The following is a 135,320-nucleotide window of genomic DNA, read 5'->3' on the forward strand; positions in this document are numbered from 1 at the left end:
GATATAGGAAAGTTTTATGCAAGAAGTGATGAAGGAATTTTCTTTGGATATTCAACAAAGAGAAAATCCTACCGGTGGTACAATAAGAGACTGAGAAAGACAGTGGAAAGTGTAAATGTGAAGGTTGATGAGAACTGTGAAAAAGATATCAGAGCATGTGGATATGATGATGGTTAGCATGTTGTTCTAACACCTATTTAGACTAAAGAATTGAAGTAGAATGATCTGATAGAGACAACTAATCTGGATGTTGTTGTTGCTAGTGGAGAGGTCCAGGAACATGAAAATCAGAATAATTAGAAGACTCTGAGGTATGTAAGATTAAATCAATATGAAAATCATATTATTGGTGATAAAAATAAAGGTGTGATGACTAGAAGAAGGCTATTTGTTGAAGAGGTATGTTTGATTTCTAAAATTGAACCTAAATATGTTGTTGAATCTTGCAAAGATGAAAATTGGATAAGGGATATGGAAGAAGAATTGGATCAGATTGAAAAGAATAACACATGGGAACTTATGCCTAGACCTAAAGATAAGAATGTGATTGGTACTAAATGGGTATTCAAGAACAAATTGAATGAAGCAAGTGAAATTGTCAGAAATAAAGCAAGATTGGTATGTAAAGGATATTCACAAAAAGAAGGGGTTGATTATGAGGAGACTTTTGCTCTGGTAACTATACTTGAAGTTGTTAGATTGTTGCTTATAAGGATTTCAAGGTATATCAAATGGATGTCAAGTTAGCCTTTTTGAATGGTGATCTTGAGGAAGAAGTCTACAATGAGCAAGTTGATGGATTCTCATTATCAGATGATTGAGACATGGTATGCAGATTGAAGAAGGCTCTTAATGGATTGAAACAAGCCCCTAGAGCCTGGTATGCTAGATTGGATAAGTACTTACTAAAATTGGGGTTTAATAAAGGTACTGCTGATAGTAATCTATATTTTAAGATTGAGAATGATAACTGTTAGGCCCAATATAGAAAGCGAATGTACTGAGAGGGGAGGGGTGAATCAGTACTTCAAAACTTTTCTTCAACAATAACTTTACTGTTAAGCATAAACTGAATAGTGCAGTAACATAATATAATGCTAAAACAAATAAATAACAATCATACATGATTCACTCCATAACACATATATTTTGGTTATGCAGAAACTCTTGGTTAGAGAGAAAAAATACGGTGGGGATGACACCCACAACTTCACTACTGCAATAATAAAGGTTGCTCAGTTAGAGCTACATGTTTAGCTATTTCTAATAGCTTACCCTGTTAGGAGTATCGAGATCTATTAGATCTACCTTGTTGAAGGATTTTACAACACTTATTCTAAATGTTGCACCTGGTTAAAGGCTTTACAATTTATAGACTTAGTTAGAGTCTTTTACCCTGTTAAAGGTTTCTCTTACAACTTCAAAATATTACAATAAATCATTACAAATATCTGCAACTTTACATTTGGAATGTTATAACAGATTCTATGTTCTCAAAATGATATTACCTTGCTTATAGCATACCTCTGTAATCCATATATTAACTCGGTAAACCCTTATGTTTACTCTGTTCCTTGACTGTTCTCTGAAATCCTTCTCAGTGGCCTCTGTGTTTCTCTGTCAACTGTAATAGTCATAACACTCTGTGATATCTCATGATTTTCCTTTTTTTTATATGTCTTGATTCACACACACTTGCACATATATCTAATCTTGAATTCATGTTGTATAAATAGATCTCTTATGTCGGTGATCTGGTCCATGCTTCAATCTTACACACATGATTTCTCGAATGAATAACCATGCAAAATATTTCATTGGTTAGATGACCTCAAAATCATACACAATCTTTAAGTGCAATTTCCAATGTGATAACAGTTACTTGTTCCTCGATCTTTGTAACACGTTTCCCATATATGTCCAGGTTCAGTGAATCTGGTAACACGTTTCACTCCGTGTGTGCTCACTCAATATATCATTCTTGTTGCTCAGTAGACATAGAGTGTTACTCGGTAGAGTGTTCGGTGTATACTACGCTCTAAGACTACTTTCTTCTATAACCGACTGCACTGTGCTTACCGACTGAAAGATTCGGTAGAAGTAACCGACTAGAATATATAGAATAACTTTGAACATAAGACTAATGGCAATCTTAATAATTAGTAACAATCTCCCCTTTTGACATTAGTTGAGATGTTTGACAAAAACTACTTTCAAAGTTATAACTCAAAAATCTATATAATTGCAAAATTTGACTAAACTGACAATATATACATTTGTCAATGAAATAGTATATTCAGATATACTCCCCTTATCAATATACTGTATATAACTTTGATTTTGCATGCTCGGTGATCAATGTTCTGTGTGTTGCTCTTGTTCTTTGCTTATTGCTCTGTTCACTGCTTGGTATACTCCCCCTGTATACTTTGATACTATACTCCCCCTTTTTTGACAAACATCAAAATTTAGTTACCATTTGGTGGAGGCAACTGGTCAAAAATGGATTTATACTTTGTCCTTGCTTCGGTGAGGGTGACAGAGAGTGTATCCTTGACACTTTCCATTAAAGAATTATGTACTTGAATGTCAGCCAATAGAGAAATTAAGTCATCTAATGTACTTCCCTCTTGTGTAGTAGATAGGTAAGTGGCTCGGTTAATCTATTCTTGAACGAAGGACAAGTGTGGAATGAATAAGGTTTGAAGAGTCATAATGTCCATCCTTATTTTTTGCTCTTCATTCCTGAGTTCCAATTGTTGAGCCATGAGTTGTTGTAACTTTGTATAAAAATTCTGAACAGAATTGGGCTCGGTGGTCAGCCTATTTGAGAGATCGGTGATCTCTTTCTCAATTGCTTCTGTTTTATTTTTGATATCTTTAATGAATAAAGAGAATGTACAGAGTTTCTGAAATAAATAAAGAATGTGCTTGAGTTGAGGGGACAACTCAGCAATAAATTTGACAAGTTTAACTTTGACAAGAGCAATAGCTTTCTGTACCTCTTCAATCATTTTTGCAGTGAGCTCTTTGTCCTTTAACTTTCTCAAATATTCAGATGCATCTACTCCAGATGTCTCTATCTGATTGAGGAGTTCATCCAATTGAATATGGATGGTTGCATCTGTTGACACTGTAGCTGCGGGTAGCATATCTGATAATAGTGTCTTTACCTTCTGAAGTACTTTATTTTTCTTTTGTATGGCCATTTGTTTTTTCTGTTCAGCCTTTGCTTTGCATAGTTCATCGAATTCAATGAGTGCCTGCCCTTTTAATTTTGATATGTCTACATTGGGCAACACTATTGGTTTCAATATATCAACCTTGAAACTATGCTTTTTCATTTTCTTTTCTTTAGATTTGGTCGGTTGAACCAATACAATAGCTTGGGAGGCTTGTGGATCCTCGGTAGGTTGCTCGGTGGAGGCAACACTTTTGTCGGTTTCTTTAGCCTTTGTTGAGTCCTTCGGTGGTTCGGTGCTCGGGGTCTCAATTGCAACATTTTCAGTGTTAGGAGGATCCTAAGAGGTCTGTTCCTCGGTGGCCTGAGGAGTAGCTTCTCCTTTTGTAGACTTGTGAACCTCTGCACCTTGTTTAGTATCTTGAGGGGCCTCGGTTGCAGCAGAATGAGTGATCGGAGGATAAGGTTGAACTTGTTCCAAAACTGACTCACTGGATACCAGTTTTGCATAGGCATTGCCTTCTATCATTTCCTGTTCAGGTGCCTCGGTGTCCATGATGTCTTCATCAATTTGGATGGTGTCAGCAGGGTCTTGCTCGGTGACATCAACAATTTCAACTGTAGCTTTCTCACCAGCATCCTTGATTCTAAATATTTCCTGCCACTTTTCTTTTGTCTCATTTTCCACTTCAATATACAGACCATTCATCAGTTTTAAGGCTCTTTGTTTGACAAGGAACTTTGTGTGGTATGTTGTCAGATGTTCTTTTATTTCAACTACCGACATGTCTGGAAAGAGATGTACCAGACTTCTTTCTCTAATCTGTTTCTCCGAGTCCATTACATACTTCCACCTATTGTCAATATGTAAATATAATTCTTTTGGAAGAGATTTACATACTTCCATTGGGACCAAGCAGAATTTCCATAGTGTGCAGATGACCACTTCTTCTATTTGTCTCTTCTCATCATCAGATCTAGTTTCATAATTAACATATCTGAATCCTCCAAATCCACCATATTCTTTCAAGTTAGTACAGAAATTAGCAACACTATGTACATTTTCCTTTGTACTCTTAACAATCTGAAATTTGTTAGCATCTTCAGACTCTGTGTCACTGGACTCTTTAGTCAAAATGAGTCTCTGAGTAGATTTCTTATAGGTCTTTTTTACCTTAGGAACAGCAACAGTCTTTGGTTTCTTACTCGGTGACACTGCAGATGATCTTGTGTTTGGGCGCTTTACTGAGGGAGTCGGTGATGCCTTTGATGCGTCCTGTTTCTTCCTCTTCAGAACTTTCCCTTTAGGCAACTCGATGCTTAGTGTAATAGCAGCCTCTTGGGCTTCTGATTCCTCCTCGGTGATTACTAGTGTGCTCTTGACAGGTGTGGAGGAAGAACCTTCTCCAAATTTCTCTGATAGTGCCTTGATCATCTTTGTTGCTTTTCTTGTAGCTTTTGGTAGTACAATGCTCATCTTTACTGTCTCTTTCACTTCTTCATATGTTCCATACCTCAGCTCGGTAGCATGCCTTGGTAGTGTAAGAAAGGCATCTATCTATTATTGTGTGATGTCAAAGTCAATCTCATAACCCATAGGTGGCAAAGATTGAGTTCTTGGTTCCACAGCATTCACATAGAAGTAGTCGGTGTCTACTTCAAAACATATGTCATCTTTGTATTTTTCCACTAGCTGGGGTGGAATTCTATACCTGTTATGCATCTTCTCTTGAAACTTGTTGAAATAATCATCCATAATATCATTGAAGTTGTCACCTAGACGTTTGATAAAGTCATTGATTTGATGGGTGACTGGTCGGTGCAGCTCCCAAACAACTTTACCAACTGTTGGAAAGAATTTTTCAAAATAGGAAAACATGCATACTAACAGTGATCCAAACTTTAGTGTATTGGCCGAATTGTTCTTCTTCGGCTTCCTGATGGTGTTCAAATTCTCAAATAGGTTTTTCAGCAATACTTCACAAAGATCAATTTTCATTCCCTTTTTCATAATTTTGTATGATAAGTCGACTGCTGCATAGGGTACACTATTTTCCCTTGCTGATTGGAAGAAACAATAACCTATCACTCTAATAGCAAACTTTAGCTCTACATCAATTACATTATTCAATTTGAATCCTCTACAATCAGATTCCACTCTGGTTAAGGTGACCAATTCCTTTTGTGATATCATCTTTTGAGCTTGGGCATGATCTTAAATAGGGTAACCGGTAATCAGATGAATGATTTCCTTGGTGATTTTGAATGGTTGCTCCTCTAACCACATGAAATCATCGTGAACTCTGCTTAGAACAAACTTGACCCATTGGGGTTTGAAGACACGGGGATAGGTTAGGGCTTCAGTCAATCCCTTGATCTTAATGTGCTCATACTTGCTATCCAATTTCCCATCGGTGCACAATTCATCATAGGTGTCTTTGATTTCAACATGACCTAGCTCTTCAACTCGACATTTGGTGAAGAATCTGACATCCTCAACTAGTAAAACTCTATCCAGGATGAGTGAAAATACAGTTTCGTCATCTGGTTCTGGTGCTACTTTGGGAGTTAGAGAGTATTTTAGTGAGGGCTTTTCAACATTCTTAACAACAACGGGTTCTTGGATCTTCGGTGCCATTGTAAATTTCAGATAGAAATTATCAAAATATCCTTAGGGTTTGAGAACTTTCAAACGACAGACGCTTTTCCTCTTAACAAATATGAAACAAAAATCTTCAACAGATATGATCGGTAAACCAGCTTAACAATGTGTTGAGATTGATGTAAATACCTTGAATTTCACTTCGGAGGAGGTTTGATTGCCTTGGAATCACTTTGCTCTGCTCTCTTGAAAACTTGGTAAGTGAAAAATGACCGCGTAAATGCTTTAAGTACACAATATACCTTATCGGGCTCTGTGCAAGTTAGGTTAAAACATTAAATGCACTCGGTTCCACTAAACTGATTTACTCTCCTTTTTCCACTTTAATCGAGTAGCCAGATTTCCTTCATTTACCGACTAGACAGGCTTCCTGTAGTTACCGACTTGACAGGTTTCCTTTACAGTGCTTTCAAAACACTTTGATAGACTTTCAAACTTACTAATACATCTTTAACTATGTAGATTTTGACTTAAGTACATAATAAAATAGGAACTGTTAAGATTTGACCTTTGATAGAGTGCAGTCCCTTCATACCTTTACCGATTAATTTGGAATAGGTGCACCTAACTCAGTAGGTAAGGTGCTTTCTTCATTTGACACAATTTCCTTCTTTTTCCAAATCATCTGTAATTTGTCTTTTATTTCTTTAGTGTCTCCTATAGGTTGATCTTTGCAATCTCTAGCCAAGTGTCCAACTTTGTGACAATGAAAACATGTCATACTAGGATTTCTCCATGATCTTCGGTTGTTCATTCCAAACCTTATAAAGCAGTTGGCACTTATATGTCCATATCTTCCACAACTTTCACACCATATCCTTGTATTGTAATCCCATAGTACTGCAACATATGGTCGGTTAAGTTCTCTGTGAGTTCAGTAGCTTCCAGTATTTGCTCGGTGTGCAGACACATATAGTTCTTTTTCTTAAACCAACACTTCTCGATACTGTGTCTATATCTATTACAGTTTTTACAAAACCCTTTGAATTTTGCCTTCTTATAATTGCTAGCAGACTTTGTCCTACAATGGTTAAATGTGTGACCATATATATTGCAATTGTAACAATAATCGTTGGACTTAGTGACATTCGGTTGCTTACCTTTTCTGATTTGGCACATGTTGGCAGTATGACCTTGATTTCCACAGTAGTTGCAAATAGGCTTCTTTCTTTTGATGTTATTCTTGTTTCCAACTTTCTTTGACGATTCTCCTCTCTCGGTAGTATGAATTCCCTTCTCGGTAGAGTCTTTTCCTTTGTAACCGAGTCCTGCATCTTTGTTGGGTCTTCTTGTATTCAGTTGCTCATCCAACATCTTTGATGCTTCATAACTCTTCTTCAGTGTTTCTTTGGATTTCTTCTCTATTTCAATTTCATCGGTCAACCTTGATACTTCAAGTTTCAATGCTTGATTCTCATCATCTTTCATATTTGCTTCATGATGTGCATAACCTAGTTGATTTGACAGATTTTGTTGAATCCCAGTCAATCTTATGATTTCATCATTCTTTTCAGATACTAATGCTTCAAGTTGTTGTTTCTCTCTTTCTAGTTCTCTTACTTTATCCTCGGTTGTCCTTAATGCATCAAGATTTTCAGTCATCTGTGTGATGAAATGCTCATGTTCTCTTTTCATTGCTTTTAGCTAATCAGTCAGTGCTTTCTTCTTTTCTTTCAACACTTCAATCATTTCTTCAGTCTCTTCAAACATACTGTTATCAAATGATATCTCAATTTGTTCCACTAACTCTTGAGAGTCCTGCAAATCATCAGATAATCTTCTTCTCACTTTCAATGATTTTTGCATTTGTCTTTGCATGTCTGCAATCACTTGATTAGCATGATCCAACTCTTCTTGCAGATATACAATTCTCTGAGATTGTTTATAGCCTTCCATTGATAAGATCTTTCTCTTTAGGTTATTAAACCTTTTTCCAAGATTCAAGCTCTGATACCAATTGTTAGGCCCAATACAAAAAGCGAATGTACTGAGAGGGGAGGGGTGAATCAGTACTTCAAAACTTTTCTTCAACAATAACTTTACTGTTAAGCATAAAGTAAATAGTGCAGTAACATAATATAATGCTAAAACAAATAAATAACAATCATACATGATTCACTCCATAACACATATATTTTGGTTATGTAGAAACTCTTTGTTAGAGAGAAAAACTGCAGTGGAGATGACACCCACAACTTCACTACTGCAATAATAAAGGTTGCTCGGTTAGAGCTACATGTTTAGCTATTTCTGATAGCTTACCCTATTAGGAGTATCAAGGTCTGTTAGATCTACCTTGCTGAAGGATTTTACAACACTTATTCTAGATGTTGAACCTGGTTAAAGGCTTTACAATTTATAGACTTAGTTAGAGTCTTTTACCCTGTTAAAGGTTTCTCTTACAACTTCAAAATATTACAATAAATCATTACAAATATTTGCAACTTTACATCTAGAATGTTATAGCAGATTCTATGTGCTCAAAATGATATTACCTTGCTTATAGCATACCTCGGTAATCCATATATTAACTCGATAAACCCTTCTATTTACTCTATTCCTTGACTGTTCTCTGAAATCCTTCTCGGTGACCTCTGTGTTTCTCTGTCAACTATAACAGTCATAACACTCTGTGATATCTCATGATTTTCCTTTTTTTTTTATGTCTTGTTTCACACACACATGCACATATATACTTGCACATATATCTAATCCTGAATTCATGTTGTATAAATAGATCTCTTATGTCAGTGATCTGGTCCATGCTTCGATCTTACACACATGATTTCTTGAATGAATAACCATGCAAAATATTTCATTGGTTAAATGACCTCAAAATCATACACAATCTTTAAGTGCAATTTCCAATGTGATAACGGTTACTTGTTCCTTGATCTTTGTAACACGTTTCCCATATATGTCCAGGTTCAGTGAATCTGGTAACACGTTTCACTTTGTGTGTGTTCACTCAGTATATCATTCTTGTTGCTTGGTAGACATAGAGTGTTACTCGGTAGAGTGTTCGGTGTATACTACGCTCTGAGACTACTTTCTTCTATAATCGACTGCATTGTGCTTACTGACTGAAAGATTCAGTAGAAGTAACCAACTAGAATATATAGAATAACTTTGAACATAAGACTAATGGCAATCTTAGTAAGTAGTAATGAAGCTTTTGTTGATGATATTATCTTTGGAGGAGATGATGACTTAAGCATGAAGTTTGTCAGTCATATGTAGAAAGAATTTGAGATGTCTATGATAGGAGATGAATTTTTTCTTAGGATTGCAGATTTCACAGACTGGAAAAGGTATTTATATATCTCAAACTAAGTAGGTGAAGGAATTGTTGAAGAATTTTGGATTAGAAGATTCTAGACCGGTTGAAACTCCTATGGTGACTAATTGCAAATTGTCTAAAAATGATGAATATTTGAAAGCTAATCAAACCTTGTACATATCTATGGTTGGTGGATTGCTATACGTTACTCAAACTAGGTTGTACATTATGCATGGTGTGTGCATGGCTGCTAGATATCAAGTTGATCTGAAAGAGAGTCATGTCACTGCTGTAAAAGGAATATTCAGATACTTGAAAGAAACAATTGATTATGGTTTGTGGTATCCGATGAATGATGATTTTATATTACATTCTTACACTGATGTTGATTGGGTTGGTGATGTTGATGACCGGAAGAGTACCACCGGTGGTGCATTCTTTTTGGGTAAGATATTTTTTTCATGGGCTAGTAAGAAACAATATTCAGTTTCCCTATCTATTGTTGAAGTTGAGTATATTGTTGTTGCTAGTAACTGCACTAAGGTAGTTTGGATGAAGCAAATGTTGAAGGATCTCAGAGTTATCTATGATGAGCCTACTATCATATATTGTGGCAATTCCAGTGCTATTAATATGTCAAATAACCCGGTGCAACATTCAAAGACTAAACATGTATCAATCAAGTATTATTTCTTGAGAGAAAAAGTCAATGAAGAGGAAGTGAAGCTACAGTATGCATCTACAAAGGAACAAATTGTTGATATTTTTACTAAGCCTTTGCCTGTCAATACATTTGTCTATTTGAGTGACAAGTTAGGGGTATCCACCCCTCCTGATGAGAACTAGATGCATTGAGTTGCATCAATCTGGTGAACTTCACAGACTTATTTTCTTTTTGTCTAGATTGATGAGTTTATGATCCTCCTCTAGTGGAGTAGTCTATTGGATTGGTTATATGTTTAAAAGGGAGAGAATCATGATTTGTTTGCAAAGGGGGGAGTTTGGTATTTTTTTTTGAAGATCTTTGGCATTGTTGTCAAAGGGGGAGAGAAGCATATGAAAAACTGTTTGATCCGCTTGATCTTAAGGGGAGTCTATTGGAGATGTTATCTTTCTTTGCATTGATTTTTTTTCACATCTATATGTTGTCATCAATGCCAAAGGAGGACATTTTTGGACATTGTTGCTACTAGGATATGTTGTTGTCATTGATGTCAATATATTCCTATGATTTATTGCTCCGGTGATTGCAGATTGGTTTATTGGGATCATGGTTTGGTGTATTGAGTATCTCTAGTATCATTATATCTTTCTGTATTGGTTTCAGTGATTTGGGAAGCTTAATTGATCATATCATATGATTTGATTTGTAGTTTCGTTTTTCTCATCAGTGCTTTGTAGAGTTTGGTATTTCCTCTGGTATATTCCGGTGTGATCAGATCTTGAGCTTAGATTTTTGGAGATTGTTTGGGATGTTCTTCTGTATCTTTGTTTACAATGGTTCATGATTTGGTGCTCCACAAGTTATCTTTCTTCGTGACAGTTGTTGTTGTTTGAGTATTCTTGAGTTTCAGATGTTGATCGATGAAGATTTGATAAGTGGTGTTGGTGTAGTTGTTATTGATGATTCTAACGTGCTTGTTGGTGTTTCCTAACTATGTCCTATTCTTTTTAATGAACCGCATTGATCATTGTGCAATTTTTTGGTGGTCTTGTTGAACCGGTGATGTTCTTCATGTTATATGGTATTCTTGGTGGTGTAGCATGTTGTGGTTGATATTGGCATGATTTCTAGTGGTGATGTGTGTCTAAGCATTTGATTTAGGTCCATGTTATATCATGTATATCATTATATTGGTCCGGTGGTTGATCTTTGTATCATGTGATGTAATTTTATAATTGTGAATTGAGGGTTTAGTCAACCTTCTTGTCAAGGTTGATGAATTGTATAAATAGGCAATTTTGTCATGAGATTTGGGTATCAAGGTTGTGTCTACATTATCAAAGAGTGGTGTATGTAGGAACAAAAGGATTCATCTTTCAGTATGGTGTATTGAGAAGAGATTGGTGTAGAGCAGACAAATGTGCTTAACCGGAACTGTTATCAGGCATTAGGAGATGCTATGTGAGGCCTCACCTCGACTCAGTCTGACATTCAGTGGATTTTATATTTAGACTATTATGGATACTTTATTTTGATGCATTTTGAAACTTAGAACTTATATGATTTCAAGATTTGGATAACATTGCTATGTTTTGATGATTTACTTATATGCTTTATGAGATAGAACACTACATGATTGTTAGATAAGATGATATTGCAATGATAGATGTCGTTATTGAATTTGCAAAACTTTACTATGATAATAGAACTATGATGTATGGTTAAGTTTATGTGAACTGGGATGAAATTTGCTTATATAAAATTGCTTGATAAAAGATGTATTTAATCTGTGCAGATGAAAATTGTATGCAAGTGATGATGTGTATTGATATTCCTTTGAATTATATTATATGTGAATATTTGAAAGTACTAATGTGCAAATTGAGATGTGCAGGAAATTTACCATGTGACCATGGAAAGTTACGGAGAACCAAACCTAGACTTATGTATGTTCGTAAGCCAGGGGTTGTCTATTTGGAGAGACAACACCCCGTTTGTGTTGTATTTTTATTCGTAATAGTATATGTTGCATGAGTGTTAAGTGTTATTTAAATTTAATGTGTAAAAACCACAAGAGACGATTTCATGTTTTAATTTGTAAAAGTGTTTTATTTGTGTCACTTGACACGTGCGGATTTAAGTTTAAATGTTTTATTTTTGTCTCTTGGTGGGAAAATGTTCAACTATAGTTTTTTTCAAATAATGTAACGTGATGTCATAAATACTTTGGGAAAAGAATCTTTGGAGAGGTCAACATATGTTTGACCCGAAAATAAACTTCGGAGGGGTTTAAAATGGGTTAGATGAACACCTAGGGGTAGTTTAATAGGGTTTCCTAAAGCCCATAAGGTATACCTAGGGGTTAGGGGTAATTTTAGGCAAGTTTCTACTTTTAAGTGACCTTTTTGACACTTTAAAAATTGGCTTTTCTGAGTTGTGCGAAAATTGAAATTAGAAGTTTGATCTTAGTTGTAAACTTTCTTTTTCGAATGAGAGTCTTTTTCCCTTTTTGTCTTACTTTCCTTTTTGAGTTTTAGAAACCTGTGAGAACTGAGAGAATGAGCTTCTTAAGCAAGAATTGGAAAAAATTGAGGGTAATCACCCACTCTCCATTTTTGGAGATAAAGAAAATTTTGGAATAGAATAGAAAAGATTTGAATAGAAAAAAATTGGCTAAGGGTAGAAGAAGAAGATCTGTGGATTGGGCAGCTCTTCCTCAAATACCTTCATACCTTTGGGCAGATTAAGGTTGGTCCATTATTCTTTAAAATGTCTTCTTTCTTACATGCGTCTGGAAGTATGTTGGTGTAAGAAATCTGTCTTCTTGAATGTTTTGTTTTAGAAATTCATTTGGTATTTTTGCATTATGGTTTGTCTGTGTTTTGGGAGTTTGCTCAAGACCTCTTACTCTTGGGAGAGAGGAGGATCTTGTGGGTGGTAGCAGTGACAACCCTCAAGTGAGAGACTCTCGTTTGAGAGCGATCACAAGGGATCTTTGTGTGACCCTTGTTGCATGGCCTGTTTGTGCAATGGGGGTCATAAGGAGGGGTATAAGGCTAGAATGCCTTTGGGGGGCATAAGGAATAAGGGGTTGAGATTTTTGATGTATTTATTGTGCCATGAGGTGGCTACTTGTTTTTCCATAATTGTAGTTCTCCTCAGGGTATTGGTCCACTACCACCCTTGAAAAAAGGTCATCACCAAAGTGTGGTGCAGTGTAACCAAGTTTGGGAGTGTGTTTGTACTTTGTGTGTCTCTTGCCTTCTATGTGTTTGCATGTTTGTTTCCCATCTAGGGCTTGGTTCTCCAAGCTCGGGGGTGGCTACCAGTTAGCCTAGGCTGGGAGGTGAGCACTCCATGGTCATATTTGTGTTCTATTATGCAGGAATGCCAGGAGAAAAGAATAGGAAAAGTGAGAGGTTGCAAAAGATTATTGTTGAAGAGATTTAAATTCATTTGCAGCTATTAGTTTTATTTTGATAGGAGAAATATACCCTCATTCGTTGAAATGAGAGGCAAGTTGTAATTTTGAAAATAGACATGAGATTTGTTATTGTAGTTAAACAAAGAAACATCCTGTATTTTCGCAGAATATCGTTAAAGTTGTAAAAAGCTAGATATGCTTCTATTTTCTTTTTTCTTTTTTTTAAAAGAGAGGATTACTTTTGATTGCATGCAATAGTTTTTTTTGTAATATAAAAAGAAAAAAAATCAGTTTTATTTAGATCTGGATTCTCCTTTTTAGCTGAAGAATTTTATTCCCATTTTAATAGCAGAAAATTATGAGTTGTATTTGATGTTAGCTTTTAAATAAATAAAAAGGAAAAAAAAAATGTTTAGTTAGTCGCTATATTAGTTGTGGAAATAGTGAATGAATTTATTGCAGAAAAGTATAATGTAATCCTAAAAATAGTATTTCCTAAGTTCAGAAAAAAAGAAAGATATATATATTCTCGATGTGCTATGATAAATATTTTAGCAGTAGATTTATTCCATTTTCTGTTAGTATTTAAAAAAAAAAATAAGCCTAAGTTTATTTACCATTATATATATATATTATATTATTTACTTAAAGATTTACCCTTATTATTTTGTTTTAAAAAAAACATTTGCATGAAAATATATATATATATATATATATATATATATATATATAATTATTTTTTTTTAAATATAAAAAAAAAAATTTAAAAAAAAAAAAACAGAGAGTCGAGCACTGTGCATCGCACAGTGAACGGTGGGCAAGCCGCGCACTGTGCAATGCACAGTGGACGGCGGAGCCACGCACTGTGCAATGCACAGTGGATGGCAGGGCCGCACGCTTTGCGGTGCGCAATGGGCGGCAAAGCCGAACACTGTGCGCTGCACAGTGGGCGGCAAAGCCGAACACTGTGCAATGCATAGTGGGCGGCAAGGCCGAACACTATGCAATGCACAATGGGCGGCCATGGCCGGGTCACTTTAAAAAAAACCCCCGCCTCTCTTGATCCGCCTCTGCGCCAATGACTCTCCTTTTACTCGGCCCTGCAACATGGAACATAACAAAAAGAAAAAAATAAATATATTAAACCCTAGTCGGGTAGGGCTAGGGTTATTAAATAAAATTAAATGTTTAACTCATTTAGTTTAGGGCTTTTTTTTAAATAAGAAAATCCCTAATTAGGGTTGAAGGGCAAAATGGCTATTAAGTGGGAAAGAAAATTTGAAGATTATATATATATATATATATATATATATATATGTTATTTTTTTTTGAGTATGTATCTATATAGAGTTTTTAAATATTTAAATACCTCTATAGGATATACTAATTAAGAAGCTTTTAAAACAAAAAAATATAAATAAGTTTAAAGAATAAAGCTTTGTTTTTTGTTTTTTTTTAAAGTATTTAGTGTGATAAATACTTAATTGTGCCCTAGTTAATTTAATTAGAGCATTAAATTTTAAAATGGATTTTAAAGGGAGTAATTTAAGCACCTTCCATTTAAGGTTAGAATGGATAACTTTTAATTGGCTTTTTAAAGATGAGTAATAGCTACTCATAAATTAATTTTGCCCATGTAAATTGAATTATCTAAATTAAATGGCACTTTAAACGATCATTATAATTATTGAATTAAAAATGGATGTTTAGACTATATAGTCTTATTGGAGATTGAATTTATCTTCATCTTCTATTTCTTTTAATGAGTTTGATTTAATAAATTTAATGACTAGGTATCTCGTGAGGATAAAATTAAACCATTTAGATTTCTGCAAATAAAATTTAAATAATAATCGATGCTTGGTTCGTATCAGAATTAGCTCGAATATAGATATGGCAAATACATTAACGCTTGTCGTGTGAGCGAACTTGTTAATTAATTAGTAATTAAAAAAAAAAAATCATTCCGTTTTTGCCCTAAATTTTGGGCATGACATGCTATTATTGCAATTCATTTCTTCTGGATTGTAGTCTGAATCTTATTATAAGTCGGTGAGACTTCCCTAAGGATTGTAGCCTTTCGGCTTATTCTATTTTTTAGCAGTGAGCTCTAGGAAATGTGTCTGAATGTTGGTGCATTCCCCATTGTAATTATTTACACATACTACTACAGAGTATCATCTTATTGTGGGTAGGTTCCCACTGTGGGTTTTCCCTTAACAGGGTTTTCCACGTCAAAATATTGGTGTTGTGTTGCGCTATCAATTTGCTTTTTTTTGTTGTTGTTGTAGTTTATCAGAATTGTATTTGTGGTTAAGTTTGTTAATCTGGTGAAAATTGATTCACCCCCCCTCCCCCTCTCAGTTTTCCTTCATTGTTTTTGCCAACATAGGGTTGAGCAAAATGCAGGTTTTGACTTGTATGAGCATATTTAGGTCTTTGATTAGGCCGAGGGGTGAAAGCACTAAGGCGAAGGCCCAAATGCAGTCAAAAATTGCAAGGGGTGCAATTTTAGGACATTACAGACTGATAGAGTAACCATCAAGAAAGCCACTAGAAAATCACCTTTAAAATTGGTTTATGGAACAGACGCTAGACTTCTTGTGAATAACTTATTACATGTTTACATGTTTATTCAAGAGTATGATAATGTGTTTGATCCTATATAAAAAACATTAATGCAAGTTATTGAACTTGATGAGAGCAAAAGGGATACTCATAAAAGAAACTTGAAACTCCAACAGCAAGCCAAATATTTGTTTGATGCTCGAACAACCTACAGAACATTCCAAGAAGGTGACATAGTCCTCATGTGGAATGAATGCTAAGGCTCAAGACAAGGGTAAACATGGTAATTTTGAGGCACTTTCACTTGGGCCCTATGAAATAGTTGAAAATCATGGATAGTATTCATATATACTACAAGATGTTAATGGGGATAGTCTGGAGTTTCCTATGCATGAGCCATTTTTGAAAAGGTTCTTTAGTTGATCAAGTTGTATTTGTCTTGTACATAGTGTAAATATTGTCCTTTCTAATTTTAATTTTGTTATGGTCTACTCCCAAAGACCTGATTTCTCATGCCAACCTTGCATGTTGCATGTCCCCAACTAGAGCCACTATTGGGATGTGCAAAATTTTTCTTTAGTTCTTAAAATGTCTAGTCTAGGGTCTCATGGCTAAAAAATTCAATCCTTTAACCCTAAAACCTTGTGTTCATTATTTGTTCCCTTTTCTTTTTGTTATAAATGGTCATTCACTTGTTGTAGCCAATTCCTAGTTCCTTAGTTATAACTTGACCCTTTTTATTCATTGGCGTAACTGGCCCCACATGTTAGCTAGCTTGCTACCATGGTCTAAAGTATTTTTGCCTTGTTGTACATGTTTCTTGAGATCTACAATTGTTATCTTCGTGCGATTGCACAATTAGCCAAAATTTCTTGCCCAACCTAACTATGCAACCCTGCCCACAAACATGGCACACGGACCGCACTGAAGGTGAATCCACACGCATGGACCAATAAGCTTATCACACACCTGAGACCATGTGGCATGATGGAGACATGGGCTCGACATATCCACCTTATACCCATGCTAACGAGTGTTTGTATCTCTCATGATTAACAGTCCAGATTGATTGCGTAACTGTGCAATTAGCCAAAGATGCCTTTAATACCTAACTCCATAGCCTCGAAGAAGCTTATAAAATGATGGAAATTTAATAATAATAAAAGTGGTTACATGCTCATTTCCTATTAGTCGCCACCTAAAGAAGACTTTGTTGTTGGAGCCACAACGTTCAAATACAATTTTTAACGACTACTTCGTGTCATCCTACCTGCATATGCGCCTGCAGTTAATGAGATGAAATTGCCATTATAACTTGGATTTTTGATCAAATTTGTTTCACTTGATCTCACAGTGTTTTTGCTATGATCTAATGTGCTTTGTGTAATTCCTGCAATTTAATTCTTCCATTGGTAGGGTTTTTTCTCTAGGGTTTCTATATAAGTTGTAGTTGCACTTACTATATCAGAAAATCTTTGTGCTTTTTGTCAATTTTCTAGCTTTGTAAATTGTGGTGTTATCAGGTGTTACTAAGAAGTTCATTTTGTAGAATTATATTATGAACCCCTGAACATGTGTCTATATCTATTCTTAGGGTTTGCACTTACTATATCAGAAAATCTTTGTGCTTTCTATCAATTTTCTAGCTTTGTAAATTATGGTGTTATCAGGTGTTACTAAGAAGTTCATTTTGTAGAATTATACATTTTGAACCCTTGAACAAGTGTTTATATATATTCATATAAACCCTATCTAAAAAATGACCAAATATTCCATCCAAGGCAACAGGAATTTCTGAGAAGAAATAATTGTACAACTTCCAAGGTCAACAGAGACTCAAAAAAGGTCTAAGCTAGGTGTTAGACGAGATGAATTCATAATTGATCACACCAGTGGATGCAGGACCCCATAATTTAACCATGGGAGTTTAGTCTTTGAAGGAGGGGCCATAACAAGAAGAAGGAAAGGTTGCCCATATCAAACATATGTAATTACAATTTGGCAGGATTACTGGTCCCAAATGTGTTTGTAAATATTAATTTGGTTGCAACAATTGCTCATAATTACAGACCTGATGTAAGAGATATTGTGGCCAAAGAGTGAGGGATATTGGTGCCCATCACCAAGGAGGTGATTGATGAGGTTTTCATGCTTAATCCTAACTTGGATTGGCCTATCAACCTGGACGTTCTAGAAAAGGAATACAAGACCCATGAGAGGTTAAATAGGGATAAACTTGCTTCTTTCTGGCCAATACACCTGAAGAGTGATGAGAGACCATTGACTTCAAAGGATGTTGCACCTTACAACACTATTTTGTTTGTTGAATATTTCATATATACTTACTATGATTTGTGCCAAGTTTATGGGGTTGATGCTCAAAGCATGATCCCTAACTATATGTTGATTTTATGTATGGATATTCAGGACAAAGATATGAATAGGCCTTTTGATTGTGCTAGTCTATTGGACAAAGGACTTCACAAAGCTCTTTGTGGTTTCAAGAAGGGACCTTCACTAAATTTCAAGTACTATTCTATTTTGATGGACATTTTGTTGTATAAAGGTCTCAAGGTTTGGTACCCTAACCTTAAATTTGTTCCCATTTTAAGAGCTGAATCACTACCAGTCCAAGAATGGACTTATATTTTGGACATGCATTCGGAGGAATCAAATTATCTTGCCTTTGAGAATAATTTTGATATAAATTTGTTGAGTATCCTTCAAGGAGAAGTGAGATGGGGTTTAAGTAAGGAAGTAAAGGATTTTTTGAGGTCTAAAGATCTTGTTCCCGAATCAAGAAATAGTCATAACTAGGGATAATGGTTTTATTTTAAGGACCATAGAATTATTAGGATTTCTGGTAGTCTTGTTACTCCTAGGATCCTCCTCATTATTGTTCTAGATAAAGTTGTTTTTCTATAAATCATGCATCAACTAGCGGAAGCAGAGAAATCCTTAGTTTGGGGAGCTCAAAAGAAAGGTTCACTTCTCCCATCTCAGGTTGTTGTAGGAATGTGTCATTTTACAAATAGAAAATCTTATGATATTTTAGATGCTATGTTGAATAAATATATCATTCCCCAAGCCAAGTATATATATTATGGTTCAGAATAGTTTATTCAAGGACTTGGGAAGGCAAAGCCCCAACAACATCAATGGGATGATGAGGAGGACCTCATAAGAAATGTTGCTTATTACAATGAGATTTTGAAGATGAAAGAAAGATGGTACAAAATATCGTATGAGGAGAATAGGAAAATAAGAGCACACAACTCGTACTCCCCTGCATGGGAGATGTTATTAATATCAAAAGAAAAAAAATGAGATCCATTTTTAGTACATATATAGATGTGGACCAAATGCATCTACCTCATGAAAGGCCTAGAGTGGTACAGCCCTAGGTCCAACAAGTGAAAGAAAAGGAGCCTAGTTCTTCTTAGTCTATTGGTTCATCAATTGGTCATGCTTCCCCTCCACCATCCCCCCCACCTGGTTTTGATGAGCCATCATCCATTCCTTCTAATGTTGAGACACCATTTCCACCATCTCAATAACCCCTTCCACCACCTAGGTTACTTGTTGAGGCCACCATGAAGAATCCAATCATTGCATCGTCTTCCTAAATTGGGAAACCTATCAAATTCCAAAAATTCCTATAGTTGTAAATCCCTTGCATACTTTGTCTCTTGGAAGAGATATTCCTTTTTAGTCTTATGAGAGTTTTGATTTCCAAGGTGAGGTGCCTATGCCTCCGCATAGATTTGACACTAGATTGGGTGTAAGGATAGAGGACCCCTCTTAAGAATGGGCCCTTGATGCATTCAAGCTAGGTGGGGACCTCCATGAAGACAAAAGGCTCAATGGATGTGAGAAATTCACAAGTGATGATGATTTTATCCATACAAGGCACTTCCAATAGTTCATGATCAGGAATATGGTTGATGAAATGTAGAGAAGGAAGGGTATTCGGCTTGATAGTTTGAGGGAGGAGGAGAGACTAAGAATCAAGGATGAACTCCCAAAGGCTACTAAAGAACAAATGGCTATTATGACCCCTTAAACGGGAAGACAGTTGGTAGAGAAGAGTGGTGTATTTCTTCTTGAGGGGTGGGATATTTCATCTACTCTTGCATTTGATGCCCTGAGGAGAAGGCATGACATTGACTTTGAAACTATGGATCATGAACGGTGGCATAAGTTGCTCTCTGGAACTATTTTTAATGATCATTTGGATCAATTGGTTATGTGGTGTTTAGATTCAATTACACAGAGGCTAGCATTAATTCAAGAAATGGATCAACTTTTTGGGAGTTTGATTATCAAAAGGGTAGTTGAAACCTATGATACAGAAGCCACATATATGACTATGCATACGGCAAGATTTACCCATAAGGTAGAAATAAATACTAGTGAGGAGATTCATATATTAATGGATAGGGTGAAGAAACTTGAGGAACAATTATATTCGGGGCCAACACACAAGCCCCCTGCCCTGTAAGAATATCCTTTTGAGGAAGGTATAGGATTAAGAAGAGATCTAACTTAGGCCAGACTAGATATCTCATGGATGAGAAATGAAATTGATATTTTAAGGTTAGACCCTTCAAGAACAGAAAAGAAGGCAGTCACAGAAATTATTGAGGCCTTACTTGAATCTAAGTTCAATGCAATTCTTGATGATGTAGATGCAGCATGGGATGAACATAGGGAGATATTAGGGTTTTACGAGGAGCATTTGAGATGGAAAAAGTTTCTTGTCTACTCTTTGTCTCATTTGAGTTAGACAATAACAGTGTTGGAGATTTCTCGTTGTCTCATTTGAGCGAGGAGAATGTTTGTCCCTATCAAAAGACCCAAAACATTTGTTTGTCCTATTATGTCAAGCGATTACCTAACACTTTTTGAAATTGTAAAATTATTGAAGCTTGTTGCATCCTTAATTTTTCCATAAAAGGATATTCAAGTCCTTGTGTCAAGTCTCTAGGTTCATATTATAAGTATTACTCTAGTATTGTAAAATCTTTTTCACTAAGGGTGAATTTGCACACAAAAAGTCCATAAGTTTTGAAATACAGTACTATCTCCAGTTTCATGTCATATTTGTAGTCTTTTTGCAATGGATATGTTAAGTAATTTGCAGTTACAATGACATATTGAAATCAAAATTCAATGGTTTTCAATTTGTTACCATTTGTGCTCCAAAATCTTGTTTAATCAATAAATCAAGGGTTTTTTATTCTACTTTTACACTGTGTTGTTGAATTTCTATGAATATGAGCTTCTTCTAAAGTCCGAGATTAAATTGCTTTGTTCATTCAAAAGGATTTAATAGAGATCGTGTTTGGTCAGGATGCAACTAGAGTATTCATTTTATGATATGAATAATCTCAAGTGTTAGTTGTATAAGGCAAAATGTGTTGCATTACATGCATATTTTATATTGTAATAATGGTTCATCTAGCCCAACAAATAGGCACTGGTAAGAAGATTGTATTGCTAACCTTGGCACTTGAAATGAAATAAAATCAATCAATATTTACATTTATTTCTTATTTTTAAGTTTAAGATTTGAGTATTAGGATAAATTGACTCTCATAGTAACTTGAAGTACATAAACCAGTGATACAAGCCATATCCAGTGAAATTAAGTATTTCTCTAACCTACTCAATATATTGAGAGTATATCTGATGTACTTCTAGAAAAGGGAATTAGGATTGTAAAGTACTATTAAAGGAATACCCCCTAGGCGTAACAAAGCCTGAAGTGTTAGGGATATAACTAGCTCATTACCCCTAGTTGTTATCATGTCAATTGGCCCACTAATCCAAACCCTTAAGCATTGAGGTTGGATTCTCATAGTGGATACATGGAGACATTAGTTGGAAACACCAATAGTGGGTATACCTTGAGGATCATTATAGCAAATAATGAATTCAAAGAGAATGCTTATGGCATATGTTCTACTAATATACAAGTTGATTTCTACTCCTATTGATAAAAAAAGTAAGGGAAAGCAAATGTATTTGTGTAGTTTAAAATTTTATGACTGATGCCTTTCTTTCACTAGGCAACGGAGTCAATTTCTTGCTTCTTCAAAGGTTTTGTATCACCTTGCTAGACAATTTTTACATCCACACCTTGTATTAATCTGTCAATTATTTATTCCTTAATGGAGTAAGTTGTTCTTTGTTTTTATGACTTATTTGAATGAATTTAATCCCTCCTTGAGAGAACCAAAAAAATAAACCATATAGAGAAAGACTTCTTCAATCAATATGAGATACCCTTAGTATTCAAATCAATGTAACAAAAATTCATACATAGAGATATCAAACAATCTTGGTTATTTTAACCAATATAATAAGTCCAACTAGATTTCAATAGCATTCAATTTCGTCCATTCACAGTTTGTAAGGAAAGCACAACTAGTATTATGTAATTTCTAAATGATAATAGTACAATAAATTTCATATATGTCTTGGTAACAATTGTGGTCCTCTTTATAAAGAGCAAACAACCTTCCAATCACCACCTCAAAAGTCACATCACTTGGCAAATATAAAACTAAAATTTTGTTTGAAACATTAACATAAAATAACTGATAAAACATAAGATAACAAATCTACTAGTGTACATCCATAGTCTTCAATCTCCATGGTGAATGCACATGATCATGGTCAACCTAGCATTCACCATGTTTCCTGGATGTCACTTGATCCATGGTATTGTCTTCATGCATGTCTTGTGATGAAAAGATTAACAGCTCTGAGGTGGTCTATGTATTACAAGCTCTCATAAGTATCAACATATAGGATTAGGTGCCTCATGGTATACTCTAAGGAATACATATCATGAATTGTGATTTTGGTATTTCTTAGGTCACATTATCCTCATCATTTATGTTCTCGAAGGCGTCAGGAAACATAACTGCTAGTTTTTCCTTCCATTCTTCTAGTGCTAATAGTGCCTTCATCATCCAGAAAAGGTGGTAGCTCCACATCTCTCTTTTCATTGAAATAGTTCAATTCTATTATTATTTCATCATGATAGTCCTGATGTTTCCTCAATAATTTATTTGCCCTTTTGATCGGCTCTGCATTGAGAGAATCTTTTGTTCGTATTTCCTCTATTTGGGCTTTTAATATTTCATCCACCCCAGTGTGCTCATCAAATGCTTTCGTAGTTCTAACATATATACTCTAGAATCGATCAGCAAACACTATAATTTTTTTATATCAATGTTTAACCAATTCTGAACAACACCAAAAATGTCAACCTTTGTATTTGTTTGTCCCTCTGTTCTAGCTTTCTCTAGAATTTCTCTACCTTGGTTCTCCAATAAGATAAGATGCATCACCTTGTGCCTCCAAGAGGGTTGTATTTCATTTCAAACTTGTTTCCAAAGAGTCTTGTGTATATTTTAACCTATCCTTGAGCTTTGCATTTTCCTACTCCATCAGCTCACTTTTTCATTTGTACATATTCTTCTCTTAAACCAAGTGTCCAATTTGAGCTTTCTTAAATTTTGCCACATTTACGTTTAAATTTGTAGTTTCAATTGGGTCAGTTTCTCCAACCCTTTACACCATCATATGTCCAAAGACTTTACAAGTATCAATGATTTTTGCCCTTTTATCCGGGGGATATAGTGCCCATGTAAAAAAACTCTTTTCATCTAGATTGAAGTCAAATCCAGTGTATATTCTATCCACAGATTGTGCATTCATTTCCATCTTTGTGTCTTGGCCTCTTACAAAGCTATCAAAAACAATATTACTTATATCCCGCCTTGAGAAGATCATAACTCCCACTTATTACAAAAGTTTTCTTCTCCTATCTAGAGTCATTCTACTCATTTCTAGATCAATATTCTTCTGCAATTCCTGTAATAGTTGAGACTCATTGGCAGGTGTTATATCAACTCCTTTTCTTACTTGCACCCCTTTATACTTGTACAAAAGGGCTTTGAATTCTGATGTCTTCATAAAATCTTTATCAGAAACAAATTTATTACATGTTAGTTGCCTCACATCATCAGTTAAGTCATTTGATGATTGGCCTAGTTCCACAATTTTATTTGGGGGAGTGTAATATTCTCCAATCTCTGGTCGAGGAATTTTCTCATACTAATCACTGGTTATTACATCCCCTTCTTGTGGAATATCTATGGAGAAACTTATTTCTAGCGTAGACCGACGAGAAATGTGCTAGATGAGGGATTTGCTTCTTGCCTTTGTTATTTGAATTCCTTTCCCCTTTGGTTAATTTGTCTTGTCTCTAAACACAAAAGATGGAACATCCTTACTTAAATGATCAACATGTGACATAAGTGCCTCAACCCTAGCAATGGGATCATCAATCTCCATAAAAGCGCCATGATAGGATGAATTATGACTCTCCTTCCACACATGTTCTTACGTAACTTTGTTGTATGTGTCAATCTTTTAAATAGCTTGAGGCTCATCAAAATTTATAATAAGATCATCATGCACATAGATTTTATGCTTATATCCACTCAAACCTTGCCTTATTTTAGCATTTTTGATAAACCCCTTAGGATCAAATTATTCCTTTCTTGGTTCCCCTTTTGGCAAATTATAGTATGCCAGTTTGCTATCAAGAACATTATATCCTTTTGTAGCCATTATAGTAAAATCTCCAAAAGGGAGGGTGCCTGGCATGAGCGTTTGCTAAATGAACTCAAGTTCATAAAACTAGAATAGGTCAATTGTCTATCAATTTCTAAATAAGCAACTCTATTTAGCATTGTCTTGGGAAGGAGGAAGGGAGTATCTTCAAATCCATATACCCTGATCTTTGTGCAATCTTCAAAAGAATACGAGTCTCCCCAATTATGATCCACTTTTCCTATCCCATCCTTTTCTTTTGGCCAAAGGAACTTTGGATTTCAGGTGTCAATGCATAATCACATGGATGACCAAAAAGTTCATACAATGACTTAACAAAATATTCTTCAAAGTACAAGAAATGAGACCAGGTGCACCTGTTGTCCCACACTATAGTCCACATCTATATAGGTCTCAAATTACCATTCCTATCATAGTCCATAATTTTCAGATGTTTTATCCATATGTTCATTTCTTGACCTACATACAGAAGCATGTGTATAAGCAAATAATAGTGCTTAAAATGCATACAATTGTAATTACTCTAAATTGAGTGAAGACCTGCATCAATATTGTCTTCCAAATATGTTGCATAATCAAATGGGCAGGCATCATGACTTTGGATATCAGCTGCCAACACCATTGGGGCAAGTGGCATAAGAGGAGGAGCATTCAAACCTTGGACTTGATAGACTAAATAATATGTATACTGAAAATAGTCTTCAAATAATTCTACAGAGAAAGGATGCTTATCATCAAAATCAAACTTTCTAAGCTCTTTTCCATTGATCTTGGGTTGGTGTAGAGGTAATCTCCATCTCTTGTAGGTGGTGTCTATCTTGTAATAACCTTCCCTGAGATCTCCTATTACTAGTTCTTTGTCATAGCTTTCATCTAGCCCAAACACTTGATCTTGGGTTGGTGTAGAGGTAATCTCCATCTCTTGTAGGTGGTGTCTATCTTGTAATAACCTTCCCTGAGATCTCCTATTACTAGTTCTTTGTCATAGCTTTCATCTAGCCCAAACACTAAGGAAATATATTGTCTAGTGATTGCCACAATGGGTGCCCCTTGACCATCACATATCCGTTTTGTTTCGGGTTATAGTTTTTTCCAATCACTTTCATCAGTTCTACATTTACATATACATTGGGCACGACCAACCTCCCTAGATTCAATCGCCATGGGTTGCATGCAGGTTCATGTCTGAACTTTCTTTTGTAATGAAACATGAATAGGTCATTTATAACCCCTCTCAATTGTCCATATAATCTTTGATCACAATGCATCTGTTTGGCGCCATACCTTATCTTCTTGTACCTGATCGAGAAGACAATAAAATTATCTCCTCGACATCAAATGTCTCCTCGGTGTAGTTTTCTCACTATCCTTATGACTAGTTGATGAGACCAATCAATCTTTGTTCGATGTAATACTGCCTGATTAAATCCCATTTGTAAGATCAGAGAGACTTTTAGAAAGTCTCCTCGAAGTATTAATGTCTTCTCGATTGGGTTTCAATAACTCCCAGTCTTTTTTTTCATCAACAAGACATATAAAAATTCTTATTGATTTTGAAAGTCTTATATTATATGTATACAATTTGTGTCGTAGAGGAGACACCAAAAAATTTCTCCACGATCTGAAATGTGTCTTCGATAAGGTTTTCTCATGCGTCGCGATGACAATTTTCCTGCTTACTCGATGATAGGAAGTCTTTTCGATGAGCTCTTCCTTTACGTCTTCTCGAGAACGTTCTCAAGTTCTCCCTTATGTAATCGAAGAGATTTCATGTAAAGTCCCATCTATATCATCATGAGTTGTGTTGCTCCACAATATTTCTTGTCGAAAAGAGTTAAATATCCTTCTTCGATAACTTATCCTTTATACGCCTATTGGTCAATACATAGACGAAGAGACTCATGAAATGTTTCCTCAAACTCCAATGTCTTGTTGATGAGATATCCAGTAGGCAGCTTTATCAGAGGGACTCATGGTTCTTTCTTCCATGGGTACGTTTCTTTGAGGAACTTTTAGTCAAGGAGACTCAAAATTTCTCTCTCCAATTAAGCATGTCTCTTCGATGGCACTTATTATAGGCGACATCCTTGCTCTATTTTTTACATCAAAGAGACATTATAAAGTCTCTTCGACATTGACCATTTTTTAAGTTAAGGTTTATGTGATCATTCCCACTCATTTTTTAATATTTGTCATTGCAAGTCTACTTTATGTGATATTTGCAGTTGTCCTAATTAACCTTTTGGCAACATAATTTGGATAATAGACTATAACAAGACATGAAGGGAAGGTCTTATTTTTCAAATTAGTTTTTTCGGTAATGAATGGATAAGGAATTTAACCTGTTTTCTTGGTCAATGATAGGGACAGTAGTGAGAAAATTATATAGACACAACATGAAGTTTGTATTGACATGAGAACTTTTGAATGGCAAAATTTGTTATTTTAACTAATGTATTTTTACACTCCAATAAGTTGGCTTCCTACATGTGTGATGAGGAGCATGAAATTGTGCCACTTATCATCTAGGTGCTCATCTTCTGAAAAGGAAATTGTAACATTCCTAGGATGTGCACTTTGGTGATATGTGTCTCATTATTCTTAACATTGCCAAGTTAGAAATGTTGCCATGTCAAGGCTAAAGAGTCATGGGAAGCTAATGTTGGGCAAATAGTATTTATTGTTGAGTTCTTTTTAGCGGGTATCTATGCACATGGAATACACCTAATTATGACTTTGGAGTTTCTATGAAATGGGTGTAGTGCATATGAAAATTTGGTTGTTATGGAAGAGATAAGTGAGAGTGGTTTAGAAGCTTCTATTTGCAACTTGTCATGGCTATGACAGCTTCTTGTTTTGGACACCACTTGACCACATAGGCATGGAAGATGGTTTAAAAATCCATGGGTTCCTACCTTTCATATGTGATCTCATAAATATGTTAGTGCCTTAGTTGCTTTTTGAGAGACACTTTGTATATTTTTTGAAACATTGTTACATTGTCGAGTTACTCTAGAATTTTGTTGTTGTATCTACCCTTTAAGAGCATTAGTTTTGTACTTTGTATTGTAACACTTTTTATTTTTTATTTAAAAGGCAACGTTAACAAGGGCGATGACCCTTAACATAGTCATAGACTATAAAAAAGAAAGAAAATCCCGCAGGCAAAAAGACAGCACATCGGAGCAAGTTCGAGATTAACAAGTTTGAAGAAAGGAAACTTGTCCAACCTTCAACAACAAAGACCCACCTCAAGCAGGGGTGTGGAGACCCGATCCAAGGGGGGGCGGGGAGGACTTCCCCTTTCGCCTTCAGGCGACAAACAACAGTCCAAGCGATATTGTTATTAGGGTCATCAAGAGAATGACCAAGCGGTGAGGAACTCACTTGTAAACCATCAGTGAAACAAGCAGTGGGCTACTGCGAGACAACAGACAACTGCTGCAGAACAAGAGATTACAGAATAGAAGGCTAATGCAAAGCATCAGAAGAAGGACTAGTAGGTGTAGAGAGAAGCTACAAATTAGAGGCAACAGGGTCCGTTGGGGAAGGAGGAGCCAAAACGGTGGAATAGACAGTAGCATCAGCAGTAGTAGAAGGCACCTCAACCTCCTTAGAGGAACCATTCAAATCATATTCAATAGCATAGATGGTCAAGTGATCAATAGTTGCATCCTTCCACCAAGTAGCAGCACCTTTGTGGCGTGAGATAGAGCAGTCTAAAGCAAGATGGCCCATAGAGAAACACTTTCAACGATGGAAGGGAAGACCCTCAAAGTCTAACAATTATGTCCAAGGCTGATCATAAGAACCATATCTCCCGGGAGAGGCAAAGAGTTGTCAATATCAAAAAGGATGCGAGAAAAGGTGGTGTGGTCCATAGAAGACGTGGCATCATCCACCTTTAAGAATCGGCCTAAAGAATTACCAATAGTCTCATAGCAAGAAACCTCCCAAAAATGGAGAGGGAGATTTGGAAGGCGAACCCAAACTGGACGCACATTAAGCAGTTCAGTAAGAGGGTTGAACGAAGTTGTCCAAGGCTTAACAGAGAGGGGGTGAACTCCCCAAGCCCATAGCTTGCCCAAAACTAGATCCCTATCAGCTGAAGAAGTAAAAGAAACCATCTTCCGAAAGGGAAGCTCCCACGCGGGGAGCACCAGAACTACCACCAGCAAGCAGGAAGACCACCGCAGGAACATGGGAGTCGCAGGGAAGAGGCAACGCATAGGAAGTGAGGATCGGGTCCCCAGAGAAGCCAACGCCCAAGGGGGGAGGGAGCAGAGCCAACGAGGAGGAAGGAGGGATGTTGAACCCAGACGAAGCAGAGGCGCCACACCCCAGCAACAGTCGAAACGCAAAGGTAGAAACCTGAGCGGGAGAAGACATTTCAAATTATAGGTAACACTTTTTGTTGTAACTTAACTAAGCTCTGTGTTTTAGAGGGGGGCTTTTTCTCATAAGAAGTTTCCCACGTAAATTTGGTGTTATGGTTTCAATTGTCTAAATCTGAAATTTATGTGTATCTAATTTATAACTATTTAAAGGTTTGTAAGGAACTTAAGGAAACTTATTTGCATTCACTGAGAAGTATTATTTTGCACTCAACTTCCTTTTCGTTTTGATTGTCCAGGACATCAAAAGGGTTATCATAAACATATTCATTGATAGTTATGTGAAAATTTATCTAGTCTAATAAGTTTATTGACCTTGAATATTACAAACTAACATATAGGCATGAAATGACAACCAAAATAAGGGTGTTATATGTAGTGGGTATAGTTTGTATCAAGGTAATTTCTATGCTTCTATGGTGATTTTTAATTTTTGTGCTTGTATGGTAATTTTTGTCCTTCTATGGTGAAAATGGCAAGAATGGTTTTCTCTATTACTTATGCAAGAATTAATTGATTGAATATAAAATATACAATGAGATAGTCTTGCTTATCAAAATAAGGTTGAGACGTAGGATTAGATAAAATTATAACATGTGTCTTTATACTATGTTATGAGACAACTAAAGTGCCAAATAAATAATGACCTAGGTAACCAAAAGTAAATAAAAGTCATAAAGATAGTATATGATGTGTTTTATCTAGACAATTTGACTTATAGAAACAACACCTAGGACCTAAGTAAACTTAAGTCATTAGAATAAGTCCTGTACTAAGAACTACCTTATTCACATCAATATGGATATTATCAAGCCTTAGGGATTTGGGGTCTCATAGCTTAAATGGTGAACAAGAGGTATGTTTTTTTCAACCACAATCCTTGTCATAAGCAATACTTATAGAAAGACTAATTGAAATATTTTTTATCTAATGGGAGATAATGAATTGTAAACATGAGAGAAAGGATCTCTCCTACACAGTTGTTGCCTCAACATAACAATTTGAATCCATGACAAATTGAGGAGAAGAGAGTAAATGAGTTATGTTTCAATTGTGATATAAAATATAGTTGAGGATATATATGCAATGAAATTTATTCTACATTGAAGGTCCGCCTATGAGGAAGAAGAGAGTAAACCAATATAAAAGTGTGATAGGGAGTCGAATGAGGCATCACAAGATCCCCAACCACTTTCTAGTCATGCACCCTTAGGTTTTAGTGCCCCACAAACTCTCAAGGAAGTGGTTTTATTAAAGGAGAGAGTAGCAACGTTAATAGAATTGAGTAGTACGCATATGATTTTATCAATAAAAAGTTGGTTTCTTGTTTGAATTGTTTTAAATATCTATCTCCTGAGTTTCAATTTTTTATTGTGGATGTTGCTACTATTAGGTATTATAAGAAATATCATGGTGTTAAATTATTCATGAAAGATTATCATCTTGATTTCCCAATTTTTCTATCTCCATAGATGTAGCAAATATTGTTTTGGGAGTACAATGGCTTACTACTTTGGGTACAATTGGGATGAACTTCCAATAACTATTCGTGTGATTTTAATCTAAAGAAAAAGTAGTGGAGCTAAAAGGTTTGAGTGTGAATTCCCCATAGATGGTGAACTCTCATCAAATACAAAAGTTTGTTTTAAGGAAAATTATATTTTGATGAGGCAATAAAACCTATTACATAATGAATCTATAACCATGCTACAAAAAACAAAACTAAGGAACCTCAAGTCCACAAACCATAAAATGACAACAAGCAACTAAAGAAATCTTGAAATTTTTCTATCAATCCTCAACCACTTGGCCTTGGGATGGGAATTTGAAATCATTTTGGGAAGACCTTTCTTCCTTTTTTGGATGACTATCCAAGAAATGTCATCATCTAATTCAATTGAATGAGAGGATGGGATGCCACCTCCAAGGAAACCTCTTGCAAAGAAGACAAAATAATATCTAATGGAGTAGAAAGCTCCATTAGAATCGTGAGACCTCCCAAAGTCCCTCAACTTGGTCACTAGAATAGAAGAGGTCCTACTAGTGGAAATAGCCACAACAACTTGAGTGAAAGAATCTATAGGAGAAACAAAAATATTTGTCTAGAGGGAAGTAGAATACTCAACCACTGGTATTGTAGAGTAATAGGGGCATCCATGATCAATTGGTCAAGAAGGGTATCATGTGGAAGATTTGCATTCCTATGGCAAGTATGAAGACACTCAAAAGATAGATGACCAATGGAAAAGTACCATCTACAATGAAACAAAAGGTTATCATAATCAATTAGTTTAGCCCACTTTCTATCTTCTACCATCAAAATATCCTCTCCATGAAGAGACTTTGACATGTCTATGTCGACTAGGATATGAGCATAGCTTGAGTGGCCAATATTTATGGAGGTAGTGTCCACCTTCAAAAAATTGACTAATAATGTTGTCTATTGAAAGCAATAATTCTCCCAATATTGGAGAGGTAGTAAGGTAGTCTTACCCAAATAGGCACAACCTTAGGAGACAAATTATGTGATTTGAGAGAGGGAAACTATAGTCTAAGAAAGAATGAATGCTCTCTCTCAAACCACAATTAACCATTTAGTACAACCTTCATGTCTAAAACAAAGATAGACCTCACAATAAAGAAACCCCTAACACAGGGGTAGATATCAATAACATTCTTGTTGAGAGGCCTCCAAAATTTTGAAGCCCTCCTATCTAAATTAGAGAGGGAAGGCCACAACTCATTGAAACTACAAATAATACTACAATGATAATTGTTAGAGTTATCATGTATTAGCTAATAATTATTTATTTAATTATTAGTCTATTATCCTCTCCACTTAACCTAAACTTAGGCATTTAATAATATTTCGGGTATTTAATAATCATTCTAATTATTAAATACACATTATCCCTTTAGGATTTCTTTAGGGTTGCATAATCTCCTTTTATAAGGATTGTATTGTATTTCTTTATTAATTCCCTCTCTGAATGATAAGCTTTTTCTTTAGAGCCATTATTGTTTTTTGCCTCCATTCTTCTCTTGTGACAAGTATTTTGCTTGCAAGTGTTCTTGAGATCTCTGAAGTTGTATTTCTCAACTTCTTCATGGTATCAGAGCCTACATCTGCTACTACTTGTTCCTGATTTTTCAGAAGATTTTTTGGAGGCTAGGGTTTCAAGATTTTCAAAGTTTTTTATTTTGAATATGGGGTGCTTCTTTGTTTCTGGGCATTCTCGGCTCAAACGGACTTCACCGTTGAGCTCACAACACCCAAAAACCCCCATTTTCATATAAAATTTGTCCAATTTGGACAAGTTTGGCCTTTGAATTTTTTTTGGGGGGGGGTTGCCCTTTTCTTGGCACAGATTTCAAGAAATTTCAAACAAAAAAAAATTGTTTTTGGGCAGTTTTATGGCATACCCAGGCCGGAATGCAAAAACATTGTGAAGAAATTTTTTTTTTAAAGAAAAGGGAGGGCGGGGGGGGGGTGGGGGGGGGGCGGGGGGGGGGCGGTAGCGTACCCATAGCTGCAGTCTGTCAGCCCTACAGCAGGGTTGGCAGTACAATCCCCACCCTCTGCCCTTATGATCATCGTTCGGCCTTTGTCTCTAGACCCTATGTCACCTTCCGCCCAGTCGCCATTGTTGGTTTTCTTTCTGCCGGCCCCCATGCCTTGTTCCGGTCATCCGCCCTTTTCCGGCTACTGGCTATTTTTTCCGACACAAAAATGTTTTCCGACGACCTTTTTTCGGCAGTCTGTTTTCCTGACGGGGGGATTTTTTCAAGCACCAGATTTTTTTTTCCGGCGACATTTTTTTCTGGCGAGTTTTTCAAGCAAGGGGAATTTTTGTTTGCCAAAGGGGAATATTTTTGGAATATTCCGCTGATGTCAGTGGTATGGACAGTTGTGCATGGCCCCTTTGAACCCTCTTTGTACCCTAAAAGAGGTTTTTTTTTCTCTTTTGGCCATAACTTGGGCATACGATATCGTTTTTTGGCAAACAAGATATCATTGGAAAGCTAGTTTCGTCTACTTTCCAAATATGTGGTTTCATCGCCTGGATTTTCTACAGGTACATTCTATAGCCATTTGAAGTCAGATGTGTTATTTTCAGTCTCGAGCTCGTATCTTTTCACCAGTTTCTTCGTTTTTCACGATTCCAACCGCGTTGGGATGGTGTTTTAGAGCTCTTCACAACCATCCATGCATTTTTTCCAAATTTTACTCCAGGTACATTTTATTCAGCTTTTTGTGTTTTCACACTTTGGTTAATTACTTGGACATATAAGCTCGTGGAAACTTCTAGTTTGTGTGGGATTACTCCTTTTTGGTTGTTCTTCAAGTATTTCCAGTCTTATGTCTTTTTTTGACATTCTGAGCTTTCATTGTAAGCATTTTCCTTTTTGCAAACGCACTGAGATGAAGTGCCACTATGCCTTGCATGCTTGGGATCTTGCACATCTTGTGCCTTATTGTACTCGTTGTTGCACTCTCGATGTTCCTGGTTCTTCGTCATTCAGTTTTTTTTGGCATTCAGTTTTGGTGTACCTGTCACCTCTCCCTTATTAGCATTATGGGGGGGTTTCTCTTGTTGGTTGTTGGTTCTAATGCTTCCTTAGTTCGTTGGAGTGAGCTATGTACTCAGTATTTGTTCCTATTATTTATTTATTTTTAAAAGTAAACCACATACTGACTATACACAATGACTGAAGGAGCAAGAGAACATGCAATGAGTGAGCCTTCCACGTAGAGGTGAAGAGGTCACATCTGAACCCACCATGTTCGTAAAGGAAGAGCCAAACAAACTACCATTCATCACCAAAGAAAATAACCCTAAGTTGTGAATGTCACAACAAAGATATTTGATGCAAGAACACATCTGCCAGCAAAAATAGGGAGAACCAAGGGTTGGTCCCTAAACCATCTAAATGGTTTGCGAAAGTAATGTCACTAGAGCCATGGACGCCACCAAACTTGGCATTGAGTGGCTCCAAGAAAGTATTTTTAAATGTTGTAGCATTTTAGCAAAGGGTGATAGAGAAGAAGTATTATATTTCATCAAATACAAGAAACACAGTCTATGAGTTGAAAGAGGAAATTCTCTCCACAAAACCACAATCAACAATTCAACACAACCTCCATGTCTTCAACGAAGGTAAACCTCATAATAAAGTAACCCCTAGCAAAGGGATAAAACTCAATAACATCCTTCGTGAGAAGCCTCCAGAATTTTGAAGATCAATGATGTAAAATAGGGAGGGAAGGCCACAACCCATTAAACCTACAAATAAGACTTGAGTGAATAAAAAAATATTCCTAATGACCTCCTTACTATAGGCCACAACTAGAGGAGAAAGAGAACATGTAGCAACAATTGAGCCTTACCACATAGAGGAGAAGAAGGCATAGTCGAACCCACCATTGCCACAAAGGGCCAAATAAACCACTATTCACTACCAAAGAAGAGCATCCTTAAGCTTTGAATGTTACAGTAGAGACACTCGATGCAAGAGCACATCTGCTAGCAAAACTAGAGAGAACTATAGGGTTGGCCCTTAACAATCTAAATGGTTTGCACCAGAGCCACGAATGCCACCAAACTTAGTGTTGAGTAGCTCTGAGCATTAATTTTCTTGAATGTTGTAGGGTTTTTGCAAAGGATAAGAGAGAAGTTGCTATTGTTTTTCATCAAATACAAGAGTTGCTTAAGAAAGGATCTGATGGACTTGTGATCCAATTATTTATATTAAAATCATATCAATCAAATGCTCCTATCCATTTAGATTTACAATTATAGATCATCATTCTATGGATTTTGGATATATGCTCAAAGGACTTCCTCCTAAAAGGGATCATGATCATACCATACAAATAGTGCCAAGGAGCTAGCCACCCAACATTAGGCCTTATAGGTACTCATATATACAAAAAAAAAATGAGATTGAAAAGAATGTTTAGAAGATGCTAGAGGTGGGTATTATAAGCATAGGAAAAGTGCTTACTCCTTTCCCATGGTGATGTTGCATAGGAAGGATCAATCTTGGCACATGTGTCTATATTGTAGAGCATTCAACATGTACCCCATGAAAGATAAGTTTCTTATTCTATTCATTGATGATTTACTAGATAAATTGAACAGAGCTATGTATTATTTAAGCTAGATGTTAAATAGGGTTATCCCCAAATTTGAATTAAGGAAGAGGATATTCTCAAGATAGAATTTAGGACTTATGAAGATTATTATGGGTTACTTGTGATGCAATTTGGTCTTAGTAATGTACCATCTACATTTCAAATTTTGAATTCCATCTTTTACAAAAAAAAATAGATAGTTTATCATAGTGTTCTTTGATGATATATTGATTTATAGAAACACATGGAAAGAATATTTGCAGCATGTGCAAGATAGGGGAAGATGACCTATCTTATCTCAATCAATCACCAATTTTTGTTGGTGTTGCACCTTGCTTCCAATTTGAGACCTTAGGTAGGCTACTTCCTACTAGCCCTAGTTTTGGGGGTTTTGACCTATAACTCTCACTCCTCTGCTCCAAATCACAAACCCTTGCATATGGGGATACCCATTAACCTCTTACACACCTTGACAAAGTTTTAGGGTATATTGTTTCAGACCACATGGTTGATCTATGATTGAATTGGGCTCAATTAGGCCTATTTTACAAAGCAACTCCCTCCAATTCAACTTGTAAAACCAACTCAACCCACTGGGTAGTCAGGTTTGGTGTCAAAACTAGGGATTTTGGTGGTTTTAGGGTGCCAATGTGAAACAGTGCAGATTTAGACCCCTGGTAACTCAAAATTGCACAAAACCTAGGAAAAGCTCATGAACCAGACAACCCCGTGAAAATCTACAATATCTTTCTCCTTCTAACCGTTCAGAACTTCAAATAACCGGCAAATGGAAGATATTACACAACTCTATTCCCACATGTTCTCACCCAAACAGTTTGAGTCCATTCAACAACATATAAGTCCAGAAAACAGGGTAAAATGCAAAAACAGAGTGAATTGCATAAATTAAGCTTCCAGTTTAGTGCCAATGATTTCAAATTTCGAAAATCAGTTGTACATTGCAGAATCCCCCCCTTTCCAACCATTGCTCATACAATTTACACCAAATTATGCATTTTCCCACAGTCACAATAGACCTTCGGGCTGCTTGAGTGTTCAAATTCCAAATCTGATAAATCACCGTTGGACATAGGTATCGGAATAACAATACCGAACTGATAAATCAACATTGGACACTGATATCAGAATAACAATTCCGAACATGACTCCTTGATCACCCATCAGAATAACTCGTCAAGGCGGAGCAACAATTTTAAGTAATCCCGATAGAACAAACTACCCCAATGTCGTGTATTTTGGTATAGCTATATCGAACAAGACATGTGGATGTCTATTGGAATAGCCCATCAAAGTTAGTTGAATAGTATTTTGCAATCCCGATAGAATATATTATCCCGATGTCAACAATGACAACAGTATTAGGTAAACTATCCCGATGACAATAATATGACAACTTTTGAACAATGACACTTCATCGGTTTAACTATCGCGATGACCGTAATGGCAACTTTTTGAGCAACTTTACAAATTTGCAAATCATCACTCCAAATTAGACATACAGACCTGAAAAACATGAAATAACATTACAAATGGTCTCAACAGACCTTATTGAATCAAAATGGACCTAACCCTAACTCCTAAGACTCACAACACCTAATTGACATATTGACTAGACTCCAAGTGCTCCTGCACCACATGTAGATCAAGCAAGATCACCAGCTCTATGCCAAGCCTTCCAAGTGTTTTTTTGTATCAAAGAGGTGGAGTACATGGGACACAAAGTGTCACATGGAGTAAAGATTGATCCTAAAAAAATTAAGGCTATCACAAAATAGTTTGTACCAAAAACCATGAAGAAATTGAGACAATTTATTGGATTGATTGGATATTATAGAAGATTTGTGAAGAAATACGTCCATATAGAAGCACCCCTTACAACTTTATTGAAGGAGGATTCTTTTTAGTGGAATGGATTAGCTAATACATCATCTAAGAGATTGAAGGAGGTCATGTGTGCTACTCCAGACTTCAAGGATTTCATTATGTAGTGTAATGCTTCAAGTAATGGTATAAGAGTAGTTTTCATGCATGATTGCAGCATAATACTCTTAAGAATTATCGATTGAAGGGTAAAAATCAGCTCAACCACCTTTATGAGAAAGAAATGTTAGTCGTTCTTCATGTAGTAAAACAATGACAGTTGTATCTAATGGGCAGACACTTCAAAGTGATGATTGGTCATGGTAGCCTAAAATATTTTTTGAAGCAAAGATTATCTTTTGAAGGGCAACAAAAATGGGTCATTAAGATGTTGGGGTGTGACTTCTAGATTATATACAAGAAAGGTAAGGATAATATTGTGGTAGATGCATTATCTAGGAAGGATAAGAAGGATGAAGCATTATTATATGTCTAATTTTAATATTACAAGCAAATTGGATAGAAGAAGACAAATCAAAGTGGCAAAACGGTGTTGCCACAAGGAATCTCATTCAACAATTGCAGATTGATCCTAGTAATTCGGATTTTTTTTTGGGAAAGGTGATGCTTTGTAGTATAAAGAGTGACTATACCTATGCAAAAACTCCTTTCTCAAACAAAAGATTCTCGCAAAGCTTCATGTGTCTCCAATTGGCTATCATTCAAGACTTTTAAAGGCATGTCATCAAATCAAGCAAGACTTCTTTTGGGAAGGGCTAAAAGGGGATGTTCAAAAATTTGTGGTAGAATATTTGGTTTGGTAAAGAAACAAAGAAGAGACAATTAAGACACCCAATATTTTGCAGCCCTTAGTTATTCCTAGTCGGCAGAAGTGTCATCATGATAGTAGTAGATTGCCTCACCAAATATGCCCATTTTATTAAATTATCTCATCATTTTATAAAAGCATAGTGGCAAAAGCATTTATGAAGAATGTTCAAAAGTAACATGGTACTTCCAAGGTTATTGATCCTTATTTTACTAGTATTTTTTTAAGGATCAATAACCTTGGAAGTACCATAATCAATAACAATAACAATTACTTAACAATAACAATTACTTAACAATAACAATTACTTAACAATATGCTGATTTTAGAAGGTAATGACAGAATTCAAAGTAATGAAAAAAATCAAAGAATATGCTGATTTTAGAAGGTATTAATTAACAAATTCAGAAAGTGGGAATCAAGTGAAGACAATGAAATGTCAGTCAACGAACATGTAATGGTTAAACAGATTGCAGTTTTCTATTTTAATTTAAAATACATTGTCAAGACTGTGAGTATTCTTAATGCCACCTTCCAGTTTTCCTATTAAGCAATGAATAGGTGGTGGAATGAAATGGCTAGAAGGCGGTGGAGGTAGCATCATGAGCAGAATCAATCCAAGTATGGAAAATTAAAAAAAACATCAGCCTATTAAATATAGAAAAGCTATGTAATGAATGGGGCTAAATATATTAAAGGAAAAAGAGGGAGCTACAACATGGGGAGGAGAGAGTAGGCAGTAACCCTAAGTAAAAGGGGAAGTTTGTGTGGTTGCAGAGAGAGGTGGTGGTAGCATTTTTGGGAGTGAAAGGAATGGTTTTGGAAAAACAGAGTTTTCTTTGGAAAGAAAAGAAGGAACGTCAAGATCTTTGGAAGGATGGAAGACTGGGCATAGTTATTTGGTGGGAGAGATGGAATGCATGTATTTGCAGGTTATTGAAAGTGTTTGTAGCAGAAAATTGGCTGAGAGTTTGCAGAGTTTTATTGCAGGTTGGAGGGGTTAGAGGCTTGAAAATGAGAGTGTCTTGTTGGAGCCAACTTTTGTAGTTGTTATTGTTTGTTTCTTTTGTTTTTGTTGATCATTCTAATTTTAGAATCCTTGTTATATTCATCAGAATATGATGTTGCAATATCTTTGTAATCTGATTTGTAAGAGTTTTTGAAACTCATTTGGGGAATCTGGAATAGAAGAATAAATTGTGTTACAAATTTTAATGGTGTCTTCTTAATTTTTCTGAGTATTCATTAGTGTTGGTTGGGTGACTTGAAGAGTAAAGTTTGGTGTTGTCTTTGTCCCACTGCATCAGTGGTATCAGAGCCAAAAGATTCTAAGCATGCAAACAGATTCGTCGAAGTGAAGCAGTTTGCACCGAGACCTGAGGATTGGATTGTGTGAGAGATTTGTTGCATGTGTACATGCAGCTTGCAAGAGAAAGTTTTTAGACGGTTTGAGGAGTTTAGGCTCCTGTAGGTGTAAACAAATCGTCGAATGTGAGGCAGTTTACATGTGCAAGATAGAGGGTTTGAAGATTTGAGTAGTAAATATAAGATCAAGGTAAAGTAAGTATTTGAAGGGAATAGATGTGAGCCCAAGAGTCTGGATTTTGGACTTAGAAGAAAGAATCAATCTTTGTAGATTTCATAAACAGATAATAGAGATAAGAAAAATAGCATGTATGATTGATGAGATAGAAGAAACAATGGAAGGGGATTTTGGAATTTTGATTAAAAAACATAGCAATGTTGGAAAAGAGGAGGAGAAGATCAATGAAAAGAATAAGATTGCAAATATGAAAGAGATGGTGCAAAATGGGATGAAGGATCTCATGAACAGAGTGTCAATATTGTCAGAGCTAATCAGAAATAAGGATAGAATTTCATAGTTTAGTTTAGAGGAAACTAGAGAGGGAAGTGAGAGCTATCTTGAAGAGGTAACAACATCAAGTGTTGCGGATTTGAGCAATGCAGCAGAGAGCGATAATGACATCATATTTGGTCATAGGTTTGAAGATGCCGGTGTGATTGAAGAAATGCCTGAAGAAGGCAAAGGTATAGAAGACACAACAGTTTTTGTGGCAAGCCAAGAAGATACTCAAGATGTAGAAGCTAAGATGATGCACTTCGAGGGACCCTTGTTTGATGAGCAAATTAATGAAGATGAGGATGTCATCTTGAAAGAGGAGATTAGAAGAATCAATAGCTTCTTGGAAGGTGAACTTGAGAAGAAGGGAGATATTGCAGTAAAAAAGGAATGTGTTGGTTTTGCTAAAGCTAACCAAGAAGATGTTGAAAAAGATGACTTGTCGATCGGTATTGAAGCAGTTGACAAAGAAAGGGATGAATTGATTCCAAGTAGGACAAAGGTTGCCACAAAAGGTGAGGTTGAATCAAACCTTATTGATTTCTTTCATATGAATGAAACTAAAAAGGTAGAGGGCATAATTGCAATAGTTGATGACTTTGTCAATGTCAAATTTGAGAAGCTTGATTAGGAGGTAATTTTTTTAAAATTTTGTAATAAAGAATTTGAGATGGATCTATGTGCTGAAGTAAGTGAAAAAGAAGATTGTGTGGTGACAAGGTGGAATAAAGATGTTGCATATCTATTTGTGGGAGTTGTGAGATTGTGTAGGTGAAACTTGGTGGAGGTGGTCGGTTCGTGGTGGATTGAAATCCACAAAAGAGGGGAAGAGTAGAGAGGATATTTGGTGGAGAAGATTAGTTGATGGTGGGTTGGATCCCACGAAGGAAATGAAGAGAGGAAAGAACCATTGGTGGAGGTGGATGGCACATGGTGGATGCCAATCCATGAGAGGAGTCAAGAGTGGTAAGCAAAGTTGCGGGAGGAGGGTGACAGTTGTTCCTGCAAGATGCTGGAAGAAGAGGAAAAAGAACTAGTTTCGTGTACAATTGTCACAATGATGGAGTTCGTTGCAGATTGTTTGTGATCTCAAAGGGTGATTCTATCACTCAACTCCACTTTTGTGAGCCTATGCTCACAAACTTTCTACTGGGTGCGTCTGATGCAGGAGCATCCTACATACCGTGCCAAAATGGGAGCATCTGAAATAGGTTATAGGTATCCATTTAATATTAATGTGAAGAGTCATTCTCTAGCAGCTAGAAATGCAGAGCTACAACCCATACAAAGGAAAAGTAACAGCAAAATTCAAAGAATATACTGAGTTTAGAAGGTATTAATTAACAAAGTTAGAAAGTGGGAATCAAGTGAAGACAATGAAATACCAATCAAAGAACATACAAGGATTAAACAGATTACAGTTTTCTATTTTAATTTGAAATACATTGTCAAGACTCTGAGTATTCTTAATGCCACCTTCCAATTTTCCCATTAAGCAGTGAATAGGTGGTGGAATGAAACGGCTAGAAGCCAGTGGAGGTAGCATTATGAGCGGAATCAATCCCAAGTATGGAAAACAAAATAACATCAACCCATTAAATATAAAAGAGGTATGTAACGAATGGGGCTGAATATATTAAAAGGAAAAAGAGGGAGCTGCAACGTATGGAGGAAAGAGTAGGCAGCAACCTAGAGTAAAAGGGGAAGTTTGTGTGGCTGCAAAGAGAGGTGGTGGTAGCATTTTTGGGAGTGAAAGGGATGGTGTTGCAAAAAAGAGTTTTATTTGGAAAGAAAAGAAGGAACTTCAAGATCTTTGGAAGGAAGACTGGGCATTGTTATTTGTTGGGAGTGATGGAATGCATGTATTTGCAGGTTATTGATTTGTAATAGAAAATTGGCTAAAAGTTTGCAAAGTTTTGTTGCAACTTGCAAGGGTTAGAGGCTTGAAAATGAGAGTGTTTTGTTGGAGCCAACTTTTGTAGTTGATATTGTTTGTTTCTTTTGTTTTTGGTGATCATTCTGATTTTAGAATTTTCGTTATATTCATCAACATATGATGCTGCAATATCTCTGTAGTCTGATTTGTAAGAGTTTTTGAAACTCATTTGGAGAATTTGGAATAGAAGAATAAATTGTGTTGCAGATTTTAATGGTTTGGTGATGGTTGGGTGACTTTAAGAGTGTAGTTTGGTGTTGTCTTTGTTGCCCTACATCATATTTTTATTTAGTTTTTAGGTCAACATAAAGCTCGTAGATGTTATTTTGTAAGTCAGTTTGGGTGATATCCTAGGCATAAGTTGGGTATATATAGGAGGTAGTAAGTTTTTTTTAAACATCAAACTATGAATTATGTTCTCATTGGAGAAATTAAAGGTTTGGCTTCTCAAAATGCTTGCTTCTCCTAGTTATTATCAAATATTTTAACATATTCCATATTATATTCTTCTCATGTACAAGTTATTTCATTACAATATAGGTAATTGTATGTGGGCTAGTTTATTTGAAGTATTACAAATAAGTACAAAAATTAAATGGAAAATACATGTACTTAAATCTACGACCAAAGAATGGATGATCCATGCAAAGCTTGAAGAACTTGTGGTGTCTTGAGATTTGGAATGAAGCATCATGGTCTATTATTTGCCTCAAGAGAATAATAGTGTCTACTCCAAATGGAGTTAAGTATGGATATCAAGGCCAAGTCTACCTAATATTTTAGGTACCTCTACTTCATGTTTCACGTCATTCATCTCTATTTCTTTTAAGTAAAGGCTTGACCTAATATTTTACATATCTCTACTTCATGTTTCACCTCATTCATCTCTATTTATTTTGCCTTTACTTATATTTGGGGACGGAGAACATTTAAGAATGCCTTGGAGGACTATCATTGGTGTCACAAGGGAACATATTCTCCTAAGTCATTCCCCAAAAACTTGAGCAAACGATCAAAGACAACACTCTTCAAATGCATAGGCTCCTTAGAAAGCTCATGCAGATTTAGATTCCTTTTAAGTGCACCAATTAAAGTGTTGTAAAGTGAGCAAATAAAGCTTGAAAGAATGGGAGATTTGAAATAATCTAATTGAATGTCTTTCAATAAAAATACATAACAAAATATTGCACAGATATATGCTTAGTCAACTCTAGGTAGTAAAGATTCAGACATAAAATTTGAATTTTTTAAATATTAAAGTCAAATCTGCAAGTGCAAGCTCAATTCCATGGATGCAAAGTCAGCCTATCAAATTCTAAAAGCCACTTAATTCAGGTCTTATTGCAATTTAAAAGTTATGATCACAACAATGAACAGCTATATTTTGGCCAACAAGACAATATGGTGGCAGTCAAAATATAAATGAAATATGTAAGGATAAGAGCATGGATAAAGATAATAAATGAAGAATCTATGAGAATGTGGACAAATATGAATAAAACAGAACAAGGATATAGAAACGTACATAAATGAAAGAATAACAACATAGGTTAAAAGAGCCTGACTTACACAAAATTGAACCGTCCAGAAAACATTCTCTCGTTAAATAAATAATTAAAAATAAAAATTTCACCATTACAAAGAGCTAAATGCAAACGTAATAGACAAATGATCTAACAATAACCACGGTAAAATCAAACTTCCTTCGTATTACAAAGAAAACTAGAGAGCAAGTATTGAAGGAGAAAATACAATTAGAAATTTTCTCCTTAATGGTATAACTAATACTCCATTATCTGTCGGTTTGTGGTCAAGAACAAGTGTGACACACTGCCACAACGACCCAAATTCAAAACCCAGTAAGCATGCCCCTACTTGACAATGCAAAATTGTGAGAAATGGTCACATTAACCTTTACTGGGAGAGGAATCCCTGCTCGCCAATAGTTGAACGACTGTTTACCTGAATAAAAGAATAAAAGAAACAGAAATATTAATCAAACATATCCATGTTTCCACTATATTGATGCATGACTTTCAAAGATAACGAAAGCAAGGGCGAATGAACTCGTCTTAGAATGCAATATTTCATTCTATGCAGTCTCCAAATAATGAATCTAGAATAGAATGGTAATAATGAGAGGCCTTGAATTAGCACGCCATTGGAAACTGCAAATAAGTATGATTAATTTATTAGCAATCATTTAATAATGTATGCCAAAGTCTTAGAGAAGCCATAGTAGTTATATTGAAATTTATCACTTACAGGAACTAACACAACTAAGCATAGCAGTCCATCATCCCTATGGGATATGAGATATTGTTGATTTCAACAATAAACTAGCTTGAACTAGCACTCGTTACTGTATTTCTATGGTCATCAAACATATTAATGAAGCAGAACATCCAAAATATTGTCCGTCTCTAACCAAAGTAGCTAAGAAATTCATACAAAGACAACGGAGCTAAGGTGAGTACTGGTATGCCAATGTAGAGTAATATATATGATATAATCCAATCATGTAAGAATGTAAATGAATTGGCAATCTAGACATTATTCAATTTTCTAAGGCACATAACCTGCCAAGTGGCAAGACAGGACTTGCTGCCCTGTTAATTATGAGGCCGGTTTTAAGCAGGACATCACCAGATGACACTCTGCAAGTACAGGGTGAATTTTGTGTCATGCTAACTTTATAGCATACCGTTCCAAGTTCCTAAACGAAAAAAGCTTGAGATGAATCCAACATAAGTTCATCCATAAATGCTCTAATGTGCCTACCAACATCCCAGGCATTGATGTACATGATGTCACCTGCAGGTCACCTACCTAAATCTGATTTCCAGAAGCACTGAGCACCTGCATATTGATTCATTGACATCAATTATATTTATTTTTTTTGTGACTAAATGTCACTGTTCTTTGAAGTTATATTTCCGGTACCAGATTTGTTGCTTCTGCTGCTGCTTTTAGGGCTTGATGTGAAATAATTTTTGCCTAGAAGAAGTTGGAGGTGCTAAGGAAACTAAAGAAGCTACTTCAATACTTTTAGAATTAACTCTTTTTACATAGCTGGGTGGTTGGCACATGCACTGCTCATTCCATCACTTGTGTGCTGTATTAGGGACGGAGCCACAATACAAACAACTTCAGGACCGACTAAAGTTCCATACAGATGAAAATCATCTTCATCAAATAAAAATATTATGGGTTAGATTGTTTCTGGAATTTGAAGTTTAGACAAGAATTGAGTCAGCATATGTCAATTGTAATTACTTTCATGCCTTGAGTTATACTTGTTTTAAGCTATTTTGGAAAAAAGGTAGCAACAGAACCAATCTGAGAAGTATTATTTGCTGAAACTCTTTGAAGAGCAACAAAATTATCGACTCTTTCTTTTGACATCTTGAAGTTGAAAGAATCGTTGGTTAGAATCGTGGAAAGAAAACCATTTCTGTTTGTTGACATTCCAAACACCCCATTGTTACCCATTTTGTTACTACTATAAGATCAATTGGAAGGAAGGATTGACTCAAGGCATGAATTCATCCATTACTCAGAAATGCATCACTATAGCTCTATTGAAATATCAAATCCTATTACTCTGTTAATAACAGTTGGTTTCTGTGACTTCCTTAAAAGTTCTAACTCCTTTTGCATCAATATATCAAGCATGTTACAGAGACGCTTAGAATTTCTGTAATTTGACTTGAGAAATACATGAAGCAAAATTGAACTTACCTTGATTCTTGTATGTTGTATGACTCAACTTTTGTGAAATCTTCTCTCCGGTTCTGATAGAAATTGTATCCTGGAAGTCAACAAAAAGAAAGACATTGAAAAGTTATAAAAATGAATATATGAATATAACCAAATTTTATATCTCATGGGGTTCGTGAAATATGTAAATGGAATGCATGGCATTTCATTTATATGCAAATAAGCTTTTAGAGATTAAGGAATTTCTAGTTGTAGAATTGTCAGTAACTTGGTATGAATCTTTAACCATGAAATACAAAATGAACTCTGAAATGTTGAAATGTAAGAATGCATCCTGAAAATAGCTCAGATGTTACCAATTGAATCAGACACATTAAAATCATGATGAAACCATACAATCATACATGTACAAATGGAGTGACTGCATATCCATTTGCATGATAAATATAGGACAAGTGTTCCATTAGCAAACCACTTACTTTCTCATTCTGAGAAATCAAGACAAATGGACTGGAATCACTTTCGCTCTGCAATCCCCTTGACTGATTCTGCAAGGTAACTCTCTGATTCGTAAAGAGTATCCCATGTTCTTGTGAAGTAACTTGTGGAAACTTATCAAAATATTCCATTGATAGAGGATCGATTCGCCCTTCAGCAATAGCAATTACCACTAAAGGAGACAATTCTCTGAATGCCTGTCATGGGAAAATTTAAACTTCTGCAATTTTGAAACATCTTTGCAAGTAGTTTACATCTCTCAGCATTTCAATTTATTGTTTACACGTGCTGAAGTGGGAAAAAAAAATCAAATCAAACTGGGTTAAGGATACGGCCCAAGGAAGTCAAGGTTACCCTCAAACGCTTCTAAAAACCCTTCTTGTACTGGCCTCAGAAATGAAAGACGTCTCAGATTAGGGTCATATCTGTCAAGAAAAAACATTGCTTTTGTATTTGAAAATTGAAATCAATATCAAAAATCCTTTTGCAGTATAAACAGAAGGCTTTATCAAAATAAAAACAGCTAGAAAAATTACACTCTTGCATGACGAAAAACAGCGAGTGTCTCTTTGAAAGAATTGATGTAACCTTCAGGTATCTGACCCTTTTTCTTAAGTCGCAATGCAGAAAGAACCTGTGTAGGAAAAAAAAAATTATACAAACACTTGATTTCTCTCACCAATAACCATCTTGCATTACACTCAAAGCCACAAAGGGATGAGAATTCCTAGAAATTTACTCTGAAACTTCATATGAACCTATTCAGAGTACTCTATGACAGATCGAGCAACGATGCCAAACAGATAATATCAGAAAAGTATATCAATGTTTGGTCCTTGAAACTAAAAATATAAAAAATCCAAATTATAACTTTTCTCTGCAAAATAATGGTTTCAGTATTTCATTTAAATTTGATGACATACCTGATCTAAATTTTTGTACTGGGATACCAAGGAATGTGATCGCTTGATTCCAATGCCTGTGATAGATGAAAGGTAATCACAACCTGCAAGGACACACATGCCTGAAAGACACAAAATATCACAAAAATTACCTAACATATATTTGTAGAAGTGGAAATTGCTTGCTTTGTTCTCCATCATCCAGATATGAAACTAGATGGCACTAATAAAAGCTAACTGGCAAAAGCAGCATTACCCTAGTATGCCTTATTGAAAATTGCTCTTTTAACTTTGTCAGGTTGTAGCCCCCATTATGCCCTTTGAATTTGCATATCTTACCAAATTAACAGTGCCCAGTAAACACGCTTCAAACAAACTTTTCAACAACAGAAAACAACACTCAATATCAAGACCATCCTCATACGCTTATCGAAAAGTTATTCAAACACCATTATTGTCAACAATTCAGCAATATAAATTTTACCTCAACTTTGTTGAATATGAAAGAATTTCTTTAAACTGAATTGAGTATCGTCGACTTCAAATTGATTGACTCTAATTTCTTCTTGTCATTTACACAGTATAAAATTAAATGTGTTTGTATGTTGTTCGGTAAATATATGCAAATGTCACAAATATGTCAAATACTATTCTTTCCCTATTCTTTACAATTCTTTTATCAGGTATAGAAGGTAACAAAATTGGGATTTTACTTTCACAGGAAAGAAAGGTATTTTTAAGTGGTGCATCCCCATTCTCGTTACTGCTGGAGAATTCCCTAGGTCAAGGGAACTGCATTTCTTTTGGTGCAACAGCTGCAGTAGTGCACGCTAGGAGTGCATTTTGTCATGTAAGATCAAGGAGCTCCCATAGTGGCTGTCATTTGAGCATACAATAATGTAATAAGCAGGTCCAAGGATTTGAGCCCTGAGTATCACCAGCTCAAAATCAATTTGCAGTTGCACTATTCAAACATGTGCCACGCACCCTTGATAATTGATATCATTAGGTTTCCCCATGTACAATTTTACCATTTATGTTAAAATAACAATTAGTTAGTTATTGTTAGTGTAGGGTTTTATTTCCTAGTGGGTTATTTATTTTTTCCCTATATTCCTAAGTTTTTTCTACTCTTCTTTTAATCTCGCTTAGGTTAATAAATCATGCTTAATTAGGTGAGTGGTTATGAGGTGTCACCTTCCTACATGTGTGCATCCATTTTCTATCTTGGGAAGATACTTGCTATCTTTAGTCCAAGAGATGGTTGCTCTTGATTGGTCGGTATTGCCACCTCTTCCCTCTCCCTGGTCTATAAAAGCATGCTACCTGGCTTGTATTTTGGATCTCTTGATTTTGCATCCTCTTAATGCTATTTTGCTTCTAGCATTTGCATTACTCTCTTGGAGACTAACTCTATGTTGCTACTTTGATTTCGTATCATTTGCATTCATAGTTTAGATATCTATTCATTTGCACTAGTTTTCTGGGTTTATAATCTTTTCAGATTTTATCATGGTATCAGAGCTTTTCTATGTGCAAGAGTAGATTTTAGTTTCCATATTTGAGAGATTCGGGGGGGGGGGCTAATAAATCTTATTATAGTTTTTCAAAAAACCCAGTATGCTCTTCTCTCGCATCTTCGGATGATCTTGAGAATCAAAAAAGTTTGACGAAATTTTTTTATCGTTGGGGTTTGCACATGTGTTTTATGAAATCTGGGTGATTGCAACATTTCTGGTTATACTGGAAGCATTTGTGGCTGTTCCAACGCGTCCAAGAGGCTTGAGAAAGTCAAATCTGGCTTTCGTTTCACCGAAATCAGAGATCGTCATACACAGTTGCAAAACTGGGGTTTCAAGATCAAATCTGACAACCATCTTGCATATTTGGTGTTTTCAATCAATATTGCAGGTTCCAACATTCCTTCTCTTGACTTTGGTAGCTGATTCAGCCTTTGCATGTCGTTTTTTGGTTGCTGGGGTCGTTTTTTGTATCTAAAGTCGTTCTATTTACACTGGATCTACATCTTCCATACATCAGAAAGAAAAACGCCTTCTGGGTTTTGTTCGCAGCACAAAAAAACCATCTGGGTATCTTTTAGTTTTTGCATGCAGACTGTATATTTTGCAGAAACGCACTCAGAAAGTTACAGCAGGACCCCTCTCCGTTGGCTGTTGCAGTTTTGAAGGCCGTTTTCAAATGCTTCGTTCTTGCTCATACGGACTCCATTTTCCACGAAATTTTTTTTGATTCTGGATATTTTTTCGTGCTCTATGCACTAGTGCAGTCGTTTTTTGATTTTGATGTAGAGATTTTTCCAAAATTGCAGATTCTCAGTCGTGACACTGCACAGTTCTCGTTTTGTGAACTTCAGAGGATCATAACTTTCACATACGACCTCGTATCGAGGTGATTCTTTTTTTGAAAGTGCATGATTTTTCGTGTAGATTGCAGTGGTGCTATTTATTTTTTCTGGATATTGTGCCAAAAGTTCATTCTCAGCATATGCTTTTCATGAGGATTTTGTAATGCATTGAAATCAAGACCACTTAGTATTTCTTGCTAGTGGTAGTTGTAAACGCACTAATATAAAGTGCCAAATCATAATTTATTGGGGGGGTCTTTGATTGAGTGAAAAGGGGGGGGGGGGGGGTTGTCTTGATTGTGTTCTCTTCCTCTCGGCATTTTTTTCTGCACTTCTTCATCATGGATCAAACAATAGTACCTATCCTAACTCCATATAACTACTTTGAGTGGAAATCACGCATGACAATCTACTTAAGGAAAGCTGGATTACATAAGATAACTATGGGGCTTGAAAATGAACCTGCTAAAGATGAAGATAAGCCTAAATGGTTTAACAAATGTGATGAAGCATATGGAACATTGTGTTTGTCTGTTTCTCCTGACTTGCTCTTTCACATTGAGTCTTTAAATTCGCCAAATGAAATCTAGAAAAAGTTAGAAACACTATTTGGCACACAAGATTCAATGAGGGGTCATATGTTGGAAAATGAACTAATTAGTTTAAGTCCAGGCAATTTCAACACAATCCAGGATTTCTTCACTAAATTGAAATCACTAAGGCTGCAGTTAAAACAATGTGGAATTGAAAAGAAAGATGAACAATTGATTCTTAGTATTCTCTCTAAGCTAAATTCAGAATATTCTATGTTTGTTTCTACCTTCTATGCTACTAAGGGTGCACTTGGTACACAATTTACCATGCCATCTCTAGATGATTTTGCTATCTCTCTCACTCGGGAACAGGATAAGCTAATTTAGATGGGCACTCTTAAGTCCTCTAAATCACATGCCCTGGCTGCCAACCAAGGCACAAAAGAACAAAAAGGACAAAGTAGTAATAACAATAGTAAGGATAAGAAACAGAAGAATAGCAAGGAGAAGAAGGATCAGACATCACTTGCTTTAAAAGCAACTAATGAGACCCAATCTTCCAAGGGCGACAAGCCTAAGAAGGAGAAGGTCCAATGTGCCTATTGTAAAAGACCTGGTCATGATGAGCATAAATGTCTGAAGAAACAAATTGATCACTTGACACACATTCTTGAGAAGAATAATATCAGTGTTCCTGAGTCAATTAAACAGAATTCTAGTGAGGAGTCTAACAAGGCAAAAGAAAACAACAAGGGGAAAGGAAAGGGCAAGGCCCTTGTTGCATTTGCTTCTTCACCATCCACTTGGGTTCTTGATTCGGGTGCTTCACACCACATGGCTTCATCTAAGGAAGAATTTGCATCTTTGGAGCCGTGTACTATGCCTTCCATTTTGATGGGTGATGACACTCCTGTTGAGGTGTGTGGGGGAGGGTCTGTTGATGTGAGGGATGGCACATTTGATGATGTTCTTTGTGTGCCCTCATTATCAACTAATCTCCTATCAGTATACCAGATCACTCACACAGGTTTAGGCAAGCGGGTTAAGTTCACTCCTGATTCAGTGGAGATTCGTGAGTTGCACAGTGATTCTACAGTTGCAGTTGGGAGAGCAAATCATCAGTCACGACTCTATTTGTTTTCTCACTTTGCTCCTGATCCTCCTTCGACTGTTTTGCTCACTCATTCCAATGATGTGAGTAGAGTATGGCATGAGTGGTTTGGCCATCTTAACTTCCGCTACTTGCAGCAGCTCAACCAACAGAGTATGGTCACAGGGTTGCCTTCAGTTCAGTTTTCAAGTGGTGTTTGCCAAGGTTGCATACTTGGTAAGCATCCTAAGGAAAAGTTTGATAAAGGAAAGGCATGGAGAGCTTCACAGATACTGGAGTTAGTTCACAGTGATTTGACTGGTCCATTCCAGCACCCTTCATTCAGCAAGGCCAGATATGTCCTCACATTCATTGATGACTTTTCTCGATATACTTGGGTGTACTTTCTCAAACAGAAGTCTGTGGTATTTGATCAATTTCAGGACTTCAAAACTTTTGTAGAGAAGCAATCCAAGAAAGCCATCAAAGTTTTGCGCACTGACAATGGTGGTGAGTATGTCAACCATCGGGTTGAGAGGTTTTGCACTCCAGAGGGAATTGATTTGCAACATTCAGTTCCATACAATCCTCAGCAGAACGGTGTGGCAGAACGGAAGAATAGGTCCTTGAAGGAAATGGCAAACTGCATGATTCACTCCAGATCTCTTGCACCACAGTATTGGGCAGAGGCCATTAACTGTGCTTGTTATATCCAGAACCGTGTTCCTCACCGAGCCTTGAAGGGAGTCACTCCTTTTGAAGCTTGGAGCGGTCGGAAACCATCAGTTAAGCACTTCCGAGTTTTTGGTTCTCCTGCATGGGCCCACATTCCTGTAGAGAAACGCAAGGCCTTGGATCCGCAAAGCAGACCTTGCATATTTGTAGGTTATCTTGATGGTGTGAAGGGTTATCGGTTGCTCCACCCTACTACACATGAGTTGTTCATTGAGAGGAGTGTTCAGTTTGAGGAGGGCTCTTCGAGCTCACTTTCTACCACTTCTCCAACTCCTTCTACTTTGGCATTGGAGTCACTTGGGATACATGACAGCTCCTCTGATGAGTCAGATTCACCTGAGCAGTCTTCTACCTCTACTTCTGATGCAGAGAGCGATTCAGAGGACTCACGTCCTTCCTCTCCTATTCATCATTCAGAGGTTGATGATTCTCCTCAAAATTCTCCATCTTTCAGTCCACTTTGGGCTAGACAGACCTTGCAATCTGCAGGTGATTGGGTTGGGGATCCATCAGACACCAGGTGGACTCGTTCACAGTTCTAGAGTGCTACACATGTCTTCATTGCTACTGCCTCAAATCCACAGTCTTTTCATGAGGCTTCTGGTATTCCTGAGTGGGATACAGCTATGCAGGAGGAGTATAGTTCCTTAATGAGGAATCACAATTGGGATCTCGTCCCTCTTCCTAAGGGAAGAAAACTTGTTCGATGTAAGTGGATCTATCGGACAAAATTTGCAGCAGATGGGTCGGTTGACAAGTATAAGGCTTGCTTGGTCGCCAAAGGATTCTCCCAGGTTCCTGGGATTGACTACTCTGAGACTTTTGCACCAATTGCTCGAATGAATTCCATCCGACTTGTTGTTGCCATTGTTGCAGCTAATCGTTGGGAAGTGCACCAGATGGATGTGAAGAGTGCTTTTCTTCACGGTGACCTTCAGGAGGAGATCTACATGGAGCAGCCACGGGGGTTCCTTCGGGATTCTTCACTTGTGTGCCGTCTTCGGAAGTCTCTCTATGGCCTCAAACAGGCTCCTCGGGCCTGGTATGCCAAGATGGACTCCTTCCTTCTATCAGTTGGGTTCACTCGGTGCCATTCTGATCCCAATGTCTACATTCTGCAACAGGATGATTCACTCCTATTTTTGGTTTTGTATGTTGATGACTTGCTGATCACAGGGAGTTCATCCACTATTGGGGCTGTCAAAACTGCCCTTCATGACAGGTTTTTGATGACTGACTTGGGCTGTTGCATTACTTTCTCGGGATTGAGATCTACCAGTCTTCTTTTGGGATCACCATCAACCAGTCCAAGTATGCTCTAGATTTGCTCTCGAGGTTTCATATGGCTGATTGTAAGCCTGCTCCGACTCCCTTTCTTTCAGGAGTCAAACTTGAGGCTCAGTGTTCTTCTCCACTTGTTGATGGCACTTTGTACTGACAGCTTGTTGGGAGTCTCATTTATCTGACTCATACGAGACCTGACATTTCATATGTTGTAGGCATGGTCTCTCGATTCATGCAGGAGCCTCATGAGCTGCACTGGAAAGCAGCCAAGAGAATCCTTCACTATATTCAGGGTACTCACAGTTTTGGGATTCACTACGCAGCGGGCATTGAGCTTGACTTGGTGGGCTACACAGATTCAGATTGGGCAGGCGATTCTCAAGATCGCAAGTCTACTTCAAGTTACAGCTTCTCACTTGGTTCAAGTCCTGTTTGTTGGTCGAGCAAGAAGCAGTCTACTATTGCTCTATCTTCTACTGAGGCCGAGTATCGGGGGGCTGTGAATGCCGCCACTGAGGCCATTTGGCTTCAAAATCTCCTCACTGAATTTGGTATCCAGATCAGACGGCCTTCAGTCATATTTTGTGACAACCAGCGTGCCATTCAGATCTCACGGAATCCGGTCCATCATCAGCGAACCAAGATCCACATGCACTACATCCGAGAGCTCATCCATGGCCACATCATCAACCTTCGCTACTGTTCGACTTCCAAGCAGGTTGCTGATATCTTCACCAAACCCTTCACTGAGAGCAAGTTCCTTCATTTGCGAGCTTTGTTGGGGGTGCGGGATGCTTCATCTTCTGGGGGGGCTTCTTCCTCTCACTCGGAGTCCTGACTCTCTCTACTCTTGGGGGGGTCTCTTTTCTCTCTCTTTTTGGGGGAATTTTATGTACATGGGTACCTCATCAGGCTTGATTTGTCGGGACCCATCTCTACATCCACCTAAGCTTCGCTTATGGGGGGGGTGTTAGTGTAGGGTTTTATTTCCTAGTGGGTTATTTATTTTTTCCCTATATTCCTAAGTTTTTTCTACTCTTCTTTTAATCTCGCTTAGGTTAATAAATCATGCTTAATTAGGTGAGTGGTTATGAGGTGTCACCTTCCTACATGTGTGCATCCATTTTCTATCTTGGGAAGATACTTGCTATCTTTAGTCCAAGAGATGGTTGCTCTTGATTGGTCGGTATTGCCACCTCTTCCCTCTCCCTGGTCTATAAAAGCATGCTACCTGGCTTGTATTTTGGATCTCTTGATTTTGCATACTCTTAATGCTATTTTGCTTCTAGCATTTGCATTACTCTCTTGGAGACTAACTTTGTGTTGCTACTTTGATTTCGTATCATTTGCATTCATAGTTTAGATATCTATTCATTTGCACTAGTTTTCTGGGTTTATAATCTTTTCAGATTTTATCAGTTATATGGCTATGATTATTTTCCAAATAAGGCAAATTCATTTTCGTTTGAATGCATGTCAATTCTGTCCTATACATGAATCCTATTTCTCTTTAGAAAAATTATAATATAGTAATATACCAATAGGTCCAATAGTATACTTTTCATATCATGTTGTTTTGGAAACATGATCCTTGAAACATGGTGGGTGGGTGTTTAATTTATTATATTAACGGATAAATAGCGTCACGTTAATGACTGGATTGCTTTGGTTTTTTAATCCCATTTTGAAACAACAAATGTAACGCCCCGCTAAGAAACCCTAGAGGGATAGACTAACATTCCAAAAAGAGTGAAATAATTTTATCATAGAAAAATACACTTTTATTTCCTTAAACTAACACCAATACAATTTGATTACCCAACATGCCTAGATCCACTCTCCGTGGTGTTCTCTCTTAAAACACTATCAGAGGTTCAAGCAAACATGATAGAAACAACACTAAACACATAACTAGGGCCAGCTAAGTCAAACATTCATAATGACCACCAAAAGCTTCAAAAGAAAATAATCCAAGAAGTAAAATTGTCACGATCAACATCAAATAATGAAAAATGCCGGCAATTTCAACAACCAACAACACCAAAAACAAGACAAGTGTCATAAATTAAATGAAAAGAAAAGAGAATTTAGTGGTCATTCCTTCCATAAGAAATTTTGAAAGAGCAATGCTAGCCCCATTATCACAAAACACAATTCATAAGTAAATCAAAGAAATCTCAAAATGAGGTGACCATTTTCAGCCACACCATAGGGAGTAACCGCTACATAACACCCAAGATCACATGTCCTGAGTGCGTTAGAGAATGAATAATAGACACCTTAGGCGATTAGACTAACTACATTCCTTTTAATACCATGTAATCTTTTATACACATTCAACATGCAACGCATAGCTTTATCTTAATCAATACTTATTTTCTATCATGATATGTCCTTCAACTAAATCATATGAACTACCTATAGTATTTATAACTTACTCACCTTACATGAAATCCTAAATGCAATACAAAACATTTTATTTCTTCAACGCAGAATTAACCAACATTCTTTAATGAAAGCCATATAACATTCACTAGTAAGCATTAAATACTTCTATTTAATATCAAATACATTATTTAGTAGCATCTCTATGAATTCTTATATCTAGACAGAGAGGAGAGGAAGAAAATTTGATAGTCAAACAATTCATACATATGCACGTTCACCAACAGGATCATACAAAGATGATTAAATCTTTCCCTATGCATAAACATCATTCATTAAATTCAAAACATCATAGCATAGTATCATGATAAAAGTCATTACAACATAGAGCATCATCCAACCACATAAACAACAAAAAAGCCAACCAAAGTCAAACTAAGTTAAATAGAGTCTGATCAAGGGAGGGGCATTACATCAAATAAATTGCTTATGAAATATAAGAGTAGATGAGAAGCATGCTTTATCAGAAGGAAATTTCTGCAACCTCACAAATTACCATTTTAAAAACCAATGACCTCGACACAATAGGGATCTAATCCCCTTCGATGCAACATTTTTTTCAACGTCTAGGTTTCTTGCATATGGCTAGCCGTTCGCATAGACTTAGCTCCAATTTTACAAGCCTAAATAGCTCTTAGAATATGAAATCTTGCTTGTCCAGCCCAATTTGAGTGACAAATCATAGCTGGTCATTGGGATAAGTAAATATGTTCTTTAAGGTTTTGAGATTCATATGGAAAAGTTGGACCTAGAAGAAGTGGGTATCGTTTTCTCTCCAAGGAGGCCTATTTAAGTAAAGTGCCTTTTCCTTCTTGCTAATTCATTTAAGTGAGATTCTTCAATTCTAGTGTCTTTAGACACAACCAATATTTCTATTTCTTCATCACTTTCTTGCTTTGAGTAGTTACTTGTATAATTAATAGCAAATATTTTGTTATTCTAATATGGTATTAGAAAGGCCACTTTGCCTTGCGAAAGTTGTTGTAAATTCAAAGTGGAGATTGCATGACAAAAGAGCATCACATGAAATTTAAGGCATGACGATGCCAAGTTGTTCTAAAAATTTCAAAATAAGGGAAACTCTTAAGAAGATTGTGTTGGACATTGTTGCTGCTTGGATATGTTGTTGTCATTGATGTCAACATATTCCTAATCCGGTGATTGCAAATTGGTTCATTGTGATTATGGTTTGATGTATGGAGCATCTTTAGTATCACTATATTCTTCTGTATTGGTCTTGGTGATCCGGGAAGCTTAATTGTGTGAAAATCAGAGATGATTCACTGGTAAAAACTTAGTTCATATTAACTGGTAAAGATTACAATTTATAGAAATACAAAACACTGTAGAAATTAATGATATTGCCTACCTCTATCTACCAAATACTGTAGATAAATTAATGAAATCTAACAACCTAAGTTGACCATTAACAATATAAGAAATTATTATTCTAACACCCTCCCTTAATGGTCAATCTATCAAAAACACCAAGCTACCCCCCTGAATTTTACAAATTTATCCGAACTCAAAGACTTGGTGAGAATATCCGCAATCTGATCCGCTGTCGGAACATACTGCAACTAAACTGATCCGTCTTCTACCAGCTTGCGGATGTAGTGACAATGAAGTTCGACATGCTTGGTACGTTCATGGAAGACTGGATTTTTGGCCAATTTGAGCACCCCTTGATTATCAGTATACAAGGGAGAAGGACCTGTTTGTAGCATCTGCATGTCAGAGAGCATCCTTCGAAGCCAAATTGCCTCACATGCGGCCTTGACTATTCCCCAGTATTCGACTTCAGTCAAGGAAAAAACCACGGCCTATTTCTTCTTGCTGCTCCAAGTGACGGCACCAGTACCCAAACTGAATACGTATCTAGAAGTAATTTTTTTGTCATCCACTGATCCTGCCCAATCTGAGTCCGTATAACCAATCAACTTTGGATCGTTGCACCTAGTATACAGAATGCCATAGTCTGAAGTGCCTTTCAAATATCATAACACTCGCTTCGCTGCAATCCAATGATCATCTTTTGTAGCTGTCATGAAGCGAGAGATGTCGCTGACAGCGAAACTGATGTCAACTCTAGTGGCAGTGAGATAGATGAGGCTGCCTACAAATTGTCTGAATTTTGTTTCATCTACTGCAGGTGAATTAGACTTGGCTGATAACTTCAGCCCTTTCTCCATAGGTGTGGAAGCGGGTTTACAATCCTACATTCAAAACTTATCCAGCAAACTGCAGGCATACTTGGACTGTGAAATAAAGATACTGTCATCAGTCTACCACACTTCAACACCTAAGCAATATGGAGAAGCCCCAAATCTGTCATGTCAAAAGCTTGGCACAAGTCCTGTTTGATTGCAGCAATCAAATGTGCCGAATTTCCAGTAATGATCAAGTCATCCACATAGACAACATGAAAAAGGATCTCATCACCGGAAAGTCTGACGTACAAATTAGTGTCAGAGGGACTGCATTGAAAACCATGTTCAACCAAATACTGATCAATCTTGAAGTACCAAGCCCAAGGGGCTTGCTTCAGGCCATAGAGGGCTTTTACCAATCTGCAAACCTGATGTTCCTTACCAGGAACCTTGAAGCCTGAATGTTGAATCATATAAACTTCTTCTTGCAACTCACCGTTGAGGAATGCACTCTTAACATCCATTTGGTGAAGTTTTCATCCAAACTGAGCTGCAATGGTGAGAAGAAGACGAATGGTACTCATCTTGGCAGTAGGAGCAAAAATCTCCTCGTAGTCAATGCCCTCTCACTGTGTAAAACCCCGAGCAACCAATCTGGCCTTGTACTTATCCAAAATACCATCTGCATGATACTTGACTTTGTAAACCCATTTACAGCTGATAGGTTTCTTCCCAAGAGGCAAATCAGAAAGAACCCAAGTGCGATTCTTCATAAAACTATGGTATTCAGTCTCCATAGCCTTTTCCCACTCAGGAATGCCTTTGGCCTCGAAATATGTCTGGGGCTCATGGACGCTGTGAATGTTGGCCATAAGTGCAAAGTTTACTATATTTTGTTGCTTTCTCTTTCTGCGAGCGGATCTGCCCTCAATAAGCTCATCATCATGAAGATCTCCGATAGTCTTAGGCCTGAGGGTAGAAGTACCAACATCTGGCATTGGAGGAACAACATCCCCTCGAGTTTTTGGAATAAAGTCATCTAGATGCAAATCCTGTGGAAAATTAGGTGGTGCTAGATCGATAGATTCCTCATCTTCAGAGTCAAAATGCTCTGAAGCCCTCCCATCATGGGAACCAAGAGGAAGACGAACACCAACATCAAAAGTCTGCATAGACGGAGTCGCGAATAGACCAGGAGTCTCATCAACCACAACATCATGACTGAAAATGAGACGATCTGTCTCCACATCAATCAACCTGTAGGCCTTGTGGTTGTCGCTGTAACCGATGAACATAAGTGTTTCGCTCTTTGAATCTAGCCTAGCACGCTTAGCGTCTGGAATCCATACATAGAACAAGCCATTTCAGTGATGGTGCGATTCCTACGTTCAACGACACCATTCTGCTGAGGGGTGTATGGTGTGGTGAGTTGGCGTTTAATGCCTAGCACGAAATGTAGAGAAGTCATTGGAACAAAATTACCCCCCATTATCTAACCTTAGAGTGATAATCTAAGAACCGGATTCTTTCTCTACTAAGACCTTAAACTGCTGAAATTTACTGAACACATCTGATTTATTTTTCAGAAAATACACCCACATTTTACAACTGAAATCGTCAACAAATAACAAGAAGTACCTGCAACCAGTAACAGATGGAGTGTTCATTGGCCCACATACATCAGCGTGAACCAATTGAAGAACCTTGGAGGCTCGCCAAGAATCACCATCCCAGAATGGTGTCCGATGCTGCTTCCCAGCTTGACAGGCTGCACAAACTCCAAGTTTTTGAGGTTGGATCTCAGGTAGACCAGCAAACAAACCCTCTCGATATAACTGAGATAGTGAACGTTTAAGTGCTCATAACGCTAATGCCAAAGTGTTCTAATGGATGTATTCCTAGCAACCAAAGCATGCTCTTGAGAATCACCAGAATCAACAAGTCTATATAAACCATGATCTTCAAGTCCCATAGCGATTGTAGTACAAGTCTCCTTATCAACAATGATGCAGATGGACAAACTGAAGACAACATCTAATTGAGGAGAATGCCTCATGATCTGAATGACAAAGAGGAGATTATGTTCCATGCCTGAAACATAGAAGACATCAAGAAAAATTAAATTTCTACCTCCTGAGTGAATCTAGATAGTACCCTTACCAGCAACTATGTACTCTTCTCCTCCTCCAAAGATTACTGAATCCAAAAATGGTTCAAATTTCGTGAACCAATCTCGACGATGAGTAAAATGCCGCGAAGCTCCTGAATCAATATACTAGGCAAAAGAGTGTACTGGATCTGCTGTTCCCTTGGCCATAAAAGCATAGAAAGCAGATTCTTTCTGCTTAGAGTGTTCGGCGACATTTGCTTTTTGTTGAGACCCTCCGTGCATCTTTTGTTCAGAAGCCAATCGAATTCGACACTCAGCCTTCATGTGACCAAACTTGTGACAATAATTGCACTGAACGTTCTTCTTCTTCTTCTTGTCCTGAGAACCAGAGCCTTTCGGCTGAGAAGATTGAGCCTTCCCTTTGTTCTCAGCAAAAGATTTGACAGAGAACAATTGCTCGGTGGAGGAAGAATTGGTACTACTGTTGCCACCGATCTTGCTGTAAAAGCTTGTTACAAAGATCGGAAAACTTCAAATCGACGTCAGTAAAAGTGATATTGAGTGTTTTGATGAAATGCTCATAGCGTGGGAGACTCTTCAGAGTAATGACCACCATATCTTCTTCCTCCATTTTTCGACCAATAGCTTCCAGCTGGCCGCGAATATCCTTGATCTTTGTCAGATGCTCCTAAAGAGATGTTTTCAACTTTTCTCATCCATCATGATCATGAAGAGAATATTCTTAAGAAAGAACGCTCTGCTCTTGTCAGAGGTTTCATGAAGACTCTTCAAATGATCCCATATTTCCTTCGCAGTTTTGTCGAACGGTACCTGAGGTAGTTGCTCATTGGTAACAAAGAGTTTGATGAACATGACGGCTTCTCGGTTGCGCTCATCCCATTTGTCCTTATCTTTTCTGGCAGTGTCTGGACGTTGAGACGTGCCTAGAACAACTGCATCAAGACATCGGTACTCAAAAATCGTCAACATACGATGCTTCCGGGTGTTGTAGTTGCGGCCATTGAACTTCTGGCTACTTTCGAGCATAATGTTCGTTAGCAATGCCATCACGTACCCCAAGGTCGAACTGGTGAAAGCACGAATGCATAGAAACCAGAGGATGAAAACAAAGTTTTTAGAAACAAATTCGACAAGTCAGATTCATATGCAGAAACTAAAACCCTGGCACTGTTTTCGAGGCAGAAATTTTTCGAAAGTCCTGAAAATTCGGAGGACAACCTAGTTCAGATCTCGAAAAACCCACAAAGATTCTACAAATTAAAAAAAATTCTAACTTGAAACGAAGGAGATAATCTCAAAACCCTAGTACAGTTTTCGAGGTAAAATTTTCGACTAACCCAGAAAGATCCGACAAAGACCCAAAAATCCTTGCGAAAAACACAAAAAGAATCTGAAATCAAAATAATTTTTCTGAAAATGAAGGGTCAAATCCGGGGGCTCAAAAAATGAGGGGCGGAAAATGAGGTGCAGAAAAATCCGACAACCCAGTTGAGCTCTCAAAAAACCCACAACGATTATACAACTGGAAAAAAAATTCGCCTTGAAGCAGGGGGTCGAAACCCTAGGCGAAGATGCAAAAACCTTATGCGAAAACAAATCTGCAGACCCAGAAAAATCTAATGGTGACCTAGTTGAGGTTTCGAAAAACCCACCAAGAATCTGCAATCAGAATAAAATTTCAACTTGAACTAAGGGTCAAAACCCTAATCGAATGTGCAGAAACCCTAGGCGAAAAAATTTGCAAACTTTCTGAGAAAAACAGGTTATGTGCCCTAGCTCTGATACCATGTGAAAATAAGAGATGATTCATTGGTAAAAACGTAGTTCATATTAACTGGTAAAGATTACAATTCATAGAAATACAAAACACTGTAGAAATTACTGATATTACCTAACTCTATCTACCTAATACTATAGATACATTAATGAAATCTAACAACCTAAGTTGACCATAAACAATATAAGAAATTATTATTCTAACAAATTGATCATATCATATGATCCGGTTTTGCAGTTTTTTATCTGATCAGTGCTTTGCAGAGTTCAGTATTTCCTCCGATATATTCCAGTGTGATCATCTCGTGAGCTAAGATTTTGGGATATTTTTTGGGATAGTCTTGTGTATCTTCATTTCAAACGGTTCGTGATTTGGTGCTCCGCAAGCTATCTTTCTTTGTGATAGTTGCTGCTATTTGAGTGTTCTTGAGTTTAAGACGTTGACAGATGAAGATTTGATAAGTGGTGTTGGTGCAGCTGTTACTGATGATTCTCAAGTGCTTGCTGGTGTTTCCTAATTATGTCCTATTTGTTTTGTCGTTCCGCATTGATCGTTGTGCGAGTTGTTGGTGATTTTGTTGAACCAATAATGTTCTTCGTGTTATGCAGTTTTCCTGGTGGTGTAGCGTGTTGTGGTTGATCTTGGCGTGATTTCCAATGGTGTTGCATGTTTGGAGATTTGAATTAGGTCCATGTTATGTCATGTAAATCATTATATTGGTCAAGTGGTTGATCTTTGTATTGTGTGATGTAATTTTGTAATTGTGAGTTGAGGGTTTAGCCCACCTTGTTGTCAAGGTTGATGAATTATATAAATAGGTGATATTGTCATGTAATTTAGGTATCAAGGTTGTGTCTGCATTATGTGAGAGTGATGTACGTGCGAACAAGGATTCATCTTTTAGTGTTGTGATTGTGGAGAGATTGGTCTTGCAGAGCAGAAAATTGTGCTTAACCGAAACTGTCATCAAGCATTTGGAGATGCTATCATTGCAGTTCATTCATTCCGGATTGTAGTCTGAATCTTGTTGTAAGTCAATGAGACTTCCTTGAGAGTTGTAGCCTTCCGGATCATTATCTTTTGAGTAGTGAGCTCTAGGCAGTGTGCCTGAATGCATGTGCATTCCCCAGTGTAATATTTTCACATACTACTGCAGAGTATCATTACTGTGGGTAGGTTCCCATCGTGGTTTTTCCCCTAACAGGGTTTTCCACGTCAAAATCTTGGTGTTATGTGTTGTGTCTTCAATTTTCTTATCTCTGTTATTGTTGCAGTTTATCAAATCTGTTTTTGTGGTTAAGTTTGTTGATCCGATGAAAACTAATTCACCCCCCCCCCTCTCAGTTTTCCTCCTTTGTTGCTACTAACAATTGGTATCAGAGCTAGATCCTCTGGAAGAAGCTTAACTGCTTGAGGAGATCCAGGATGGCAACTGCAAGTGTTATCTTTAAGAAGGAGAGTCTGAGATTTGATGGAAGTAACTATGCTATATGGAAGAACCGGATGGAAGTGCACTTGAGATGTCTTGGAGAAGATTACTGGAAGATTACAAAGAATGCCTATTCTGCTCCTCCGAATGGACCGGTTACTGCTGATGAAATCAAGGAATCAAAACATAACATTAGAGCGAAGGAAGCATTGCTGAGAACCCTGACTGATTCAGAGATGACAAATCTAATGGGACTTTAGACCACACATGAGATCTGGGAGAAGCTTGAGACCCTGTATGAAGGAGATAAACAAGTCAAAGTTGCTAAGTTGCAAAGTTTGAAAGGAAAGTATTAGATGCTGAAAATGGGAGATGATGAGAACATACACTCTTAGGCTTGTGTGTGGGCGGGTAAGTAAAGAGGGCTTTATCCGCTACGCAAACAGATTAGCATCACGAGCTGACCACCTACCTGTGCCTGCCCCCCAGAAATAGATATGCCCGAAGGCACTCCTCTCTTTCTGGAGCACGGCATGTCAAGCCCAGTCACTTGGCATCGAAACCACATGCTCGCTTGTCCTTCCTTTGAGTTTCATTCTTGCCCCCTGGCAGTTTTTTGGCGGGATACTTCACGCGTTAGCTTGAAACTCGGCGACGGAATTACTAGGGGAGTGCTGCACGGGAGCACTGGGACCGGCCCGATCAATTGCCGGTGTTGCTTCGGCGCAAAATCTTCGCTTTGCCCCGTAGGGCCGCACTTATTTAACAGAGCCTTCTCGGCGAGATACTTGGCCTTTAGTGCGGAAATCTCTGTCTACACAAACGCGCGCCCTAGGCCGACCATAGACTATAGAAGAAACTATCTGAAACTTCTTTCTTTCGATAGTTCAAGGGTGGGCGGGTCCTCTCGGTGATGAAAAGCCAAAAGCGAGAGCAGGGACAAACATCATAGCAGATCCAGTCATGGCTAAGGTGAATGATCTTGTCCTAGGTATCAGATGTGTCGGTGGAACCCTTGAAGAAGATGAAATTGTTGCTAAGGTGCTGAGATCTTTGCCTCCTGCTTATAAATATAAGGTAGCTGCTATTGATGAGATCTAGAGTGTGACTACAGTGACAAGGGATATGTTGGTTGGAAAGATTGATGCATTTGAGCTGAGCGAATTTGGTGAATCATATAGAAAGTTTTAGGCGGCATTTAGAGCATTTGTATCCGGAAAACAGATATAAAAGAGAAAGGAGAGAGATGGAAGAGCAAGAAAGAGAACTGGATGAGCTTGAAGCATTGATTGCCCGAAGATTGCCTAAGAGAGCTAGTAAGTATGATGGAAAATTGCCTTTGAATGATTCTCTTGCAATAAGGTAGGACATTTTGCTTTTAGGTGCCTGTTGACGTGTATTTTGTACACTATCAAAAACAGAATAAAATACCTAAAGGTACCTTATCCTCTCTTGAGTAAAGCTTCTGAATGCTGAAGATATCGCGAAAAGGATCAATCAGGGTGACTTCAAGGTTCTTTTCTGTAGGATCTCTACGTGTGGATAAGCTCTCTGTGGTATGATGTGATTTTGCTGGAATCACAAGGGGACTTACACTTGATGACTTGCTTTGAATATTGCTGGAACACAGGATTTTACTAGCTTTGATTTGAAAAAAGGAAAAAAGATGAGGGTGAGGAAAGAATCTAATCCTAATACTAAGGAATGTAGGAGCAATGAATGATCTTTGATGAAATTCTAACTAAGTCTTGTTTTGACATCCCAGGACCATCTCCACAAGGTTAGTGCGATCTTCGAAGGAAAGCTTTATGATGTTCAAATCATCACTGCAGGCATAGACACCATCAGGCTGATGCATATCAATGAAGAAGCGATAATTGAAGTTAAGCTTAAGCTGAATGATTCCAGTTGATTACACAAGGCAAGTCTGCAATCAACAAACTGCTAGTAGTATGGACATACGAATTTCACCATCAATCAAACACATTTCTTCCACTCATCTAATAACATGAAATCAAATATGAGAAGTATAGAGACCATGCAAATTGTTGAATCGACCCATAAATTTCAGCATTTCTTCAATGAAGTTTAACAAGTCTTTTACAACAACACCTTGGCAACAATCTTTGCCTTCTCTCTCTACTCTACTCTAATTGCTATTCTACCAACTTGACTAGTTCACTATTCTAACTACTCACTCTCTATCTTCTATTATTGCTCTCTAACTGCCTTTACAAATGAAGAGTCGGGGCTTATATAGTGCCCTTAATACAATTTGATGGCTAAGATCAATTTGAGATCAATGGCCAAGATTCAATAATGAAAACCCTAATTAGGGTTTGTTACAACCATTACATAACATTTAATGCTTGACCAATGATAAAATTGTATTAATTGGACACATGTCTTCTCTGGAAAATTCGACCAATGGATAGCTGGGGTAGGTACATCGAAGTTTGTGCCACCTCCCATGAGTTAGGTACATTGAATCTGGACATGCTGAGGTGGACCAACTGGAGAAGTGATGACTGGAATGCCACCTCGTCTGACACTTGATTGATGCTAATTTGATGATGCTGAGAAGCTATCTTTGATTAACTCTTCTGAAACTATCTACTTCTTCAACGAACCCTTGCTCTGACTTCTTTTGTCTTTGATGTGCAGAATGATTGATGTACCTCACTGTTGTGACCATTTCACACATCGCCCCATCGCAAATGGGGACCCCCTCTTTTTGCTTGTCTTTCGCTCGCTTTTGCTTTCGTTTTTAGGATTTTGCTAGTCAGTTGGTCGTCTGGATTTAGGGTCAAGCCTTAGGGTTTTAAATTTTGTCTTGTCAAGCCAAAATCCAGTCGTTTTTGAGAGCTTTTGAGCTTCCTTTTCTAGGATGCAAATTTTGAATGCAATGAATTCGCCAAAATGGTCTAATTTTCAATTGGAATGTTGATGCAGAGCTTAAATTTGTCTAAGTGTTGAAAGTGAAATGTGAATTTTTGTCCGATTGAATATTTTGACCAAATTTTGACCTTTTTTGATTTTGATCCTGGGCATTAGAATTGATTTGTTTTCACCTCGTGAAGTGTTTAAATGTGAAAAATCATGTTATCTTGGCCTGTAGGAGCAAAATCGCTCCTGTCCCTCAGTGAAGGACAGGAGCTCATTTTCAAATATCTCATCGTCCCTGCAGAGTCCAGACAAATTTCAAGTTGGAAGTGATGGAGAACGGCGATATCTTTCCATTGAATATAAATTGAAGATTTTTATGAGCACAGAAATGCCTCCAGGAGGAAAATCGCTCCTGTCCCTCAGTGAAGGACCGGAGCTACAATTCAAATTTCGCCTTGTCCTTGCAAGATTTTGATGACTTAACAATTTGAGGACGTCCAAAGGAAGATGCTTTGCCAAATGAATATAATTTGAGATGCAAAAACGAAGGAGAATGACCTATATTGACCAAATCGCTCCTGTCCCTCTCCAAGGGACCAGGGCGAGGTACCTTGTAGCTCTCGTCCCTCTCCCAGGGACCAGAGCGATTTCCTTCATTATGCAAAATCCAGACAAAGGTCAAGGCAAGTTTACGTTCAAAAACAAGGAAAAACATGAGATAAATGCGTTGAATATAAATTGAAGATTTTTGGGACGTCCATAACAGTGCTAAATGCCTAGTTCGCTCCTGTCCCTCAGGAAGGGACCAGAGCGATTTTTGATATAAATGATTTTCTTGCAAAGTTACAGATGATGTCAAGGCATGGACGAATGGAGTGAAGAAGGACGAGTCCGTTGAATATAAACTTGGAACCTGGCAAAGTGAGGTAAAGGCTACAAAAGGAGGATCGCTCCTGTCCCTCTCCAAGGGACCAGGGCGATACAATGGTGATGTTACTTCCTATGCAAGTTCAAGGTCGATCCAAGTCAAGACAAGGTGGCGAGGGACACTTCAAGACCTTTTTAGCAAGCACAAACATTCAAGGGTCGTCGCAATGATGAAATTCGCACCCTATAGCCTAGATCGCTCCTGTCCCTCAGGAAGGGACCAGGGCGATGTTGAATGCATTAGTCATTTCATGCAAAATTTACGTAAGGACAAGATGTTGCAATGTTTTAGAGGGTCCATGGTATGATAAAAAGATGATATACAAGGGTTTTGAACGTAAAATGATCATCATTTTGAGCATGGAGACTATATCGCTCCTGTCCCTCTCCAAGGGACCAGGGCGATTTGCTTTGGATTCCTCGTTTTGCTTCAAGTTCAAGCTAAGTCAAGACGTCATAAGATAGCATATGGTCCAAGGCATCGTTTGAAGATAATTCGCAAGAGTGTTGAACGTCCAAACATTGCCAATCAAGGTAAAAGCTCACATCGCTCCTGTCCTTTGGACAAGGACCAAGGCGATACTATCAAATACACTCACGTTCCTTCAAGATCAAAGCGAAGCGAGGTTAGGAAGAGTGAAGGACGGCGTCTAGAGGACATTGCAAAGGAGATCAAAGTGTAAAGTTGCCAAGGTCAAGGAAAAGAACGTGGATCGCTCCTGTCCCTCTCCAAGGGACAAGGGCGATGGTCCCTTTAATACGTCCAAACACATAATGAAGACAAATGGAATAAGCGCAAAAGGAATGAGCATAGATGTTATTCGCTAACAATGAAAGATCGAGGAGCAAAGATGCATATTGAACGTGGAAATTTGGAGATCGCTCCTGTCCCTCTCCAAGGGACAAAGGCGATGAACACTCAAAAGGCATTTAAGTACGCATGCAAGATGATCAAATTCGAAGGACTCATCATGATGATCGATTTTCAACGCGAAGATGAAGGAGTTGGACGTAAGAAATGCAAAATCAAGACCAAAATCATGGATCGCTCCTGTCCCTCTCCAAGGGACCAGAGCGATGAGGTACGTCCCTTCCTTTTTCCAATTTTGGCGCCAAGTAAGCAATTCGAATTTTCCTCAAATGCTAGATCAATTTAAAAAAATTGAATATCCATTTTATTTAGCATTTAATATGGCATTATCTTTTATTAATTATTTTTTGCCTTTATTTAAAAATCGAAATTCACATTTAAAAAACGCAAGGCATTAATAATTAATTAATTAATTAATAAAAATCGATTTGGAGCGCTCAATTAAGCAAGTCGGCCTTGTTATTTTATTGCAAATCATTTAAAAAATGGTTTTATTAAGCAAGTCGGCCTAAGGGGTGAAAGGATGAGCGCACTATATATGAAGGGTGAGAGATTTCATGTGCGAAGTGTGTTCAAAGGTGGTGCGAATTCAAACCAAGGGTGGCGCTTAGTTATCAAGGGTGGTGCGAATTTGAAGACCACATCAAATGCGAACTTGAGGATACATTAAGGCGAATTTGCTAAAGACTTGGAGGATTTGTTTGAGCGATTTGTCAAGGACAAATTTGAAGATCATTTAAGACCACGTCTAAGGCGATACTTGAAGATCACGTTCACTCCAAGGGTGGCAAAGTCAATTTTGAGGAAACCACATTGAAGACTATTTTATACCTCAAATTTTGCCTAGGCAAATTTTGTTTTTGCATTCTAGAGTTAGCTCTCTATTGAGGTATGGCGATTTATTATTATTGCTTTATTCATTCATTGTCGTATTTCAAGTTTTGAAATTTTGATTTTTGAATTTCTCTTAGCTCAATCGTTGTTTTTAGGAACTGATAACTCTAGAGACTTATCATGATGTTTCCTAAAAAATTTGTCTCTCTTATTTACGTTATTTATTGCAAAATCTATTTCTTATAGTGAAATGTTGTGTAGGTATGGCGACCCCGAAGGCGGGAGCATCCACCAGCCGCTCGGCTCTCATGAAAGAAGATCAGAAGACCGAAGAAGTGGAGACCAAGATCGTGTCTAAATGGAGCAACATTGGAGATACCAACTTGGGGAACTTTAGCACGAAGAAGTTTCAAGAGGTCCCTTACATTGGCAAGCCATCACCTGTCGCCCGGAGAATAATAGAGAGTGGCATCATCAAGGCGGCCGGTTTTCCTCCAGCTATTCAGTGCCACGAGTTGATGATCGAGTGTGCCCGTCACTACAATCCACAGTCCAGGACAATTGTGTCCAATGAGGGAAACACTTTGGCGTACCTTTCAGAGGAAGCCATAAGTGAAGCCTTCCATCTTCCAGAGCACAGGGACATGATATACAAGAGCATTGAAGGAGCCAGATCAGTGTACGATGATGATCCAGATGCTTGCCTAAGCATAATCAACAAGAACTGGCTACTCAAGAGTCGTCCCCGTCTAAGCAAGGTACCGAACACACCACACCGGATTGATTTCCAGGAGGAATACAGAGATTTGATTACCATGCTCAACAGAGTTACAGGAGCACCTCATGCCTTCTATTTTGAGAAATGGATGTTTTACTTCATCCAGGTGATTGTTCAAGGAAAGGGTACAATACATTGGGCTAGGATAATTAGCCATTGCTTAGACGTACAGTTGAGAAGACTCAAGGCTACTAAGTCCTTCCACATGAGTTCATACGTCATCTATGCCTTAATCAGGAGCGTTGAGTACGCAGGACTACCTCACAGAGGAGTGATTGGAAGAGGACCCGGCGAGGTCAGAGCTTGTGAATCCTATACCTACTTGCATCATCCGCCAGGGAAGAACTACAAGTTAGTCAATGATACTTTCACGATGAACATCACGAGGACGTTGCAAGGTGGAATTCACAACAGATTATCTCAAGATGCCCAGGAGTTCATCAAGAGGTACGGTGCTTGGTTCGTTCAGTTTCCCAAGTTCACTTACATTAGAGTGCATGGATGTCCTTTACCTCCATACATGTTGCCGAGGTACCCGACAGACAGAATTGTGTTACTTGAAGTAACAAGGCAGTTGGCAGCATATGTGAAGGCATTCAGACACAGACATCAGAATAGAGTTCAGGTACCTATTATTTTGGGTAATTCAGTTGAGGTATGTCCTAATGTCTTAGCCATGGATGACGCAGAGAAGGAGTTAGCCTTGTATTCTTTTTCATCTTTTGCTTGGAGAGAGAGCTTTGATCCATATGGACATTTAGAAGAGACGGTCGGTAGAAGATTTAGACATGAGCACCAAATTGAAGATTTTATGATGAACCTCCTAGATGATCTTGAAGTGAAACGTAAGATACATTCTAGATTGCCTTTGGATTTCATCAGGAAATGTAGGATTTACAGAGTGGCCGACCAAGCTCAGGACAATGGCAGGCACATCCAGTCTTCATATGATAGAGAAAGCAAAACAATAAGTTTGAATTGGAATGAGCCCGAGGTCGTGGATTTAGATGATTTGATGGCACCAATCTTGTCTTGTACTCGCAGATGGGTAGACGTTCAGCATCAGAAGTTGAGAGAACAAGGCGTAGCTATGTCTTTTACTTTGGAAGAAAAACCAGCCGAGGGTGGAGCAAGTGTTAGTGAAGGCAATCCTAATCCTAGGAATTCAGGTGAAGGTAACCTTCGATGTGCCAGTGAGGGCAATCTCCATTCGAGAGGTTCAAAAAGAAAGGAAAGATCAGAAAAGAAGGAGTCTTCCAAGAAAAAGCAAGGTGCCAACAAAGATCAAACACCAGGTACTTCTTCCAGACCGGAGAATAGAACAGTTCGAGTGGAAGAGTCCATGGAGTCGATGGTACAAAATGACAGGCAGGAGGAAGGACAGGCACAGCATGTTTCGTCAGATGGATCTCTCCAAGACTATGATTTAGAAGAAGATAATGAAGTGACATCTCCTCCCAGACAAGAAGAAATAGTACATAAAGAAATTCAAGTTCAAGAGACAAGATCGAATATCCCAGATTGGTTGAAGGAAAGATTGACTAAGGTGATCGTAATTGAGGACGAGGACAGTGCAATTGATTTAGAGAGCCTTGTTGGACGTTCACATATGACAACAGAGAAGAAGAAGGCTACAAAGATGTCCAAGATGATTCGAGATGACACTGGATCCCGAAAATTGCAGATAGCTACACCGGCAGCAGATAAATATGAGGGTGAGATCCTAGCAGAGGATTATGATATACAGACTTTTGAGTTAGGACCATCCACAGCAGAGCAGACTTTAGATGATGCCACCGACACATTTGAGGCATTGAAGGACAAATTTAGAGAAGAGGTGGAAAAGAATAGAAAGCTTGAGAGAGAGAGAGGTGCATGGAGGACATATTTCAGTCACATCAATGAACCTTTGGGACGTCAGGATCCAGTTAGATCACCAGTGCAGGCATTGCCCCTTCAATCGATCAATGAAGCAGAAAGATTCAGGAACCTGGTCCAGCGTACATGTAGTTGGATGGATAGATCTCATACAGTGGCTATAGAATTTGTTACAAGGATGTCGAAGATCATTCATCAGGCTATCCAAGTTCTTGAGATAATCCACAGATTGATGGCAACAGTAGCTGCATTTGCCCATACCAAGGACGTTGTCATCCCTGTCTTGAAAGTAATAAGACACACATCCAGAAGAATTTTAACGCAGGAGAGGATCTTAGAAGGTGATTCTCACAGTTTGTTTCAGTGGTCAACCTTACTCCATATAAAGAGTGTTCTCTTCGAGGACATCAGTGTTAGATGTGGTCAAGTTGAGGAGGTGATCAATCCGATCCAGGACAGAGTATTTGAGGTACTTCGTACCATTCTTGGCAGAAGGATCGAGGTCGAGACAGATGTGGATATACAAGAATTTGAGGATAGAATCAAGATCATCTTTCGCAAGGACGCAGATGTTACAGATGAGCAGTATGATCAGATGTATGCCACCATGCTCCTGATTGATAGAACAAAGGAACTTGAACCTACTTGGGACGCAGCTCTTCTAGATGCATTCGATCAGGTCATCCACTTAGAAGAGAGTATCAAGAATCTTCCCGAGATTCCAATCACAGAAATCGAAGGAATCGTGACAAAATTCATTGCATATGCTAAGAAAGAGAATTGGAAAGGGAATAAGATTCTAGATGAAAGGTTGTTACAGATGACATGACATCTTATTTCTCATTGGTTGATACCTCCTAGATTTTTGTGCCGAATTTAATATTTGGCTATGTATTTAATATTGTTCAGTAAAAAGGAGGTCATTTGTAACAAACCCTAATTAGGGTTTAGGTGTCATGATCTTGTCCGTTGATTTACTTTCAATCTGGACCTTTCATTGTAACTGGGGATGCTATTTATACCCCCATTTTTCATTTCATTTGGTAATAGTTAATAGTCGAATAGTCAGATAAGAGTGAAATAGAGAAATTAGAATTAGAAGCAATTTCATTTTGTAGCAAGATTGAGTCTTGAAGAGAGAGAAATTCAAGCAATTGTTGTATATGATGACTTGGAAATCAATAAAATATTGAAGTTATGGTGTTTTGTTACAAATTTCTTAAGTTATCTTCATGGTTGTTGGATGTACTTGAATCACGCTCAATCAAAGTAGTTTGTTAATTTGAAAGACTAAGTGTGAGATTTGATATTTGGTAGGATTCGCTATCCAAACCACTAGCTTCTTGCTGATTGTAGGAACGCCTTGCGTGGTCGACTGGAGAACATTTTGAGTCCTTAACCTTCAAGCATTTTCGTATCTAGGATATGTACCTTCGTAGTAGTGTCCTTGGTCTTTGATGCATTGAACATCATTATTACCTTAGAAGATCGCACTAATTTCAATTGAGTTGTTATCTTATGGCAAAATTGAAGTTGGTTGAGTCTTGCCAAATCTCATTCATGCTAAGTCGTTCATAGGGTTAGGCTAGATTAGACCTCTCAAACCCTATCTTTTGCTTTTTTTGAAAGTTCCTTTAGTTTAGTAAAATCTTCGAGCCTTTGGAATCCGTAAGACGCCTTGGAGGAAACAGCAAATCACATCATACCACTAAAAAGCTTGTCCACACGTGGAGACCCCACTAAAAGAACCTTGGAGTCCATCTAACTGATCCTTTTTGCAGATCTTCAGCAGTTAGAGACTATTTTCTCAAGAGAGGATAAGATACCTATTGGTATTTTATTCTGTGTATGATTGTGTATAAAATACACGTCAACACTCACCTTGGAATGCTGGATTGGAAGAGGTCATTCCTGATGATGCTCAACCGAAGAAGGTCGTCCTTGTCGATGCTAGACTGGAGGAGGTCGCCCTTATCCTTGCTTGATCATTTTTTTTATGAGAGCCTGCCGACTAGTAGATCCTCCAAGCTTTGGAGTCGCCATCTTGATACCTACACAACGTTTCAAAATTAGTCCTATATCTTGAAGTGTAGAAATCTAGACTTAAAAGGAAGATTTTAAGATTTTAATTAGGAAACTTCATGATAAATCTAGAGTTATCATTTCCTAATTAACCATGCAATACTTAGACTTTTCTAAAAAAATGTCTAAAAATCAAACCTTAAACAAGGGTGTCAAGATGATTTTGCCATACCTCCTCTTGAGTATTAAACTCTAAGAAATGATGTAAAAAATAGATGAATTTCGCTAGGCAAAGTGTAGATCAATGTTCTCCCTTAGATGAATTGCGCCTCCCTTAGCCTTCCAAAAGGGTTCCACCTTCCACTAGCTTCTTCAAAATCTGGAAATTCGCCTTCAATCCTCTGGATTTCGCTCCTCCAATTCGCACTTCAACTTTGCACTTGAAAAAGGATGAATGAATGATTTGAAATGTGAAACAAACCCCTCCAATATATAGAGCGCTCACCTCTCTTCTCTCCAAGGCCGACTTGTCAAATAAAAGGTGAAATAATAAATAAAACCTCAAAAGAGTAGGCCGACTTGGCAAAATAAATCAAAATAGTGCCTTGAGCGCTTTATATTCAATTTTAATTTAATAAAAATTAATTTTAAATGCCTCCAAAATAAAAGTTTGATTTTCTAAGGCTTAAAATCAATTTATTAAATGCCAAAATGTTTTTTAATTAAATGCTAATTTAATTTTAATTTTCCAAATGCCTCAAAATTAGCAATTTTGGCAATCACATGCAAATTGGAGAATATGAATTTTTAAAACAAGGCTTAATGAGATTTCATGAGGATTTCGCCCTGGACCCTCTCTGAGGGTCGGGAGCGATTTTTCTGTTTTCAACAAAGTCCTTCATCATTTCTAGTCAAAACTTCTTCAGGCGGGTGGAGAAAGTCCTTTATTTTCCATTTATGATCAAAACTTGGTCTCTTTTCATTGCAAAATGAAGGAAATCAAAATCTCGCTGTGGGCCCTCTCTGAGGGTCAGGAGCAATTTTTCATTTTTTGCTCAAATTTAGCATTTTTCAACCTCCAAAATCTCTTCAAGATATTTCAACTAGGCCCCCTCATTCACTTCCAAACTTAGCTCTATCCAATTTTGGAGAAAAGGTGTGATTTTGAAGTTTTTCGCTCTGGGCCCTCCCTAAGGGTCAGGAGCGACTTTTTGGTTTTGAGCTTGATTATCCACCATTTTTCATTGAAACTTCATTCATCACTTGGCAATGTTCTTCCTTCATCCATCTCATCCAAACTCGCTTTGTTGTTGCAAGGTAAAATGAGGATTTTCAACAATATCGCTATGGGCCCTCTCTGAGGGTCCGGAGCGATTTTTCGCTGTGGGCCCTCTCTGAGGGTCAGGAGCGATTTTTCATTTTCTGACCAAAATCATCAAGTTTCAAAGGCAAAATAATATTCATCATGTTCTTGGAGGTCTCTTCTCCTTGTCCTAACCTTGCCTTAGCACCATTTTGAAGAAAACATGCATTTTTTGAAAATCTCGCTGTGGGCCTTCAGTGAGGGTCCAAAGCGATTTTTTGGTTCTAGGCAAATTCCTTTATCTTTTAATCTTCAAATCACCTCCAAGGCATAACACATCACGTTCTCCTCCTGTTCAAGCAAGTTTTTATCTCAATTCTTCAAACAAAGGAGAGAAAACTGGAAAATCGCTATGGGCCCTCTCTGAGGGTCAAGAGCGATTTTTGTAATTACCTTCAAAATATTGATTCTCAACGATTTCTTTTCACTTCAAGGCTTTTCAAACATCGTTTCAAACCCATGCCTAACCTTAGCTTTCCTCAAACTTGGGTGAAAAATTCTCATTTTAGGTTTCTCGTTGTGGGCCTTCTCTAAGGGTCCGGAGCGATTTTTCGTTGTGGACCTTCAGTGAGGGTCAGGAGCGATTTTTTCATTTTGGGTTGATTTCTTCTTGTGTTGATCCTCCAAATTATATTCAACGGATAGAACATGCTTTCCTTCATCCCTTCCAATCATAAAACATACTTTGATCTTGCAAGAATAATGCATATTTGAAAATCTCACTGTGGACCCTCTCTAAGGGTCAGGAGCGATTTTTCCTTTCCTGGGCAAAACTCCTTCAATTTATCATCTTTGATCAAGTCTAGATACCTCATTATGTTCATTCTATCCTTCATCATGCTCTTGACCTCTCAAATCGACCAAATAAGGCTAGCAATGACCCTTATAAGATTTCTCGCTCTGGGCCCTCTCTGAGGGTCAGGAGCGATTTTCGCTTTGGACCTTCAGGAAGGGTCAGGAGCGAGATTTGACTTTTTGGACTCTTCATCAGGATAAATTTATGGAATATAACATTTAAGTATAAGAAAGAAGAAAGATAAAATCAATGGCTCACAATATGCGAAGAAAAGCAATCAAGAGCTCGCAGGTTTCCTTTCTATCTTTCTTCTTTCTTATACTCTAAGTTATATTCCATATATACTTTCAGGATGTTTGAGAGTGGTTTTAGACCTCCAGGAGTTATATTGCAAAATCTAGTTTTTGGAGGTTTTTCAGTTTCCAGACTTAGTCAAATTTCAGGATCAGGGCATTCCAGACTTAGCCAAATTTCAGGATCAGGACTTTCAAACTTAGCCAAATTTCAGGACCAGGGCATTCCAGACTTCATCACTCACCAACTTGACTTAACTCAAGCAGAACCTGCTATCCAGGTGATTCCTTAGGCGACACTCAAAATGCAAAGGTTAACAGACAAAACCCTAAAAGACCTAGAAAACAAACCCTAAAAAGCAAAAAGCAGGGGTCCCCATTTGCAATGGGGCGATGTGTGAAATGGTCACAACAGTGCCCAGAGAGAATGGCTAAATATGGACCGGTACCTGTTGATTCCACTAGTTGCACTATTGAGGAGAAAGCTTTGGCTGCTAAGGTTGAGGAAAGAGATCAATGGGTAATAGACAGTGGTTATTCACATCATATGACCGGTGATAAAAGCAAATTTGTGAGTATGGAAAAATATGATGGTGGAATGGTGAGATTTGGAGATGACAAAACCTGTGTGATCCGTGGTAAAGGTTCTATATCCTTTGATGGTAAGCATAATATTGTTGATGTTTTGTATGTTGAAGGTTTGAAGCATAATCTTTGAAGTGTTGAACAAGTGGTTGACAAAGGTTATGACTTACAATTCAAGAATGGTAAATGCAAAATCCTAAATGCCTCCGGTATTGAGATTGCATCTGGAACTAAGACTGAAGGTAACATTTTTCATTTGAATGTTGATGAAAAAAGTTGTTTGATTGCTCAGATTGATGAGAGTTGGTTGTGACATAGGAGAATGTGTCATGTTAATTTTGATTCAATGATTAAGATCAGTTCTATTCAAATTGTTAGAGATTTGCCTAAGATTGTTAAGCCTGCTAATCCGGTATGTAAAGAATGCCAGTTGGGTAAGCAAACAAGAATTTCTTTCAAGGGCAAGCAGTATACATCTAATGGATTGCTAGATCTTGTGCATACTAACCTATGTGGACCTACAAATGTTAGAAGTGTGCAGGGTGATAGATATTTTATGTTGTTGATTGATGATTATTCCAGGAAGATGTGGGTTGTCTTTTTCAAGGAGAAATCTGAAGCATTAGACAAGTTCAAGATATTCAAAGCAAAGGTTGAGACTGAGTCAGGATTGAAGGTGAAATGTCTGAGATCATATAAAAGTGGAGAATTCTGTTCCAGTGAGTTTGATTCATTCTGTGAGAAGCATAAGATTAGAAGACAATTATCTGCTCCTAGCACCCCTCAGTAGAATGGAGTTGTTGAAAGGAAGAACAGGACTGTTTTGGAAGCTGCAAGGACTATGCTGATTGAAGGGAATGTTCTGAAGATCTATTGGAGAGAAGCTATTAGCACTACTGGTTACACATTCAACCGAGTTCATATCAAAAGTGATATCGATAAGACTCCTTATGAGTTATGGTTTGGTCATGTTCCTACTGTCAGATATTTCAGAGTAATTGGTAACAAATGTTATATCAAGAGAGATGAGGACATAGGAAATTTTGATGCAAGAAGTGATGAAGGAATTTTCTTGGGATATTCAACAAAGAGTAAAGCCTACCGGTGCTACAATAAGAGACTAAGAAAGATAGTGGAAAGTGCAAATGTGAAGGTGGATGAGAACCTTGGAAAAGAGATCAGAGCATGTGGATATGATGGCGGTCAACATGTTGTTCTAAATCCTATTCAGACTAAAGAATCAAAGCAGAATGATCCGATAGAGACTGTTAATCTGGATGTTGTTGCTGTCGATGGAGAAGTGCAGAAACCTGAAGATTAGAACAATAAAAAGACTCTGAGGTATGTAAAGATTGAATCATTCTGAAAATCAAATTATTGGTGATAAAAATAAAGGTGTGATGACTAGAAGAAGGCTAGCTGCTGAAGAGGTATGTTTGATTTCTAAAGTTGAACGTAAAGATGTTGTTGAAGCTTGCAAAGATGAAAATTGGATAAGAGCTATAGAAGAATAATTAAATCAGATTGAAAAGAATAACACACGGGAGCTTGTGCCTAGACCTAAAGATAAGAATGTTATTGGTACTAAATGGGTATTCAGGAATAAATTGAGTGAAGCCGGTGAAGTTGTCAAGAATAAAGCAAGATTGGTATGTAAAGGATATTCACAGAAAGAAGGGATTGACTATGAGGAGACTTTTGCTCCGGTGGCTAGACTTTAAGCTATTAGACTGTTGCTTGCATATGCTACCTATAAAGATTTCAAGGTATATCAGATGGATATCAAATCTGCCTTTTTGAATAGTCATCTTGAGGAAGAAGTTTACATTGAGCAACCTGATGGATTTTCATTATCAAATGATGGTGACATGGTATGTAAACTGAAGAAAGCTCTTTATGGATTGAAACAAGCCCCTAGAGCCTGGTATGCTAGAATAAGTAATTATTTACTAAAATTGGGATTTAATAAACGGACTGTTGATAGTAATATGTACTTTAAGATTGAAAATGATAACATCTTTATTCTTGAAGTCTTTGTTGATGATATTATCTTTGGAGGAGATGATGACTTGAGCATGAAGTTTGTCGGTGATATGCAAAAAGAATTTGAGATGTCTATGATAGGTGAGATGAAATTTTTCTTAGATTTGCAGATTTCACAGATTGGAAAAAGGTATTTTTATATCTCAAACTAAATATGTGAAGGAATTGTTGAAGAAGTTTGGATTAGATGACTCCAAAATGATTGGAACTCCTATGGTGACTGGCTGCAAATTGTCTAAACATGATGATTCTCCAAAAGCTAATCAGAGTTTGTATAGATCTATGGTTGGTGGACTGCTATATCTTACTCAAACTAGGCCGGACATTATGCATGCTATGTGCATGGCTGCTAGATATCAATCTGATCCGAAAGAGAGTCATGTCACTGTTGTGAAGAGGATATCCAGATACTTGAAGGGAACTATAGATTATGGTTTGTGGTATCCGAGGAATGATGATTTTATGTTATGTGCTTACACTGATGCTGATTGGACTGGTGATGTTGATGACCGAAAGAGTACCTCCGGTGGTGCTTTCTTTTTGGGTAAGACATTGGTTTCATGGGCTAGTAAGAAACAAGATTCAGTGTCCTTATCTACTGCTGAAACTGAGTACATTGCTACTGCTGGTAGCTGCACTCAGGTAGTTTGGATGAAGCAAATGTCATATACTGTGATAACTCCAATGCTATTAACATGTCAAAGAATCTGGTGCAACATTCAAAGACTAAACATGTGTCAATCAAATATCATTACTTGAGAGAAAAAGTTTGTGAAGAGGAAGTGAAGCTGGAATATGTATCTACAAAGGAACAGATTGCTGATATTTTCACTAAGCCTTTGCCTGCAGATACATTTGTCTATTTGAGAGACAAATTAGGGGTATCCACCCCTCCTGATGAGAACTATATGCATTGAGTTGCATCAATCCGGTGGACTTCACAGTCTTAGCTCTTTATCTGGATTGATGAGTTGGTGCTGCTCCTCTGTCGGAGTAGTCTGTGGGGAAAGATTCATGAGATTCATATTCTAAGGGGGAGAGTGAGTTTGGCTATATGTTTTGAGATCTTTGGTATTGCTGTCAAAGGGGGAGAGATGCATGTGAAAAACTGTTTTATCTGCTTAAACTTAGGGGGAGCTTGCTGGAGATGTTTCTTTCTTTGCATTCGTTGTTTTTCACGTTCATATGTTGCCATCAATGCCAAAGGGGGAGATTATTGGACATTGCTACTGCTTGGATATGTTGTTGCCATTGATGTCAACATATTCTCGCTTCGGTGATTGCAGATTCGTTCATTGTGATTATGGTTTGGTGTATGGAGCATCTTTAGTATCAGTATATTCTTTTGTATTGGTCTTGGTGATCCAAGAAGCATACTTGATCATATCATATGATCCGGTTTTGCAATTTGTTCATCTGATCAGTGCAATGCAGAGTTCAGTATTTCCTCAGGTATATTCCAGTGTGATCAGATCGTGAGCTAAGATTTTGGGATATTGTTTGGGATAGTCTTGTGTATCTTCATTTCAAATGGTTCGTGATTTAGTGCTCCGCAAGTTATCTTTCTTAGTGATAGTTGCTGCTGTTTGAGTGTTCTTGAGTTTAAGAGGTTGACAGATGAAGAATTGATAAGTGGTGTTGGTGCAGCTGTTACTGATGATTCTAACGTGCTTGCTGGTGTTTCCTAATTATGTCCTATTTGTTTTGTCAATCCGCATTGATCGTTGTGCGAGTTGTTGGTGATTTTGTTGAACCGGTGATGTTCTTCGTGTTATGCGGTTTTCTTAGTGGTGTAGCATGTTGCGGTTGATTTTGGCATGATTTCCGGTGGTGTTGCATGTTTGGAGATTTGAATTAGGTCCATGTTATGTCATGTGAATCATTATATTGGTCCAGTGGTCGATCTTTGTATCGTGTGATGTAATTTTGTAATTGTGAGTTGAGGGTTTAGCTCACCTTGTTGTCAAGGTTGATGAATTGTATAAATAGGTGATATTGTCATGTAATTTAGGTATCGAGGTTGTGTCTGCGCGATATGTGAGAGTGGTGTATGTGCGAAGAAAGATTCATCTTTCAGTGTTATGATTGTGGAGAGATTCGTGTTGCAGAGCAAACAATTGTGCTTAACCGGAAATGTCATCAGGCATTTGGAGATGCTATCATTGCAGTTCATTCATTCCAGATTGTAGTCTGAATCTTGTTGTAAGTGAATGAAACTTCCCTGAGTGTTGTAGCCTTCCAAGTCATTATCTTTTGAGTAGTGAGCTCTAGGCAGTGTGCCTGAATGCATGTGCATTCTCCATTGTAATATTTCCATATACTACTATAGAGTATCATCTTATTGTGGGTAGGTTCCTGTTGACGTGTATTTTATACACAATCATACACAAAATAAAATACCAATAGGCATCTTATCCTCTCTTGAGAAAATAGTCTCTAACTGCTGAAGATCTGCAAAAAGGATCAGTTAGGTAGACTCCAAGGTTCTTTTAGTAGGGTCTCTACGTGTGGACAAGCTTTTTTAGTGGTATGATGTGATTTGCTGTTTCCTCCAAGGGGTCTTACGCATTCTAAAGCTCGAAGATTTTACTAAACTAAAAGGAACTTTCAAAAAATAGCAAAAAGATAGGGTTTAAAGAGGTCTAATCTAGCCTAACCCTATGAATGACTTAGTACGGACGAGATTTGGCAAGACTCAACCAACTTCAATTTTGCCATAAGATAACAACTCAATTGAAATTAGTGCGATCTTCTAAGGTAATATAATGGTATTCAATGCATCAAAGATCAAGGACACTACTACGAAGGTACATATCCAAGACACAATGATAATTGAAGATTAAGGACTCAAAGTGTTCTCCAGTCGACCACACAAGGCGTTCCTACAATCAGCAAGAAGCTAGTGGTTTGGATTACGAATCCTACCAAATATCAAATCTCACACTTAGTCTTTCAAATTAACAAACTACTTCGATTGAGCACGATTCAAGTGTATCAAACAACCATGAAGATAACTCAAGAAATTTGCAACAAAACACCATAACTTCAATATTTTATTGATTTCCAAGTCATCATGTACAACAATTGCTTGAATTTCTCTCTTCAAGACTCAATCTTGCTACAAAATAAAATTGCTTCTAACTCTAATCTCTTTTACATCAACTATTGACTATTATCTGACTATCACTCTATTATCTATTACACTATTACTATTACTCAATGAAATGAAAAATGGGGGTATAAATAGCATCCCCAGTTACAATGAAAGGTCCAGATTGAAAGCAAATCAACGGACAAGATCATGACACCTAAACCCTAATTAGGGTTTGTTACAAATGACCTCCTTTTTACTGAACAATATTAAATACATAGCCAAATATTAAATTCGGCACAAAAACCTAGGAGGTATCAACCAATGAGAAATAAGATGTCATGTCATCTGTAACAACCTTTCATCTAGAATCTTATTCCCTTTCCAATTCTCTTTCTTAGCATATGCAATGAACTTTGTCACGATTCCTTCGATTTCTGTGATTGGAATCTCGGGAAGATTCTTGATACTCTCTTCTAAGTGGATGACCTGATCGAATGCATCTAGAAGAGCCGCGTCCCAAGTAGGTTCAAGTTCCTTCGTTCTATCAATCAGGAGCATGGTGGCAAACATCTGATCATACTGCTCATCTGTAACATCTGCGTCCTTGCAAAAGATGATCTTGACTCTATCCTCAAATTCCTGCATATCCACATCTGTCTCGACCTCGATCTTTCTGCCAAGAATGGTACGAAGTACCTCAAATACTCTGTCCTGGATCGGATTGATCACCTCCTCAACTTGACCACATCTAACACTGATGTCCTCGAAGAGAACACTCTTTATATGGAGTAAGGTTGACCACTGAAATAAACTGTGAGAATCACCTTCCAAGATCCTCTCCTGCGCTAAAATTCTTCTGGATGTATGTCTTATTACTTTCAAGACAGGGATGATAACGTCCTTGGTATGGGCAAATGCAGCTACTGTTACCATCAATCTGTGGATTATCTCAAGAACTTGGATAGCCTGATGAATAATCTTCGTCATCCTTGTAACAAACTCTATGGCCACTGTATGAGATCTATCCATCCAACTACATGTACGCTGGACCAGGTTCCTGAATCTTTCTGCTTCATTGATCGATTGAAGGGGCAATGCCTGCACTGGTGATCTAACTGGATCCTGACGTCCCAAAGGTTCATTGATGTGACTGAAATATGTCCTCCATGCACCGACCTCTCTCTCAAGCTTTCTATTCTTTTCCACTTCTTCTCTAAGCTTGTCCTTCAATGCCTCAAATGTGTCGGTAGCATCATCCATTGTCTGCTCTGCTGTGGAAGATGGAAAGCTTCACTTATAGCTTCCTCTGAAAGGTACGCTAAAGTGTTTCCCTCATTGGACACAATTGTCCTGGACTGTGGATTGTAGTGACGGGCACACTCGATCATCAACTCGTGGCACTGAATAGCTGGAGAAAAACCGGCCGCCTTGATGATGCCACTCTCTATTATTCTCCGGGCGACAAGTGATGGCTTGCCAATGTAAGGGACCTCTCGAAACTTCTTCGTGCTAGAGTTCCCCAAGTTTGTATCTCCAATGTTGCTCCACTTCGACACGATCTTGGTCTCCACTTCTTCGGTCTTCTGATCTTCTTTCATGAGAGCTGAGCGGCTGGTGGATGCTCCCGCCTTCGGGGTCGCCATACCTACACAACATTTCATTATGAGAACCATATTTTGCAATGAATAACGTTGATTAGAGAGATAAAGTTTTTAGGAAACCTCATGATAAGTCTTTAGAGTTATCATTTCCTAAAAAAACAACGATGATTGAGCTAAGAGATTCAAAATTCAAAACTTCAAAACTTAAAATATGACGATGAATAAATAAAGCAATAAAAATCAAATCGCCATACCTCAATAGAGAGCTAGCTCTAGAATGCAAAAAGACAAAAGATCGCCTAGGCAAAATTGATGTATAAATAATCTTCAAAGTTATCTCCTCAAAAGATCAGCTTCGCCACCTTTGGATTGAACGTGATCTTCAAATATCGCCTCTGGTGTGGTCTTCAAATTCGCTCAAATGAAGTATCGCACCACCTTTGATGTATTAGCGCCACCTTTGGATTTGAATGGAATTCGCACCCCACACTTCGCACTTCCTTCCTTCTCCTTAATTCGCATGTAGAGGGATAAAAATAATGATGTGAAAACAATAGTTTTCACCCTCCATATATAGCGCTTGCACCTCTCCATGCCCTTAGGCCGACTTGGAGATAAAACAATTTTTTTAAATGATTTTTTAATTAAATAGCAAGGCCGACCTCCATATATGAGCGCTCAAATTCGATTTTTTATTAATTAATTAATGATTAATTAAATGCCTTTCGTTTTAATTTATAAATTTCGATTTTTTAATAAAGGCAAAATAATTAATAAATGATCAATGCCATATTAAATGCTAATTTAAATAGGATTTTCAATTTTATCGAACTTAGCATTTAAGGAAAATTTGAAATGTTTATTTGGCGCCAAAATTATGAAAACGAAAGGGACGTACCTCATCGCCCTGGTCCCTTGGAGAGGGACAGGAGCGATCCATGATTTTGTCATGTTTTCAACGTTCATCTCCTTCCTTTCCACGTTCAATATCGATCATTTTGATGGGTCCTTCGAATTTGATTGCCTTGCATGTGCGCATAAGTGCCTTTGGGTGTTCATCGCCCTGGTCCTTGTCCAAAGGACAGGAGCGATCTCCATGTTTTCACGTAGACCTCGCATTTTTGATCTTCGATCCTTCATTGTAGAGCGAATAACATCCTTGTTCGTTCCTTCTATGCTCGTTCCATTTGTTTGCACGTGGTGTTTTGACATTTAGAGGGATCATCGCCCTTGTCCCTTGGAGAGGGACAGGAGCGATCCATGTCTTTCTCCATAATCTTAGCAACTTTGAACTTCAATCTTTGTTGTGATGTCTTCCAAACGCCGTCCTTTACCATGCCCATCCTCGCCTTGCCTCGACTTTGAAGGAATATGAGTGTTTTTGATGGGATCGCCCTGGTCCTTGTCCAAAGGACAGGAGCGATGTGAGCATTTTAGCATGTTTGACGATGTTTGGACGTTCAAGACTCTTGCATGTGATCTTCAAACGATGTCTCGAACCTTGTATGATCTTGTGGAGTATTTGACTTGGCATGAACTCGAAACAAAACGAAGAGTCCAAGGCAAATCGCCTTGGTCCCTTGGAGAGGGACAGGAGCGATATGGTCCCTATGTACATCTTGGTGATCATTCTACGTTCAAAATCTTTGTGTATTAACTTCAAAAGGCACCATGGACCCTCTAAGACCTTGCAAACCCTTGATCTTACGTAAATCGCAGGAAATTAATTATAACAAAAATCGCTCTGGTCCCTTCCTGAGGGACAGGAGCGAACTGGGCATTTTGGGACCCTTGCGGACGTTTAAAAATCTTCAATTCGTATTCAATGAGTTCATCTCACGCTCTTCCTTGCCTTTGGACGTAAACTTGTCTTGATTTTTGCCTGGATTTTGCCCAATGAAGGACATCGCTCTGGTCCCTGGGAGAGGGACGGGAGCTATAAGGTACTTCGCCCTGGTCGCCTGGAGAGGGACAGGAGCGAACTTTGCATTCTGGACCATTCTCCTTTGTGTTAGCACTTCAAATTATATTCATTTGGTAAAGCATCTTCCTTTGGACCTCTTCAAATCATCAAGTCAACGAAATCTCGCAAGGACAAGGCAAAATTTGATTTGTAGCTCCGGTCCTTCACTGAGGGACAGGAGCGATTTTCCTCCTGGAGGTGTTTCGGTGCTCATGAAAATCTTCAATTTATATTCAATGGAAAGATTTCGCCGTTCTCCATCACTTCCAATTTGAAATTCGTCTTGACTCTGCAGGAATAGTGAGGTATTTGAAAATGAGCTCCCGTCCTTCACTGAGGGACAGGAGCGATTTTGCTCCTACAGGCCAAAATAACATGATTTCTCACATTTTAACACTTCACAAGGCAAAAACAAATCATTTCCAATGCCCAGGATCAAAAATCAAAAAGGTCAAAATTTAGTCAAAATATTCAATCGGACAAAAATTCACACTTCGCTCTCAACACTTAGACAAATTAAAGCTCTGCATCAACATTCCAATTGAACATTAGACCATTCTGGCGAACTCATTGCATTCAAAATTTGCATCCTAGAAAAGGAAGCTCAAAAAAGCTCTCAAAAACGACTGGATTTTGGCCTGAAAAGACAAAAATAAAAAAACCCTAAGGCTTGACCCTAAATCCAGACAACTAACTGACTAACAAAATCCTAAAGACGAAAGCGAAAACGAACAAAAGACAAGCAAAAGAGGGGGTCCCCATTTGCGATGGGGCGATGTGTGAAATGGTCACAACAGTTCCCACCGTGGTTTTTCCCCTAACAGGGTTTTCCACATCAAAATCTTGGTGTTGTGTGTTGTGTCTTCAATTTGCTTATCTTTGTTATTGTTGCAGTTTATCAAATCTGTTTTTGTGGTTAAATTTGTTGATCCGGTGAAAACTGATTCACCCTCCCCCCCCTCTCAATTTTCCTTCTTTGTTGCTGCTAACAGATTGTGGCAATTTTGTCATCAGGAGTTAATATTTTTTTTGCATGAGGAAAGGAACTTAACAAAGCAAGAACAACCTAGACACTGAATTTTGAAGATCTAACAACTCCAAGCCAAAGTGGTCATCTCACAAAATTGTGGATGACTGGGAATTGGTTGGTTGCGGTTGACACATGGCAACATCTAATTAGAGGAATTTTTTTTCAAATTCAAATATTTGAATTCCTGTTTATTGGAGAAAAATTGTGAATTTTCCAGAGGCCATAAATTCAACAAATGGAGTCAAAACTTGGGCTTCTTTACATTAATATAAATCTTTTTCCAAGATTTACCACATGGAGAAAAGAAAGAAAGTCTTTAAGGACTCTAGAGGAGAAAACTATGTGAAGAAAATGGAGAAGTTGCACAACCCCTAATCAGAACTAACTATTGAGCTTGGGTTCAAGAGATGAAGTTCACCTTGATGGCAAAAGGTCTATGGAGAGTTGTCAATGACTCTGAAGTCGAGCCAAAGAATGAAGGGAAATTTTTTTGGAATACATCAACCAAAAGGACAAAGTTGGGGTGATAATTGTAAGGAATGTGGTGACTAAGCTTTATTCTAGGTGGTGGGCAAGGAGAGTCCAAAGTTAGCATAAGATATGTTAGAGAAGATCTTCAATGTAATGATAGCTAAGCATGCAAGCTTGAAAGGGAGTTAATCAGACTTGATCCTACAAAGTTTGATAATATTGATAATTATCTATTAAAGATCAAAGACATGCAACATCAGTTAGGCAAATGTAGAGCGGACTATCAAAAAGAAAAATCAGCAAGTACTGGAAATAGTGATAGAAAATCTCAAGTCCCACTATGAATCTGATGTAGAGTGGACTATCAAAAGAAGAAGAATCAAGTAGTGGAAATAGTGATAGAAAGTCTCAAGTCGCACTATGAATCTTTTTCTCTATTCCTTCATTTCAAACAAGGCAATATTCAAATCTCAAGTTTCTTTTGATGATTCATTGATTTGTGTAAAATGCTAATCATGGACCAAGAGAAATTCACTCAGCTTGGACATATTGAGATCAAGCCATGAGCTCATACCAGCAAGACAATAAAAGTGTGAGGAAGGCTACCTCTTTTGTAAGAGGACAAGGTAAACAAGGTGATAGAGAACAGAGAAGAATACCTATGCTCAAAGGAGACGTAGAGGGCATGGAAGCTAATAGGAAACTTTTCTATAACAAGAAATATGGACACAAAATCTGTGCTTCTCATCAGAAGAAGGATGAAAACAAAGAAAAACATGCAAAACTACAAGAGCTCAGAGAATTCAAGGCTAGATATGCAAATAAGGATGGAGAGAAGGAAGGAAACAACAAAGATGGAGATAATGCATTCATTGCCAACATTGCTCTTCAAACTACCATTTCTCAAAGCGAGCAGATTCTTGGTTCTAGTTGTACACATCATATGTCCAATAATGCATCTCTTTTCTCATCCCTTGACTCCTCAAAGGAAGATAAGCTCTTTATTGTAGATGATTCCTCCATTCCCATTGTCAGAAATGGAGATGTAATTCTAAATGATGGAGTTGTAAATGATGTTTATCATGTTCTGATTTGGGGATGATTCTGTTATTTGCATATCAAATAGCACAAGGAAAGAAGATAGAGTTCTATCCAAATAATTTTTTTGAGAAGGATATCACTGACAACTTTTACATCATGGAAAGCAGACACTTGGACTAGAAGGATAAGTTTTAAAGTTCACTGATTTTGGAGGTGAAAGACCTTTTGCATGAGTTTCAAGAGCAAGTGAAGCTAGCCAACTATGGCATGAGAGGCTAGGGCTCTCAATTTCATAGTATACAACTAATGTGACCTCTAGATTTGGTAGAAGGGCTACCATTAGTAGAGGCATGCCAAGGAGTATGTGAAGGATATGTGTTGGGTAAATATCACAAGGAAAGGTTTTCCCAAAGGAAATAGAGCTCCCAAGCCACTTGATCTTATTAATTCAGAGCTAATCTACATGAATCAACTTTCACTATTTGGAAACAAGTACATTCTTACATTTATTGATGATCATACTATGATGTGTTGATCTATCTTTTGAAAGAAAAAAATTTAGTTTTTGAAAAAAGGGCAAGAAATAATTTATTTCCCAGTTCAAGAAATCCTTGTATTGACTAAAGCAAGCTCTTCATTAAGGGAGAGCTTGGTAGGAGAAAATTCACAAGTTCTTCATTAACAAAAGATTTGCTCAATGACTAGGTAAACAAAATCGAAAATGCGAAAATGCGAATAGCAGATGTATATGCGAAAAGCAGATTCATTTCTGCAAAACCCTCGAAACACCCTCGAAAGCAGGGGAGGAATAATGGTGAATGGCAAAGTGGAGTTAATTTACAGAAGGTCCATAAAAATGATGTGGGCACCTCAAACAGATTTGCAGCTCTGAATGCCTCTCAATCATGCGCCACAAGAGCAAATTTGATTAATTTACAGCTTAATGATATATGCAAAAGGGTTGTCGGGGTTCCAAGGGGTCCCCCATCCGGCCAGAGAAACATAGTTGAATTGGCATCTTCCTCAATTATGATAGCTAATCCGGTTTGGAGTAGGACACAACGGAACCCTAGGGCACCATTAAAAAAACAGGAAAATCCTTTAACACAGAAAAGAGAGGACATTCTTACCATCTCGAAGGCTTCTTGAGATAAATGTTACCCTAACAATGGCAGTGTTTCATATTTACCACACATCCGTGAGGAGAGATTCTCTCGAGCCCAAAACGATGTTGCTTCAGGGGCTAACAGAATAAAATTAGGGTTAAGTATACCCACCACGACAAGCTCAAAGTCAATGGTCCAAACCCAGTGCAAGGAAGGATATAACCCTAAACAAAGCTCAAACAACACTCAGAAGCCACCGTGCAATAGAGTGGATAACATAGTGATAATAAGCAACGAAAACACAGATGAATTGTGGGATTGCTACAGTAAACTTGGGCTCTTTGGCAAATGGTTTGGATTTGGAGCGTCGACCTCTGATGTCCTCCATTGGTTGAAGACCGCCACGAAAAACCGGATAAGTATTACTTGTTTGGAAGATGATTTTCTGTTTATTCAATGCAATTCATGTGAACTTAAAAATCATTTACTTAGGAATAATCACAAATTCTTTATAGGTTATTGTTTCAAATTTTTTAATTGGAAATCTAATTTCTCGCCCAAAGATTTTGAAAAGCTTAGGGTGCCTAAATGGATTCGGCTCCCTAAAATACCGGTAGAATTGATCCACAATCATACCCTAAAAAAATAAGGGGATTTTTTAGGAGGATTGAGGGTATGGAGGAAAATTACATGGTTTCCTCTGACATAAAAATATTAGCCAACGTTGAGATAGACAAACAGAAATTAGAACCCATCAAAATCATTACAAACCACTAGATATACCAGATTCAACCAGAGATCTTTACAAGTGATATCACAGCCAAGGAAGTTATCTTCCCTGTTAAGAATATTGAGAGAAAAAGTATTAAGACAAAAAGAGATCCTGGAGCTGATAAGGGTATAAACATAAAATTCAACCCAAAAGGAGGATTTGTGCTCCATAAACAAAACCCTAGGGCTAAGGAACTAGTAGACAATCAAAAAATGGTAGAATATGAAAAAGATAAAACAAAGATAGAAAACAGCGATAACACCCCTAAAGAACCAGTGATTGAACAAAGAGGGAAAGATATAGAGAACAAAGAAAGCTCTAAGCAAGAAGCAATTCCATTAATAAACAATGATTCAAAGGAACAGAGCAAAGATAATGAAAAAGAATACAGCTCCCTGATGAATGGAGTAAATGTTGATAACCAGGAGGAAACAATAGGAGATATCGAGAATAAGGATGATAACAATGAGGAATCAAAAAACCATCCCACACCACACACAATAGAGAAGGCAAGATGCTCTAAAAAAAAGAAAAAGAACAAGAACAAAAAAGGGAAAAAAAAATAAAAAAGGAAAAGGTAAAAAGAAAAAGAACTCCAATAATAACAACAATGAAAAGGACATAGAAAGGGAAGAAAGGATTGAAAGAGAAAACAAATGTATCCTTGAGCATGTTGGCAATGAAGTTACTAATGACCTCATTGAGCCATTCATAAATGAAATAGCAAATGAGGAAGAACTGGCATTACAAAAAGTATTGTTAGCAAGAAAACTATGCAAACTTAATGTAACCAAGGAAGAATTACAGGACCATAAATATGATGTAATAATGGATAAGATGGACAACCTGGGGATAGCTAGAACCATAGAAACCTGCTCACCCCCGGATTATGCTACTGAACTAAAAAAGAGAGGGAGAAAATCAATTGCGGAATTTCTAATCAAAGCAGGATGTGTTGTTGGCCAGATTAAAATCACAAACCTTTATGATGCAGGGAAGGGGAAGGACCTTCCCATGGAGTTATGAAACTCCTTACTTGGAATGTTAGGGGCTTGAATGCCCCTAACAAGCAACGTATCTTTAAACGTTGCATAGCTAAATTCAATCCAGAAATATTCTTAATGCAAGAAACTAAATTAAGTAAGAATGAGATGACAAACTCCAACAAAAAATTAGGTATCAGAGAAATAGAAGGTCAAACTGCTTGTGGAGCCTCAGGTGGATTGGCCATCATATGGGATCCTAAGCTAATATCCTTTAAACTAATTAGCAAGAGCCCAAACTGGATGTGTGGCTGGACTATAAGCATTAAAAGCAACTTAAAATTTATTATAATTAATGTCTATGGACCTATCCAAACACAAGCAAAAAGACAAGTGTGGAATTAAATTGAGGAATTCCTTTCAATTGACATGGATCAAACATACATAATAGGTGGAGATTTCAATGCCATCTTAGATCCCAAGGAAAAATGGGGGGTTAATAAAAAAAATTTCCAAACAATTCAAGACTTCAAAGAATGGACACATAAGTGTAACTTGATGGAATTCAAGACAAAAAATGAAGCCTTTACTTGGAATAATAGAAGACGAGGATTCTGCAACATTGCAGGAAAACTGGACAGATTCTTCCTATGTGGGAATCTCACACAGTCTTATGAGTCCTTAGTTCTCCCGTTCTTAGGATCGGACCATTTTCCGGTCCAATTGACCATATTAGAGGAACTAAAGCCAACCAAAACCCCCTTTCGCTTTGAAATAATGTGGCTGAGGGATGAAAATTTAATACAACTAATAGAAAAATGGTGGAAAGAAACAGAAGTTATAGTCTCCAAAACTTTCAAAGTAGTTACCAAATTAAAAAAGATAAAGCAGCAATTAACAATATGGAACAAAATGCACTTTGGAAACATCTTCACAAAAAAAAAAGAAATTGAGATAGAAATGGAAAAAACTAATGAAGAGGTAATTAAGCATGGGATGGATAACATGCTTTATCAAAAGGAAAAAACCAATTTGGCCCAATACGAAGAAATCCTTGCAAGAGAAGAAATATATTGGAAACAAAATTCGGGGAACACTGGTTGGAAGCTGGGGATAAAAATACAAGCTTCTTCCACAACAGTACAAAACAACGGAGAGCTATAAATAGAATCAATAGAATAAAATTAAATTCAGGAGACTTCAGTGAGGACCCTGATAGTATAGCAAGGGAAGCAATAGGGTATTTTGAAAATATCCTTAATAATAAAGAGGGTTCTAGGTGGACAAAAGAGAGTGAATTCTTAAAATGCATTCCCAGATTAATCTCTAAGGAACACAACCTGATGCTTAATAAAAAACTATCTACGGAAGAAGTAGAAACAGCTTTATTCCAAATGGGACCGGATAAAGCTCCTGGCCCGGATGATTTCCCAGCACACTTTTTTCAAAAATGCTGGAACTTCATGGGGGAAGAAATTACAGAAGCACTAGAGGGGATGAGAAATTCAGGAAAGATTCTAAGAGAACTAAATAACACATTCATAGCTTTGATTCCAAAAAAGGAAATAGTGGACTATTTTAAGGATTTTCGACCAATAGCATTATGCAATACCCTTTATAAATTACTCACAAAAACAATTGCAAATAGACTTTACAAACTCCTCCCCATAATCATTGCTCAAGAAGCAATCCATTCAGTACAAAATAATAAGGAACCGAGCATGATGATAAAATTAGATATTAAAAAGGCATATGACAAAGTAGACTGGCACTTTCTATGCAAATGTCTTGAATCATTCGGGTTCAATAAGCACTGGATCAATCTGATATATGAATGCATAGCAACACCTAGAGTATCAATCTTAGTCAATGGGACCTTAGAAGGTTTTTTTGAAATTTCAAGAGGACTCAAACAAGGGGGACCCCCTTTCCCCCTTTCTTTTTATCATCATGGCAGAATCATTGGGAAGGATGATCAATATGGAAAGACAAACACAACAGTTGAAGGGTATTAAAATTACATCAGACATGGAACCAATTACCCATCAACAATTTGTTGATGACACCATGCTATTTGGACGAAGCAATACAATAGAAGCAAAAACACTTTAAAAAATCTTAAACAACTATACTATGATTTCTGGACAGGAAATCAACACTTCGAAATCCAACATTATCTTTTTCAACACAAATAAAGAACTCCAAAGGAAAATCATAAACATTATTAAATACAATATAGGGGAATTACCATGTAAATACCTAGGACTTCCCTTAGACAAAGGGAATAGATCATCCAAATTATGGGATCAGGTGGTCTCCAAAATTACAAACAGGATCTCCTCTTGGAAAGGGAAATGGTTATCCTCTGCTGGAAAGGCCACCATGATTAAGTCGGTTCTCTCAGCGATGCCAATATACCAACTCTCATACATGGATCTACCCTCAACCAAAAGAAAGGAAATTACAAAACATATCAGGACATTCTTCTGGCAAGGTTCTGAAGATAAATTCATACTCCCATTGGTAGGATGGGAAAAGATATGCATGCCTAAAGACCTTGGGGGTTTAGGTATCAAAGATCTAAAAATTCAAAGCAGGGCTCTTGGAGCAAAGCTAGTATGGAGAATGTATAACAACCCTAACCTCAAATGGGCAAGGATCCTTTATTAAAAATACCTTCATAACCCGGATCCCACAAGCATCTTTAGGACAGCCCATCCACATAAAGGATCCAGATTTTGGAACTTTATGATTGGTTGTAGAGATATCATAATGGACAAGCTAACATGGAATTTAGGAAATAGGGAGGATGCCCTATTCTAGAGAGACTCCTGGGGGGCTCTAACTGCCATCAACAGACTTCATAACTTTAACAAAATTATACCCATCCTTGAAGAGCAATGGGGAGATAAAGTGAGAGACTATGTGGAAGAATACAACATTGAAGGCCTCAAACAATGGAGATGGAAATCACTGAATAATTTAGACCTACCGAACCAAGAGAGATCCCTCTTAGCACGGATCCTAGCCTCAAGAAACCCTGCATTAAATTCTGAAAAAGATAAACTAATGTGGGCAGGATCCAAGAAGGGGAAGTATGAAACTAAGGAGGGATATAAACACCTGTTAATCAATAAAAATAACCCAACCACTAACCTGCCCCTAACACTTTGTTGGGATAAAAGGTGCCTACCGAAGGCAGGCTTGTTTGCATGGTTAGCAATACAAAACCGGCTCCTCACCAATGAAACCTTCAAGAAACTAGGATTTGAGGGCCCCAGCAGATGCCCATTATGTAAAAAGGAGGAAGAAAATACTAATCATATACTATTAACCTGTGAATATGCACACAATTGCTGGGGTTGGTTGAAAAAACAACTGAACTGGTATACCCCTATTCCTAGTACTCTCTCTGACTTATTCCATGCATGGCCCATTCGGAACATAGGATGTATGTACAAAAATCTATGGGTGATAGCCCCCTCCCTTGTGATCTGGGAAATCTGGAAGGAAAGAAACAGGAGGATTTTCAAAGATAGTAAAATGCACTGGGCCCAACTAACCAATAAAATTGAAGCTACCATAGTAGAAATGGTAAACAACCAGACCTCTAACAGTCAAAGGGATGTCAATATGTCCTATTGGGATGAGAAAATGAGACTAAGGTGGAAGGCTCTAAAGATTCCACCTTTCATAGGGAAAGGTCCACCATCCAACAACACAAAACGTGCAGAATGTAAGTGGCTACCCTCTAAAGCTGGATGGATTAAACTTAACTTTGATGGGGCATCTAGGGGCAACCCGGGTGATGCTGGACTTGGTTGTTGCCTTCACAATTCAAAAGGAGAAGAATTGGCTCACATGGCCATTCCCATGGGCAAAAGCACAAACAATGAAGCAGAGCTGAAAGCATTAGCTGAAGGTATAAATCTATGCAAAATACTGAATGCAAAGAGGATTAACATTGAAGGGGACTCAGCAATAATCATTAATGCCCTTAGAAAAGGGGCAATCCCTGATTGGAAGCTAAATGCTTCCCTAACTAAGATACTGACGGACGTCAAAACATTTGACAGGGGCATCTATAACCACATCTACAGAGAGGGCAACAAAAGGGCCGACTACCTAGCTAAAATGGGGGCAGATGGTAAAACAGTGATCCATGTGGCCCCTGGCATCTATCCTTAACAAAATTTTACAACGACACACAACCTATAAAAATAACAACATTTACACAGATTTATCCACAAATTGACCAAATACATCATCCCATTATATACATAGAGATTGCCTAAGTCTAATATTAGGGGAAGGGGATGAGGATTATATATCTAACACAACCTTTTACACTTGTTGCTTAGATCATTTTATATATATAAACCATTTATAATCACTCATATAAATACATATATATATATACATAATATTTGGTATATATATATGCATATATATACTGATTAGATGAGTTTATTGACTTACCACTAGCATTAAACTCTGTTATAAAATATGCAGTACACCAATCTGCATGTTAAATTTAATTTATTGTCTATCATATATATATAAATATACATTATATATTGGATACATATTGTAATATCCCCACTTTGAAATAGAATTTAATAATAAATTATAATAATATCCCCACTTTGAAATAGAATTTAATTATAAATGATAATAATATCCCCACTTTGAAATAGAATTTAATAATAAATTATAATAATAAAATTAAAATATAAAATGATATAATTAAATATGATTAATAAATATTAATTAAGTTAATGAAAAGTCAAAAGACATGAAAGGAAAAGTTGTGACTCCCTCAACAATGATATATAAAAGGGAGAAGAAAACCTCATTTGAGGAGGGGGGGATAATTTGGTGATGAGAAGTGCAGATTTGATTTAAATAATAAGTGCAGATCTGATTATGAAAGGTTGTGTCCCTTTCAAATGGTAGAAATAATGAAGAGTTACACTCTTTCAAAGGGTGCTAATGGTGAAAGGGTATGTCTCTTGCCAAAGGGCATACATGATGAAGAGGTGTGACCTCTCCCTCAAATTGAGAGATATAAAGGGAAGGAATCAAAAGCATCTAGTGACATCACCATTGATAAGATCAGATCAAAATTGTTATCAAGTTACAAGAAGTAACATTTGTGTTCTTTATGGTATGCCTCCCAATCTGCAAGCGACATCTACAGTGCGGACTCCAACCGCAGGCCACAATCTGCGTACAGGTAAGAGGGGTTAAGAAGTCTTAAGGTATATATGTGTGTGGATGTGTGTGCCACACACACACACATGCATTTTTATGAATACATATATCTCTAATGATTACTTATATGAATGTAGCAATAAAGATAGGAATCTATGTAGAATATGTATGTATATTTAGGATCATTAGAAAGATTAAAGAATATGTAAATGAAGACGTAAATTATGGAATGGAAAACAGTAATGAATTATCAAATGTAATATTAATGTGATTATATGATGAAGGTTATAGGGAAGAAATTCCCTTAGCCTAATGGAGGGATTATGATAATCCCTGGAGGGCAGTATATACTGAATATCTATATGCATATATATGGCTTGGTTGACTAAGTTCATCCAAGAAGAGACGGATCTGGCTAGTCCTCTCTGAGGACTTGGATGATGGGATGCATCATCCAAGGCAAGGAATTGACATAGGGTCTTCCTTGGATGGCTTGGGTGTAAGAGGTTACACCCAAGACAGGAATCGAATTAACCTTCGATTTCCTAGAGGGCTTGGATGTAAGAAATTACATTCAAGACAGGAGTCGAATTAACCTTCGATTTCCTGGAGGGCTTGGATGTAAGAAATTACATTCAAGACAGGAGTAGAATTAACCTTTGATTTCCTGGAGGGCCTGGATGTAAGAAATTACATTCAAGATAGGAGTTGAATTCACCTTCGACTTCCTGGAGGGCTTGGAACCAAGATGAGTTCCAAGAAGGCGAGCTTCCCGGCCGCCTAAGGACATACTTTCGTATGGCAATCGTATCCTTTTTATTAGATAAAAGTTGTGATTATGTTAAGTATTTTAAAGTTAGATTGCAATTTAGATTACTTATATATATATATATATATATATATATATATATATATATATATATATGTTTGTTGTATTCTAACAATCTATTTTGCAGGTTAATGATCTCTAACTAGTAGGGACATTACACACACACACACACACACACATATATAGATATATATATATTGTCTATTAGATATATATGAATATATATAACATACATATATATATATATATATATATATATATATATATATATATATATACTATATATTGGATATATATATATATATATAGATTGTATATATCTATATGTGAATATATATATATATATATAAATATATATTGGATATATATATATATATACTCATATATATAAATATACAATCCATAAATATATATATATATATATGTTATCTCATATATTTATACATATTTATACTCACTCTTTTTATTATTTATACATCACTTATCACATGATAAAATATTTATTCTTTACATTTAAGGACTTGGTTTTGGATAATCATTAGCTCCTTATGATGGGTATACTCAAATTCAAATATTTACAATCGTATGAAAAATCGAGACTCTTAATCAAAGTGCCCGATCATCATTACACATCTGATCTCAGAGAGATCCAGGGCATTATGGCAGGTTAGAGTCCCAACGAACAGGGCATTAGCTGGCTGTCGTAGTCGGAAACTCGAAAGATCATTAGCCAAAATATGAGTGTGGTAACTCAAAATGATATCTTCACAGGCGGATCTTCATCTGAAGATTTGGCAATTATACTAAATTAAATAGAGATGTCTGAAGGGGATGAAAGTACGCAAGATTTAAGAGAGGATGTGACATTTCAGTCATTAACATAATTACCCAACGTGACTATTAAGCCAAGCCTTCATGGTAAAATTAAGAAGCTTTAAGACCAATTTAGGCCTATATAGTTCTGTGTCATTGATACCTCCTGGACCTAAGTTAAACCAGAAATGGATACCCCTATCAAACTGAGCAGCTCAAAGAGGCAAATGGCCTTCGATGGGGTTATCACCAGGGATCGCCTCAAACGCATTATTCGCTTTCCTCATGCCTTAGTACTAGATGTTGTAGAGAACATCCTCGGCCCAGACTATCTCACAAAAACTGACCGAACTAGGGCAAACTCTAATGTGGCGGCCATGTTCTTGGCTATTACGGTGATCTCCACCAAGAACAGAGATGACACAGGCGCTCTATGCAAGGAGGTCTTCATAGCCTCGATCTTGGGCAGAGGGTTCTTGTCAATATTGGCAATGACTGGACCATACCGAGGCCAAGAGACTATGATGTTTTCATAAGAAACAATAGGCCGGTGCCTAGATACCCCATTATCACTATGGATGAGGAAGCATTTACCAGGGAGAGGACTGCTGCAGTAAATAGGAATGTTAATTTCATGTTTCACTTATTTCATGTGAGGAACCCGCCAAAGACTACTTGGTTCGAGGACTTCTTAAAGGAAGAGGGCTTGGAACTGGATGTGGGGGAAGAGGTGACCCCTTCCCCTTCAAGCTCGGAATAAGGAGGCTACGGTTCCTGGACAGAAGATGTGACATTTTTGTTCCTTCCTTGTCACCATATATTCAGCTTAGTTTGGTACTCTAGCTTATTACTATATTAAGAAGAACAATGTTAGCTTATGATCAATACAGACTTCGAAAGAGATAATAATCTCGCCATATTTTAAGGATAAACATAGCTAGTTTAAATGCAATTAAATAGTATGAATTAACTGTTAATTTTATGGTTTTACTCATATCCACTTCATGAGGAGCTTGGACCTTTCATTTTAGTTACTATTGTTGCTCCTACTCATATATTCCTACATATAATGAGGATTGGCTGATATATTCAGACACTGTTTTGATATTCATATATATGAATATATACTCATATATATGATTATAAGCATTAGGATATACTCATATATAGGTATATACTGATATAGGTGGATACATAATCAGGGAGGGATCTGCTAACACTGCAATGAAGGCCTTCAACATCTATATGTGTAGACTTATATGAACTAAGAGCATCAATTGCAACTTCTATTAGTCCTGCAAGTTGTTAAAATATACTCGTATGTCACTTGTTGTTGTGCTAGCCATACATGAAAGATTATCTGACATTCTACAGACTATGGGTAATAAGTGGCATGCATGCAGAATATTCTGGGTGAGAATTAAAGATAAATTCTGCCATGACACTCATCCATTTCTATTACCCTCTTAGTATAAATTTTACATGGCTAAGTGAGTTGGCTGGACACGGATACAGGCATGACAAAATCCCCTTTATCCCCTTTTGTTATTGTATCTTGGATATCATCCATTATCAGGGACAGCATCCTAATACAAAAACAAAAGTAAGTAAATAGGTGATTCATAACTATGGATGAGCATTGTTCAAAAAGGGAATTATCTAAGAACTCTGTTTATGATTATATCATATCTACTACTTTTTACTTGTAGATAAATGAGGTTAAGGATTTAGAAACACTAAAGAAGGAAATCGAAACACTATGTTTATAATTTTCTGTTTACATTTCTCTGTTTAAATCTTGGAATGGCAGTCCCAATCGGATAAATGGCTGAGGAAAAAGCCTAGACTGGAATATAAAATATAGTATTTCAAATAGGAAATTAAATTTTACTAACAATCTTGGTAAGTGGTATGAAAACTAACCATGTAGGGGGAGCAAGGCCATCTTTAACAAAAGAAAGGAAGACAGCTGTGCTAAAAAGGCCTATAAACAACATTTAATCAAAGCTCAAACTCAAGACAGGGCACAAGGAGAACAGTGATAATTGTAATATGTTAAAAGGGGCTTGTAAGGGAAAGAAAATATCTTCCCACCTGATCACCCTTAGCTCGGGGTGCTATTGTAATTTTCAAGAATTTCTTCTTATATGTAATAGTTGTAGAATTTTCTGGACTCTGGTCCCGGGCAAGGCCTGAGGTTTTCTCGCCTCCACTCTTTCCTACCGGTGCCCGCACGAGTAGAGTGATGTAAACTTTAATGATGATTAATAAAATTTTTGGCTTCGGCCTTTTACCGATCAAAAAAAAAAAAAAGATTTGCTCAATGACAGTCTGACCACAATGTGTGCATCAAGGCTGAGTGAAATCATTTCTTGATCATTGTGTTATATATTGATGACCTTATTCTCACAAGATCTTCATCAAGAATGATTTATGACATGAAAAGGGAACATAAAGGAGCCTTTGAAATAACAGATCTTGGATTACTACATCACTTCCTTGGAATTCAGGTGAGTCAAAAAAAGGATGAGATCTTTATATCCCAACCTAAGTATGCTTTGGACTTATTCAACAGGTTCAGTATGTTGGATTGCAAGCCTTTTACGACTCCTTATCAATCGGGTGTGAAGGTTTCTGCCAAATGTATTTCATCCATTGCTAATGCAAAACTTTACAGACAGTTGAGAGCCTTATCTACCTAACTCACACCAGACCTGATATACTATTTGCAGTTAATTTGGCTTCCAGGTTTATGCAAGAACCCAATAACAGTCATTGGCAGGCAGCAAAGAGGATTCCCAAATATATCGAAGGACAATTCATGTGGGAGTTGAATATTTCAGGAGCGGTGATAAAAATTCAGTGAATATACAAATTTTGACTGGACATGAGATATTGATACTTGTAGATCTACATCAGGATATGCTTTTCATTTGGGATATGGACCACTTTCATGGTCTTGCTTTAAAAAGCAATAAGTGGTTCCTCTTTCTACTATAAAGGTGGAGTAGTAAAAAGCTGTTAATGCTGCTTAGGAGATTGCTTGGATTCTCCAGCTTCTAGGAGAGAACGGTATTGCTCAGTCCAAGCCTACCTTTCTATGTGATAATCAAGGAGCTATTCAAGTCGCTCATAAACCAATGGCCCACTAGGACCAAACATAATAATAGTCATCAGCACTTTATCAAGCAGTGTATCCATGAAGGGATGATTGGTCACCACTCTTGTTGGACAGAGGATGAGATAGCAAACATCTTCACCAAGCCTCTCACTGAGGCTAGGTTTGTTGAAGAGCAAAAGATACTGAAAGTTAAGTTGCCACCAAAGGGAGATATAAGGTGATGACATCTTCAATATGTTATGTTCTCCCTCCAAGTCAGGATATAGGGGGGTGTTAGAATATGAAATCCCACTTCTCAAGCCCAATTTGAGTGATAGATCATAGTTAGCTAATTGAGAAAACTAATGGATTACTTTAAAATTTGAAATTCATGTAAACAAGTTGGCCCTCAGAGAAGTGGCTATGTTTTCCCCTCCTAAGAGGCCTATTTTACTTGCTTACTCACGCATTCCCTCAAGCGAGGTTCTCCAATTCTAGTGTTTTTTGGTTTTTTTAGATACTTTCTTGCTTTAAGTAGATGCTTGTAGATCTCATGGCAAATGTTTGGTGATTGTAATAATAGCAGCAGACTTTATTCAGACAATGCAGCACATGAAACCCATCCCTTTGAATGAGATGGCACAACTGGTCATTCGCATTTTCAGATGAAAAAGAAGAGTTTAATTAAAACATCCAAATGCACACACAAGGCATTACCTCCTTAACACAAATAGACATAGATGCACAAAAATAATTCTTTAAAACAACAAGAAGGAATCCATGGGAGGAAAAGGTGCTCCAGAGTATTGTGGTTTAATGTGAAATTTTAAACAAAATCCTAACCAGCCTAATAGTAAATACCAACCTTAGATTGGACCCTTTTGAAGGTTATATGTATTATACTATCATCTAGTTCAATGCCTCTACCCCAATCATTAATGATACAACATTTTTTAGCAATAATGAATTATAATTGAGCTCATGAGCAATGAGTTAGAAATAACCTGTGAATAATTCTTGGGTGAAACATTTAAATGTAAATTTCCCAGCAGACACATTTGTGCAGTCAAAAGCTCTGTCCAATATAACTTCTTCACCAACTCCAAACTTATCCATTTTGTAAATAACCTATTTATAACACCTTCAAAAGACAAGATTGTTAATTCCATCAGGGAAGAAATTCCATTTTGATAGTGAAGAAAATTCCTGAATGAGTTATCAGTCCAATGAAATATACGATCAGCAATTTGTTCAACTCTAAGCATAAAAGAATGAAAACTCTAAGCTGTGATTTTAGGGACTATACGAACCACATTGCACCCATATGCCAATAGATCACTATCCTCACTTATGACAGCTGCTAATCCACCTTTCTCTGGGTCCAACATAGACAAGTAAGCCAATTGAGAATCTGCTTCATAAGGTGCAACCATATATTCAACACATTCTTCTTTAAGGATCTGAAATCAAAGATATTTATGAAAAAGGCCATTCGTCATCAAGCTGCAATATATCATAGTATTCAGTACGAACAGAAAAGATACATAAAACTATTTCACGAAAATTGGACCGTTACGTGGATAAGCTCGTGTGCCATGAATGGTGTAATCTTTATTGCTCCCTGTGAAAGATAAGGCAGCAAAGATTTGTTTAGAGTAAAAAGCTAAAGGTCATAGACAGTTGAGCTACATTAAAATTTTAACAGATGATAAACTTACATGGAAGCTAGAAAGCTCAAAAACAATAGAATCTGCAAATGATCATTGGCAAACTAAAAAGAAATATCTCGAAAAATTCAAAAGCACAATCAAAAAGGTAAAGCTCCTAAACAGGAAAGCTATATTTCATAAATGGTAAAATTCCATGAGAATTAGAAGGCTTGAAAGTGATTCAAATCTAGAAAAAAAAATTATTTGTAGAACTTAGAAAAGAAATACCTGAAAAAATTCAATAGCACCAGTAAAATCTCCCTGGGATAACTTGGTTCGAGCTTGTTCCAGGTTGGCATCTCTCTTCCTGCAACATATAATTGTTAAGAATCCAAATTCCTTAAAATCATGATTAAATGGTCCTCTATTTTACAAAGCGTGTCCAGGGAATTCATTTCACGTGTCTTTCAGGTAAGTTTTGTTTTTGTATGCTAGAATTCTCACCCTTACCAGAACTTTTTAAAAATATTGTATTAACTATCGATGGCAAGGAACAAAAGAGGAATCTCTTATTTTAGTAATGTGGCTCCAAGAAAAAATTGTGTTACATAAACAGTATAGATTTTAAGGTTCTATTCTTGTTTGAATGTTCCAACATAGAAAACTAATAAGAGATTGTATTAGGTATCTTACAATAGATGATTTGGCTTCATTAATTAAAATAATTAGATTTTATCTTTTATTCTCAACTTTGTATTCAGTTATGTGAAAAGATCGTCACTTCTTTTGGCATGACACCTTTTCTGTGTTGTAAAAGATGACTTCTAACATTTTAATTTTTTCCAGTTCTCTGCTTATTCGTTTAGTTTACAGGCATTGAGAATCTTCCAGGTTGCAATCTGTCAACTAATGGTAGACAACCTTTGAAGAAAGTGCCCACGCAAAAAGAAAATTTCACCAAATAAGTCAAGAATTTGGGTATAATTTTGAAAATCTCAAAAGTTCTTTCATCTTTGAAGCCAGAATCCAATAGACATTAATAATAAATAACACATGACGAGAACATAATATCTGTTTTTTTCTATTTCTCCCTCTCTGATCACCAATATTGAAAGGGATTTTCATCAATTCTAGTTTGTCTTTAACAAAGCCAACAATAACATCGGACTGTCATTTATCTGCACTTGTATTTTAATAAAAAAAGAAATACCAAAGTGACGTCAGCATGAATTAAAAACTTTTGCCAGGATTCAGATTCTATTCAAATTAAGAATTAGAAGCCTCAAAGCCTAAATTACTCAACACATGCATTTACTGCTCTTTTGAAAGACATGAAATATGTATTTTGATGATTTAGGATAACAGCTCAGAACACACTCTTCTTTAGTTTCCTCCCTTCCATTTCAAAGTGTGAAAATATTTCCAAATGATTGCCCCAGCAGCTGGCTTTTAAGGCTTTGTATTGCAATACAAAAAAATCACTATCTACAAGAAAAGAAAAAACAATTAAACATACAGATGCAATTTCCAAATGAGGGCACTGAACCATACAAGAATAACAACATAAAGAGAGGGAAAAGAGAGTGTGTTTAAGAAGTTTTAACAAAGACCAAAAAGAGAGGATCACGTGACATGTGTGTATATATAGGGGTATTTTAATTTCACATTCTTTAGAGCAATATAAGAAAACTAAATTGTCCAATCAGAGAAAAGCAATTCAAGGTAGGCTTTGGAGTATCAAATTCCAAAATTGGGCAGAGTCAATGTGATAGTAAAATATCAATAGAAAGAGTTAAGAGGGGAAGAATTCTAAAATATTGAATTTTTAGCCATGTCAACCACAATTGGGATCGCCTTAATACATGGTAACTAACACTTGCGTGTATACATCGATGATTCTTATTGTAGATAGGAATCTGGAAATCATCAAAGCAAATAGGAAATTGGTCTAGCTCAATCACGAAAACTAAAATGCAGTGACAAGAATCCTAAAAACACTCAATAGAGATAGGGAAATAAAACATTCAAATGAAATGCAAACCATCGCAAACGTGAATGTCTCCTCCATGATTCTCCATTGTCCTTCTTTCTCCTTCAAATAGCTTTGTTTTGTGGATCTCACCTTCAAGTGCATAAGTATAATGTGAAAGCAAGATTGACAAGACGAGACGACAGCATAAGGGTACTAGAAGCGTGATTGATTCGACCAGATCTTTTGATTGAAGAAATTCATCCAGTTTATAGATAAATTGGAGAAAAAACAAGATTAGAATGAAATTGATATTAGAGGCAATTGATTTCAAAATGGCAAAATTGAGTTGAAGGAAGAAGGTTATGACACCTTCTATGTCATGAATTATGACATATTGCCAATGCAAAGGTTAGAGGACTAAAAGCTTTATGACATCTTGCTATGCCAACAGTATGATGCATGAGAAATTCATGCTTCCACCGAAGCACAAAAATAGGGAGAGACTAGAGAGAAATTGATTAGGTGGAAATTGAATTAGGAAAATTAGAAATTGATGAAATTAGAAAATTAAGTGAATTAATTAACAATTTTTCATTCATTAATTAATTCACAAAAAGAGGAGGAATTAATTAGCCAATTAAACAAATATTTAATTGTGACAAGAAGACTTAGGATAAATAAATGAATTATTTAACCTAGAGGGAAAATGCCAAACAAGATTAAATGAATAAATCATAAAACCTTAGAAGATTAGGTCTTGACAAAAGATAATTGATGTAGATTCGATTTAATCATGATTCTAACTTGATAAATGATTTGATTGATAAACAATTGAAATTGGTTGACAAATTGACCAATATTGATAAAGAGACCAAATTGATATATGCCAATTGACATGATTGAAGAGGACAAGGATCGATGACAAATCGATCGCAAAATTGACGAGATTGACAAGGACAAGGATCGATGACAAATCGATCTCAAAACGACAAGATTGATAAGAGGACAAAATCCTAATTCAAAAGCGATAAAAATGAGGAATGCAGAAGAAGGACTCGATGCTCGCAAATGATAAAGACCAAGTACGCAACATAGAAAAAATGTTAATGCGACGCAAAAACCTAAAATAAGGCAATGCGCCAATGTTAAAGTATGACTCCACAAGCGTTGACCATTTTTAGGTGTCTACACTTATATTAAAAAATTTACACTGTTATGTGGAATAAATATACAAGCCATAATGCATCTTGATGATTTAAAGAATGGTTCACATGTTTTATTTTCTTAAATACCCCATTCTCCTGCAATGTGAAAGTGAATTAAAATATATTCACAAACCTCAACCCTGCAATTATCCTTTTTTAGTTTTGGTGTGACAATACAATAAAACCACACTGCAGAAAAAAGGAAATAAAACTCAGTGTACTGAATCAAAATGAAATTGGGCATCGAAGGTATTGTGGTGTAGAAGTGAAGTGATGAATTCATGAAGAAAGTACCTCCACATTAAGGCAACCCACAACCTCAGCAGGTATGTTGTCAATCACCAAAAACAACACAGAATTTGGCAAATGCCATGGAAGAATAAAGTCAACAGAAAGAGCCAAATCTGATGTTATTTTTAAAATAGGAAGTTTTAGCTGTGAAATGCAAATGGAGTTCCCCAAGGACATGGTAAATCCTATTCATGGGTTTTGCATCGATATAGCCAATTAAAATAGGGGTCAGATGTGTAAAAGGGATCCAAGAATGAGAGAATGTGGTAAATTTGTACGATGAGGTAAAGGCAATTCAATGCAATATCGATTCCAAAGTTGGACAGATACTCCACACTAATAGCATCATCAACAACAACAACAACAACAAAAAGGCAAAAGGTACAGTAATGTAAATAAGAAGTTTTAGTCAGGGCAAGCATAGAAGATCACCAAATTATATAGTAAATAACATATATTCAAAAGCATCTATGTGTAGTTTACAGCAATACATGCCACTAAATTAGAAATCAGAGTCAAATACGTTTTACCAGTCCTATGGAAAGGTCCTACTTTTGCCACGAGGACAAACCCGCAAAATTGAAAACATGCAGATACAGGATTAAAATGAATCTTCCTTGTCAAGTAGAAGAACCACATATATAGCTACAAAAATTAAGTTGGTATTGAGGAGAAACTGCTGAATGTTTACTCCACCAGTTTAGGAACTTTACATTTCTGATTATATAATTTCTATTTCTATATGGTTGCTATAATTTCTAGTCTTAGAATTGTCACTTCCACTTCAAATTTCTTAGCAGAAACTGAGAATTTTTAGCCAACCTCCCTCCATAGGATCATAACCTAAGAGACCACTGAAACATAATTAATGAAAAAGGCACACACCAAACATTTAGCATAATATTTTAATTTTTCCAAAATGAGCATACCTCTGGCGTTCTTGTTCTGTGGCAGCTTTAGATGGAAGTCTCCCACCATCAAAAACAACAACTGGAATGACATTGTAGTACCTAAGCATACTTATTCTTTCCATAAAATACTTCATGTAGGGAAGATTAGAACTTTTTGTATTGGGAGCTCTCTGGCAAATCTCCATACTGCATGAATAGGCTGGTTAAGGACAAACCACAGTAAGCCCACCTGGAATGGCGAAACGTAAAGCTTGCTTAACTTAAAAACAAAAAAAAAGGAAATGAAGAAACCTCCTTTGTGAAGCCATGAGTAAGCATCAATACCCACCTGTTAAAGACCAAAAAATGATTTTGAGTGTAAGAAAAAATGTTCAACTATTAAACACTGAGCAAAACAAAAGATTTTCAAGTCTGTTTTGATTAGGAAGGTATTATAGGAAAATGGTTTGAGTGCAAGGGAAGAACCCAAATACATTGACCTTAGCGGAAAAAAAGAAATATCCATTGAAATCATGTAATTTCCACAGTTTATAATGTTAACATTATTCATTTCTAGATTGCATTGTGTAATATTTTTCAACATCAGACAGTGCAATCCAGAAATGAATAATGTTAACAAAAATCCATGCTAGACTAGACTGACTGTGACTAGGATGGTAATACTTACTCGTTTCCCTGCATATTTGTTGACATGAACTCTGTCAATGTAAGGCTTCATGACCTTGAAAAGATCTTTTATTCCCATAGTGGTCAATGAAGGTTTCTTACCCAGATATTTGAACTTTTAATCGTGCAAAAGCACTGGCCTGATTGAACTCTTCAACAATGAGTACGAGAACCCTCCTAAACCCTACAGTTCATTTTGTCTGTCTGGAAAACATCCTTTTATAACTGGTCTGCAATTTGTAATAGAGAATTAACAATGTTCAGCAATGGAAATTGTGCTCGAGAGCTTGCCTTTCTTCTATCCAATTGTAAATACCACATCCATTGAAGAATTAAGCTAAAATAATAAGGTGTTTAATCCTTCATTAGCAAACAATTTCCACTCTCTAGGAAGGGGGAAAATGTATTCGTAAGTTGAAAAGCGCTGTTTAACTAATAACTAAAAATACAGGAAAAACAAATTCAGCAAAGCATCGAGCTTTTGTTAATAAAAACATCATATCCATTAGGTAGTTTTTATATAGATGTAGGATAAAAAAAATTAAAACTGTAAATGTGGGATAATTTTAAACTTTAAAATTTAAAAGTGAACAAAATAATAGTTGAACTTGTTAAAGGTTATAATAAATAAATGGGTGTATTGGTATAAATCTAAAACTATGAATAAAATAATTATATAAAGTATTTTTATTCTTCAATTATAATTTTTATTAAATTTTGTTAAAAGTTATTGTAAATAAATTTGTATTTATTAATTTTCATAGATGTAGGATAATTTTAAAATAATAAATTTAAAAGTAAGAGTAAAATAATTATATAAAGTTAATAGATATCAAGAATAATTAACTCAACATTCAATGTTCTGTAAATGTCATTAATCAATAATGGCGGATTTGGAGGGAAAAGACAAAATCCGGAGGAGATATGCATAGACTTCACAGAGGAACTGGAGGAGGATGTGGTCTTCTGGGAAAAGCACGCAGTCATTGCAAGGATTATCGGGCTGAACTAACCAAGAAAAGAAATCAAAAAATGGGTGGAAGACAATTGGGGGATGCGGACAGTCACCAAATTCATCCCAAAGGGTTTTTTTGTGGTATTGTTTGAGGATGGCAATGATAGAGATCGTATCCCCAACCAGGAGAATTGGTTTGCGCATGATCATGCAATATACCTGCAACCGTGGTTCCCGAACTTCGATCCTTTACCGTTGGTTGTTTACTCTGCAATGGAAAGATAAAATAAGAGAGAACAAAATAGATGATAGAAATAAACTGTATTCTATCAAGATGAAAATACTGATCAACTGGATCATCAATTGTTCAAATTACATACAATGAATATGAGTTTGCTTATATAGGCAAGGCTATATGGATATGTGAGCACACAAACATGACATGTGGCTCAATAAGAAACAAGGGTAGGTAGGAAATAGGTATGGGTAGGTAGGAGAAACAATAAAATATTCCACATGAGGTGGATCACCCACTGAATGTGGAGTGTAACAACAAGATAAGTCCACAAAAGGTGGAAATTCTCCTACACACACTATCCCAATGTGGCACAAACACCCAAGTCTCTCATACCCAAACTAATATGAAATGCATTTCCTAAGTAAACTTAAGTAAGGTGTAATAATATCCTTGATGAATATTTATTTACACCAACCCCCCCCCCCCCCCCTTAAGTGCAACTTAGAGGAATGCACTTAAGTCTACAATGCAAGATGGGTCCCGACTACGAGGCCATGTTAGGTACCCATGTACAAATGCAAATGCAATCTCCCATAAAGCAGGGAAAGAGAGAAAAACCACATGGGAAAAAACTCCCCACCAAAAGAGAGATGAAGAAGAGAGACCAAGAAGCCCCCCCTCAATGTGGAATCTCCTACAAAGATGGTTCAATGATGATGACCAAAATACCTCCCCATAAGGAAGAAAGAGAGCCTATGCTGCACCAATAATGTCAAAGTGTGACAAAACCAGGTACCAAGTCAATGACGATGAATCACTCGCTGCAACAAAATGAAGATCAGACATGGAGACAACCTGTTGTGAGCATCATCTGGATACTCATAAATAGCAGAAATACCGGTACAATCAAAGTCTCACGGGAGCCATGCACAAATGTGTACAATCTAAGTCTCAACTAGAGCCATGCACCAAGTCTCACAAGATATTCTTAATCTATGTATACTAGAGGATTACATCAAATATGTCAACAATGACAAGATACAAAGAGGTGTGCCACTTTATGATAGTGCGAGTACAACATTGCTCATGCAAGAGCATACAACATGATAGTGCAAGTCTGAAAACATGAAAATGATGCCACCAAGAAGCCCTGTAGAATACTACAGAAAAAGACGCCTTCGATTGGGATGTGGCCAAGAGATGTAAAGGAGCAAATCAACCCCCCCCCCCTTTGGTTGTCGGTTGGAAGCACTACAAGACAGGTGTGAAGTGACAAAAAAAAGTGTTCTCAATTTGACTTATTAAATGATGTTTTTGTTTTTTAAAGATTTGAAAAATCTAGAAAAAAAAAATTATTATGCCCATAAAAAAAACTTTATTAAAAAATAAAGAAAAAAAATTAAAAAAGGCGATAGCCACTTTTTTTGAAAAAACAAAATGAAATGAAAAAAAAAAGTTTATAAAAAAGTTTATTTTTTGTTATTAAAAAAAACTTATTTAACTAAATAAGAAAAAAGTGAATTTTTTTTTATTTATTAAAAAAAAATTAAAAAAACTTTATTGAGGGGGTGATTTGTTTTGTTTTTTACAAAAAAAAAAAATCTTTTAACTTTTTTTAATTTTTGGGGGAGGGGGGTTCTTTTGGCCCGCAGGCCACCTGCAGGTACCGTACCTGCGGGCCCCTCCGCATGGGGGTATTAATAATTTTGCCTTTTTAAATTTTTTTTAAAATAAAAAACAAAAAATGCACCCCCCCCTTCAATAAAACTAAAAAAAATTATTTTTTATTTTTTTGATTTTCTGAAATTAATTAAAAACGGAAAAAATAAAAAAATATTTTTAGACCTCTACCTGCAAGTCCGTACGGCAGGCTAGGAGGGGAGATTTTTTCAACTCGGGGTAATGGAGGCCGATTTCGATGAATTGACAGTCGATCTTGGGGTTTTTGGGCTTTCTGAGCGCAATGGCGATAACGGATTTGGCCAAAAATGCTCCAAAATTGCAGATCAGTGTCGGGACAAGTCACCACCCTCCACCTTCAAACGGCTCTAGATTTGGCCTCGGATGTCGGATTTGGACGAAATAAAATGCAGTTCTTAATTGCTCGGACCTCCTCAATCCAATGGTGATCTCAGATCTGACCCAACAAGCTCCAATAATAACCTGCAATAGAAAGCTCCAAAATGTAAAACCCCAAATTTCTCTCAATTGACAAACCAATAGCACTCTAATGGCTCTGATACCATGTGATATTTTGCCAAGATAAAGAGGCAATGGAAAGCACAAATAAGAGAGAACAAAATAGATGATAGAAATAAATTGTATTCTATCAAGATGAAAATACTGATCAACTAGATCATCAATTGTTCAAATTACATACAATGAATATGAGTCTGCTTATATATGCAAGGCTATATGGATATGTGAGCACACAAACATGACATGTGGCTCAATAAGAAACAAGGGTATGTAGGAAATAGGTGTGGGTAGGTAGGAGAAACAATAAAATATTCCACATGAGGTGGATCACCCACTGAATGTGGAGTGTAACAACAAGATAAGTCCATAAAAGGTGGAAATTCTCCTACACACACTATCCCAATGTGGCACAAACACCCAAGTGTCTCATACCCAAACTAATATGAAATGCATTTCCTAAGTAAACTTAAGTAAGGTGTAATAATATCCATGATGAATATTTATTTACACCAATAGAAGGCAATGATAGAGATTGTATCCTCAACCAGGAGAATTGGTTTGTGCATGATCATGCAATATACCTGCAATCGTGGTTCCGAACTTCGATCCTTTACCGTTGGTTGTTTACTCTGCACTGGTTTGGATTCGTTTATACAATCTACCCATTGAATATTGGAGCGAGAATGTTTTGGAGAAGATCGGTAGGACCCTGGGTACCCTCTTGGAAGTAGACTTTGATGACAAGGAAGACCTCTACAAATTTGCTCGATTGAGGATTGTTGCAGTTAAAAGGATTCCTTTATCCTTGACTCTTTTAACTGCAAGTGGAGATTGGCGACAACAAGTGGAAATTGAAAAAGAAATTAAGCAATGGCCCAGATGCGGGAGCAAATTTCATGGATTGGAGGCTTGCAAGATGTTTGTGAGGAAGGCCAGGAATGTCGTCAGAAAACCATCCAAGGTTTGGAGGCGAAAGTCGGGAATAAAAATGGTTACGGATCAAGAAGGAAAGAAACCTGGAGAGGATGGTCAGACTCGCAACCATGTGCAGAACCCTTTGACTTCCCCGGTATCAGCACCTTGCTTGTTGAAGGCCACTAATGAGGAAGAAAAGGTCTTGGTCCTAGGTGACTGTGACGATGGTTCGAGTTTGAATATTAAAGTAGATGGGGAAATTGATGCTCCAATCTCCTCAAGCTAACCCTTCGTGCAGAGGACTATTTGATACTGAGTTTGAATTCGAGATGGGCATGGATGATGGATTTTTACAAGATGATGAATTGGAAAATATTGATCCAAGGTACATCAGTCAGTCAACTAATGCTCTGTTGGGTAAGGCCAAATGTTTTATAGGTAGAAGGAGCAATCGACAGAAAAGAGAGGAGAGAGCAGGGAAAAAAGGGATCATCAGCATACTGGAATTTATGAAGAAAACCAAGGGAGAAGGGTTCTCCCTTGGTAAGAGATGAAAATCACATCTTGGAATGTCAGGGGCTTAACGACCCCTGACAAGAAATGCTTGGTTAAGCGGTTTTTGTCTATTCATAATCCTGATGTGTTACTTTTACAAGAGACCGAGCTTGGTGGAGATAAAATTGGGCAGTTTATTAATTCATGTTTCAAATGGGATGGGTTTTTCTAGGATGCAACAGGCTCTGCAGGGGACTAGGGATGGTGTGGAATCCGGCTACGGTTGAGGTGGTTCCTATTGCCTCCCATGAGAATTGAATGGCATGTGAGATCAAAGGCATTGGCACAAATCTACGGTTCCCAATTTTTAATGTTTATGGACCGATGAAGACTGAAGACAAATTGAAAGTCAGGAGAGAAATTACACTACAAGCAAACCTTGTTGAGCTGGATAGAGCTATCATAGTAGGTGACTTCAATGCTTTGTTGGACGTGGACGAAAAAGAAGGTGGGCTCAGAAAATGCTCAAAAGTTATGGAGGATTTCAGAGATTTCATTGAACAAAATAAGCTTATTGATATCATCTTGAAAAATGGCAAATTAACTTGGATGAACAAAAGGCTAAATTTCTCTAAAAGTTCAGAAAGATTGGATAGGTTTTTTGTTGGAGAATGGTGGTTGGCTGGGGACATGTTATTGGTAACATGCATCATCCCCCAATGTGGCTCGGATCATTTACCAATTTCGCTATCAATCAGCAAGGAGACTCACAGACACAGAGGATAGATATTTCAAATTCCTAAGTATGTGGTGGAGTGACCCTAGTTTCAAAGACAAACTTAGGGAATGGTGGTTGGAAGGAAACACCTTCGTAGGCACTCCTAGCTTTAGATTTGTTAAAAGACTTCATTTTTTAAAACATAAGATCAAGGTCTAGAACAAATTGACCTTCAAGATTATTTTCTCAAAAAAATTGAGATTAGAGGAAGAACTTGAAGCATTTAACCAGAAAGTGATGATGGTCGGGATGACTAAAGAAGATTTTCTACTTGAAAACAATTTGAAAAAGGAGTACAATAAAGTTCTAAAAAGAGAAGAAATTTTTTGGAGGGATAAGTCGAGAGAGCTATGGATTTCAGAAGGGGAACGTAACACAAAATTCTTTCATGCTTCCTCAAAAGCCAAAAGAATTCATAACAAGATCAGTGCCATCAAGGATGAAAACGACCATTGGAAGATGGATGATGAGGAAATTTAGTGATCAGCCCTTAATCATTTTCAAAGACTTCTAGGGAATGCTGAAGTGGGGCGTTTTGATTTTGAAGACCTTGTTGACGCAAATATTAAGCACAATCTTCTCTCCAAATTGGATGTTGATTTGCTGGCAGCGCCCTTCACAATGGAGAAAGTTAAGGCTGCGACGTTTGGATTACACCCAAACAAAGCCCCTAGTCCAGATGGGATGACTACAAATTTGTTTCAAAACTGTTTGGAGTTCATGGGGAGAGACATTTGGCTAGTTGTAGATGAGTTTAGGAAAAAACATAAATTTGTTAAAGAACTAGATCACACCATGATAGTGTTAATTCCAAAGAAAGAGGATTGCGTATCCATGGCGGATTTCCGACCCATCTCATTATGCAACACAATATATAAAATTATCTCGAAATATCTGGCCAATAGGCTCAAGATAGTAATGCCCAAATTAATTTCCGAAAACCAAAATGGCTTCACTCATGGCAGAGAATTAGCGGGCAGTATCATTTGGGTAGCAGAGGTACTGCACTCCATGCAGAAAGGCAAACAAAAAGGTATGACCATTAAACTTGATGTTGCAAAAGCTTACGACAAGGTGGTTTGGGATTTTCTTGTCTGTGTTCTTAACAAATTTGGTTTCCCGAAAGATTGGATTGAATGCATTAAATTATGTATCTCTTCGGTGATTTTTTCTATGATTATAAATGGAGTAGTCTATGGACTCTTCGAGGCCACAAACGGGTTGCGCCAAGGGGATCCTCTTTCCCCTTGATTGTTCGTTCCGATGGCAGAGGTGTTGGGTAACCTCATCAAAAGGAGAAATAGTGAAGGCACGTGGAAAGGCATCAGGGTGCATGAAAACTTTGAGACCATCATGCATTCGCAATTTGCGGATGACACAATTCTATTTGGCGAAGCAACTTTGAAATAAGCAGGGGAAATTAAGAGTGTCCTGGATATCTACAGTCAAGCATCAGGACAGGTGATGAACAGGGAAAAACCGTAGGTTTTCTTCTTCAATACCAGCAAGCCCCTTCAAACCAAGATTGCCAACCTCTTGGAATTTAAGACTGGGGTTCTCCCAATCAAATATTTAGGGGTTAGAATGTGTTCCAGTTGCAGGCAGAGCCATATCTGGGAGGATGTGATCCACTCGTGCCAACGGAAGTCTGAAATGTGGAAAAACAGGTGGCTCTCGTAGGCAGGATGGTTGACTATGATTAGAGTAGTCCTCTCGGCCATTCCGGTCTACAATATGTCCTGTTTCAAGATACCGCAGGTGGCTAGGAGGAAGCTGGATGGGTTGCTTAAGATATTTGTGTGGGAAGGTGCCAAAGACCATAGGAAGATTCCCCTGATCAACTGAGACACCATGTGCCTTCTAAAGGATGAAGGTGGTGCTGGGCTGAGAAAGATAGATCTTTGGAACCGCGTGTTGGGGGCGAAATTAACTTGGAAAATGTATGAACAACCAAACAAGTTGTGGTGCATAATCTTTAGGAAGAAATATTTGGACAGGGAGAGCTCGAAGAGGATCCTTACCATTGCGGATGCAGCAAGAGGTTCCTCGACTTGGAATTTCTTGTGGGATAGCAGGAGCATAATCACCAAGTATTTATCTTGCACATTGGTAATGGTTAGATGGCCATGTTTTAGCGAGACTCATGGGAAGGTGAGCAGGTGCTATGTGATTTTTTTGTTAAACAGGAATGGATCAAAGAAGTCAAAAGCAAAGTTGTCCTATTGTCAAAGATTATGTTGTCGACAGCTCGAGTAATGGTGGGATGCTGGGATGGAAATCTATTGACATTAGGGATAGTAGGTTGTGCTTGAAGTTGGCAGATCTCCTCGAAAATAGATGCGTCTTGCAGTCAAAATAGGAGGATACCATTTTTTGGTGTGCTTCCAAATCTGGTAAGTACAGTGTGAAATTGGGATATGAGATCCAACGTCAAAGAGTGAGAGAAAGAAAGTGGCCTTATTATCTTTGCTGGAATAACATTGGTCTCCCCAAAGCTGGAGCAGTTTTGTGGATTTCTCTTCATGGCAAAATTCTGACTGGTGACAGATTAAAGCACATTGGGATCTCAAGTCCAAGTTGGTGTGTATTGTGCAAAAGGAATGAAGAGTTAGCCAATCACTTACTATACTGGTGTCCCTTTGTAGAAGCGTGTTGGGATTGGCTCGTGGATAAGTTGCAGTTCATTTCGGTCAGAAATGAGCTACTCAAGGACTTCCTTGTGGCGTGGCCAAAAATAAATCATTCGAAGTGGAGTGGTTTGTAGCAGATCACCCATGCATTGTTAATATGGCACATCTGGAAGGAGAGGAACAAGAGGATCTTCAAAGAAACATTTCTTTCGATAGAGGAGGTGATTTTCAAAATCAAGGAGGGAATTGCAGAAGTGATTAATGGCAAGCCCCCCAAAGCTAAATCACTCAGGTACTGTAGTTGGGATAGGGAGATGGAACACAATTGGTCACTCAGAGATTGGGAGTTGGGGGTCACCCCTATTCCCAAAATAAATAAGAAGTTAATTAGATGGGTCTCTCCGCAAAGTGACTGGGTGAAACTGAATTTTGATGGAGCTAGTAGAGGGAATCCTGGCCCATCAGGAATTGGTGCGGTCATCATAAATTCCTCGAGGATACTACTGGGAGGATTGTTTAGAAGTCTGGGACTCGCCACAAATAATGAAGCAGAGATTAGAGCATTGGCGACAGGATTGGACTTATGTGTTCAAAAAGGACATGACAAAATCTGCATTGAAGGAGACTCACATATTATCATCAATGGAGTTAGTAAGTCAAGCTTCTTGAATTGGAAACTTGGTAAGTGGATACCTTACATTAATAAGTTTCTAGGATCCTTCAATTCTTTTGAATTCAAATATACATATCGGGAAGGTAATAAGGTGGCAAACCTTCTGGCCAATATTGGGATTGATAAGAATATTGGTACAATCATTTTCGGTGAAGAGGATATAGATACAGTGGTATTGGATACTATTTTGAATAGAGACCAGATAAGCATCGTATGGGGATTGGATAGACTAAGTATGCAAAGGCCTTTCACGAGTCGGAACATAGGTGGTATGGTAGTATGATTAAAAGGAAAATATTTTGTGATCCGGTTCCTCATGAGTCCCAGCATTTAGAGAGTGACGACGAAGGGTACAGGCTAGCTGATCCTCTAGCAGTAAACAGCCAAAGTTTGCAGGTTAATGAATTGAATGCGGATACCACATGATCTCTTTGGTAACAAGGTCCGGAAGGTTCTAGTGGTTGGCATCCTTTTTAAGGAGGGACAAGAGGGAGTCAGTTAACATGGTTTGTAAAAATGTCGCCTTTTGTGGGTCTGAGCTGCGTTAACTGTGGTAATTCCCTGGAGCGACAATGTTTAAATTTGTTTGTACTAGAGGAAGAAATTTGTGGGGCAGTCATCTCCTTGGTGGACTGCTCTTTGAGCTTGGATCGCCATTGGTGCGATGGGCTTGTTTATGGAGCAGTAATCACTCCCATTGTGGATATCGGTTTGATGCAAGTGAACATCCATGTTGTAGTAGATGCTATTATTGAACTAAGGGAAGGAGCTAGGGAGAGCATCCTGAAGCTGTATTTCAAACCTGCAGAGAGATCTTCTTCCGCATCAGACACAAAGGACTTGTCAGAAAGAAGTCAAGAGGAATCAGATGGTGAAGAGACTGAGGTGACAGAGGCAAATAGTGAGGCGGGGGAGGAGGTAAATGAGGAAGAGGCCGTGGGTTTGACAGAAATGTCAGAATCTGATCATGATGAGGGGGAGGAGGGTCCTGCAGAGGAGGCTCGTGGAGCTGAGTAGAGAAGAAGAGTCTGGTTTGGGAGAGAGGCTTGGCACACGTTCAAAGCTAGTGTGTTGAGTGGCAACCTCAACAATTTCAGGAGGCTTTTGGAGTCTGAGAATTGGTGGTTATCTGAGGGTTCAACTGACAATCTCCTCAGCATTGGGGAGGTAGTAATGGATATCCTTCGCTTTATCAGACAAAGCTAGGAATTAGGACTTAGGTCTATGTTGGTCGGATATAATAGGTTGGCATGTAGATTTGATCTTTCCCTAAGCGTAGTGTTTTTTATATATCATTACCATGTAGCTATGCCCTTCCCTAGGTGAAGGGATTTTGGATATATGATAACATAATTATGTACTCATTTCCCTTTATTAATATAGGGCGCTATCCCCACAGCTGATAACACTTAGCATAAAAATAATAATAATAATTATTATTATATAAAGTTTTTTTAATTATTTTTGTTTAAATATTTGTTAAGAGACGTGGTAATTATGTATCTCAATTTTCAATAGATGTGAGATAATTTATAAATAGAAATGTAGAAGTATGAATAAAATAATAACATAAAATATGCATTGTTGTAAGATTTTGTCAAAAGTGTACAATATTTCATTATTTATTATATATTAAAACATAATTAGCTTTAAGTTTGTTATTAAATATAATACAACATTTTGAAAATGAATTTATTTGTTAGATGTGTATAAAATATTGCATTAATAAGATTTTATAAAACCACTATATAATATGAAAAATGTCTGAACTAAAAATTGGCATTCATTTAAATATTATGTACATTATTTAAAGAGAACTCTTGATTTTACCACCATTATCTATTTAGATTGACTCATTCTCAACACCTTGGAGCCTATAATTATATTCTCTTAGCTTGTCTACAACTTCTTTAACAACTCGATCAAGGCCCTTTAAATACTTGTAGTGGATGTTGTGAGAGATTTGAGTGTTTAATAACTTGGCAAGTAATTTTGTGATATTTGATTTTTTTTTTAGAATATTTAAACAAGTTTTACATCTTAATAATCCATTGATTGAATATATATCAAATCCTGAATCTTTGGACAACTCTCTTTTTATCAACTTTGTTAGAAACATTTGCAAAATTGATGGAATTTTTATCATCATAATAAACGAACAGTGTTTTTTCAATGAAATCTTAGACATCAAACAAGGTGGTATGACCGAAATCTTTAAGTTATTTGAATTCACCTTTCCCTTCACTAAAAATCATAATTCTTCATTTCATTGGTTTATGTCATTCATTTGGTATGACTAAATAATATTCATAAAAAGTGTTATCTTATACTAAGGTTGCAAAGTTAGTTTTTACCATAGTACATTCTAGTATATGCAATTCTTCATCAAATTTACTCTCTAAATTAGTCATGGAATCTAGATCTACCATAATTTCATGATGCAACTTAATGGCATCATCAATGGGTTTTGACCGCCCAACATCATGTACTATAAAATAAGCTTTCTTTCTTTTCTTTTTATGGCTTCTATGATGCAACTGAATTTCCCCATAGATCGCATGTATTTATCTAGAATTGTGATTGACGAATGTACTAACATAGATAAAGACTAAATTGAACCAACTATCTATATTGCACGTGGGAAGTTAATTGGTCTACTTTCTCTTTCAATTGTGTGTTAGTTTCGTGATCTTGGTCCATCCTATGAAAGCTTGGCATTGCAATATCATACTCTCCTTATCACCTTATCTTGTTTGTTTACATAAATCTCAATTATAGATCTCTAATATGTTGGCAACAACAATGCATGAAAACTGAGGAGGGGGGTGACTCAGTTTTCACCAAACTTAAACAAATAAATCTCAACTTCAAATATGATCAAGAACAACAATAGTAAAGATAACCACCACATCAACAACACACATAACACACAAATTTTTGACGTGGAAAATCCGGTTAAGGGAAAAACCATGGTGGGAACCTACCCACAATATGATGATACTCTGTAGTAGTAGTATATGTAAATATTACAATGGGGAATGCACATGCATTCAGGCACACTGCCTAGTGATCACTGCTCAAAAACAACAAAGGGCTACAACCCTGGGAAGGCTCACTGCCTTACAAAGATTGGACAACAATTCGAATTACATGAATTGAAAGAATAGCATCTTCGAATGCTTGATCACAATTCTGGTTAAGCACATTGTTTGCACTGCAACACTTCTTAGCTCTCCTACACACTTTTGAAAGATCAATTCGCGTGTTTGCACATACAACACTCTCAAAGAATACAGACATAATTGCAAACATACATCTTACACGATTACAACACTTATTTATACAAATCATCAACCTTAACTTCAAGGTCGGCTCAACACATAAGACCTAATTACAAAATTACATCACATGATACATAAATCAATATGCGGACTAATACAATATCGACAAGGACATAGAATGGACCCAAATTAAAACCTCAAACACGCAACACCGCCGAATATCTCTCCAAGATCATTCGCACACACACAACAACCATCGGGTTAGCTAGAAAGTCGTACAACACGAAGAATACCATCAGACCAATAAAATCTTCAATAACATGCACCATAATCAATGCAGACCACCAAAACACATAGAACATGATTGAAGAACATCAACAAGCAATATGAATTCCTCCGCAACAACTCAAATAACTAGAAGCATCATTATTTTCCTTCTGGAGCTCAAGTACACCAACATAACTTACTAACAAACTGAAAGATACACTTGTGAAGTTCCAAATCATGAACCACCCAAACTAAGGACACACATGAACATCCCAAACACTCTCCAAAATCCTCTCAACATAAAGAATCAAATCTGGAGCAATATAAACCAAAAATCACAACTTTTGCAATATAGAACCAATAGAAAAACCAATCATCCACCAAATCACATAGCTTGATCAAATCACCTTCAGAAACAATGAAACTTATACTAAATCAACTAGAGATAAGTATCTCAAAACCCATTAATCTGCATCAACATATCTACAACCAAACCAACTCTCTGCAACATTGAAGCACAAGAACACAAGAATATGTTGACATCAATGACAACAACACATTCCAACAACTCTAATATCCAACAATCTCGCCCTTTGGCATTGATGGTAACACATGAATGTGAAAAATAATCAATGTAAAGAAGGAAATCAACTCCAGCAATCTCCCCCTGAGATCATGTACACATAGCAATCTAGATAAATAAGACAAATTTTCACATGCATCTCTCCCCCTTTGACATCAATGCCAAAGGCATATACAAATCATTGTTCTCAAATCTGAACAACGGAATCACACATTGACTACTCCCCCTAAGTAGTAGCACCCACTCATCAATCCAAATAACAAGATAAGACTATGAAGTCCACTGAATTGATGCATCTCAATGCATATAGTTCACACCATGTGGTGAAATCACCCCTAACTTCTCTCTCAGATATACAAATGTATCTATAGGCAAACGCTTCATGAAGCTATCTGCAATATTTTCCTTTGTAGATACATACTCTGATTTGACTTCTTTCTCATTCACCTTCTCTCTCAAGAAATGAAACTTGATTGATATATGTTTTGTCTTAGAATGCAACACTATATTCTTAGAGATATTGATAGCACTTGACTTGTCACAATATATAAAAGTAGGCTCATTATAAACAATTCTAATATCCTTCAGCATCAGCTTCATCTAAATTACCCAAGTACAATTGCTAGCAGCAACAATGTATTCAACTTCTACAGTAGATAAAGAAATAGCATCTCGCTTCTTACTTGCCCAAGAAATCAACTTCTTTCCCAAAAAGAATGATCCACTGGTAGTGCTCTTTTGGTCATTAACGTCACTTGCCCAATCAACATCTGTATAAGCTCTCAAAATGAAATCGTCATTCTTTGAATACCACCAACCATAATCAAGTGTTCCCTTCAAACATCTGAATATCCTCTTCACAGTAGTAACATGATTTTCCTTAGGATCAGCCTCGAATCTTGCAACAAGACATAAACATTCATAATGTCAGGTCTAGTTTGAGTCAGATATAACAATCCACGAATCATAGATCTATACAAGGTCTGATTAGCCTTCAAAGATTCATCATCTTTTATCATCTTGCATCCAGTTACCATAGGAGTTCCAATAGGTTTGGAATCATCTAACCCAAACTTCTTCAACAATTCCTTCACATACTTTGATTGAGATATAAAAATGCCTTTATCAATCTATGTAATTTGCAATCCTAGAAAAAATTTCATCTCACCTATCATAGACATCTCAAACTCTTTTTGCATATCATCAACAAACTTCTTACTCAAATCATCATCTCCTCCAAAAGTAATGTCATTAATAAAAAGTTCATCAATCAAAATATTATCATTATCAAACTTGAATTATAAGTCACTATCAACAGTACCTTCACAAAATCCCAACTTCATCAAATACTTGTCCAATGTGGTGTACCAAGCTCTAGGGGCTTATTTAAGTCCATACAATTCTTCTTCAATCTACATACCATGTCTCCTTCATCCATCAATGAAAATCTATCTAGTTGCCCAATGTAGACTTCCTCTTCCAATTCACTATTCAAAAAGGTTGACTTCACATCCATCTGATATACCTTGAATTTCTTATGAGTAGCATATGCAAGAAATAATCTAACAACTTCAATTCTAGCTACTAAAGCAAAAGTCTCCTCAAAATCAACACCTTCCATTTGTGAATATCCTTTGCATACCAGTCTTGCTTTGTTTCTAACAACTTCTCTATCTTTATTCATCTTATTTCAGAATACTTATTTAGTACCTGTAATGGTGTGAAAATGATGAGTGATAGATCAAGAGGAAAACTAACCCTTTCCCTCAAAGAGAGATGAGAGTTTCACTATTGATTACCCTTCAAACACTTTTCACCATTACATTAGGAAGATAAGGGATAATTCACTAGATTCAATCTCCACACAAAGATGATAGATTGAATTCTGAATGAATTAAGAATGTTAAGATGATCCCTTCTTCCTTTGTTTGATTCTGAAAGGAACTGATTAAATTATGTAGTGCAAAAGTGACAAAGAATCGATTATAACTTGAGATCTGATTGCGGGATGAAGTTGTGCACCTGGATTTGGCAGTAAAATGTCGAGATGAAGTTGCCTTGCAAATTTGACGAAAAGTTGTCTGAACCATGGTGGGAATGTACATGGTCCTCCGAAAAATCCGCGAAATGAAAAGGGTTTTTCCGCATCTACAAATGAAGCCCAAATCTGAAAGTATAGTTGTGCACCTGTAACCTACACACATAAAAGAGAGGTAAATGTGTTGGGATTGGGGGTTTGCCATTAGTTCAAACCCTAGTTTTGGAATTAACCAAGTAATGAAAGAAATTACTTGCGAGTAGAAGTAAATCAAAGACTGAATTGTAAGTCACCTCAGGGGAGGTTATAGTAGCAATGTTGATAGAAATACTTGTGTGGAATTGTATGTTGAAAGGAATCTCCTCTTCAATGGTTGAATCCTTGACTTGAATTCAACATCTAGCCTTGAAGGGAGACTTGAGAATGCTCGATGCTGGAAAAGAATTCTTGATCGCTTATGCAACTTGAATCTCTCCAACTTCGACTTCTCCAACTTATCAAACTTCTTGCAAATGAGAGGACAAATTCCCCTTAAATATGTGTTTGGACAAATGCCCCTTAAATATGTGTTTGGAGGATTTGAATTTCGTCACGGGCCAATATCGAGAAGGTTTCCCGCTCGAGGCACAACCCACAAGACACACTCTAGGAAGGGCCCTGCCCTAAATAGGGCAAGGATAGGGGCACCATGCCCCTATCCAAGGGGGGACAGTGGCGCCATGCCCTTGTCTTACCCTTTTCTCTAGGGCAGAATGTTATCGGGGTGATGCAGAGGTCAAGGAACAAGTTTTTTTCGCAAGCCGAGCACTCTCTGGTCTCCGATCAGGCTAGAGGATTCGAGTTTGCATGTGTGAGGACCCTAATGCAATAAAAAATTGATAGGGTCGTAATTTTATGACACTACAATACCAATTACATTTTTGTCTTTAGGTCTCAGAACAAGTTCCCATGTATTGTTCTTTTCAATCTAATTTAACTCTTCTTCCATGGCTTTTACCCAATTTCCATCTTTACAAGCTTCAGTAAAATCTTTAGGCTCAATCTTCTAAATCAAACATGTCTCTTCAGCAACAATTCTTCTCTTAGTAATCACACCTTTATTTTTATCACCAATAATCTGATTCTCTGAATGATTTAACCTTACATACTTGGGGGTCTTCCGATTGTTTTGGTTTCAGTCTCTTGAACTTCTTCACCACTAACAACATTTGGATTTACTAACTCTTTCGGATCACTCTATTTCTATAACGTCCTAAAATTGCACCCTGATAGCCCTGAAAATGACCTAGCAAAAATTCTCATGCCTTAGGTGAAATATCAATCATTTTGATTTTATCTTGCTCTTTGTCTTGTGTTTCAGGCTTATGTGTTAGGGTTTGTGCATTTTGATTAATTCTTTTATAAAAATCCTAAGCCTATTATAATTTGGTGTTACTTTTTTCTCCGCTTTGGGCCAAGGGTTTGCTTATCATTGGTTGAGCCATGTCTTTCTCTAGGCATTAAGTTGTTTTAGCTGGCCCCTTTTAATATTCTCCTGTATATTGTGCTAATGTCTTATTGGCCCCATGGCTAGATTCCCCTTATTTTTTCTGCCAGCACCTTGTTAATTTTCCTAAGCCTTATTATTATTGTCGGAGATTTTATGATAACTGTCGAGCTACTAAAAGTTTCTGCTATCTACATGTGCTTGAGTGTATGAAGATCTTTTAATCATGGTCAAGAAGATGCTCGACTGTTAACTTGTTAAAATTAGTGATTACTATGGCAGCAGGGTAAAAATCAAGCAAATCCAAAGGCCCTCGCGATCCTACGGTCAAAGATGCATGGGGGTTATGGATCGTGACATCATGAGATGATGCCACATGTCCAAGGCAGGCCGAAGTAAGTCTAACAGTGGGGCCATTGACAAAGTTGAGATGGAAGGTGACTTAGTGATGCTTAGTTAGGTTTTTGACGAATCCACATCAACATTGGAAGATCAATGTCAGATTGACCGATGGTGGTCGCATGATACGCCAGACTGGATAAGATCTACGATGGAAATTTGAAATGCACTTCAAAAGGGTGATTGAAGTTGTTTGCTTATCACCCGCGTGAGAAAATAAAGGCGGATAGATTGAAAGCCTATCGATGTGGGATGAATGAAGACAAGTTGAGACACATGGACGCCAATTTCAAAAGGCTTGTTTTGAAGGCTATTTGTTGAGTCGAGTTGAATTAGCAAGCAAAATTGACAGTATCAAAGGTGCCATCTCAGCAAATCTCATTGCCATGACAACGAGAAGTCAAAGTTTCAAAGGATAAGAATAAGGATGATTCATGAGTTGGCAATAGAATGATTAGGGGCCTGTCTATTGGCCATTTGGAGGAATTGATTATGTGTTGCATTGATATTTTGTCATTGATGTCAACACTAGTTATTTTAGCTGCTTTACCAGCATCCTTCTGGTCCCGGTAATTTTCTTGTTTTCTAGTTCAATTGGATCCGACATAATCCAGTATGCTCTGGTATGTTTGGGTTATGGAATTGTCTTATTCATGCTACTCAGATTCATGTTCAGTTAGTTGCTTTTGGTATAGTAATTGAATGCTATCTTGTATGCTGGCAAGCTTGGTTTGTTGTTCCGGCGAGGATTTCACCGACAAAGCTTTATTGAAGATCTTTGATGATATGCATAAGTGGTGTTGGTGTGGCTTCTAGTGGAGATTCAGGATGCTGATGGTGATCTTGTTCGAGACTTGGTTGATTGGGATCATTTCTTTAGCGTGTGTGGACCTAAATTGGGTCTCGGTTTATCTATGTTATGGACCGATTTAATATAATGTGTGGATTGGACTTCTCTACGTGTTTCCAGGATGTCTTTGTAAGTTCTGATACTAAATGTAAAGTACAAATGCCAATAGATAACAAGATGAGGGGGGGGGGTGAATCATACAAACTTAATCTTCCATAAAATCAACAGATTCAACCTCGGTAACTTATACTTCAACAATAAAACCAAAAACTGCTGAACATGTTAATTCATAAACACATAATCATCATAACACTCATAACACCAGATTTAACGTGGAAACCCAAATAGGGAAAACCCACTATGGGATTTCGGACCCACTAAGAAATATACTCTTCTAGAGTATGCTCGGTTGAAAGAAAATCCTGTTAAAGATTACAAACACATTTCTAGATGTGACCCGGTTAAGGGATTTCCCTCAGATCTGTTAGGATCTTCACTTTGTTAGAAGTGACCTTGTTAAAGGATTTCAAACACTCATTCAGAATGTTACCTTGCTAGAGGGTTTACAACTAAGACTGTTAAGTCCACTCGGTTAAGAGATTTTATGTCACTTACAAAATAACAGTAATAAAAATATATCTGCAACTTCACATCTGAAATGCTAAAGCAGATTCTTATTTGCTCAAAACAATCTAGTCATAAGACTTATCTTGTCCCTCTGCTGGGCTCTCTACTCTGTTATTCAAATAGGTCTTCAAGCTTCTGTGCTCGGTAATCACTATGTAGCATCCCCTGTGCTTACACTTGCCCGCATACATTGTTTATCGACAATTTCTTATTTATAAACAATTGCTAACCGCTAAATCTCCTTGATCACATTTCCCATGATCAATCTTAGCCATCAGATCTTCAAACTTGACCAGGTTCAATGTATCCTTTCGATCTAAAAACGTTTTACCTTACCTAGGGACTTGCATTCCTTTCTTGGAACTTGCACAAGGTTATTGCGGTTCAATCTGCATTGTAGATCTTCCTGCCGATTTTCCTTTTTCATAGATCCTTAACAAACTTCATGCACGACATACCAATCATTTATACATCTCCAGCTAATCATTGTCCTTCATTAAATTATGCTTTTATCCATCCAATGCACACTGTCATAACTCAGTTGCAACTAGGTAAATACTAAACTTTACTTGGTAGACATTCCATCTTCATTAACCGATATCGATAACCTTACGGTTTATCGACTCTGTTCCTTAGGGTTTACCGACTAGGTTCTTTGCTCGGTGACATAGTATAGTATTAACCTTACAATCAACAATATATATAGGATATCAAAACAATCTAAACATCATGATCTCATCATTGTCTAACTCGGTAATAGTTACCCATTGTCATAGGTGTACTTACTGGTTTAGAATCCTCCATTCCAAATTTCTTCAAGATTTCCTTTATGTACTTGGATTGAGTAATGAAAATCTCATCTTTCATTTGCATTATCTGTAAACCTATAAAGTACTTTATCTCACCGATTAGTGACATCTCAAATTCTTTGCACATTTCATTACCAAAGTTCTTGCATAAAGACTCATTTCCACAAAATATAATGTCATCAACAAATATGGCTGAGATTAGTATTCCATTGTTCTCATCATTCTTCATGTACATATTCTTGTTTTCACTTGTCCTTATAAAACCAATCTTGATTAAGTAAGAGTGCAATCTTACATACCATGCTCTAGGTGCTTGTTTTAGACCATATAAAGCTTTGTTCAGTTTGCATACCTGATCTTTACTCTTGTCTTCAACAAATCCTTCAGGTTGTTCTATATAAACTTCTTCTTCTAGTATACCATTCAAAAATGCAGATTTAACATCCATTTGATATACCTTGAAATTTTTGAAAGCAGCATATGCCAACAATGTTCTTACTCCCTCAAGTCTAGCCACGGGTGCAAAAGTCTCACCATAATCTATTCCTTCTTCTTGAGCATAACCTTTGCAAACTAGTCTTGCTTTGTTGCGAATGACCTCACCTTTTTCATTTAGCTTGTTTCTGAAAATCCACTTAGTACCAATTACATTTTTGTCCTTCGGTCTTGGGATCAATGTCCATGTGTCATTCTTCTTGATTTGATCAATCTCTTCTGTCATAGAATTTACCCAATCTTCACTGTTGAATGCCTCTTTCACTATTCTTGGTTCAAATTCAGATATCATACACGTGTTCTGTCTCAGTTTGTTCCTTGTCATCACTAGATCATCCTTATCTCCTATAATCTGACTTGATGCATGATGTCTTCTAACATACTTGGCTAATATAGGCTCAATAGGTTCTATATGATCTTCTTCAGCACTCGGTAACTAGACATTATCTTCATTTTCTTCCGTAGCTTTCTTGGTAGAACTTCTCAGTTGAACATAAACAAATTCTTCATAATATTCTGGTTCTTTGGAATTTCCTTCATCATTTCTTTCTGCAAATTCATCAATTTTCACATTTGCACTTTCCACTATTTTGTTAGATGATTTGATCAGACATTTAAATGCTTTACTTCTAGAAGAATAACCAAGAAATATTCCTTCTTCACTTTTCTGATCAAACTTTCCATTTCTGTCATCTTTGTGAACATAGCATCTACTTCCAAAGATTTTAAAATAACTTACATTAGGTTTCTTGTCATACCAGATCTCATATGGTGTCTTCATAGTTCCTTTCTTCAGTTGAACCCGGTTCAAGGTGTAAACTACAGTGCTGATTGCTTCTCTCCAAAATGTTTGAGGTACCCTCTTTTGTATCATCAGGGTTCTTGCACAATCCACAATTGATATGTTTCTTCTCTCGGCTATCTCATTTTGTTGAGGTGTTCTCGGTGTAGATACTTGCCTCTTTATACCATGATAATTGCAGAATAAGTTAAATTCATCAGAAGTGAATTCTCCTCCTCTATCAGATCTAAGACATTTCAGCTGTCTTTCTATTTCATTTTCAACTCTTGCCTTGTACCATTTAAACATTTGAAAAGCTTTTGATTTTTCTTTTAAAAACATAACTGACATCATCCTTGAGTAATCATCCACAAATAATATGAAATACTTATCACCATAATAACTTTGAACTTTCATACGACCATAAAGATCAGTGTGTACTAGATCTAAAATTCCTTTAGAAGTGTAGGACTTACTTGTAAAGCTTGATCTTGTCATTTTACCCATCTGGCATCCTCGACACATAGCATTCTCAGGTTTTTCCAGACTCGATAGACCTCTTACTCGGTGCTTCTTACTTATTTTTATCAGATTATCAAAATTTACATGACAAAACCTTTTATGCCATAACCAGGTATCATCTATCTTAGCATAAAGACACTTGTTCTGAGTTGAGTCAAGATGAAATATATTACCATTTGTTTGTGTCCCAGTAGCAGCTAACTTTCCATGCTTGTCATGAACTTTGACAATTCCTTTCTGAAATTCTATTTGGTATCCTGTATTGTTTAGCTGTGCTACACTCAACAAATTGTATTTTAATCCTTCAACCCAATATATATCATCACATTTAGCAATGTCAAGAAGTGTTATAGATCCTTTACCTTTCACCAGACATGGTGCATCATTACCAAATCTTACATAGCCCCCATCATAGTCTTCTAATTTAACAAACTTGTGTTTATCACCTATCATGTGATGTGAGCATCCACTGTCTATGATCCAACAGTCATTATTATTTATGTGAGATATTAGGGCTTTTTCTTCATACCTTTCTTCATCAGATCCATCTTTAATAGCCACATAAACAACTTCCTCAGTATTAGTTTCATCAAATTTGTCATCATTGGATTCCTCATCAGCTACTAGACATGTCTTTCTATCTCTCCTTCTGAAGTCTCGGTATCCTCTGTATTGGTTGTCTTTCTGCCTGTTATCTTGGTATTCTCTCTTTTCACTAGATTCTTTGTCAAGGCAGTTAGAATCCATATGTCCTATTTTATCACAATTGAAATATTTTAAAGGTAGCTTTCCTTTATACTTACCTTTTCCTCTCGGTAACCTTCTCGCTAATAATGCTTCAAACTCTTCTTGCTTCTTGATTTCTTCATATAGTTTGTGCACTTATTCCATGTTCTTACGAAATCTTTCACTTGCTCCACTGTGATTCCCTTCAGAGTACTTACTCATTCTATCATTGTAATCATTAGATTCACCAATATGAAAAGAACTGAATGCAGATTCTACTTTGTTTACCAAAGACCCACTATTATCAAAATTACTTAACTCAAATGCATGTAACTTACCAATAGTAACATCCAAAGAAACTGGCATGTTAGGTATAGACCTCAATTCATTGATTGCAGAGACTCGAATAGCATAAGCTGGTAGAAGGGTTCTCAACAACTTACTTGTTATATCCTTTTCTTCAATAGTTCCACCTGCTCCTTTAATTTGATTGACAATCTCCTTTAGTCTTGTACTGTATTGGGTCATGTTCTCACCTTCATTCATTCTCATGGATTCAAGTTGTCCTCTTAGACTATCTACTTTTGCTCTTTGAACATGTTCATCACCTCCATACACAGATATGAGCTTAGTCCACATTGCTTTTGCATCATTACAGCCTTCTAGATCATTAAACTCTGAGTCGGTCAATGCTGATGTTATTTCAATCATAGCTTGAATATGTTCTTGCTTTGCCTTTATCTCTTCCAAGGTCATAGGGTTGGTGCTCAGTGCAATGTAATCATTCTCCAGATAATATGTTGCATATTCTCCAATTCCTGATAAATGCAGCTTCATCCTTTTCTACCATGTGGAGAAACTTGACTTGTTCAGCTTCAGTGCATCCCTTTTATACATCTTCGGATCTTTGCCTCAAGTACCTTTAAACTTTTCTTTCAGAGTCCAAAGCTCTGATACCAATTGTAAGTTATGATACTAAATGTAAAGTACAGATGCCAATAGCTAACAAGATGAGAGTGGGGGGGTGAATCATACAAACTTAATCTTCCATAAAATCAACAGATTCAACCTCGGTAACTTATACTTCAGCAATATAACCAAAAACTGCTAAACATGTTAACTCATAAACACATAATCATCATAACACTCATAACACCAGATTTAACGTGGAAAACCAAATAGGGAAAAACCACTGTGGGATTTCGGACGCACTAAGAAATATACTCTTCTAGAGTATGCTCGGTTAAAAGCAAATCCTGTTAAAGATTACAAACACATTGCTAGATGTGACCCGGTTAAGGGATTTCCCTCAAATCTGTTAGGATCTTCACTTTGTTAGAAGTGACCTTGTTAAAGGATTTCAAACACTCATTCAGAATGTTACCTTGCTAGAGGGTTTACAAATAAGACTGTTAAGTCCACTCGGTTAAGAGATTTTTTGTCACTTATAAAATAACAGTAATAAAAATATATCTGCAACTTCACATCTGAAATGCTAAAGCAAATTCTTATTTTCTCAAAACAATCTAGTCATAAGACTTATCGTGTCCCTTTGCTGGGCTCTCTACTCTATTATTCAAATATGTCTTCAAGCTTATGTGCTTGGTAATCACTATGTAGCATCCCCTGTGCTTACACGTGCCCGCATACATTGTTTATCAACAATTTCTTATTTATAAACAATTGCTAACCGCTAAATCTCCTTGATCACATTTCCCATGATCAATCTTAGCCGTCAGATCTTCAAACTTGACCAGGTTCAATGTATCCTTCCGATCTGAAAATGTTTTACCTTGCCTAGGGACTTGCATTACTTTCTTGGAACTTGCACAAGGTTATTGCGGTTCAATCTGCGCTGTAGATCTTCCTGCCAATTTTCCTTTGCCATAGATCCTTAACAAAATTCATGCACGACATACCAATCATTTGGGTATTTTTTGATGAAAACTGACATTGTAATAAAACCCTAAAAAGGCTGACTTTGTTTTTGCCCTAAAAACGCATGTTATAAGCGGCTGGGATGCTTAAGGCATTGTAAGGTTGATGTACTATTTTTGCTGGATAATAAGAAAGATTGGACGACTGTGTATGGTGGACGTAACCCATTCTGGGTGAACCACGCTAAATCTCTATGTTATCTGTGTCCTGTTTTATTTCTTTATCTTTTGTATTTAAATCTGCATATAATTGTTAGTACATATTTGCTTCAGATCTGCTTGAAACCCTAACACCACCTTCATTAATCGATATCGATAACCTTAGGGTTTACCGACTAGGTTCCTTAGGGTTTACCATCTAGGTTCTTTGCTCGGTGACATAGTATAGTATTAACCTTACAATCAACAACATATGTAGGATATCAAAACAATCTAAACATCATGATCTCATCATTGTCTAACTTGGTAATAGTTGCCCATTGAATAACTTATTTCTCCCTTTATTCATCACATTCTTTCTGTGTCTTTTACCGACATCTTAATTCTCTTCAAATCAATCTTCTCAAGATATGGCAACATCATACTAAATCAGAAAATCAATTTCTTGACATCAATGACAAAATAATGTTATAAAGATAGCTATCATCCTTCTTCAGTTATATCAATAATCTCCAACAACCTTCTCAATATCCTTAATGAATATCAACAATCTCCTTCCTACTGAAATGCCAACAATCTTTCTTACTATAATGTCAATAGTCTTATGGGTTGGATGTTATTTGTTTGGTCTTTGGTCGACATGTTTTGTAATTATGTAATTGCTTTATTGTCTAGTGGCCGACCTGATTGTTTGCGGTCAAGGGTTTGTATATATATGATGTAAGATCTCCTTGTAGATCATTGTATGGGATATAGGAAAGGGATATGGATATGTAATGAGTGAATAATGTAATAATAATTTAGGTAGAGGATTTGGTCGACCATTGGTGATTGAGTTGGGTTTATGTAAGAGGGTTTAGTCCTCTGGTATTGAGCTTAACCGGAACTGTACTCAAGCATAGGAGATGCTATCTTTGTAGTTTGCTCTTTCTTTCGGATTGTAGTCTGGATTTTTATGTAGTCAGTGAGACTCCTTTTGTGATGAGCATTGTGCTCTAGGTTGTTGGCCTTCCTACAAGTGCAGGCCCCTCAATTGTAATCACATACTTAATGCAGAAGTATTATCTGACTATGGGTAGGCTTCCCACCATGGTTTTTCCCTTTACTCGGTTTTCTACGTACAAATCTTGGTGTCATGTGGATGGTATTTATTCTCTGATTGTTATTTATGCTTAATTGGTTTATTTTCTATTTCGATATTTTGTTTATGCATTCTGGTATTGATCTTTTGGGTTTTGGTATTAAAGTTTTAACTGCTTATCATTCCAGTAATCTGAGACAATTGATTCACCCCCCCGCCCCCTCTCAGTTGTCTTCTGGTTATTTGAACTGTCTAACACTGTCAACAAGATCAGAGGATGCGTATTGTCAGGGATTCTCGGTAAGGTAAAATCAAGGAACTATCTCCGAGAATAATTCAAAAGATAATGACGCAGTGTCCAGAGAAGAGATTCTGGAGCTGAAATTTTGCAGTCAAGGAACAATAAAATCTGAACAAAATTATTCACGTAAGGTGAGCCTTGATAGAAGGCAGTGGAATGATAGCTTAAATATGACAGTAACCTGAATTTGATAGACATGATTTCCCGAGTCCATAGCTGATGGGATGAGTAGAAAGCATCAAAATGATGATTTTTCACATGAATGAGCACCACCAAATGAAGTGATTTTTTATTATAATTACAACAAGGTGGTGGTTCAATGGGTAGAAGAGAATAGAGACCTCGTTATTTTATAGAGAGGTTTTATTAGAGATAAGGAAGATGTTTGAGCAATATCGTGCAAGGAGTGAACTCTATGATACTGGATGGAAGTTCCCTTTTCTAAGTGAGTATGCTTATAGTCAATGGATCCTTGAATGTTGGGAGGATAGTAAGTGGAGGCTTGAAATTCATTTCTTATCTGAAAGAGCCCCTCACGACACATCCTCTGCTTCTCCTTTGCCACTAGTTGGCAAGGGGTTTTGGGAAGGATCTCATAGAGGGATAGGAGCAAGACAAGGTTGGGTAACGAGCAACAACCAGTCAGTTTTGCAACGACATGGAAGTTGCGACCCCTTTCCCCTTTATTATATTCCTTTGGGAGCCCCTTTTTCCGCTTTCAATGATCCTAGGCATGAAGTGTGGAGCTCTTCCTCTAGTTTGAGAGCAACTTTACTTCTTGTTGGGTTCTAGTTTCCCTTTTGGGAAGGGAAATGCTCTATAGGATAGAATGAAGCATCTCATGGTCCATTTGGAGGCATCAAGGGTGATAATGACACAACTCAAGGAGTTTTTGTTTCTACCAAAATGCAGTTAGAAATTTTGGTTCTACAACATCATGAATGCTAGTATGCACATTTTTTTGGAAATCATAAAGAATATTTTAATAGAATCACAAGCGGTTTTATGGGCTTGTGACAGGTGTCTCCTCTGGCCTAAAACTTATTTTGTCCCTTGTTTCTATAAAAGGGAATTCAAGGCCATGAGACGCGGGTCCAAAATTTTTGTTCCAAATTCTTGGTTCCAGGAGCTTTATTTTTGGAGAAGATAAGTTCCAGTAGCGAGTCTAGGTGAAATGAGCAAGTTGTAAAGCCATTACAGAGCAATAAAAAGTATTTTAGTGTCTAAGTTTTGCAGGTTCTTGAAGGAGTTCTATGTAAATTGTTTTATGACAGAAGTAGCAAATATATTGAATAGAAATGTGTTTTTGATCCATTTCTCTAGTGTATAATTCTATCATATTTTGAATGAGTAGAATAGAGGGTTTTCTCATTCGTTGCATTGTTTTGGTGTATGTATTTTCTGTTCATGCTTCGATCTAAGGGGTTGATTAAATACTTGAATGGCATTGCAGATTGGTAGGGCTTATGCAGGGATTTTGATAAGTAGTTTGGGTTAGCATTTGTAGACCTAAACCGGCCAGTTACCTATTTGTAGACCTTAACCGGTCATGTTTTCATTTTACATCATATAAATTTAGATGCACAATGGAGTAAAGCATTGATCATAGCTTGTAAATGTCTTTAATGTCAGTTTTGTGTTCAGACTCATCTACAACTTGCTATAGTTTGTTGAATATCAGAATATCACTTTATTTTCTGTATGATTTTCCATGTTTTGTCCATCTCATGCTCCAATAGGTTGAGGAACGTTGAAGAACTCGCCATTCTTGAGCATTCTCCCTCTTTGTTGAGCCTTTTATATGAGACTGTCTTCTTTGTTTTGGTGAAATTTGTGAGCAGGGTACGGAGATCACAGATTCATCAAGGGATCACCCTCCCGGGTCTTGCAAAGCCCAAAGTGTAGAAGCATTAGCAAAGTCCTTGTCAAATGTTGGTCCAAGTTCTTGAAGATATTGATAGTTGGAGTTGGCTTCTCCATAGATAATCTAAAGAATCAACTTAGTTTTTGCCTCTTGCAGTGTAAACCCCATTTTGGGCCACCAACACACCCCTTGCAATTTTTGATTGCATTTGGGTCTTCGCCTTAGTGTTTGCGTCCCTCAACCTGATCGGAGACCTGATTATGCTCACACATGTCATAAATACCATTCAACTTAGTAATGCACCCAGATGCCACCTTGATCCTACCCCAAATTAGGGTAGGACCAGGGTGTGGCACCTTGGTCCCCCTTAATGGGGACCTATCTTGGGCCCCTCCCCTTGACCTATCTCAAATTTGAAGTGGGAAAATCCCCTCTAGATCGGCTCATGTCAGAAAATTAATCAATTAATCCTACGGGAAAGTATATAAGAGAGATTTCCCCTCTCATTTGATGGATCTAGGATTATACAAATTTAATCAAGCATCTGAGCATTTAAGAGATCAAGCATTGAAGCATTCAAGAGCAATTGAGCATTTTTCAATCTTCCTTCAAGATTTGGAGCAACAATAGAGTCAAGATTTCAAGCATTGAAGAGGAGATCATTATTCCAATTCATGAAATCATAATTCCATGTGGAGGCAAGCAAAACTTCACAATGAGGTATAAGCATTTCATTTTTAGTCAATTCAACATCCCCTCAAAGAGGAGGATTTCTACCTTCAGTCATTTCAATTACATTATTTCAACCACTTGGTTAATTCAAAAATCGAGTTTTGACCTAAAGGCAAACTCCTATTCCCAACACATTTCCCGTTCCTTCTGTGTGTAGGAAGCAAGTGCGCAGGTGTTCTTTTGGAGTTAAGATTTATTTGCAAAGATGGAAAAACCCTTTTCGACGCACGAAAAGTTCAGAAGACCAATAGGAGGGCGACTTGGTCTAGACACACGGTCCCTGCAACTTTTGGTAGATTTTGCAAAGTTCGAATCATCTCAAACTTCTCAGATCTAGGTGCATGATGAAATCTCTGATAAACTTATAAAGCACTGAGAGGGGGGGCGGTAAATCAGTGATAGCAAAAACAATAACACTTTAATCCCAGACTAGTAAAAACATTTAACCAGTTTACTTATGACTTTGCATGCAATCCAAAGTGTTATAAAAGCATTCACAACAAGTAAAACATTCACCATAACACGTACTTATACGTGGAAAACCCAACTGGAAAAAACCACAGTGAGATGGAACTCACAAGTTAACTATCTCCAGAAATAGGTAACTAACCAGTTAAGGTCTACAAATGCTCTGGTAGGAGCAGATCCTGTTAAAGATCCCAAGCTCTGTTAGGAGCTATACCTGGTTAAAGGTAACCTTAGTGGAGGATTTAGATCCAAGTTAATGAATCACCTTATTAGAGGATTTCTACAATGAAGCTTGTTAGAGCTTACTCGGTTAGGGGATTTAACTATTGTAGTGATTAGAAAACAACAGGTGGTATGATCTAGGAATAGCACATTTTTCTTGTTTAGATCCTTTTCTGTTCACTCATTACTGCATCACTGCCATACTCTGCAACTCCTTCAACAAATCACATCAACTTTAACTCATAACATCACTTGTATCTTCTATATGAAAACAACTCATCAAAATGTCTTTTTA

General features: G+C 37.1%; 1 protein-coding gene across 3 annotated transcripts; it reads right to left on the minus strand.

Moving 5' to 3' along the window:
- Positions 1–43,114: 43,114 nt before the first annotated feature.
- Positions 43,115–106,961, minus strand: LOC131078578 (exonuclease 1). 3 transcript variants are annotated; one of them, XM_058016314.2, is made up of 13 exons: positions 106,516–106,961; positions 106,140–106,176; positions 105,867–106,047; positions 101,758–101,836; positions 101,397–101,441; positions 101,131–101,280; positions 100,825–100,948; positions 46,610–46,665; positions 46,223–46,320; positions 46,019–46,111; positions 45,668–45,875; positions 45,210–45,279; positions 43,115–43,430 (listed from the first exon to the last, which is right to left on the minus strand). In XM_058016314.2, exons 1-13 carry the CDS (start codon positions 106,591–106,593, stop codon positions 43,318–43,320), a joined length of 1,332 nt encoding a protein of 443 aa, XP_057872297.2. In that variant the 5' UTR covers positions 106,594–106,961; the 3' UTR covers positions 43,115–43,317. The 3 variants fall into 3 exon arrangements, with proteins under 3 accessions (XP_057872297.2, XP_057872296.2, XP_057872295.2); XM_058016313.2 differs by having other exon boundaries at positions 46,610–46,692; XM_058016312.2 differs by having other exon boundaries at positions 46,610–46,710; positions 106,516–106,959.
- Positions 106,962–135,320: the final 28,359 nt, after the last annotated feature.

Source organism: Cryptomeria japonica, chromosome 3, assembly GCF_030272615.1.
Source record: "Cryptomeria japonica chromosome 3, Sugi_1.0, whole genome shotgun sequence".
Lineage (NCBI taxonomy): Eukaryota > Viridiplantae > Streptophyta > Pinopsida > Cupressales > Cupressaceae > Cryptomeria > Cryptomeria japonica.

Excerpts from the sequence above, each read along its gene's own strand:
- LOC131078578 (XM_058016312.2), bottom strand. The coding sequence starts at position 106,593 with ATGGGAATAAAAGATCTTTTCAAGGTCATGAAGCCTTACATTGACAGA. Across the intron at positions 101,837-105,866 it reads ACAGAACAAGAACGCCAGAG|GAAGAGAGATGCCAACCTGG; the intron begins GTATGCTCATTT and ends TATATGTTGCAG. Across the intron at positions 100,949-101,130 it reads TGGCATATGGGTGCAATGTG|GTTATTTACAAAATGGATAA; the intron begins GTTCGTATAGTC and ends TGTTATAAATAG.